This window comes from Numenius arquata, chromosome 1, assembly GCF_964106895.1.
Source record: "Numenius arquata chromosome 1, bNumArq3.hap1.1, whole genome shotgun sequence".
Taxonomy (NCBI): Eukaryota; Metazoa; Chordata; class Aves; order Charadriiformes; family Scolopacidae; genus Numenius; species Numenius arquata.
Genome location: NC_133576.1, coordinates 129982266 through 130126444, shown reverse-complemented (window position 1 = coordinate 130126444; position 144179 = coordinate 129982266). Strand labels below are relative to the sequence as shown.

General features: G+C 39.3%; 1 protein-coding gene across 1 annotated transcript; it reads right to left on the bottom strand.

Annotated features, from left to right (window-relative positions):
- Positions 1–34932: 34932 nt before the first annotated feature.
- Positions 34933–128020, bottom strand: SLC36A4 (solute carrier family 36 member 4). Its single transcript, XM_074148278.1, has 11 exons — positions 127993–128020; positions 119334–119457; positions 118459–118549; positions 117197–117285; positions 115787–115882; positions 114080–114164; positions 106341–106568; positions 105013–105111; positions 92520–92689; positions 86420–86589; positions 34933–35240 (listed from the first exon to the last, which is right to left on the bottom strand). The coding sequence occupies exons 1-11, from the start codon at positions 128018–128020 to the stop codon at positions 34933–34935; spliced, it is 1488 nt and encodes a 495-aa protein (XP_074004379.1).
- Positions 128021–144179: the final 16159 nt, after the last annotated feature.

Here is a 144179-nt window from a genome sequence, read left to right as displayed (position 1 = left end):
AACTTTCCCTAGAGTACCTTATTGCTCTTGCTTTACACTATTTTAATTTATTTCGGGGGAGTTGTTTTTGGTTTTTTTAAATGAATTTTCAGGCCAAACATGGACAATACTCTCGTGACTTTGGCTTCATTCTTTCATATGGTGAGTACAATAATAAATAATACAGTGCTATCTTGCACCGAATTGTTTTTCAAAAAATCTTGCTCAGACTTCCCAGGAGTATACAGCAAACAGAACATGGGCAGAAAAATCAGAAGTCATTAGGTTTGTTCCTTGCTACTTTAGACAAGACACCTGTAGGTGGTCCCAATTTTGGCATTCCCTTTGTTTTCAACAGGACTCTTGGACCTCATAAGGCTGTCATGATCATGCTCTAAATCATTCCAAATCCCAGGTTTTCCGTCCTGCGATGGGCAAGGTGGGTGTTTGCTGACTGAGAGGATTCATGTAATTTACCAGTAAGCATAAATGATTGCATCCTGTTTGTGCGTCAAGCAATTTTTTGCTTCTCACAGCTATTCCTTCACAACTGTGAAAACAGGACACATTCACAAAAACACTTTGGACTTTCTTTTTTTATTTAGAAGTGGGGCTTCTTTTGCAGAAAACATTTCCTTTTTGTTCACCAGATGCTTCATTTCATTAACACAGTAACTGTTATGAAGCCAGTCAAAAATTTCCTATCAGTCTTCCCAATAGAAAATGCCTTCAGAAATGGAAGTGCTGTGTTTCTTCTCTTTAACAAAAAGCTAAAACATTTCAAAGAAAACTGACAATAAAGATCAATCTTATGTGTTTGTGTCCTGGTTTAAGGTGAGGTGAGCATCTGTTGTTCGTTTCAGTGGTCAGTCCGGCTCAAACGGCGACAGATTGAAGTTAAAACTTTCCTGAAAAATTGAAACATTTTCTAGTCAAATCCATTTGTCATCCAACTTTCAACTCCCTTCCCCCTTCCATAGACTAAGCAGTGACATTGTTTTGCCCATGGGTTGCGTTGTTTTCTCAAATATAATAGAAATTGCTCCCTTTTCACACCAAACTAAACATTCACAGCATTAGGGCAATGTCTCTGCAACACAAAAAGTATTGCTGTGGCTATTCAGTGTGGGATTTTCACACTTCAGAGCTATTTCTCTGTTAAAATAACTAGATTCCTTTTACCCTGACTATTTAGAGCCTGTGCTAAATCCCTCTCAGACAAAAGGGACAGGTGACAGGACTAGAGGAAACGGCCTCAAGCTGCGCCAGGGGAGGTTCAGGTTGGATATTAGGAAGAATATTTACACTGAAAGGGTTATCAAGCATTGGAATGGGCTGCCCAGGGAAGTGGTTGAGGCACCATCCCTGGAGGTGTTCAAAAGATGGGTTGACATGGTGCTGGGGGACATGGTTTAGTGATGGTTTGGGGTTTTTTTTGTCAGAGTTAGATTGATGGTTGGACTAGATGATCTTGAAGGTCCCTTCCAACCTAGAAGATTCTATGATTCTGTGAAAAGTGCTTTATGGATACCATGCATGGTCTTTTCAGGTCCACATACAACTCTTCATCCAGCACCACCAACTGAACCCTCTGTGCCAGGACGCTGCAATAGAATATACCTTGGAGTGAAGTGTTCTTGTGTGGATGGCTGGTCTTCCCCAGTGAGCTGCCTTCAATCTATTGCTGACAAGCCAAGCAACACCTGTGTCAGGCAAGCTACTGGAAGTGTCCTCCAGGATAAGACTGCAGGAGAGATACTCATCTGGAAGATACTGACTCCACAGCCAACACACCCATCTTCAATAACTGTGGTGGTATTGGCTTCCTTGGTTACACTACGGGCTGGAAAATCTTTAAAACAAACAATGGATGTCTTAAATAAAATTTAAAGTTTTCTGCCACAGAAGAAATTTGAAGTTAAAATAAAAAAAAAAAAAATCAAGAATAATATAATGCAAGCCTGCACTGCTTTAGCAAAGCCATTATTTTCCCGTATATTTTAATAATTTCACAGTCCACATGCAAAAAGTTTTTTAAAAATGTTTTATTCTAACAGCATGCTACAATGGAAAGAGATAAGAAAAAAATGTGATTTAGGCATCAGGGCACAGGGAGGCCCAGCTGCTGCTGAAGGGAAGGGAAACCAAGAGCTGAGCGTGACCCTATCACAGCCCATGCCCTCACTGACAAGGTGAAGTCCTGAGGGAGCTGAACATGGCAGATAGCCAGGGACTGGTAACAGAGTCCTTTGACAGCCCTAGACCAGGGCTGGAGTTCAGCCAGGAAGCCAAGTCAGGAGCAAAAGGAGATGGGGCCAGAGACAGGGCTGGAGACAAGGCTACAAAGTGTGTTAAAGAGGTCCATCTAGAGGGCAGGGCTGGAGACAGGGCTACAAGATGGGTCCAAGGTGTCCATCTAGGAGATGGGGCGGGAGACAAGTCTGCAGTGTGAGTCAAAAAGGTCCGTTCAGAGGAGCAGCAGAGCTGGAGGCCAGCACACTTACAGTGCTGCTCTAACCCAAACTGAGGGCCCCAGGCTGAGCTGAGATGGGGTCCTTCATCCGTGGGCAGGTGTGAGGGGAGCCCCATGTGAGGCTGGTCAGGACCAGTGAGGCCCATCGGTACCCTCGGGGCCCTGATGTTAGGGATCCTCGATGCAATTCCCATTTCTGCCACTGATATGAATGGTCTTGGAGTAATAAGTTAACCCTCTGTATTTCACTGTATTTTGTGAAATAAACATAATATAAGCTTGAGCTAACCACACAGAAGGGTACTGTGAGACTAAATAACGGTGTTTCTGAAGAACTGTTATACCCTCAGGTAAAATGTATGTTATTGGCAATGTTTCTTATTCTTATAAGTGCCTATCTGAGCAATAAGTACCAAATTCTTTCCTTCTCTAAAGCTACTGAAGATAGCAGACCAAGATCACATCACATTTTAACCCAAATCTCTTTGGGGTTACCATTAAAAGTCAGTTTCAAATCCGAAAAATCTTTGGGGAACAAAAACCCCACAAAACAAGACAAAAAAAAAAAAGCAACCCAAAGAAAACAAAAAAAAAACTTTCAGTGATAAAAGTTGAGCTACATTCACCTAAACACAGTATTATGTTCATCCCAGTTCCAAGTAAACATCCTCCCCTGCACGTGTGATACATTTTCTATGTATAAAAGTGACACAACTAGAGTTAATAGACCAATATCTGTGATATTCAAGGAGCTAAAGCAGGAGGAGCCAGCCGCAGCCAGCAGAGCAGAGCGGGAACCACAGCTTCTGGCAATAGTTCCCTGTGCCGGTACCATTGCGGCTGTGTGACCTGTCACTTCATCTCTTCGCTCCACTTCATTTACTTATTTTGTCCTTCCTATATTCTACTTACATGGTAAGATCTACAGAATCAGTACCACCTCCATGTGTGGTTATAATACTCTGTATAGTTGTACCCAAACGCATTTGGTAATGCTTGGGGTTATCATAAAGCTCACTACGAATAAGTAACGAGCATGGGAAGAAAGCAAAGGATACATTTACACTGTACATATAAAATCTATATTCTGCAGAGTGAAAGCTACCTGAACCTGGAAGCAGAAGGCCATAAATATGTGGAATAAGAGCAAAGGAGATGCAGCAAAATCATCACAGAAAAGAGAGTTGAGGTGCATCAGGGCTTTGGGGTACTTAGGAGGGAGGGAAGATGAATTTAAGAAGTTTTTTGGCTTTATCAGTGATGCAGTTTTATAAGAATAGGGCAAGTCAGGAATACTTAAGAAGGCTGCAGAGACAAAGTTTGTCCCATCACCCTGTGTACCAAGCTATGAGCCCAGCCTTCTCTATCAAGAGAATTAGTGTAGAAGGGTCATCTGGTTTTCAGGTGCATAGCAATATAACATAATGGAACTTTTGTGTGGATTTTCCACAGCTGAGATTTGCTACAAAAACCCACAAATTTATTTGGAAACAATGAGTTACTTCCTAAGCCCTTGCAGAACACTGTGATGGGCTGGTTAGTAAATTGAATCCTTGTTCTCCTGCTCACACTGAGGGGCGTGCCAATTTTCTTGTTGTTTCTGTGTTCTCTCTAGTAGTATCTAATTAAAAAAAAATTTTGACACAATAATGCATTTTGGGGAGACAAAAAAAAGCCCCCAAACAAACAAAACAAACCAGTTCTGCAAAGGAAGCTCCATTGATTTTGGATTAATGTTTAAGATTTTAGAACTTTCTGCAAGAAGTTTCCTGTATTATCACTATGTACAGGGCACATCACAAGCAGATGACATTTTCAGTGCTTGTCAACATTTCAAGACTCTGGAAAGTAAATTAGAAACTACATTTTATTTTCTATTGAAATACACAATAGGAAACCTTTCCAAATTACTTTTGGAAGATGCAGGTCCCTGTAAACACAGAGCCCTCTTTGGGACCAGTGTGTTCGAGGATGATTACTTGGCTTGCCCGTCTTGTTCCTGTGTTTGGCCAAACAATTCATTTGGCAACATGCCATTGTTAAGCTTTTCTTTGGGAAATTTATTGTTGTCTAACTGAATGTGCGATGAAGATATGTGAATATTTAAGCTGCAGCGAGAAGGTAAGAGGGTTAATGATTTTGTAAATCGCATTTTAAAAAAGCATCTCCTTGGCCGTGGTGTACAATAACATCCATAATTGACTAAGTTAGTGAGCAAGATTTTAAAATTTAAAAAGCCACAGAAATATAAATAAAAACCCTGATGTTGATTCCAATACAGGAGAGAATTTAGAGAGGAAAAAGAAGTATTAGGTTCATCATCCTCACATGAAAGACATTGCAGGACAGATACATTTTTAGCAATGTTATTAATAAAAGTGAAGTAAATGTAAGTATCTGTCTAGAGACAATTCAATTAAAAATTAAATTTATTTGCTTACCCATTTTTTCACTTTTATCCCAACACGTGCTGTTGCCCAGTAACTGTAATGGAATGGGGGATTAATGTCCAGTTTTCAGCAATGTCCTCTTCACTCTGGGTATAGAGTTGACACTCAGCTCTTGCTAGAGCATCCCTGGGGACCCTCAGTGTCAATGACACTATTAAGTCTCATTGCAATACATTTTTCTAATCACTGAATTATCTTCCCAGTCTCCTCTTCAAATATATACCAGATGTCTTGCCTTTGTCGCCATGCTACACAGACAGGAGTGTTTTGTAACATACATCCTTTGCCACATCTCCAGAGAGGCGGTATTTGAACCCAGATTTCTAGGAAGAAATGTCCAGTGAATTAGACATTCATATTGTCCTGACTGTGTCTGCTTCCAACTTTTTATGCACCCCCCAGTCTGCTCGCTGGTGGGGTGGTGTGAGGAGCAGAAAAGGCCTCGAGTGCTTAGTGACAACCACAGAATCACGGAATCACGGAATTGTCAGAGTTGGAAGGGACCTCTAGAGGTCATCTAGTCCAACTCCCCTGCTGAAGCAGGATTGCCTAGAGCATGTTACTCAGGACTGTACCCAGGCGGGTCTTGAAAATCTCCAGAGAAGGGGACTCCACGACTTCCCTGGGCAGCCTGTTCCAGGGCTCTGTCACCCTCACCGTGAAGAAGTTTTTCCTCATATTTAAATGGAACTTCCTATGTTCCAGCTTGTGCCCGTTGCCCCTCGTCCTCTCACTGGCAACCACTGAAAAGAGTCCGGCTCCATCATCAAAACCACCAGTGCGCTACCAACACTATTTCTCATCCCAAATCCAAAACATAGCACTATACCAGCTTCTAGCAAGAAAGTTAACTCTATACCAGCTGAAAAATGATAAATATTTATAAATAATCATCACTTTTAGTCTCCTGTAGGTCAGTAAGACAATGAGACTAATTCAAATCTCAGTGATGATATTAGAATCATAGAATCATAGAATTAGGAGGATTTCTACTCATGTGTCACTTGGCTTTGGGTCAGGCATTCGTATATACAAACAGTAAGCCACTCTTGTGAACTTTGTCCATGCATCTGCCCATGGGCTAAGCCAGCAGCAGCAGTTCATGTCTCCCACTCACGAGACATAGATGAGAGGAGTCCTCTGACAGGGAGAAGGAGAATGGAAACAGCCTCAAAACCTTGTGTTTGTGACTGGAAAAAAAAAAATCTTTAAAAAAGACATTATCTAATAATAAGAAATTGGGCTAGGCAAGAGAACCAAATGCCAGCCTCATCTTTCCAGCCAGTTTTGTTTTTTTCTCAGTAACACTTACATCTGGCTTGAGAAGTTTAGAGTGGAGGGTCATCTGAAAGTGCACGTGCCTGCATTTAGGCAGATCACCTTGGGATCACTCTATAAGTGATGAAGAGACCTTTAAAACAGTAAAGAGGAATCCTGATTTAAAAACATCTTTTGCTCATCACAGTTAAAAAGAGAGACCAAGGTGACAGCTTAAGCATAGACACTGCACTGCCCATACAAGAAACTAAGTGAGATGCATTGCACCCTTCTGTGTGCTTGATTTTTTGTTCTGTTTTCCCTGAAATCCCATTTAAAATACTGGAAAGCAAATATTTTTTCTTATGGTTCAGCTAATCATAATCATCCCTTCTACTCCCTGTGCACCACTTTGCTTTCTTCTATCAGCCTCTCGGCACTTGTCAGCCACTTGGCTGTTCACATATTCAGAGGGCCTGTCTAAAAGGACCTTTCCTTTGACTACAGCCTTTAAACGCTACTGCAGTATAAACATCACCATTTTTAATGCTACGCACAGTACTACCCACTAGTGAGCCTGCTACTTCTTTACTCTGTGGCTCTTTTCTTTTTTTCCGCTCTACCTCTGGCTCTGGACCAATTTCTTCTTTAAAACTCCTTTTGAAACGTTCAGCTTGAGAACACTCTTCATTTAACTACTGACAGCAGGTTCGTACCTTCAAAAGCACTGCTGCAGAATGCAGAAACTCACCAACTTTCCTGATGAAATGCCTCAGTTTTTAAAACGACTCAAGGTAAAAAATATTTTGGCTCTTTTCCTCCTCTCTCCCCAGTGATTCTGCCACACAAGTATGTCGCTAGATGTGTGGAAAGCCCTTCTGTAAACAAAATTATTTAAGCAAAATGTAACCTGTTGCTTTGGTTTTGTTCAAGTCCTGTGTTAGTCCCATGGGACAGGTTGAATTTAACCCTGGCTTAAGTTTGAGTGAATGAAGACCACACTTGTTGTCTGAGATGCTGTCATGAGTCCTACGGAAGAACGGTACCCCTGAATGTGCATCACGGGCTGACAAGCAGCATGCATCACGAACGGAGAAGCTTTCCGAGAAAGATGTACAGGAGCTGGAAGGATGCAATCATCCGTGCAAACTATTCAGGGATTAAATTGATTGCCTCTAAATTAACTGGGCCAGAGAAAGGAGATAATAGGCTGGCAACTGAGCACTGCTGGGGGGGATATGAATTTCACAAACAGGTTGGAGTACAGCGCAAGATAATTTATAACAGTGAGACAACCTGTTTCACTGGACTGCAAAACTGAAAGAGCTGAAGGAGGGTCTGAAAACTTAATGCAATCAGTAGCTCATTCTGAGCTACCTTTCTCGGTAGCTCAGAAAGATTGATAATAAGAGAAAGGATCCAGCATCTGGCTTTATTCAAAACCCCCAGATTCTTTTAACCTTCTTCACACTAAAAAAATCGCTATTCAAAAATATTGCCAACATGGCTCTATGTCATAACTCTTTGCAGAAGGATGCCTGTTTTGATATCTCTTTTCAGGGGATGATTGATTCATGCCTGGTGCCATACCCACTGTGACTTGGGTCTAGCTGTAATGAGCAAAAAAAATATTCTGTGATAATTTGCTTTAAGTTTCTCCTTCCCTTATCCCCTTATGAAGCAGCATAAACTAACACAACCTAGTAACAAAGCAAAGGTACCACTTCCCTTTATATGGGCTGATCATTCTTGTTTCCCTCCAACAGGAGGATCTCTCCAGCAAACAGTTTCCCATCCCCATGCGTGACCTGCAGGGGAAATAAAGTTTGGAACTAGCCCCAGCATCTGGCTCATAGGCTGCAAAGCCATCTCCTCCAGGAGAAGGAGTTCCTTCTGGTGAAGAGGGGACTTAACCTAATGTGAGAAATCAGGTTTGTAATAATTCAAGGCTTCAGGAATGGTGGCAGTGACTGTTTCTGGAGGCTGCTCCTCTCCCAACAGGTATGTAACAGTCCTGGAACATTTGGCATGAATCGATGGCCTCTGCACTGGGTGGTGAGAGAAGCTCATGCCTGTTCATTAGCAGTGCAGAAGGGCTCTTTCATCAGCGACTGCAGACATTTCACTAGAAAGAAAAACAGTTTATGCTATTTAAAACTGCTTATTCTTGAAGTATTTCTCTTTATAAAGGGCTGCAGAGAAAATTACAATCCTGTTAATTTTTTTTTCACCGTGTGAGTACAAAATGAAATGATTCCTTTAATGCATTGATGTGATATGTGCAAATAAATGTGAGATAAGATCTGGGGCAAAACTAATGCTACCTAAAAGTCTGGGAAACTCTGATGAGGAAATTGGGCAGACTGATACAAAAAAAAGTAATTTTGTTCAGATACTAGAGCTAAGCCAAAGTGATTTTTGTTCCTGTTTCTTTTTCTGTGTTCCTCCCTCCAGGGGATAGTTTATTCATTATAAAATGAGATTGGTCCAGGACCGGGTGTTATTAAGTAAAAATCCCTCATGTCTGGATAAGTGTTTTACTTGCTAAGCTATTACATCAATTTGGTAGTGCAAATTCTGCCCTTACTTTCCTGAAAGGAAGGAAATGGTTTATTACCCATTTTCAAAAGGATGGTAGTTGCCTAGACCCAGAAACATTACAGGATACTTTCAGTCTTCTTGAGAAACAGTGATACATTCAAGAAACCTAATACTCTGCATACAAGTGGGAGTGCAAGCACATTTTTCTCCTCTGCATTGCACCTCCCTCAGCTCTGTGAATTCATCCCAGGGAGAGAGATACTTGGCAGTGTGGGAACAACCCCAGATCAGTCTCTGCAAGTCTGTCTCAGACAAGACACACAAGGTTATACAGAAAACCTGCAAAAATGCCAGGCTCCCAATCTGGAAGAAGCCCTTCAGAAGTGCCACAATGGACTTATTACTAAGAAACTGGAGTCACTTTCAGCCTCTTTCAGACCCACAACTGTTTGAAACACAGCTCTTATGTCTCCTTGTCTTCCTCTCTTTACCAGAGCCACACTGAAGATGTTTGCAGTGCTATACCCGCAAGAACTAAGGATCCATTCAACATATGTGCTAAGAACCTAGTGCCTAAATTCTTTAGTAGTCTAAGTCCTTTAATAGCATACATGCAACAGAAATCACAAACTTAGGCAGTGACTCCTTGGAGGGCAGGTTGCAAACCTACTTTTCTACCAGGGTAGGGAACAATTCAGCGTAGCAGGGCATGGGCTAAGATGGTCTCGTTTTAGGGTTTTATAGGCTAGTTTTGCTCTGAGTCTTGCCTCCTTTCGAGGAAAAAACGATGCTCACCATTGGTGCTTGGGTGCAGCCTGGCTCTCAGAATGACCAGGATCCACCAGCCCCTGTAGAAGTTAGCGATGACTATTGGGGCGTGACTTTAGTTTCTGCCACATTTTAAATTGGTAGGAGATAACAGCAAATAGCAACAACAAGCCTTCTGCTGGCTGTACAAAAGTCAAGGACCATTACCACTACTGATTGTATGAGAAGATGGTTTTAAAAAGTTTGCTAATTGCCTTCTTTTCCTAAAACCCTAATCAGTGCTGGTCCCCTCACTGCTGCCGCTTTGACAGCAGTCAGCAGCCTGTTAACACAGACATGAGCTGCAGAAGATGAGCTGAACTTAACTTACTTCTTAACAGCACGGTACTCCTTACCCAAATAAGTACTTTGCATTTATATCTTCAACAGTTTCTGTTACCTGTCTGTAGTTTCTGCATTTGAAGTCAGGCAATAAATTATAAATGCAACTTCAGATACAAAATGCATTGCCTGCCCAACAAGATTTGACAGAGACTCTCTGGACATACTTTGATGGCTGCCTCCAGTTAAGCCTGAGGGTTTTGTTCATCTCTGAAAAGCAAAATGATACAGAAAAAACTAACTTAGGAAAGACACAAGCCATCAAGTCCACAGGCACACAGTGCCACAAAAACCCAGAGCAAAGCAAGGTGCAGATCAGATGAGAGACCTGAGCTGTGCTGAAGTTATCTAACCATAGTTCTCAGCCACACAGCCCCAGCTTATCTGTCCCACGTAAGCTAAGTCAGGGGTTTATTAACCTAGGTTTCACCCCAGTACCAGCTTCATGGTCAGCATGGACCAAGATGGGGAGTCTGCTTGCAGCCTCTGCCTTGCTGACTTTGGAAGTAGCCAAGGAGCTTTCCAACTTACTACCATCAGAGGTCCATCTCCCTCCAGCAGATCTATCTCCAAATTTACAGAAGAAAATGGGGAACAGAAGCCAACACCCTGATCTCATAAAAGGATTACAGAAAAGTGGAATGGGAATAAACTCACTCCCTCTTCCTCAACATTTGCTAAAGAAATTGGACTGTTTCTCACCTAAATGTTTCCTAAAGTGTCCTATGAAATGCCAGCAGTCCTCTGAGCTCAAGAGAAGTCAATGAAATACAGCTCTGCACTTAATGGAAAAGCCATTTTGACTGAACAAGTGTATTTCAATTAAAAAAAAAATCTATTACAGAAATTTATTACAGTCTTCATCCTTGGGCATATAAGTAGAAAGGAGATAAAGAATGTAAGCCATTCATCATTTGTTTACAGATGCAGCCTCCCCAAAGGTCTAATTGCACTTTAATGATAACAAATAAATATTCAGCAATTGCTCATTTACACTAGCCCGCACAAAAGGCAGCAGCGACTAACAACACTTTAACAAAATGTCACAGGCAGCTCTTCCTTCAAAACATGCCAGACCCTGCTGAAGTTAGGGCAGTGAACTTTATCTTACCTAAATTTAGATTTCCAGCCAGATAGGTTAGGTTCCACATATAATCTATGGAGAGAAACACCCTTTCAGGTCATGATTCCTCGAGCCTGTTTTAGTCATCTGCTTTAGTACAAGATGCATCATTCCAACAGCGTCCATTTCTTCCGTGGCACGCAGAGGCGGTCTTGTATGACCAGCCAGATGTGGATATCTAAGTGTGGTCAAATGAATTCCACTATCCCAGTCTTTGCATTGACTTCACAGGCTCCGGATGAGAGGCCAGCAATATGTTCTACCAGGGTTAACCAGTTTTGGAGATTTCAGTCCTGAAAATACACATTGCATTGTAGTATTTCACACTTGAAATAAGCAGTGTTCTTTAGCCAAGCCACAAGCTGTTTTGGTGGAAGATGTTCTTTCCTTATTGCACATGTTGTATTTTTCCTTAATTTTCCATTTTCTTCTTTTTTTCTCATTTCACTTTGCCTCCTCATCCTCTTTCTCTGTTTTCCCCCATTTTCAGTGTCCTGTCTTAATTTTCATCATCTTTTCTGTTCCCCTTTTCTTATTGCTTTTATGTAATGTCATTATTTATTAATTTTATCAACAATCCATCCTTTTAATACACTTCTTAAACTTGTACTTTTCAAAATCTTTGGAATAGAAAATCAGATCTATTCTTACTCTGCAAAACTATTATATGTGGTAATATATATTTCTAAATAGTATAATAGATAACATACACTTACAGCAGAAAATCCTTGACAGTCAGACTATTTTCCACATAAAGGTAAAATGTTTCTGAAAACTACATACCCTTAAGGGAAAATAAATGATCATCCCTTAGGACTTCTATCACTTAACTTTTATTTCCTGGTTCACGTTCACACTTCCCTCAATTATTTTTGTGATACAGCTCAGCTGAGCCACTCAAAGCTCTTAGAAATCAAACACACCTTGCTTAGTCTCTCTCCCCATTGAAGGAACAGAGATTGAACTGAAGAATCAGCCTCAAAAATAGCCTTGCAGTCTTCAGAATCTTGCATATCAGCCCTAAACATGACTAATAAAAGTCCACCTGGCATCCTAATTGTTCCTTACATCTTACCTAATGCTTGCAAACCAGCTGCAAGACTTTGTAAAACTTGGAAATATGTTTCATCTCCAGTGGGGTTAAAAACAATTACTAGTTTTCTGTATGCCATACAGAATGCAGGACAAGGTTGTTCCTGGCTAATTAAAGCTTGGGATTTGGACGCAGGCACTCTGGGGAGCTCTCAGGCCACGCACTGTAGAAGATCTCCAAGCTAATTTCGGAAAGGTACACAAACGAGTCAGCAGAGCTCCACTGCTTCTGGGATAAATGGGTACACTGTGTTTTGCTGTGAAGATACGGGAGGTCGCTCAGTGCCAGCTCAGTGCTCTCTAACCAGCGAGCTGCACTGCACGCTGTAAAACATAGCCCCAAGCTGTGGCCTTTGCACTAATGTGATAAGAGCAGAGAACCTCATAGGTTTCCTGCAGCTGGATGTCTGTCAAGTATGGTCTCAAGTACTTTCTAAAATGTTAAAACAATATCTCAAAAGTTCATTTAGGTCATTGCTAAAGAGGATCAAGGGCCTTATTATCATCTGTACATTTACGTACTTGGAGCCTGATATAGAAAAGCACTCAAGTACATGTATCCAGCACTGAGCATATGACAAAGCCCTCTCTCAGCAACCGCCTTCCCCTGCTGCTGGCTACATGAGCCTCCTAAATGCTGCTGGCCTAAATGCTGCTGGCCTAAATGAGCCTCCTTCAGCTCATTTCCAGCATGTGGACACGCGAAACCCAAGATAAATACTGAGAACCCTCAGCTTGTATAAGCCCAAGCTCCCAACTAAGACCAGACTGCTTAGCCCTCTTACCCAGGGGATCCTCTTCCTGTGGCCGTTCTCCAGTACCCAACCAAGCCAACCTACCCTCACCCCCCAGCTTCACTACTTCCCAAATTCTTTTTTTTTTTTTTTCTGCGCATTTTATTTCCTATTTGTCCATGTATTTCCCTGAACATTCTATTTCATAATTTAATTTTGTAACTTTGATTTTAGACCATTTTTCTAATGAAAAGACCTGCAAATTCTAACCCTCCTCCCAACAGTGCCCACAAGTACTGGGTGGTACTGGGCAAGTACCACCTGCGAATTCAGATGATCTGCTGGGGCCGTTGAAAAAGGTGATTAAGATTATGAAAATATTTCAGTTTGTTGCTGGATTCTTCTTAATGCCAACAGCTGTCTATCCACCCTATAATAACATTGGTTAGACCATATTGCCCTCTGCAAGAAGACAATGCCAAAATCCTTTGTAAAGCTAAAACATGTAATAATAGTGGCTTCCTTCTTATCGCCTGGGCCAATTACACTGAAGGAAAGGAAATTAGCTTGGCTTGACACAAATTGCTATTGACAAAACTGTGCTGGCTCTCTCTTATCTCCCTTCTCAGAGATTTACAAATTTACCGTTTAATCATTTGTACAGGTGTCTTTCAGGATTTGAAATTAGGCTGACTGGCCATTATTCCCCAGATCATCTTTTTTTTTTCAGTTTTTTGAAGACCTATGTTTACCCTTCTCCAGTGCTCATCTGTCCATAGTATCTCAAAGGTAATCAGTAAATGTTCCTAAGATTGCTTCAGCCATGAGCAAACAACAGATTTTACCACATGAATTTGTCTCACATATTTTACTGGTGAATTTGCTATGTTTAACCTGTCTCATTACCATTGGTCCTGCTGTTTTGCTAGTTTGGGCTCTCTTCTAAACTTCACTTGTTGATGCTGTGTTAAGGTTTTAGTTGCAATTCATTCTTTTCCTGAAAAATGAAGAAAACTAGTTTTGAACTTTTCAACCTCCATTGTGTTTTTTTCACATTTGTGTCATCTATTTAAAGCTTGCGAGCCTCTGCAGCTCTCACCCCTGCTTTTGACCCCTCCTGTCAGTCTTATTTCTAATTTGCCTTATTTTGATTAAGGCCCTTAGGGAAACTGAGAGGAACAGCAGCATCAGCTATTTATCATAAGGCGCCATTTGATATTCAATTTCTCATCTCCAGTCAGAGACTCCATTTGTGTTTGTGCCCTCACTGGACCTAATGTAATTTGTCAACACCTCAACCCAGGGCAAGGTCTAAAGGGTACCTCTACAATTGCTTTACAACAGGTCTTTAAAGTATGGAGAGATGCGTGGATGGAGAGACATTAAAAAATTCTGTCTCTTGGTCTCTGAATGAGTTCAGTATCCCAAAGGAAAAGACTACTTAATATCAAAATAATAGTTTCATACTAGCATTTAACAATAAAACATTGCAGTGCCACCGGTGCTAATATATCACTAAGATGTTCAGATTCCCCAAAAGATACACATAATGTAAAAATCTGAGACAAATAGTAAAAGTAGTCCATACCCTTTTCAAGGAAAAACTGGGCTGTTTTTTCTCAAGCAGGGGCAGTGGTTGCTCACAGCGAGAAATCATTGCTCAACAGAAATAAAAAAAAAATAAATTAGGAATTCTCTCTATATATAACTTTTGCTAAATTTATTTCTAAATGTTAGAAATGTTGCCAGGTCATCAATAGCCTAGAATTAAGATATTATCAGAGAGAAGATAAAATATGTAACAGAAGTAGCAGTCTGGCACCTGTACTCAGCCTGGGAACCACAACCTGAGTTCTTCTGAAAACTGTCCAGAGCAATAAATAAAAGTAATTTTGCTTGCAGCACCTGCTGCTGTACTTTGGAAAGAGAATCTGTTTCTTCCAGCAGCAGATGGCTCTTCCACAGCTTCATAGTTTCTTGGTGAACTGTTGACTTTCTGAAGTTGTCTAGATAACCCAGTTACATCTGATGCAGAATAATCTAAGGCTCTTTAATCCCTCTTAATATCTCAATCTTTTGACATTTCCAATCCTTCTATTGTTTTTATTTTCAATAACAAGGTAGTCATCTTTTGCCACCCAATTCTGGTTTTGCTTCCAAGAACATTACAGGAGCAACGTACACATCACTCATTTTCTCCAAAGGACATGAATTACAAGCGTGCTGAAGCTATTCTTCTTAACCACCCATGCAAAGTATGGTCTTGAGTGCTGGTCTAACTAGCACAGTTCCACAAGACACTGTCGACTCTTCTCAAAGAGTGCTGTTTCCCCTTCTGGACTAGTCCTCTCCTCCAGAGAGGGAACACTGAGCTGTTTTTGAAAATAATCATCTTCAAGTCAGTGAAAACAGTCTAAAAGAGGCATGTAGCACCTCTTTCTATGCCCTACTTGCCAAGTAGAGAAAAGAAGACAGGAAAGACTTTTGGAGAGTATATTCTAAGGCATGGGGGGTAAGGTAGGGGAGATGAATTCCTCATCTCCCTTGCTTTCATTTCCCTTCACCATTGGATATAAACTGGGCCTGGGCATCTTGCTCAAACTGGATAGTTATTTTCAGACAGCCAAAGTTAGGTAGAGTGAATGCCAAATCTGCTCTAGCAATCACCAGAGTCAATAGCACTCTTTCTGTTGCCTTCTGCTAACAACTGATTGGCCAAACCTTGCAAGAATTTGACACTTTCTGAGGAAAGTTTATGAGCAGTGTCAGGAACTATGGCAGTAATTAGGACAACTCATGTACCACAGGAGCTGTTCAATATCTTGCAGGAATGGTTCAGTACAAGGGTGCAGGAATAACAGGATGGCAACTCTTGACTCTCTCCTCTGACTTGACTGTTCTCCCACTTTGTTGTCTAAGTACAAAACTCTTGGAATCACCATTTTAAATGTATTTATTTCTCCATTTTTACATCAAATGAGTAAATGTTCCCTTCCAACTCATCGCTGAAGGCCTTCAGTCTAAGGTGTATCCATGTGATCAAAATTATATCACTGCAAGCATTTGGCTACTGTGGAAAAACTTTCTATTGTGAGCTGTGTATTCTTCCCACCTTTCCCTTTCACCCATCAGCATTCGTTAAAAGGGAAATGTCACGAGGACAGTACACCCCTCCGAGCTGCTAAATCACACAAGTTCATTCAGTTCATCCAGCAAAGGTACAGCATTTATATAAACTGGCTACCAGATTAGCTCTTCTCTCTGTCAGAACTGAGGGTCTAAAAATTCCCGTAGGTATTTCTCAGTTTTGTACAGTGCTGAGTACTATTGATCTTGCCTAATTTTGTGCATATATTCACAGTTGTCTGCACTCTTCTTATACTGAATGCAGAGAAACAGGCACCTCCACAGGGTTGTCTTATCCATGGGTTGCATGATTTGCTTTCTGAGGTGCCTGTGACTCTCTACCGACCACAAAGGGAGATTGGTCATTTATTTTTAGATGGTTGCCATTAAACAGATGAAAATAGCCCATAAATGGCTTCCCCGTTTACCACAACCGTCGCATTGCCAGACTTTATTGAACATATGTCAACTAACTCGTCCATGTGACAATCCCAGGCTGCTGCACCTCCATGTTCCCTGAAACACCCCTTCCATATCCCTAACTGCGGAGAAAGCTGACATCATATATGCCGTGTCAACTGGTGTGCCTTCTCATACTGCTTCTACTACATGGCCAACAATATTGCTGCAAAGCAGAGATTATATTTATCTTGAAAAGGGTACACACATGGAATCTACTTTTACTAATGATGGACTAAAGGAAATGGCATATCTGAGCTCCTGCTCAAGTTAGGAGAAACTGTAAATGTCTAGTTTGTACCTTTTCTGTTTTTTACAAAGTGAACAGTACATTTCACACAGGATGCATTGATCAGAGAACTGTTAGCACCAGAGTCTTATTAATAGTAACTAATGTACAAAAGCAGCAGTTTCCAGCTTTTATACAGCATTAAATTTGCTTGATGCAGATAAAAAGAAATTATTCATGAAAAAAAAGATGTAGGAGGATGAATCACATTGGAAGAATAGGAAAAAATGAAAGTGGGGCCAAAGTTTCCTGAGCACGCTGTGTCATCACTAATGAAAACTAATTTGCTGTATCAGTGGAATACTATTAACTCCTGATTGATTGGACATAATGCATGGTGGAGGAAGGAATATTTTATTAAGAACTGTCAAAAAAAAACCATCACTGAGAGCAAACAGGAAAAATTCACAACTTATTAGTAACTTCAGTTATAATTTGAGTTGAGATTTTATTTTTAAAAAAAGTTTCTGCTCTGCAATTATCTGAGAAGCCTGAACAGTCTTCTAAAAGTTCTACATCTTAGCATATACATTTTTACTGGAGTGCCCTGTCTTTTGAGATACCTCCTGTTACTCCCTGGATACTTACCTTTTCCTGTAATTCAAGAGAGACTCCAGTAAAGAGTCTCCTAAATCTTTATTTTCCCAAAGGAATTTCCCAGAACACTGAAACTTGCTACTTTATACCTCAAGGATACTCAAGAGCTTCTCCAGTCTGGTAGATAGATGACCTCTGCTTCACCAGCAGCTCTACAGCTGACCTGCTTGCAAATTTAAGCAAAATATTTCTTCTTTTTGTCTCTCTAGTTCCATCTTTTGTGTTTTCTGTATATTTTAGCAGTTAGATTTGGAGGGCAGGGACCAGGCTATCATTGCCTAACTTCTCACAACATTTAGTGGAGCCCTGACTCATGGACTATGTCAGCCCCAAACCACCTCACATTGAATATTTAACATCCAGTAGTTTTTGTTTCCAATACTATGTTTTCTCCCTTTCCTCCTCTTCCACAATATGTCCCTAGTTTTACTTCTGCTCTCTCTCCTATATCCAACATTTGTCTTTGCCCAGCTCCTCTCAGTGTAGGACATTCAATTGCATTAACACGCATTCTTCTTTTCCTTCTGCATCATTACTGAAGAAATTACTTGAAAACAGAAATTACAAAGATATTTGGCTTACCACCTCGCCTTGCCAAAAATATTACCCTTAGGACTAACCTTATATGTTCTTCATTTCATTTTCAGTCCCAGGAGAGCTCATGCTCAGGCTTATCTGAATTCTTTCTGCATGTGTATTTCATGAAATACAGACACTGTATTTCATGCTCAGTGCTTAATGAAATTATGTGCTATAATCCAATAGTGTAATAAAATAGATCCATTGCTTTGCTTTCAATGACCGTCTTAGTGATTCTATGAAAAAAAATCTTGGCAAGATTTATTCTTTATAAGCATACTCATTTTTTCCTCATGTTTCTGAGGACCAAATTTTTTTTGTCTGTTAGGCTGGTTACCTATTTCTCTATTAGGCTGGAATACCTCCATAAAAGTAAATAACATTATGCCAACATTGCACCAGGTATTTTATTTCTTCCCCTTCTTTATAGCCAAGAAGTTCTGGATACTGACCTTAACCAATATTTTCCAAAAGAACATATTGGCCTTTTCTTTAGAGTTTGGCTACTCATTTTGAGACATCTTGGATCTCAAAAATTTGCAAGTATTTTGACACCTTTGGTTTTTGGACACACAGAAGTACTAGCAAATTTTAAAAACTACTAACTTTCCTCCTTTTTCACTGTCCAAGAAATTCAAATACAGCTTCACTATCTCATAGGCATATTATGAGCTAAAATATGTTACTTAAGATCTCAGATATTGTGCTAGCGAAGCACATACAGGTAGACAGCTCCATAGACATAATCTATTTCTTCCTTCCTTCCCTTACACTTCAGCTGTGGTTATATTACTTGTGCTGACACATAAAGTATAATTTTTAATCTTTCTATACTTTGTCCTTCACAGACTCAGGATGGGTTGGTGTCTCAGAGGGAATCACCAAAATGAGGAACATGAGAAAGATCAGGTTTATGCAATACAAACTTTTCTCAAAACACAACCTATCCTTTTGTGCAATGCAGGCCATGTAGGACAGTAAAATATACACTGCATTTGCTGCAATTTTTAATTTATACTCATTAGGATAAGAAGTTGATATTATATCTGGTGATTTTTCTTCCATTTTAACCAGCCATTATGTGTCTTCTGAATCCTCCTCCTCAAATTGTGAATGGCACTTAGAGTTCAAAATTACAAAAAAGTCTTCCAAACTTGAATCAAATCCAGACTAGAAATGTTTCAGTAAATAAAACCATACTTGCTTTCAAGCAAGACACATCTTTTGGGAGGTGCACATTGATCTCGGAACAGAAGCTCTCTTCTTCATCTGATATTTGCATAATTACTTCAAAAGGTGGCTGGACAGATGACCTGAGCTCAAATGAAGGAAACTACACAGAGCCTTCCCAGCCCCTTCCAAAGAAGACAATTGTTTCAAGCTTATCAATGAAAGGAAACAACAGGCACAGCTACAAGCTAAGTCAACTTTTAAGCCACTAAAACACAGAGGTGTTTTTTTTTTAAAAGTTTAATTTTGTCTCTATATAAAATATTAATAATTATGCCACAGGGTTTACATCTATGAGTCGATACTTCTTGCCATCAAGTCACTGTGTGGAATCTACCTTATTCCCACGTATTGTTCAAAAAATAACCCTAATTCTCAGAAAACCAGTCAATTAACATGAAGACTACTCTCCATAATGAGCTAATGATAAGCCTTTGGGACTTGCTGGTCCCCATCAAGGGGAACATTTCATAGGTGCTCCAGCATTTTGTGCTGCAAATATCATCACTCTTGTAGAAACGCTTTCTGGACTTTATATCAATCAGCAGAAGAAAGGCCGTCAATGATCTGTTCTGCCTGTGTGAAACTAATGGTATAAACCAATTATTTTTACTTCACATCTACATCCCAGAGAATTTTCTGTCAAGTTTCTCCACATTTCTCTTCTGGTTTTGTGGTAATAAGATCAAAGGCCCTGTTGAAGGGACATTATCAACACAAATTGCCCTTCTATTTTCAAAATCAATTTGAAAACAATCCAGTGCCGTATACATCTCTGCCCAATGTTCTTTTAGTCTTTTTTTTGTTCTCTGCAAGTACATTTTTCTATTTTATAGACTATCTTTATAGCTCTTTCCAGATGAAGGACTATAAATGCAAACAGATTTTGGAGTGACGCCTGAGAACAATAAAAACCACCAAGTAAACTAGCTTAGTCCACCTCATCACACCAGTTGTTATAGCGGTTGGTGTTGACTATGTAAACATGTTTCTCCATGAAGAATAAATCTAATGAAGCCTGATATCACACAGATCTGTATTTAACGATGCTTACAGCCTCTTGTTTCCTTCCCTCCTTTAGCAGATCTCCCCATCCATCTCCTAGAAATTGAAGGGGCAAAACTTGGTTCAAACTGTGGTTGCTTGCAAGGTTTGGGAGTGCTGCTGCCAGACCAGCACTCTCCATGGGTGAGCACAACAGACAGAACAGATGACAGTCACAGAGGGTTCATTTCAATGCCTTTCCCAGAACCACGGTTTTGACAGAACTTTAAAGAGTGTCTTTGACAAAATTTTAAAGGTGATAGCTATGCCCTCTGCCAGATTGGTGAATTGGTCAGAATGCGTCGAGGTCAGTAAAAGGTGATAGGACAGGAAAAGATCCACATATGCAACTATATAATTCATTGCCTTGGCATATCAGGGTAAAAATTTTAAATTTTCCAGAAGAAAATGTCTCCAGAGAGAAAATAGTGCAGTCCACATGCAATCTACTTTGCAGAGAGAGAACAGAAACTCAACATATTGATCTATCAAAGACAAAATTAAGTGATAATTCAGGTGTGATTGTTTCACACCTCCTTGAAGAACTGATGCAAAGTATTCGCTCTGTAATAGATAAATGCCATAGCAAGACACAATGATTATAGACTGAAGGCTGGAAGGACTATAAGGCTGGAAATAAAATGCAGTTTTTAGGAAGTGAGGGATAACTTAAAAGCAGCAATTGATGTGGCAATCAGAATAGATGCAGTGCTGAGAAGGCAAAGTCTCCATCATAGCTTTCAAACAATAATAAGTGTTATTACAAAGATACTTTATATTCCACCCCAAAGCCAACTGCAGGAATTAATGGATATTCAAGACCTTCCATGTTATGCTAAAAGTTAATTTTTACTAGCATAACATTTTCATCAATGAACTACAAGTAAATATAAAATCACTGCAGATGAATTTTGTAGAGCTGATGATAGAAAAAATGGCAAAGTAGGAAATAGTAACAGAGACGAGGCATCATTCAGAGCAAGCTGGTGTTAGGGAAGTGATTTCATGCAAATTAGCGCAAATTCATACTCCTGGGGAAAATAAACCGACAGTTAAACACTGAGAGGAAACAGTAAACTCTGTGTGGGTTATAGTGGACAGACAGCTCAATGTGAGCCCACACTGCAGATCTGTGGTGAAAAACTACAAAAATTAAAGGTCACAAAAAGTTATTCTTCAGTGAAAATCTTGAGTTCAATCTGTTTTTAAAGATAATCAATAAATTATCTCATTCAAATGTTCGAATATCTGCAGGGGAGAAAATACAGTGTTCTAAATCCTGGATGGGGTTTTAATCTAGTGGGAAATAAAATTTTTGTATTGTTTTGGGTTTTTTTTTAAAGGTATCTGGAAGCATAAAGGAGACAAACATAAATTAGAAACTACAAACAAAATTCTAGCAGTGAGGGAGACTAAACTCTTGAGTAAAATAGTACAGGAAGTGCTGACTTTTCAGCCTCTTGATGTTCTCGCAAAATGACCTGGTGCCTTTTTGTTTAAGGGCTGAGGTTCCTGGATGTCAGGTAACAGTCTGCAATGCACCGGGCTTGGGTTTGGTGATCTCCTGATCCCCTTTTCATCTTTAAGTTCTATGAATATGTGAATATGGTTGCCTTTACACTTTCACAGCTGCTCCTTCTCTTATTTCAGTCTCTAGCCAAATTGAGAAGGAATCCAACACTTTCTGCCTTGCCTTACTAAAAGCAGTCCATGTTTTATTTATACATAGCCATTTCTGCTCCAACAGTTGAATTATCCAGTAATGAGCAAAAGAAGAGTTCTTAGTCCCTTAGTCATACTTATGGGCTATATACCTTTTCATATTTTTCGCAAATGCCAAATGCCAATTAAACTCTATGAAGTATGAAGTGAAACCAGCAAAGTAGAAGTGTATTTTGTGTGTATTTATACAGCATTTTGCAAAACATATTCTGCAGGTTTTTTCTTATATTGCCTGGGAGGATTTTCAGCAGCATGTCATTATCCCAATCTGCACTATTTCTTGTAGATGTTTATTTTGTAATTGTGTATTATAAGTCCAATAAAAACTGAATTAATAGAAAAGTTAAAAATAATACTCAGATTTGTGACCTGTAGGTAATACAGTTATTACAGGAAAGTTTGAATGGATTTACCTTTATGGGGCTCCAATTAAAGACACCATTTAAAAGGCAGATAATAACAGCAGTTCTCAGTGAGGCTGCAGGAGATTCACAAGAGGAGGCAAAAGAATCACAGAATCATAGAATATTAGGGTGGAAGGCACCTCAAGGATCATCTGGTCCAACCTTTCTTGGAAGAAGCACGGTCTAGACTAGACGGCCCAGCACCCTGTCCAGCTGAATATTAAATGTGCCCAATGTTGGGGAATCCACTACTTCCCTGGGGAGATTATTCCAATGGCTGATTGTTCTCATTGTGGAAAAATTTTCCCCTTGTGTCCAATTGGAATCTCCCCAGGAGTAAGAAGGTTGAGCTCAAAAGAAATATACGCCCAAGGAGCAATTCAACCAGCCTTGATCAGGATCTGCTGACAGAAGGAGGTATGGGACTGGATAAGCTCATCAAACTAGTCCTGAGCATGGAGCTTCCATCCTAACCCTGAGTAATCCTGACAAGGGCAAGATCTAGTGGGGCAGGAGCAGGGAGGAAACCAGTGCAACATTCCTGGAAGAGCACACAATAGGATGTGTGACAGATGAGCACATCAGTAGTCCATTTGGTGAAAACAGAGAAAGAAAAGATCAGAGCAGGAGGAATATCCAGCATCACAGGAGAAGAGCTGTGTAGATCTTGTTGGAGATACTTAATTGCTTAGGGTCATAGGCCCATCTCCAGTATTTTCCACAGCTGAGGCAGGAAAATAATTCACAAAAGTGATAAGCAGAGTCCAGAAAAAGGGGCGAGCTAAACAGAAAAGATGTCTCGATTTTGAAGTGAACAAAGGTGAGGTTTTGCAAAAACAAAATTCATTGACATGCCCTGCCCCAAAACAGCCTGTGTTCTTGCTCTGTAAGTATTGAGTTCTAAAAATCAGATTTAATCTGTGTTTCAGCTTTGCATCAGATCTGAAACAGGAGGGAATTCTACCTAGATGGAGAAAACAGAAGAACTCAGGGCCTCTGGAGAGCATGTAGCTCAGATGGAGGACACCATACTAATCACACCCTCAGGCACCTGTTCCCAAGCCCGATATTCACCTGCAAGATCCATGCCCAGTGACTGCACTTCTTGGCTACCCTGTTTCCTCCTCCACCATTTCTTCATCCCCTATTTGTGTTGCGGGCAGGAATTACTGCTTGACAGGAACTTAATGCAAAAGGGCTTGCAATGTGTAATGAGAGCCACCTATCTGCTAGGGAATTTGTAACAGCCGATCTAGAGACTTCGCTGAAAATTCTGCACTTCTGAAGCCTCCCTATCCTAAATAGTTACGGTAAAACATAAAGGTGTTTGTTTCTTGCCAGGAGCAGCCTCATGGAAAGCCAGCCTTTGAGAACCCAGAGATTGCATTTACACAGCTATTACTCATAGATAACTGCAAAATAAATGAAAATTTAACTCACCCCTAGGTAATAAATTTATCTTTCTCAAAATTAATAGTTTAGGAGGCCATAAATATTTATGAGAAAGGAGGAAGGAAATCAGAAAAAAAGTCAGGTAAAACTCATAATTTGTTCCTTTGGAGCATTGGATAATAGGCACTACAGCTGACTGACTATGAAATTTAGTCTTTTCTGTCTTTAGATATTATCTTTCAGTTCAAGAGTCTTCTCTCCATGTCTCTCCAGAGCAGAAAGCCCCAGAAATGAGCAATTACAAAGTCTAGAAAATTTTTCAGTCTTGTGGCATTTGGTCAGCACTTCAGGATCTGGCATGTCCTCCATTATGCTACAGGAGAACTTTCTTGATTTAAAATGTTTTGAAGCACACGTGAGCTAAAGAAAGCATCTACTTATTCATGTACCCATAGCTAAATATACTTGGATACCTTCTTCCATTATCTCCATTTGCTGCAATAAAACAAGGATAAAAGTTCTGAGACCCCTAGCTAGGATTATAAAATGCAAAGTTGTGGGTAATTGCCCCTTTAGGTTTGATCTTTTGACAGGAATACATTCTATTATTGTTCTTCAAGTGTCATCCTCGAGTAGCAAAGAAAAAGGGAAAGAAGAAAGAAAGAAACCAGAAAAAAAATAGCAGTTATTCTCACCTGCTTAGTTGCCACAGTGAGCCCAGCACCTCGCTTTCAGTGCCAGTAAGAGCTTTGCTTTACTTTCTGTTTGATTTCAGAATACCATGATGGCTTTATATCTCTTTATCTTTTGATTCATATTTTTTTATTTAACATTATTACTTCTCTTGCCTTACCACTTCAGCTAACTCGTAACACAACATGGAGGGGGAGAGGTGACCTACGCAGTCCCAAACAAAAACAAAAACCCCCAACAATTTCTCTTACAAATACAGAGAGGTGTGAGAGTAAAGACTGAAATATGGCAGGCAACAACCACTGCAAAACCGGAAGCTACACAGTTTGAAGGGAAAGTCTCCAGGCAAGCCAGAGTGTTGTTTGATGCCACAGGGTAGCTCACCTCCCTTCAGGAGAAACTACACATTTCCTCATCTACCTAAGCCCCAAAAGAAATAAACTGCACTGGGAACACACTGTTATATCGACAAATTTTGCTGGCATTGCAATGTCTGTATGGGATCATTTCCCTTTGAGCTGAACAAATGACCATGGCAGGAAAAATGTGATGCCAGCCTGGCCTCCAGCAATCCCAAGATTCATAGCCCTGTTCTATATCAAAAACTAAGAGCATTCTAATTCAGGACATTGAGAGGGGTCATCCTTCTATATTCTAATTAAGAAATGTAGCACTACATTTTAGCAAAGGAAAAAAAGTTCCATACTATGAATAAAATATCTCCCATGTGGAAGTCCAGGACCATAATTAAAATGTTTGACAAGCCTCTTACAAACTGTAGCATTGCTTCCGAAACAAGAAAGATGCCAACAAGGGGTAATGGTTTTAAATTGGAAGAGGGGAGATTTAGATTTGATATTAGGAGGAAATTCTTTACTGTGAGGGTGGTGAGACACTGGAACAGGTTGCCCAGGGAAGCTGTGGATGCCCCATCCCTGGAAGTGTTTAAGGCCAGGCTGGATGGGGCTTTGAGCAACCTGCTCTAGTGGAGGTGTCCCTGCCCATGGCAGGGGGGTTGGAACTCGATGATCTTTAAGGTCCCTTCCAACTCTAACCATTCTATGATTCTATGATTTACAGAACAAAATCATAGAAGCTGTAAATAGCAACTGGCACCGCATGTGATAGTGCAAGGTGAGGCATTTTACAGAAATAATATGTGACATGGCAGAAATGTATTTGTAAAGAGGAAAGATAATCAGCTGAGCTGGCTGAAACTGATGGAAACAGAAGCTGTGTGCTGAATAGACAGGGAGGAAAATCTCAGGAAGAACAAGTTTGACCGTCTAATGCAGATTTTTGAGAACGAAACAAGATCCAGCTAAACTATATAGTCTGAGGCTACAAAAAATAGGTGAGAAAGATGGGGGTTCCGGAAGCAGCTTGTAAAGACCTTAGGGATGAACTGGGGCCACTGCTTGTTGCTATGGGATTTTCTCACCATCAGATCAGGCCTTGTGAAGTACTGTCTCCATGGGTCGTCCCCATGCACTCGGACTACATCCAGAAAGGCTTTCCAGCTCCCAGTCTGGATCTTCATCTCAGCTTTCTCAGCTGCATTTCCCATGCTGAGACAGGGCCCATGCTGTTCCTGTTCTCCTCCTACCTCCCCAGCCCAAACAGTGGGTTTTCCATAAGAGAGGCATGGCCCACTGGCCAGATCTTTGACCTGGGTGGCTGGAGAATCAAACACCAGGGCACATACAGATACTTGAGATACAGCCCGAGTGCCCCAGTGAACAACCAGTGGGGTTTACCTGAGGGAGAAAAATGAAGAAAGCCTTTCCTTCAGCTGTCTGTGCTGCAGTCACAAGAACACTGGTATTTTAATATTTTATCAAGGGTGCACCAGAGAGGCTTCTTCTAAAGCCTTAGGAGAGCTCCAGGATTTCTAAGCCAAACTTTTTATTAATGTCTCAGGTTATTTCAGGACATGCCAGGACATCATCTTTTCTGTCCAGTGCCTTGAGCAAGTTTGTAGGACTTGGCAGGACATTTAGTGCCCACGTTGTAGGCAAAAATAGCTTAAATTGTGAATGCTAAGAGGCAGCAGATAATTTGGTGTATATGTGTGTTGGGGGGTGAATGTCCAAAACTGAGCCTTTGAACTCTGAAGTAGAAGGCTACTACTTGCTTGCTGCAACTGGCATGGGCTGGCTGTAAATTTTGGTAACACCTGGACTAAACAAAAGTGGCAAATCCTGAATCCTCCAATTAATAAAGAAACGTGAGGCAGAACCACCAGACAGGAGGCTGTTCATGCATTGAGCTTCTGCACATAGATTATTCAGATGCAGAAAACTAGGGAGCAGTGGTGGAAAAGAAGGTCTTGGGAAGAAGAAGACCAGGAAGGTTGTGGGTGCCCTGTCATTGAAAGTGTTCAAGGTCAGGTTGGATGGGGTTTTGAGCAACCTGATCTAGTGAAAGATGTCCCTGATGATCTAGATGATCTTTAAATGTCCCTTCCAAACCAAACCATTATATGATTCAATGATTCTGTGAAGAAGGTGGTGAAGAGGAAGGATCTTGGAACTGGGGAAGATCCTGGAGATGGGGGAGATGCATGGACACAAACACTGGGGGATGCCCAGGACTGGTAACTGCAGCACCGACCAACAAAACTTCGTGCCTGACCTCCCTGCTGGGAGGGAAAGTCAGGATCTGGTGAAAGTAGTGTTGGGAGGGAGCAAGAGAAGGAATGTGTGAGATGATAACTGAGTAGGGTAAAAGCTCTCAGCTCGGTGGCAAATAAAACCCTACATCCAGGGTTCACCACAGGTCAATACTTACAACCATTACACTTATGGGCAGCAGGCACATGGTCTCGTGTTTGGTTGGGTCTATCAGGCCAATGGGGACCTCAGCAGGGATTTTCTGTGCCTGTAACCATTACACCTGTGTTTGAAAGCACACAGGTACACTGGCTGGTTGGGGGCTGCCGTGCCACTGTTGGACATGGTCTTTGAGACACCGTTGTTAGCGTGGTCTTTGGCACCACTGTAACAGAAATGGTACATGCGGCTCAGTAAGCCTTCCAAGGAATTTTCCTGCTTCCCACCTGAAGTAACAACCCCAACAATTGAACATACCTCGTTTCATTTCTTAGGTAACTCCACTGAACGCAGGCACATGTTCTTTTTAGCATCACTGCCAACTGAGTCCTTAAACTCCCTCCAATTCTCATCTTCTAAAATCAGGTGTGCCAACTGGGTTCAGCAAAACAAGCAGAAATTTGAGCTTCTGGAATAAATTTAATTCAGATATGAGTTTATGATATAGAGGTGTTTTGAATGAACAAAGCAGAGCATAAATAACAGCTCACAGCATGATGACAAGCAGCATGACTTAGTCGAAAATTGAGAGCCAGGGACAGAGCAAGCCTTGCACTCTGAGCCAGAAAAGACCACCAGATGCCAGGCATAACAGTGACTTGCAAGAAAATTTCTTAGACAGAAAAAGAACCGGTAATTTTAATAAATATATACAAAATATGTTTATTTATATATAAAAAAAAAGAACCTTTCACTCAAGCTGACATGAGTTCAGCAATTATAATAGCAATATAGAGCTTTAAATGGCAGAGAATTCAAGCTAAAAATTAGCCAAGTAAGGAATCCCTAAGTGAGCAGTAGGGTGAAGCATTAGGATGGGAAGGCAGAAAATCATCCATGGACTCATCAGCCTCAGGAGGGAGCAGCCTCAGGAGGGAGAGCACTGATGCTACAACCCTGCAGAGGGAGCGTATGCACCATGGGTTCTGACAGAAACTTGACACAACAAAGAGCTGTCAACGGAGAGGGGAAAGCAAGGAGATGAATCTCATCCAACTCCCCACACAAAAATTTTGAAAAGTCTGATCAAGTTTATGGAGATTAAAGTAAAGAAGCAGCTGTGTTGTAAAAACTCCATACAATGTACTCTTTCAAAGGTGGCTTGTAAGACCAACAAGGTGAAAGAGGCCAACTTCTCACTTGACAGACTTATTCCCTGTGTAGCTGAGTCATATCCAGTCATTTCAGAGATAATAAGTTTGCTGAGCCCCAGGCTGACGCCCTCCAGAGCCTGCCCAGCTGTGGGAACAAACGGATCCTCTCCATCCCTTGTGTGCCAGGAGAATTGCTCCAATACTTTCCTTCAACATAAAACCATTAACAGTAATAGTGTCACGAGCTTTGAAAAAAATGGCGTAGCACAAATGATGCTGAGAGACTATCTAATCCTCACAACGATTTTACTAACCATGATGACGTATGAAAAACAGAGCGCTGGGCTTGGTTTCCCAGGACTCTTTCGTTTCTCAGCATTGGCAGTTGAAAACAACCAAAAAAAATTGTTCTGTTCTGAAAAGCAATTGTATTAGATATGAAAATGGTGAAAAAAAAATCAATAAAATCTAAACTTGCCAATGGCATTTTTATGTCAACATTTCGAGAAATTGATAGGTTAAAGATATGATTTAAAGATATGACCGGCCGCAGGAGACAAGGCAAGCTGGAGTGGTGAACCATCACTAGCATTTCAGAGTTATATACTTGATGCCACTGTAGGGAGTGTGACTTTTGGGGGTATTCAGATCTAGCTTAAATTTAGATAGCATAGCTTGGACATAGATGTCCATATGGACCTGGGTGTCTAAGTTCCTACAACAGTTACTGAAGCCTAGACAGCAAGTCAGCACGCTTGACATGCATCAAAATGGATCAAGACCAAGCCTCAAGGCAGGCATTTAAGGTCATTTGTGATACCAGTGTTTCTGGGACATTTGCATGGAGGTGCACAGATACCAGCAAAGATATGACCTATGAGAAACCTGTGCTTTTCTGGAGTAGCACCTGAAGATCACACAAGGTACTACGTTTAAACAAATTAATGCTGTGCCATAGTGGCTGCACAGTTAAATGACTCCAAGCCCCATTGCCTGTGCTGTCCAGGGGCTCAGTCCAGCTGCCAAGCACAGACATGCACTGCCCTTTGAGATGCCCCAGTGTATCTTGTCTCCTACTGCTGATCAGGAAGGGCTCAGGTCTCTTGTCATATCTACAAATCACAGATGGATGTCTAGATGCTCTCATGCATCTCAAATGGCACCAATATTGACATTTATCCAACTTACTTGAGCCCTATATTCTTTCTAAAGTTCATACTGATATTTTCTAAGACCATGACTCAGGTACCAAACCACAGATGTCTACTGCTGTTTGAAATGCCCTTTGGTATCTAAGACATCCGTAATTACAGAATAGGTCAATATGACGCAGGATCTACAGGAGGCCCAAACCTTCCTTGGACAACAGCAAGTGAATGTCATGCAAGATATCCCACAGTGACTAAAATGACAAGATGTTCTTATATGCGGGCAACATATCCTACGCCTGAGTATTCGTATTGATACTTCTTAGCCCCGTTCAACAACCATTCCCTGCTTTGTCTATATGCACCAACTGGAACTGGAGAGGGATGAAAAATATTAAGCAGCTTCATTTCTGGTTGTGGCTTCATTCACATGCAACCACCTCTCTCACAGAGGCTTTTCATATATTGGAAATTAATTTCTCTCCCCCATACTACAATTTGTAAGTATTCATTTTCAGCCTAATAAACATGAGTTTTTGAAAAAGGAAAACTACATTCTTGCATTAGTGTTTTACACTTGTGTAACAGCAGTTTTGTCTCACAGACATCTAAGATATACAAAGTAATCTAAAATGTGAAGTGCTGGCTTTAATGTGCATTTCTGTCGAAATTTTTAGAAATTACTTCTTCTCCATCTATTAGAGGAGAATAATGGAATTTAGTGTTCCCAATAACTAGCCACCTAGGGCCATTTTTTAAAAGAAATAAACAGATTTAAAGCATTCTTAAAATTCAGGAACTGAAAAACTCAGGTTCAGGAGTGCTCCTGAAGGTCAGCTTGTAAAAGTACATGTCCCTAACAGCTAGATCCAAGAGGGAATTTGGCCATACATGTGCTCATCTTTTAGGGAGATAAGGATTCAAATTCATCTTGACTTCCAGGAGGCTGAAATCCATTTTTCCAGTCCAAGAGCTACAGGCTCTCTGCTGGCGTTAGAGGACTTTCAGACCATTCTAGGTTTCTTATTTATAAAACCGTTTTTCTGGTGGATCACTCTCAAGGACATTTGTATACTACTTCTGCCTAAATTGTATTCATACAGGCCTCTCTGTAATGGGTTGGGTGTTTCTGGATGCCTCACTGAGCACCCCTACAAAGGGCCTTGTATTAAAATGGGGAATACAAGTCCTTTTGCAAAATTGGTGAGAACATGAAAGCTTATGCTGCCACTTTTGTTTTCAACTCGTAATTTAAAATTTAGATAGAAAGTACAGAACACTAATATCAATTTCTTCCACATCATTATCCAACACTCCACACTTAAAGGCCAAGTCCATATGAAGTATGTAAGGGCTTGTCCAATTTTAAAAGTCTTTTTTGTTGCAGTTTTCCAAATGGGAACTGGAATTTCAGTGGGAACTCCTGGCTGCCTTTGTGCATTTAGGAATAAACTCATTTCCTAAGCAGATGCAAAAGACTAACTTTAAGTGTGCCCTCACGAAAAATCTTGGAGTGGAGGTGGGATTTTCCAGGAGTGCCTGTGTGACTTTGAAGTGAGATATATTATCAATGAAAAGTCAGCTCTCGAGCTTGTCTGACAGCCTCAAGTCACTCACTTGCCGTTCCTTGGATAACTTCAAAGGTAAATTCTGCCCTGAGACAGCTATTTCTTCAAGTGATGTAGTAGTGGTGACAGGCAGGATAACAGTGAGTTAGAAGGATAATGTTATTGTAGTATTTATTGATACAGAAGATTTAAGCTACAGAACATTAGGCAAACCCACCCTCTTACTTGCCCAATATTTGAGGATGAACAGTTACAGACAAGAAAATGATCCAGTAACTTATAGTGCAGCTAATGATTAAATTACATTAATTTCATTAACAATATTATATTGTAAAATATAAGTGCATGTACAGTATATAAATACAATAGCTTTCTGTTCCTTGTCAAGAACATAAGCCAATCACATACATTTTCAGTTTAATTTAGCTTGTGCTAAACTATATTTCCATCTTAAATATATATTAATGTAAACCATACCTATTAAATCTCTCCATTTCACACTCTGCATCTTAACTTGCAATTTATATTACAGTACTTTAAAAGCTGAATGAACACTCTTATTATTCAGAAGAGGTTTCTGTCAGAATTTCCTATCTTTTAAATCTTTGGCAATGTTTCACAGGAACACTCTTATTATTCAGACTTAGTAATTTTTCACTACGTGACATTTTAGTCTTATCCAAAGCAAGATACTGATTCCTGACTCTTTCTATTTGAAAGAGCAGGCCACACAAATGCACTGTATGAGTGTTAAAATAACAAAAATCCTACACTGTAGGAGAAAATTGACATTGTGTAAAAAAAAAAAAACAACATTAATAAACATTTTAAAGATTCAAAAGATACAACATCGTTAGACATGGCAACACTGCCCCGTTGCACAAACACACTACTTTGTACCTGCTCAGTCAGTGGGAGTACATCCGTCTGAGAATGTGCTCCTCGACAGGCTGCTCCCCCGGCAGGCAGGGCAGTAGGAGGTGTAAGGGCTTGTACTCAGGCCAGGTTACCCAAAGTTTGATAGCTGAGAGATGAGATTCCCCAAACTTATCAAGCTTCTAAACAAGTTGCCTGGCTTTCAAAAAAATACGCTATGTTCACCTGGGAACCAAGGCCGCCTATTTAGGTTCTTGGAACCCAGCTGAGCAAATCTTCATTGACAGTACCATGTCAGTATTCACTTGCACCGGTCAAAAATCCCCACCAAACTCTGACCTGGTCAAGTCCTGCTGCAGCCTGGCAGAAGCACCTTCTCAGAGTCACTCACTCGGACACGATGGATGCAGAACAGATGGTGTGAATGGACTTGACAGTCCTTTATTCTCCAAACACACAGGGGCAGAAAGATGCAAAACTAACAGGAAAAACAACTTCCATTTCAATCCTATCGGTCCTACTAAAAACGTTCCAAGTAGAACTATTTAATGTCAAGTAAAATATGGTGCACAGAACCATATCTATCAGCGTGTAGTGTATGGTTTAGGTAAACAGATTCACCATGAAACTGATGGAAATAATTAGATTCAACGTCTTTTAAAACAGCTTAACGACTAAAAAACCTTTAAGACAAAAAGCTGAAGTTACCTTTTGCCTCTGCAAAAACTACCTGTGTTTGCTCCGCTGTGGCATTTTCATACCAAAGGTTAATTCTATAGTATCATACCCGCAGAGACTCATCCCTTTAAAGCGCCTGCCGAGTATTTAATTTTGTCCACGTAAAAATGAAAATAAGAGCCTTGCTCAGAACTATTGCTTGAACAAACGCATGCAGTTTGAACTACATGCGATAACGAGTCCCTATCAGAAATGCCCTCATCAACATGGAGATGAAAGTGCTCAAATACAGCCACCACATGGTAGATGACTGAAGAAATATTTTGAAGAGAAAATATAAATATAGGTATCTCTAGCAGTATATTTCTCTAGCACTGTAATGCCAAATGGTAGATTACCAAATGGTAGGTTTCTGAGGAATATACTGAAGGCAAGCAAAATATTACATACGTTTCTATCTTAACTTGTATGAATACAGTAGAGAGGTTTTGGCATATTTCTTGGGGGAACATTATAATTAAAAATATTCCTTAGAAAAAGGAGTTTCTTCATAACAGGAATGAGAATGATAAATACAGTTCTAGTATTGTACAAAATATAGAGTGTTTTTAGAAAACAAGACCAAAAATATACCTTTAGCATTTGGAGTGAAAGTCATCTATGAAACGTGAGCCAGAAAGTCAAATATGAACTCTGAAAATCAGGATTTCATCTGGGGACTCAGTGCACAGGCTTGCTGAACAAAACTCACTTCTACCCAATTACTAACTTATCAACTTGTTCTTTTTTGATACTAAAATGGACAGAAGCAGCAAAAATGAGTAAAGGGTGTGTTAGATCCTATTTAAGGCAGAATATAAGAATGCAAAAATAATTATTATACGTTCCAATAGAAATATAGATAGGCAGTCTACAGACTTCTAGTAATATGTTAAAAAAATACGGTATTTCATACATTTGTATAGTTGAAATCAATGATAAAGAAATGATGTAAAAAATGGGTCAGTACAGCAGTTACCAAAATGTACAAAAATAAACTACTTATCATTTGTAATATGGGATATGTAATATGGGATATGTAATTACTTTCTAAAAAAAAAAATCATGTCTTCACATCTCATATAAGCTGTACCGCCCTACAAAGTACCAGTAGTTGAAAGCAAGTCCTAAGACAACCCACATCTTCAGACAACCTGCAGGCAGCTGGTGCCCTCAAGGGAGAAAGAGCTTCAAAGCAGATCCCCCCGGTGCTCCCCTGCTCACAGTGCTGTGGAATCACAAATCCTTTCACAAATAACCCACAGCTTGTACGTTTGAAAGTATGGCACAAGCTCCACTCTAGATAGTAGCGTCTCATCCTTTCCTTTCTCATACAGAAATTAACATCGTGAATCTTTAAAGCTGCTCTGGACAGTCAGAGCTCCACGGCTCTACGGAGCATGACAGCTGGCATTTCCCTGGAGCAGGGGTCTGGCCATGCTGAACAGCTCATGGTACAGGAATATATAGTAACAGATCATGTAAGATGGCAAGAACACTCCCAACTGGCTATCTTTCAGTCTAGTAAAAGATCCAGCCTTTACCTCTAAATCTTACAGTCTTGTCCATTCTTCAGCTTAAATGTTAAGCTAGTTGGCATGAAATAAAAATGCCTTTATGCTTACTGTCATGTAACCAACCACCAGCAGTGGTCAGCTATACTAACCAGGGTGGGCTTAATCCTTCTGATTGCTTGAAAACCCCCCCAGTGTGAAAAGACTGAACAAGAGTCACAGTCCTTCTGCACAGCACACTAATTCCAGACACAGCTACCCCCAGGAACCAGAGCCAGGCAACTGCAACTACGCAAAAACTTCTCCACGGCAAACATCTAAGTTCCCAGAACGGAAATGAAAAACACAGCTGCTCTTTTCTAAAACTATAGTGCCTCTGGTTCACCGGGGTGCAATCCATGCCATCAGAGAGCCAAGAGAAGGTCTATGCATCACTGAGCTCCCACTCCAGCCCTTACAACAGAGCTGGCGTGAAAACAGGAGTGCTCAGACTTGGTGCCTAGATATCAGGAATGGATTGACTTTCACCTTTTCTGAGGAGGAAGGCATCTTGGCTTCTTTATAAAAACTCTTATTTTTTTCTTGCAAATAACCTAAAATCGTATTTCCTTCCTATATTTATGTATATATTTTAAATCCTGACATCAATTCAGCTGATGAGCAGAAGTTGAGATCAAAGGAGTTAATTCAGGTAGATGGGACGGAATGAAGGAAAGAACAAACAACAGTGTGCGAAAGGGCTGCATGCTATTTTTCAAAAATTCAAGTGGAAATGGAATTTGTCCCACACGTAGGTCATATCCATATAGGATTTCTTGTTAAGGAACAAAGTAGTTCAAAGTGCCTGGTTATTACTTTAAACCAACCACCAAGTTTGTAGCATTTAAATCCACAGGGATGCTCTCTGTTGCATTAGTCAGAACTGTGGATGCAGGATAAATGATTTCTTCAACAGTCACATAGGTCCCTGTTAAAAATCCAACAACTCCAATGACAGCTATAAAAACGTCTTTAAATATTGTCCACAAACTCAAGTTTTCCTTGTAGAAAGTGAGGATTTCAACCAGAGGTGGCAGAATCAGTGCCAGAGTGCTGCTGCTGACGGCTCCGACGAAAGAAATCACCAGGTCTAGGCGAGGGATCAAAACTGCTACAGCACCTACAACACAAGAAGGATAACAGTGGCTTCAGATTCAACATCCCCATGAAAAACAAAACCGTGACAAACACATAACCTAGTGGTTCCTGCTTTTTAAAAAGTTTTACCATTCACTGTTCTTCCAGCTGCAAGTGGGGTATGATATTGATTGACTGAGGGGTGACCTCATCACTCTCTACAACTACTTGAAAGGACATTGTAGAGAGGTTGGTGCTGGTCTCTTCTCACAAGCAAATAGCGATAGAAGAAGGAGGAATGGCTTCAAGCTGCAACAGGGTAGGTTTAGACTGGACATTAGGAAGAAATTCTTCACAGTAAGAGTGATCAGACACTGGAACAGGCTGCCCAGGGAGGTGGCTGAGTCACCATCCTTGGATGAGTTTAGGAGTCGTTAGACGTGGTGTTGGGGGATATGGTGTAGGGAAAAACTTTGTAGAGTAGGGTAGATGGTTTGACTCGATGATCCCAAGGGTCTTTTCCAACCTAGACGATTCTATGATTCTATATATAGACTAATATATAGATATATATTCTATAGTCTTATTCTATAGTCTTATACATTCTTAGTCTATATATTCTATATATAGACTAATGCATGTATTTTTGAGAAAGATACATCTTCATGTTCATGTGAGATACTCAGTTTCCGCATGAGCTGGCAGAGCTCCAAGTTAAAGTTTTCTTGTACTTACAGGGTAAATAAATTTGGCCAGAAAATCATAGAGAAATGAGAAATATGAAATTGTATGGAGACGTTTTACTTTTTTGGTTGTTGGGTTTTTATGATGAAACAATAAAGTTCAGGAAGAGCAGGGGAAGGGGCTGTTGCACGCTGCTCAGGGGACAGCGGGCAAAAACATATTGCTATTAATTACTAATAATCTGAAAGTGACATAAAATTATTCAAAATGAACTGAACCCACTGGCCCCTTGGCATTCTCACAATCATTTCGGTCACTTTTACCCACAAAATCCTGGTCCATACAATTGCATTCAATTTGTAAAATGTCACTACAATAGTTGCCCAGTTAACGAAACGAGAACTTAGTTCTGCCAAGAGAGAAGTCTGGACACAAGGCCTACTAAGCCTTTTAGCACGGCACCGCCAGTCTCACCTCCCAAAACTTTACCATTGACAGGAACAGAATCCATCCTGTTGGACCAGAACCACTTCTGGTTTTAACCCCTTTGGCTGCACGCCTAGGCCAGGTACCCTGGTATTAACTCAGAGACACCAGTTGTCACATAATGCTTTCAGTCCTGTATTAGAAACCAGCTTTCAAAGGCCAGCTGAGCACAGGCCTCTATATGACCCCCTGTACGTGGTGAAAATGTCTTTTTTCCCTTCCATGAACATATCACCTTGTAGCTGTCAGACATTAGCATAAACATCCACAGCATCTGCCTGCTTGCCATTTTCTATCACATCTCACTGAGACAAGGAAGCAATCAGGAAGAAAGGGAATGGGGAAAACTGGTGTAAAAGCCACCAACAAACAAAAAAATACAGAATCACAGAATGATATGGGGTTGGAAGGGACCTCTGAGATCATCTAGTCCAACCCCCCTGCCAAAGCAGGTCCACCTAGAGCAGGGTGCACAGGAACATGTCCAGGCGGGTTTTGAATGTCTCCAGAGAAGGAGACTCCACTGCCTCTCTGGGCAGCCTGTTCCAGTGCTCTGCCACCCTCAAAGTAAAGAAGTTCCTCCTCATGTTTAGGTGGAACTTCTAATATTCAAGTTTGTGCCCATTACCTCTTGTCCTGTCCCTGAGCACCACTGAAAAAAGACCAGCCCCATCCTCTTAACACCCACCCTTTAAGTATAAGCATTGATCAGATTCCCCCTCAGCCTTCTCTTCTCCAGACTAAAAAGACCCAAGTCCCTCAGCCTCTCCTCCTAAGAGGAGAGGCCCCTAATCATCTTTGTGGCCCTCTGCTGTAATACATACCACATAATATGTTTTGGTTCTTTCATACCGCCCTTCTTAACTCTTAAGCCGTAATGTTTGGCCTTAAGCATGTTTGGCCTTAGAGAAACTCCTCCACCGACCACATATTATGTGGACAATGTTTATGGCAATAAACAAATGGAACAAGCAGGAAGGAAATCCTTGCATAACATGTGAGGATGAAAACCAGAAGGTGCGTATCACCTTTATAATTTCTCAAGATGAGCTTTCTATTTGCAGAGCATCTTTGCTCTGGGCCAAATGCCACCAGTTGCCTCGAATTTTGACAACTTCTGATTCTGAAAGAAAACATACTCAAATTCTGTCAGGGTTGATGCTCTCCATTGAGAATATCTAACTTGGGGAAAACTGCATCGGCAAATACTCTCGAAATTCACTTGCAGAACACAACAGTTACCTGCTGCTACCAGGTAACCATTTACTATACATTTTAATAAAACCCCTAACTACAGAGATCTCATGTAAAAAAGAGGCAAGAAGGTAGGAGCCCATAGAGGGATAATGGATTCTCCAGCTCATCCTTTTTGAAAGAAGCATATCATGCAGAGATCTGCCAAGAAATATCAATTAACTTGGTCTTGCTTGTTACGACTATAGTTTATGAACCCTTTGTGACTCTACAGAGATATGAGAGGCACCATGTGGCCAAAGGAAGCTTGGGCATAGTCAGAGGTGTCCTTCAGGAAACCTTAGAAATACCCTGACACTCAAAAATAGATAAGCCCAGTTTTTTATCCCACTGTTATGACAGACCTACTCAACGCCAAATGGTTTCTTCCATTACATGAATACAACATATAAAGACTGGAAATGTCACATATTTACACATTACCAAGGATGCAGCCAAAGGAATTGTGCCAAAGTTAATGAAAGTCACAAAGTACCCCCCTCTGTAGCTTTTGTGGCCATAACTTCTGTAAAGCCACAAAAGCAGCACCATGAGTGCCCAAACCATATAGGATGGGTGTTCAGACCAGACTGACCAGCAAGCATGCTCGATGCTTCCACAGCGATGCACTGTTCGTAAGTAATTGAAAAGTGCAACTGAAGTATATTTGCAGTGACTGGTAAAACTCTCAGCTAAAGACTATGTTGAATGTGTTCTTCTGAAGGAAAAGAGAGGGCTGCACATTTATTATATTGCTAGTTTGACAGACGTAGTGGGTGTTTTCATTAAATATTGACTTTCAACTTCTGGAATAGAACTCTTTCAATTCTACATGTGCCCAGAATTTAGAAGGTACTCGTTAATTTATAGCTCATAGTTTTCTTTGAAACGTTCTGCTTTATTACAAATAATGCAATACCTTTTTAATTGGAAAAAAATAAAACTACAGTTTATAATTGCTTCAGGTTACAGAAGAGCAAAATGCTGTGTGTTTGCTGTGTGCAAAATGCTGTACAGAAAAGCAAAATGCTGTGATCTCAAAAAAAAGTCTGTCTGGCTCATACGAATTTGTATGAATCTGGATATTGCTGTTGGATGAAGTTTGGAAATGTGTTTCAAGGTTTTAATTAGTGTCTTATTTATACTCTAACAATCCATGAGAAATATGACTCATGTTTATTATCTATGAAAAAATGTCCTCAAGAGTTAAGAAAGGGGTCCAGTTTCCAGGAGAAGTAAATAAGGGGCATTCCTACAGGCAGGGAGTCTGATTTTCCCAGCCACACATAGGTTTTAAAGCACAGAGCCAAGAAGAAATTCTGAACCTTTATCAACAGTCACAAAACTTTATAGTTTGGAAGCTCTGGGAATCCCAAATGAAAAAAAAAAAAAAAAAAAGTTCTACAGTATCAATATGAGACGTATTTATTGGCCAACAGTTAAATTGTCTTCAGGCTCAACCGAAATAGCAAGAGCCATATGAACCTAACATCTCACAGAGATAACAAGAGATTAATTCTACCAATGTTCTAAACAACGTATTAATTCTACCTTAAACTCTACAGCCTAATCTCAAAAACTAGTAATAATGGATTCTCTGGCGCATCTCAGCCATGGAGTCACCCATTTGTGTCAGCTGGTGCTTTCTTGGGGGAGGAATACTATGGCAGAATGTTTCTATTTTCTTAAGGGACATAACATCCCAGTGGAAAGATACCCTTAATTTTACTCTGCTTGTATTGTAGTGCTGCTTCTTTTACAACTTTCTCTCCTTGTTACAGAAGCAGCACATTACTAGCCAGACTTGCTTGCTGAGGTAATTTCAACGAGATTGCTGGGGGAAAAGAAAAGAGAAAAAGTTTTGAACAGTTTTACTACTACCCAACCTAAATGCATTATAACTGCAAATGAATTCAAATATGTTACTACCATATTCTAATACTTCCTCTAGAAATCAAATATCGAGCTACTTTATTTCTATCAAAAAGTAATGCATATTCCATGCTAAATCCTTAAGCAAGACGGGTACTGGTCTGATTAGGACCTAAGGATCCAAGTAATGACTGAATTATAATTTTGGTCCTGTTCATACACAGATCAAAAGCGAAACATACCATGACTTCGTCAGGTTTTAATGATACAGCTCACTTAAAAAGCCTTTTTTCAATGTTTCCAGTAGGACTTTATTTATAAGCACCTTATAGGAAGACAGAAACCAATTTTGAAATTTAAAAGGCTAATAGTACTGATAATTTTTACTAAATTTTCCTTTAGCCCAATAATAAAGCTGTTTAATATTTCTTCACTAAAATCATTATAAGAAATTACTTTCCAGATAGTACCAGATTTTAGATTTTATTTAAGTATCCAACCATAATTCTGACAAAAAAACAGGTTAGCAGTATTTATACATGTGCATCTGAAGAAAAAAAGTAATACATATGTTACCAGATCAGTAGTATGGCCCAAACAAATCATCCTAACAGCAGATTTTATAAATATACATGGTCAGAAAGACTGATGGCTTCTTAAGCATGAGAAATGTTAGATATTACTAGGGGGTGGTAACTTCATACAGCTGAAGAGCAAAATAACTGTCTCAAGCGATGTACAACCAGTGCTCCTCAAAGGCAGTGACAGCGCTGAAGAGGTCCCTGTTCTGCAGGAAGTCAGCATACCCCAAACTTACTCTCTATTTGTACCACTTTTCCAGGACCAAATCAGAAGACCAGAGCATTGATGTATTAAAGATGAGTGTCTGACATACATACAGTTTCCCAGAAAGGAAAAAACAAAATTATATTTTTAACAGATACCTGTGATACGTCAAAGAAAGACTTCCAGTAAGAAAAAAAGCCTACAATTAAATGTTTGCCAAAGAATTCTTGCTGTAGGCAAAACAGCACTTCAAAATATCAGCCTGAATCCCCCTTCCTATTCTAATATTCCAGGCTGTGCCCTCTGTCCATCTTTCCTAACTATAGTAGTGCTCAGCCAGTCAAACTGGCATCCTCCTCTTCCCTTCATGCTACCGCATTGCTTCCTGGATCCTCTTCCCCAATGCAGCACTTTTATATGTTCTTCAAACTCACTCCTCCTTTTTCGCAACACTGTCCTCCACATTGCCTGATTTTTTTTCCTTTACCTCCTAAGAGAATAGAAAACCATTTCTCTGCTATGGACAACCCCAGAAAGCTTAGCAGGTTCGGCTGCGAGGAGTTTACATCTGCAGGCTGGACAACTTAGAAAGTCAGGGTATCTACATTTTCTCAAGTAGTCATTTCACCAGGGAATCCATGTTGTGTTCTCTATGCAAAGGTATTTCCATGCTCTGTACATGAGTTAAATCTTCCACCTTGGCTTGAAGACAGGCAAAACAGTGCGTGCTACCTCTCAGACATCAGCTGGGCACTGCAGACTTATTTAGATAACCACAATAAATCATGTATCTCTCTCTTATAAAACAGTAACATACTACATCACAATTAAAACAATTCACATTTTAAAAATAAATGACAAAATTTAACAGAACATAGTATCTCAAGAAAAAGTCTAAATAAATAATAAAAAATGCCTTTCCAGAGTTTCACAGTGGAAACTATAAACTGTGTTGTGATATGTACGTACAAAGGAAAAGGAGACCAAGTAGAAATCTGTTACTAATCTGAAGACAAACTAATGCAAATAATTACTTAAAAGCATTTGCGAATAATTTACAGAGCTTTGCACACAGGTAGAAAGAAATCTATGTATTGATGGATGCAGTTTAAAAAAAAAGGATTTTAGAAAAAGATCCTGATATTACATAATTGTGAATAAGAAAATTACTTTTTCTGGACAAAATTGCTAATTAACATAGGGTTTTAAGTGGTGGTTCTTTTAGGTCTTCCTTGAGACATCAAGAGACTACAAGATACACACAGAAAATAACTTCTTTAAAAATTTAGATTCAGTCTTCACCAAAAATAATTTTCTTAACTAATTTCTTAAAAAGCATGCTTTTAATTACCAGCTCAATCCCAAAACCAAAAGCAAACAGAAAAAGGAACAAAACAGAAGACAAATTGCAGTTACACTAGAAGGTGACAAATTCTACTTTCACACTGGAAAGAAAAAGAGATAGAGCTTGCAGGCAGGACAGCCACACACATCATATGGATTGGCTTTATTCCCTTTGGAATGAAAAACTCTTTCATCATTATCTTCCCACAGCATGCAGTAAACAGAGACAGAAAGTACTTCACATCATTTGCCATCACACTACAGCTCACTGTTTGTGATTGCTTAGTCCTGTGTTAGTAGGAAAGACTAGATTCATACAGGAGAAGATGGTTTAAATATCCTTACCCTTCACAATGAGAAGTTTAAATATCCTTACTCTTTACAGTAAGAGGTAATCAGGGACACTGTCCCGACACAGCAGAGCCTTAATAACCTGGTGAGAGAATGGCCAGATCCATCCCTTCCCCAGAGCTCTCCACACCAGAGATGTGCAAAGACATGCAAGTAAATTCATTTTTTACAGCACTTTGCATCACAGATTTCAAAGCTGTTTACAAAAAGTTTTACATCTATATTCTTTTTATTCCTTATGCAGAAAGATGCATGAAGAATGACATCAGACCAAACAGCGATTTAATGGGGGCACCGAGTCCAGTTTTCTTACCAGACTACCTAAAATTGATATCCATAAAACCAGCAGGCACAGGTGCTTGGCACAGTACACGCTGGACTGTCCGCAAATGTATTTCCCATTTAAATACGTACAGTGCATGGGCTCAAGAATTACATCTGGTTAGACTGTTATATTCAAAACATTGTATTTATTCATCTCTGCAGTAAATTTATGAGCTTTGCTGCCGATACTTTATGATACAAATCTTTTTAGATATACATCAGTGAAATAATATAAAAAACTGCTGTACGCAGCTAGATTCAACAAATTAATGTAAAGCATGCAGCAAAACTCATTAATATTAGCTGCAAATGGATGATCCTACACCATTACAGTACTGACATGGTTCCCATGGTCAATCGCTCCCCTTCAGGCATCTGATTCTATGGACCCACCAGAAACCAGTCTGCAATTAAACTTCTGCCCACTTTGTCTCAGTCTCTTAAAATAAATCGTGACTGTGAGAGAGCTGAAGGGCTCCCAACAGCGCAAGCAAAAATTAACGTTTGCTCATCCAAGGACGAGACTGTTTTTGCTGCAGGGAGCAGAGGTAAAGGAAAGAGCTGAGAGCAGGGGCTGAGGCTTGAAGAGCCAGCCATGCCGCTTCCCATGTGGCTGGAAAGTTTTCTTCCCCTCCTTCATCGTCATCGCCCTAAGCTCCCCAAGCTCCCTCCTGGCTGCGCTACATATAACAAGCCGAGCTACAGGGAAGGCAGCAGTGATCCAGGCGACTTTGCCATCCCAGGCCAAAAGCAAGACCCAGGCAACAAGAAGTTAAAGTCATTTTATGTAACAGTTTGTCTTGCCCTCTCTCTTGAAAACTTTTGGTTACTGCATAAAGTGAGCAAAAAATAATGTAATTAAGATGAAATTGAACATACTTAGCTTCTACCTTAAGCTGCTATACTTTGTTCCATAAATACTAATCGTATATATAAAGGAGAAACATTGCCAAAGACACCTTTAGGAATAGTTAAAATTACTTATTTTTATCTGTCATGCTTCTCGTCTTATTTCATAATAAAATTTTACATTTCTTTTTTAAAGATGATTAAAGGAACAGCTGATTGAGATGACAAAAAAAATATCTCTGTTACTGTGGAATCCTTTTGCCATTACAGAATCCATCTGGATGCCAAAAACCACAATAGCTGTGCCAGATAATTTATCTTCTCTAATTAACATCTAAGGACTAAAAAAATTATTAAATAACAGATTAAGTTAGATCTCCCTTTTCCCCCCAAGTATTAAATAAATTCTAGAACATGGAGATTCTGTTCCGGATAACTGTGATGAAACTTCTGAGCTAAGCGTCTCTAACCTGTGTTTGGGGGTGTTGTATGTGCTACAGCTACGGCTTCCATTAGCAGAACACATTAATTTGCAAAATTTCCAAACATTAAGACGTTTCAGACTAGTTTGCCTAAGGAGGGAACTCATGACAGAATTCTAACCTAAAAAGACAGCACAGAGGAGACAGAAGCTGGGACATGCTACAAAGGAGAAATTTAGAAACATCACATTGACCAGTTTTGATGGTCTCAGGAAAGCCAAAGCTCAGCTGAAGCCAAGACATTCAAGGGATGCCAAGGGCAGTAAGAAGAGCTTTTACAACCACGTTGGTAATAAAAAGGCTGAAGGAGGAGAGTGTGAGTCTGCTGCCGAGTAGGGTGTGGGCTTTAGTGACAGCACATGCAGTTGAGGCTGAGGCACTCAGTGCTGGCTATGCCTCCGTCAGTCTCCCAGCCCCTGTGACCGGTGAAAGAGCTCAGTGACAACTACCACCAGTACATGAAGATTGAATCAGGGATTACTTGAGAGAACTCAAGCCATAACGGCCTACAGGACATGATGGGTCGCATCCAAGAGTGCTGAAGAGAACTGGCCAATGTCCTTCTAACACCACTCATTATTGTCCTTGAAAGGTAATGGAGATCCCTGGTGACTGGGGGAATGTAAATCACATGAAGAAAGGTCCAAAGAATAATCAGGGAAATATAGGCAAGCCAGCTTCACCTTGGTCCCTGGAAAAATCATGAAGCAAGTCATCTTGGAGCATGTTTCTGGGCACATGAAAGAGAAAAAGGTGTCTGGGAACAGAAAATGGATTTATCTAGGGTAAATCATGCCCGACCATCCCGACTGCCTTCTCTGATACAATGACTGAATTTATATATGAGAGGAGAGCAGTAGTTGTCATTTACCTTAACTTGAGAAAGGTTTTTGACTTCGCCTCCCACAATATTCTTGTATCTGGATGGAGGGAAACCAGATAAGTAAAAAACTCACTGGACAAAAGAATAGTGGTTAATGGTTTGCAGTCTGCTTGGAGGCTGGTAAAAATCCTACAGCTAGTAGGGAAAGTAAAAGCTTCCTGTAACTGATAAAAACATGAAATGATTACTTAAGATGACATGAATGATGTTCTTTAAACCTAGAAAATGATAGTGTGCTCACTGAAATAGTAGTTTCTCACAAAAACGTCCCATGTAGCACAAATTAACAGTGCTGAAAGTGGGCTGACATCATTTTTAAGTCCAAATTAATTTACATCATTGATTTTTAATCCAGTTTTGAATCATGATTAAACTTGGTATTTTAACAGTGATATTTCACAGGGGAATATTATTTCTTAAATAAAATGGCTTAAAGATATATTCATTCTTGCTTATTAACAACTTCAGATGATACATCCTTTTATTTAAATAATAGCAGTGATAAGTACCTTACAAACCAAATACTTCAGTCTCCAGAGAGATTTTAGTCACTTTCAAATGGGAATCATAGAATCATAGAATGGTTAGAGTTGGAAGGGACCTTAAAGACCATCTAGTTCCAACCCCCCTGCCACGGGCAGGGACACCTCCCACTAGAGCAGGTTGCCCAAAGCCCCATCCAGCCTGGCCTTAAACACTTCCAGGGATGGGGCATCCACAACTTCCCCGGGCAACCTGTTCCAGTGCCTCACCACCCTCACAGTAAAGAATTTCTTTCTGGTATCTAATCTAAATCTCCCCTCTTCCAATTTAAAACCATTACCCCTTGTCCTGTCACTACATTTCCTGATAACGAGTCCCTCTCCAGCTCTCCTGTAGGCTCCCTTCAGATATTGGAAGGCTGCTATGAGGTCTCCCCGGAGCCTTCTCTTCTCCAGGCAACACTTTGATTTCACACAACGTTAAAAGTTTTTCATAAAAAGCAAATGCTTGGATTCTCATGTAGTTTTTAAGTGTCTGAATTGGCCTGCTTATTTTGGGCTGTGAAAATGCAGAGGTTTTTGGTAAGATCAGTTCCTATGGCATATGGCACATACTATATTATTACTGACGTGCTAATAAATGACTTGTGAGTTTACTGCAACATTTCCAAAGTAAATTAAAAAATAATGCCCATAAAAAGACAACGATCACACTGCAGTGGGATGACCAATGCATTTCCAAAATAATGCTTTGCAACAGCTGGTGTCACAGGCATGAGTTAGTTGAAGCCTGCTGTGTTGATTGATGATATAGAGAAAACAAGCTGCCAGTGACTTGGCTTCCCAAAGAGAATCACGTGCAGTAGCAAGTGGAGGTACAGCTCCCTGGGTTGACAGGCTTAGGCAGATTAAGTGCTGAATTATGGCCTGCAGTCCCAATCCATCAAAGAAATACAGTCATCTGCAGATGTTTTTAATCTTAATATGTTGGCATTTTACCTCACAAAGTGAAGTTCAGAGAGAGCAGCTTGTTTCATCATGTAGGAAAACTTGACTGCCAAATGCATAGCTGCCTCCAGCTCAGCATAGGGAACGACAGAATCACATGGGGTTGGAAGGGACCTCTGGAGATCATCTAGTCCAACCCCCCTGCCAAAGCAGGTCCACCTAAAGCAGGTTGCACAGGAACGTGTCCAGGAGGGTTTTGAATGTCTCCAGAGAAGGAGACTCCACCACCTCCCTGGGCAGCCTGTTCCAGTGCTCTGCCACCCTCAAGGGAAAGAAGTTCCTCCTCATGTTTAGGTGGAACTTATGTTCCAGTTTGTGCCAGCGGCTACGCAGGAATAGTGGGCTCAGGTTCGATGAGGTTTGAGTGTCCCAAACACTGAATTTATAGTTTTGACCTACAAAATTACCTTCCAATTCTTTCTTTCTAAACATAATACTGTCAATTTAATCACCCAAAGAAGTTTGCCATAATTTAATTTTACTCTTGGTTCATAAAATTATTCAAGCTGTGTTTTGGTGGTTTTTTTGTTTTAAAGATGCCTGAATTGCTGATTCACTGAAGTTTTGCCAGAGGAATTCTCAGATTTTCTGGAGCATTTTTAAAACACAGCTCCATTTCAACATTTCTAAAGGAAAGAAAACATTTAAAAACCTGTGCGTGTTGTCAAAATACAAATGATATAGCTATAAAAGTCTCATTGTAACTTCTAAGGAAGCAGTTTTCTGAAATGAACATGTTTTCTACAATTTTCTACAATTTCTACAAGTCTAGCAAACTTAAAGTTACATTTCAAATAAGCTTTTTACTTAAGAATGAAGCAGCGTAGTTTCTTGCCCTGTAACAGTCAACTTAAACCATCAAGCAGTCTTCATGTCACAAAACGTTCTGTGTAAAAACGGTACTTGTTAGAGACAGTGATTTGACGGATCTGCATCACAGAATCTTCATGGTTGGAAGGGACCTTTGAGATCATCAAGTCCAACCATACACACACACAAAAAAAACCCCAACAATCTCGGGCACTAGAGCATGCCCTAAAGTGCCACGTCTACACATTTCTTAAATACCTCCAGGGATGGTGACTCCACCACCTCCCTGGGCAGGCCGTTCCAGTGCCTGACCACCCCCTCAGTAAAGTAATTCTTCCTAATATCTAATCTAAATAAACCTCCCCTGCCGCAACTTCAGACCATTTCCTCTGGTCCTTATGACTGCATCAAATGCAGTCATAAGATACAGGCTGCTCAGGAAACAGCAGGGCATCAAACAAGCATTTATCTGAGAAGGAAAGACAGCAAAGGAGCAGAAAGCATCTGGATGGACTACAGACTGGAAAATTAACATTTTCACCGTCTATCAGGAGACAAGCAGTGCAGCTGGTCAAAGAAACGGTCAATGAAAGTGACTTTCAACACTGTAAAAATACCAGAACAAGACGCTTTCTCAAACATCTTACAAATCCCTCATCGTTGTAATGTTTGGGATTGTAGGTCCTGTAATTTTGTATCGCCATAAGCAAAGGAAAGGCACCATATCCTTAGAAATAAAGCTTTTAATTACACATAGGAAACATGGTTTTGGCATTTTTCACTTGCACTGGTCTGTTCAGGCGCTTTGGGCATGTCACCTCCCCTTCCCATGCCTCGGCTTCCTTATCTGCAAGGTGGCAAGAACAATAGTGAGTTCCTCTGTAAGGAACTTTCATAGTGATAGATGAAAACAATATGAAAATAATAAACTTTAGTATCATTGCAGTAGCTGTTAGAGCTTTAATACTTATGCTGGAACTCTGATAATCAAAGAGCATTACTCTTAATTCTCCACGTGCCTACACAATAGACAGTAAATAAGGAACTGAGCTGGTGTTACATGATCAGACTTTTTTTTTTTTTTGCTATCCTCAAAATTCTGCTTTAGAGATGGTTTTCTTCTAATACCAAACTCGACCATAATCCTTTGATAATGCTTTTAAGTGGACAGTGAAATGATTACGTGTAAATATACTTTAGAAGGCACTATGGAAACCCACAGCATAAAAGGCAATACTAAATATCAAGCCCAAGATATTACTGTACTATAATGCCATTTTTTAACCAGCAGGCATTACAACCACCACTGCCAACAGCTTTCAAAGTATCAGTTTCCCAAAGTAAAAATGGTGCCTGCTGGTAGCCTTCCAAATAAAGATACAGAAACCTGGCAAGGCAAGAGTGTGCGCTTCCAGTTATAGCTCAGCGGACATGAGTGCAAAGCATGGTGCTGATGTCTATCCTACAGCTCTTTAGATAATTGTTATCTAACTTTCCACAGGAAAAAAAAAAAAAAACAACTTTTTTTTTTTTCCACAACAGTTACTCTTAATGTTTAAACTCAACCTCTCCTTCCTTCTCAAAAAAAAAAAGTGTCTAAAAAAGGTAAGACTTCAGATAAAAGTCATAAAATACACTTTAATTTAAAATAGTTATTACGTTTTTACTTAGCAGCATAATTAAACAACAAACAATTAAAGATAATAGGATTTTCTTTTTCATGATATAATAAAAGATGTGGAAAGGGGACACAGAACACAGGCACTGGCTTCAATTTACCTGTTTAAGTGTGGGCTTGTATTAGATACAGCTTTCAGAGAACATTCATTCTCCCTTGAAACTAGGAAAAAATACTGTGCTTCAGTGCTGCAGAAGAAAAGGCTTTATGAGAAAACTTCATCCTCCTGTAGAACATAAGCCAATTCAGACAGGCCCTGTAAACGACCATGCTTCTCTTTTAATTAGCACTCCCTATGTGATGATTATAACATGATTTATTTGGCAAGATCAATTTTACATAAAACTATTTTGGTTGCCAGCAAACATATATTCATCTTTTTCTTCCAGCTAACAGACCTCTCAAATAATATGTCCTTTTTACATGACGCTTTTGTCACTTCCTAATGGCAATAAGTAAACATAATTGTTGCATCACTCATAAGATATATTTTACTTCAGATAAGCCTAAAATTAGCCAGCTTAATTAGATCAATTAATACAGCCAATAAAAATTCTTCAGAGTATGCAATACTGTCTCTACACTTTGAGACAAATACTTGCATTCATTAAAATTTATTGGAATGTTATTGTGGTAATTATTATGTACATGTGATGTCTATGGTCTTCATATTAGTAAAAAAAAAGTGTAAATTAACACAAAAAAGTAAATTCCAGTATGCTTGAAATTCATCGACACTAACTTTTTACTGTCAAAAAATCTGATAGTAATTCATTGCTACCTCTCCCTGACAGTAACCATCATTACCTCTAGATGGGACTATATTTATAACTAATATTCAAATTTAGATTACTTTTGTTAAACAAAATTAGCCTTGTGGGAGAAGCATAAAAAAAATAATAATCTTATAGTGTTTTTTGTTCCCAAAACATTGATCTGATATTGGAACACCACTTCACTACCAACCTAAATTGAGGGAGCAGTTCATTCCTTGCCAAGAGCTTTGTAAATATTGATTTAAGGACATAATTATAACCATGGAGTTAGAATATTGATCTACCCGTTGTCAATCTCAGAACCAATTTAGAAAACAAGTGAATTATTAAGAACATAAAACTGCCACAAGTTTTGTCAATTAGAAGAGATGAAACTGCTGTTCATGGATCAGATGGGGAAGAATTTTGCCCTCATTAGTTTTCCTCTAAAGAAAAATTCATCAAAGAAACAAGAAAAAGGAATTATGAAAATCCTCACAGAAGAATGGTAATATCAAACTGTATCAGAATGGACTAAGAGGATTTTCCAACATAAGAAAAAGGAAGACAAATTACAGTAGATGTGGACTTAACTAAAAGGGGCTTATGGTAAGGTAGATCAGTATTGACCATTTCTTTTGGGGATAAACAAAAACTAATGGTTGGATTGATCTTGAATGTAAACAGCATGTCACAGAAAATCTTATTTCATAAGTTAGGTGTGGCTGAACACGACAGAGCACTGTGGAGGACAGTTAACATGGTCAGAAAACACAGGAAGTAAAAATTTTGCTCTGAGTCCCACCGGCAAATATCCATCCTTCAGTGGTAACGGTCCGTATTTGAGTAAATGAAAGTTTAGCGTGTACCCCATGGACTGATATCTTATAGACTCTCAAGATAATTGATTCTTTTGGATGAGACAAAGCACTCAAGAATACAGCGTAAGAAAGGAAGTCCTTCAATGAGGAAGAAGAGTAAACGACAAGGTTTTATCCATTCCTTTCATTTATGGCATGAATTCAGCAATTATATCCACATGAGCAGATCATACAGCCATTCATAAACATCTTCCTCTTCAGAGCAATTTGCAATATTTCAATAAGGAGGGAAAGGGAAATCACATAAAAAGAAAACAAAACAGTAATATGAAAATGTAACACTGCAAGGACAAAATTAATTTAAATATGCTAGACTTTTTTTTCTTAGTTTTGATCTGATATTTTAAGGCTGTATACCTTTATTACAACAAGCTATCTTCAGGCTGGTGAAGTCATTATAATGAAGTCACGGAGGACTTCATTTTCACACATTTCCATCTGTATCTCAAGACTTAAAGTTAACTTTGCTGCCCATTATACATGGTAATGGTAGAGGAAACCAAACAAAAATAAAATTTCAAAAATTGCTAATTTTGACCAACAGCAAGCAGTTCAGAAGACACAACAAGCTGCCAGCAGCCAGAAACTCCTCTCCAATCCTTTATAAAACAAGAAAGACATTTGAAAGCCTGTTGTGAGGATCAGCTTATCAAGCCACTAATCATGAGTAACACTAAGACATCATTAACGTTTCAGCTTTTATGCTTACTTGAAGCGCTAGTAAAGAAAATGCCTGCAGTGACTAATTCCAGCTATGAAGTAATTTTTTAAGAAACAATTAACGGCAAAGTAATGTTACACTTCTATTGAAAAGAAAAAGAAGCACTGGGGATGACGGTATACACAGAGACAGAAAAGTTATACTTTGACGGCCCTGAATATTTTCTTTATTGTTAATTGTTTTCAATAACCAGTGAAAAAGCTCTCAAACATTTTCAAGAAATACTTTTGCTCCTTTATCCTTTGCAATCTTCAAAAGGCTTACTTGCAATCTATCATTTCTAGCATCTTGAAAGAAAAACTCTGCACGTTTGGCTTTCTGTACTGAGATCTACCTAAGCATGCGGAAAAATGTTTTTCCTCATCTATAAATTAGGAAACAATTTTGAAAATAAAGGGCTTTTCTAATGAGAAATCTGCATTCAGGACCTCCTGCTAGTTGCAACCATCTTGCTAAAAGCAACCCAACCCTAGCAGCAGATGTCCTGCTGGGGCTCATTTCAATAGACTTCCAATCAATTTCTGGAATTTTTTAATTCAGTAGACGTTAAATATGGTATTTCACTATTCAGATTTTAAATGCTCTCTCATGCTAACCTAGCATTACAAAATGGGTGAGAACAGTTTTCACTCATTTTCACATGAACTCACGCAAGACTGTGGTCCACTGGAGATGCTGACTGCACTTCCCCTGCCTTCCCTGGGAAAGCAGAGTTTGCTCTCTACCAGGTAGTGCTGCCAAAGGAATCGCGATCACTTTGACTCCCAGTCACTCTTACATTTGGATAAAATCTTACCTAAATGCCCCTTGTTGGTTGAGTGACATCCAGAGTGCCACACACACGTAATGCATAGAAGTGTCAATTCTCTACTGAACTCCCTGCACGGGCAGAGCCTGCAGCAGGACATTCACTGGACCACAGTTTGCCTCTACTAGAACCACAGCTGAGTATCTGCTGATCTACTGTTAGATAGGAAAAACAATTACCACTAGAAAATTAAAACAAAATGTCGACAATTTGTACACCAAAACTGTACCCAGATATGTTTAGTTGAGCCATTTCCTTCTTGCCCAGTAGCCAGTGTTTTCCATGTGCCACATTTGCAGTCAAGACATTAGAACAAGTACACTTCATCGCTTGAAACATTTTACTAATCAGTTAGCTCTACTCGTTAGATCATTTTCTTCTACAAGCTTATTGTGAGGACAGGATATCCAAAGAAAAATTAAATCCCGCAGACAATAGCTGGATTATGGTTCCCTTTTCCTCTTGTTTCCTTGTCTGAGTTAGAAAGGAACACTCCAAAGCAGAAGTGGCTTCTGTAGATAAGTTTCAAAGACTGATAATAACAACTCTTAGCATTTTGCTCCGTATTTTACATATATTCCTGAAGGGAAACAAACACTTCCAGTGTTATTGACAATAATTTTCAGTTTCCTTTCCTCATAGAATTACTTCACTCCCCAGTTGTATTCATTCCCCTGCCTAGTAGCATGCTTGATAGGTCTTATTTATAGCATGTATCTGAAAACAACTTTGAATTGTATCTAGATGACTTCCAAAAGTATATTAAGTACTTGATAGACTTCATTATCAATTAGTCAGAGAAATTTAGTTGAGCAAATACTGCTTAGCTGGTTTTGTTGAATTTTTTTGTACCTACCTTTTCCCAAAGTTGGACTACTCCTTAACTAAAATGTTTATCTTTACTGAGCTACCTCCTCAGCAGGAAAGGACAATGTTCGGCATCTTTCAAATTACTAATCAGATGGCATGTACTGGCTACCTAAATGTCCTGTCTGCAAAGAGGAAAATTAATTAAGGGATTTACTGGCTCTCCCACCCCTCTTTTAAGCCAGAGCCACGGGGAAGACAACTTGACCAAACACTCTCGTCACTCCAGGCTGACTGGATGCCACTGAATATACTTTGTAAGAAAGGGAAACCAATTTGTGATAAACCCCAGTGGAATGAGGGAGACATATGAAAGTTGGGCTTCCCTTTCCTTAAGCCACATTCGTAAGGGGATACTGCAAGAAATACAGATCAACTCAGCAGCACAAGTCAGACAGGGTAAAGATGTATGAGATAAACCGGCCCTAGCCAGAATTCCTATGCCTAAAAATTCTGGGACTTTAATAACAACTTCAAACTTCATTTTCTTCTATGTGCAGAAATAGAAGCAACTAAATAAATAGAAACACCATAAATGTATGTTTTCTTTAACAAGAGAGCTTAAAAAAGTAGACTTTTCATTTAGTGCTCTAAAACAGACAAGTCATTCTATGGGTAACAGACTCTTATTCTTTTGCTGTAAATTGGCTTTCACGTTCTGTGAAAAAAATCTATTTTCAGTCATAAAGGTAAATGATTTTTTTACGAATTTGTGAGATGTAAGCTGTAATCTACCACTAAAAGTACAATGAAACAATACACATGAGAATTATTAACAATGCGAAACAAAACCAAACCAAACCAAACCTAAAGGAGAGCTTCTGCCATGTTAAAAGCAATCACTTCAGGTGGCTGCTCAAACACTAAGAGAAAGAGATTACTAACAGTAGTAACAGTTTGCTATGTAAGTCATACTACCACAATGAAATCTTTATCTTCGGAATACAGTTCCTTCGTTCTTTTATTGGCTCTTCCTTTCCAATATCATGGTGATTTTATCCTTACTCACACTAGTTTAATTTTCTTCAGATACTAACCCTTAAAAACATTCTTCAAAACCTCTCCATTAGAAAAGTGAAGTCTCTTGTTTTCACCTTTTACTCCCACACCAAAACCAGCTCAGCACAACTCCCTCCTGAGCTACGTGCTTTAGCTCCGCTAAACACCGCATAAAAAGGTTTCACCCCAGAATAGCTTTAACCTTTGCTAAAATGTTTAAGATATTGTCTCTAATTAATGACAACTTACTGTTGTAAAATTACTAACTTATAAGTTTGGTAGATTTAAAAAAAAAAACACCACAACACAAACAAAACAAACAAAAAAAAAAAACACAACAAAAAAATCTACTCCAAAACTCACATACCAACAGATTCTGTTTGGTTTTACCCACTTGGTCTCTAGAAAACCCAAAACTTTCTAGAAAAGCACAAGTATTCAACACTAGGACCCCGCACATCTTTAACTAGAACAGAAGCCTCAGACCTAGAACGCTGGCACTAGTAACAGAATGTTACCTGGTGACGGAGAGGTACCTACAGGTGACACGGTGCAGGAGAGCAGCGACCCTGAGAAGCACCTACAGGTTAGTCCGAGCAAGTAACTTGGGAGCAAGTCCAAGTAATGGCAAAGGGGCTACTACACTCACTGGAGATGCACACAAAATTGTCAGTCAGGACAGAAAAAATATGTTCTTTCTGCACACAACGTAACTGAGACTAGGAAAGGGGGAAGTGGCCACAAAAGAGTTCTGTTAACTAATTAATCTGGTACAAACAAAACTGACAGCAAGAAGCTAAGGCCAGATATATCTGGAAAATACTTCATAATACAGGATTTCCATCTTGTCCTCAGTTTAAGCCTGCATGTTAGTCTAAGAAATGGAGTGAAGGGTAACACAGATTACTAAAATCTAAAGAAAAAAAAAAAACAAAAAACAATAAAACACACCAATAATTCATCAGCCAGTGCTAGTCATTAATTCAGACTGATCAACTAACGGTTTCTTTTGGTGTAATGTCTAGGGATAGGAAAGCAAAGAAGTCATTGATATCAAGGGATGAAAATAAGTCAGAACTTGAGGTTTTAAGAAAAAAAGATCAGTATCTACTAAGAATAAACAAAATCAGATAAATAAAACAGAAAAAAAGGTTCATATTTTTTAAACCATTAACTTTTGATTTTCCTGGATTATGATTATTCATACCTGCACCCAGATATTCCCTGTTAACTGTGGTAAAAGCAGTATTTTTTTATTAGACCAGCTGATGTAGCTGGAGAAAGCAGCAAAGTCTGGAGGATCAGAATCCCTCTGCCACGGCACAAATGATAAAGTCCAGTTTGGAACTCAAGCTTGTCAACTATGTAGTTGATAAGAGTAACTGGACAAGCTTTAAAGAATTTACTCCCAGAAGCTTCAGTTTATTTTTCTACATAAATAAAAGCATTAAAATTTGAGACCTCTCCATATTATATAGGCAAGTTCAAGCAAAAAGATCATGCTAGAACTTCTGTTACTACGGGGCCATGTTTACACTTATTTCCTGGCCCAAATAAGGAGTTCAACAACTCTTTCTCCACAGGACAAAACACCGATCATCCTTCAGAAGAGATTTTTCTATTCTTCATCACCAAGATGAAGACTACCTTTCATCCATACAGCATTTCAGAAGGGGTGAGAGGAGGTTCTTACTGAATTCCTCTAAAAGTTAGTAGACGGTTGAAGAAGTGATTATTGTAGCTCTGCAGAAACTCTGTGGTCCCATCAAATTTGTCCACAAGCTATGACCTTATGGCCAAGGCTTTAATAAAAGGACTAACGGGGCACACAATCGCTCAAAAGCTATGTCACAGGCAGACTTTTAATAAAATGAGCTGGGGTCCCAAGCAGGAATCTCAACAGAAAACCATGTTAGCTGCTTATTCTACCATGTATGCTACTTATGGCATCTAATTCTCAGTTGTCACACTGCAAATAAAATTTAGCTACATTTTCTGTTGAAAAGTTGTAAACAGACCTATTTTTACAAACTAAATCTTCAGTACCTTAATCTTTAAATAGGATATAGAAGTTACACTAGGCTTCTAAGATAGCAGCCTAATTTCCAAAGGGAGATACACCCACTCCAGTTAGAGGTGGGCAGCAGCATCTTTGTTGGCTGCTGTAAGAAACAAAAATTAAACTGAAATGCATCACTGCAAGATGCAAAGTAGCACTGTGGATGAAGTTTTCTGTATAAAGTACAATCTCTGCCTGTAATTTAAAAATATATGAAATAACATGCAATTAAGGAATGGAACAAAACCCACTGTCAAAGACATTGTGGAAAACAGAGCTTAAGACTCTTAATTACTTACAGGCTGCAGTATTCCACCTACAATTCTTTGTCTCTTGCTATGATGTCAAAAGGAAGTAAATAAATTCCAGCTTTCCTTGCAATCTTGTTATTGAATTTACTAAATAAAGTAAAATGAAACAATTTTTATTCTGACTTCACTCTTCAAGGAGTTTACGACATTCTTAAATTACATTCTTAAATTAAATTCTTAAAGAATTAAACTACATTCTTAAAATGTCTTTGACAAGTCAACTTAGATATTCAGAAGAAAATTTAAGGGAAGATGATAAAAAGACACAGTTTAATTTCCTCCCTAGGTAATATGCAATCAAAAGAAGAGAGGAGAAAGCATGTGAGGAGGAGTTGCAGAGGCAGCCAGATGATGCACCCGGAGAACCTGTCGAGCGCTGTACCATGCAGTTCTGTTGCAGTTTACATGCAGTTTCTGCTCACATTGTCTCAATGTTGGTGAAGGGAAACATATCTCACTTTTTGATCTGAACAGACACCGCATTTATTATTGGCAGACTTGTCACTCTCCGTTCAATGTGCTGAGTGTCAAACAGTTACAAAGCTACATTAGTATGAGTAGTTGAAAACAACCGTGCACCGATTCAGGTTCTTGCCAAGCTAATGCTTTTCTGGAAGCCCTGAGTTAGCTGCAGTGAAAGAAATAGAGATGGAAAGACGTAAAACAATAGAGAAAGAAGTAATTCCCAAGGAAAGAAGATATCAGAGTGATAATCCAGTAATAAGGTAAGACACCGTAATGATTAATATTTGGATATCTATAATATCATTACTGCAGCAGTTCACTGTGCTACATGCCATATAAAAAAGCTATCAATTTTACTTCATAAAGCTCTATTTTGTTCCAGAAAATCTCTCATGCCTTCAGGTAAATGAGAACCTCACTTTTGACTTCAGCACAATTTTCTTGTAAACAGGTATCAACAGAGAAACATGGAAAGACCGCAAAGAGGTAATTTTATTTTTAATCCTATCGTAGAATAAAATTGATGCAGAATCATGCGATTTTTTTTACAAGCTTTTTTTACACGTCTTACCTAGAAGTCTCTGCCCTGCAGAATTTATAATCAAACAAAAAGCTAAATGTATGATGCATAGTTGCACACCAGGACAAAAATAGCCACCTACTTCAATGCTAAGTGTTTTTATATTTTGTTAGCTGTGTATTATAGTGTCAGAAATAAAAAGGTAGTCTACTCTACATTATTGTTCAATTGCCCATAAAATCGTACAATAAAAATGAAACCTTTCAGAAATGGCATTGAAAAGGATCCAAAACAATTTCATTTCTCCATTTGAGAAAACAAAAATCAATTTAAAGAGAATCTTTTCTTGCATAATAATTTAAAAATGGAAAAAAAAATAGAAACTTCTGAAATTTAGCGTTGTTGCTGGAGACCCATACTTTTAGAAAATATCTACTTCAGTTAGGTACAGAGGAACAGCCTGAAACGCCTGACAAGCTGTAATCAACATCGTAGCGCTGCTTAGTTATGTCTTAACTATGCAATGTGGGATGTAGCAGCTGCAGAATGCTGACAACCAAACGCTATCCACAAAAGCACACTTTTTACATCAGAAGTGTTGGCATAGTAACTCTTTGTAAAAACAGTACAGTAGAACTTGAAAGTTCTGGCCATTATTCAAGCTACTACCATGTTAAGGACAGAAAAAAAAGAGTAACACTGAAAAGGCACAGCTCTTCATAATCACGTATGTATGTTATATTCTATGGGTATTCTGGAATTAAATAATATACTGGATATTAAGTAACATTTTAACAAGTTTTATGTTACCTCACCATATTCTTGTACAGACTGGACTATTTATGGCTGACCTCATTCAGTCCTGCTATCAAAAAAAGGCAAAGTATGGGATGAAATCCAAGGCAATACAGTACGACCACAGAATACATAGCAGTTTGTACTGATAGCTGTTTGAATGGATAATTTAAAGAACATTCAAATACTATGGACTTCTGAAAAAATCAGACTAAAATTACTACTTCGCAGTTCAGACATATACTGACCTGCAGAAAGACTGACTGAGATCAATGCAATATTATTTCATCCTACAGATATGCTGTGGCCAAATTTTCAAACTCAGGTCTTCAAATATCAAATCTCCCCAGTGTTGTATCTCTAGATTATGGCATCTAAATGAGCAGACTGCTTTCATCACAGCCTGATCACCTGCAGTTGCGTAAGACAAACTAATGAAATCCATCTTAATGGCACATGACACAAAAATATCAGCTGTATAAATCTGAACATCAGAGTGTTTTCATACAAACCTAAATACCACTTCGGCACCCTATCAAATCATAAATAACTTCCTATAGATGAGCTGAAATTTAAAGTGACTTACATGTATTAGCATAAGGATAACGCAAGACAAGTGTCTGAATGACAGCATTTAAGTGTCAGACACAGAACAGCATGACTTGAAGAATAAAAATAAATCCTCAGGGCTTTGGAATACCCTAGGATAGGAATAGAAAAACATTAGATAAAAACTGTCTCATAAGCATCTAAACTTCCTCAAATGTAAGTGCTTTTAATATTTGAAATTTTTAGATCTGGACTACTTATGAAGATCAAATTTTAAGTTATATTTTTTCAATTCTACAGAGTTGAATCTTCAGCTGCCAAGAAGTGAACAGGTAACCCTAATATCTCATTCAGCATTAATGAAGCCAACACTTGAATGCCAAAGTAGAGATGGTGAAAACTGGAACAGAGTTTATTGACATGCAGATCAGGAGGGAAAACAGGTGATGGGGAACAATTTGAAAACTGATCTGATTAGTCTGTACTAAGAGAAAAGAGAATGTAGAAATACCGTTAGATTTTGTGGAGGATGGTGTTTCTAAAATTCAATTACTAAAAGCCAGACAAAATTGGTCAAAGGAGAAAAATAAAGCTTGACAAACCTATTTATTTTGGTTTATAAAATGAAATAATTCCGCAACTTACTCAAATAGACTTTTGTTATTTTGATTTGGTTTAAGGTATCAATCCCATTCAATGTAAGACATTTCAATAAACGTGCAACACTACTAGAAGACAAAAATCCTACCTATGTTAGCTGTACCAGGGACAGATGAAGAGACCCTAAACTGGAGGAGTTCAAAATAAAGCAAGGAGTATGTTCTGCATAGCATTCCATTAAGCATGATACTTCTGCAACTGACCTGTGGAAATCCTGACAAGTTCATCAAACAAAATTAAGACCGGAAGCCCAGAAGGAATGGCAAACGGTGCTTAGAAACAAACTTTCAGATTGAAAAATGCTATCCGTGATGCCATAGTCCTTTTCTCTGCACGGTGATTCTCTGCTTTCCTCCAGGAAGAAAGGAGAGAGAGACTGCTCCTTCATGTGGCCAGTTTCCTTTCTCCTTTTTTATTTTCTCAATCTAGCCGTCACAAATGGCAGTCAAGGCATTACATGGTGTTTTAAGGTCAATCAAGACAATACCATAGTTGTACTCCATTTCTAAGGGCAAGTAAACTCTCTTCTGAACTATAGTTAAGTCCATTTAAGAACTGCTACCACTAAATCCTACCCCTCAACACACGTTGTCCCACAGGATTTCCAGGTGACCAGCACCAGGAACGCACAAAAATCCTTCCCAGGTCCACTAGATATTCACAATAGGTTTTGTCCTCCATGAGTACCTTGAGAAGCCAGTGCTAAGGGCAACTGGGGATTCTCTGCTGATGTTTCTACCACATTTTCCAATGTGAATGGGAGCCTCCTGCAGAACTCAATTTAGATCAATGTAGTGATAATTAATATGCAAATTATACACATATGTTCCCTCTGGTTGCCACAATTCTGTTTTGTGGTTTTTCTCTCAATAGGAATGAGCTGGGTAGGAAGCCTACCGAATCTATTTCTGTTCAGCATTTTCTTCTACAAAAGCAACCCAAGAAGCATCTCTGCTTTCAGAAGCATTTCTGTTGGTAAGGACTAGCTTCAGTAAGCATCATCTATCTGTTTCTCTTTCATCCCTTTATTTGCTCCTTTCATCTACCAACTCACAGAACTTCACAGAACCAGTTTTCTTTGCTTAGAGGAGTAGGAAAAGGTATGAAAATTATTTTAGTTTGATTTTTTTTTTTTTTTTGGTGCAGAAAATAAGACCTGACTGTGATTTTTTCAATGTCACGGGTGTCTGTCTTTATCAGATAAAGTAGCTATGCTTAAGAACCATGATTTGACCAGGTGATGTGAAAGGTCCATTCCAACCTGGGGAATCCTATGATATAAATCATCACCATACTTAGATTTGTGTCTCAGGTTTTGTTTTCCTAAGTTTTAAACAATGGGCTGTAAGTTACTTTAATTCCTTGGCTGAAACAAAACATTTCCTCTACAGAGAGTTCATATATCAAACTTTTTTTTTCCTTTCCTCTAGACAAATTTGCAGTATACGATCACACGCATTTTCATTATACCTTTACTGTATTTAATCTTAAAATCCATTTCAGACAGGTACGTGTGAATGTGTATACAAAATAAATGGTTTAGTACAGCATGACATTCTAGGACAATTTTGTATTAACTGAGTACTTAACATAATTGTGTGCTTCATTTCACGCTATTTTCTGAGGGCATTCTAACCTGCAAGATCAATAGTATTTTACAAATACTTCATCTACCATGAGTGATGTTTACCTACCTAATGTTTGCAAGGTGCTCTACAGACATGATTCATGCATGTGAAACACCCATATCAAATTTCCACATTGGAAATGCCTTTGGAAAATAATTTCATCACATTATTGCAGAAATAATTACAGAGAACTCAGTGATCTGTGACGGAGGCGCTCCAACGCACACCACTTGATGGTGCGTGTTGCAATATGAACTATCCTCTTGGGGTTTTTTTCAGGAGTGTCTGACAAAACCCAGTAATTTTTAAAAGAATTTAAATGGGAACCATTTACTACAAAAGAGAAAAATAGCAGAATTGAATCTTCATGCAATCAAAAGTGGACCACACTAAGATCTGGTTGCACTAAGAAACAAGCATAAGATGAAAGGAAAGAAGTTTTCACATGCCTGAGAGTACATTCCTGTACCCAGTTTAACTGGGAAAAATTCAGAATCACAGAATCACAGAATCTTAGTGGTTGGAAGGGACCTTTGAGATCATCGAGTCCAACCACATTAAAAAAAAAAAAAAAAAAAAAACACAAACAAAACACAAAAACACACAAACAAACAAAAAAACACAACACAAAACCAAACAAACAACAACACCCCCCCCAAAAAAAAAAAAAAAAAAAAAAAAAAAAGCAAGCAGCATCCATCAACTAAACCCCACACACAACACCCCACCACAAACCAACAATCCCGGGCACTAGAGCATGCCCTGAAGAGCCACGTCTACACGTTTCTTAAATACCTCCAGGGCCCTGAATCACCCTCAAGAAGCACCTGCACATACCATCTGCCTCATCATCACGTATTTCAAAAACACAAAATACACTTATATAGAGAAAACAACCTTGGGAATGTTTTAGACGTAATTTTTAAATGAAATGTTTGTGTATTGTTCTGTCTGCAGTCATGTATTTCACCTTACTAATTCTTATCTGTTTCTTAAACTTTCTGCTGCAACCACTACTTCATCCGAATACGTATGAGAGACCACAGCCCTTGAAGCCAAAGTGAGCCCCTCTAGGACTTGAAGTTGCATTCGTCCCCTCCAAAGGAAGTTGATGGCACTCTAACAGTTCTAACACACACCAAACCAGCAAATTTTGAAACGTTTTGAAGTCTGCAATTTTGAGTCTTTCCTGAATGATAACAGGCAACTTGTCAGGAAGCTATAACTTTTTTCTGTAGTAAAAAGATTCCCAGTTCACTCTTGCAACGCCATTCCCATTGCCTACATAAGGAACTAATGGGTTCAGCTCTAGGACAAGTTTTTGCCTATCTAGGTTTCAAGACAACAGGAACCAGCAGTTAAAGGGAAAAAAATGCTATGGAAAGGGGAAAGCTTTACCCTCCTCAACAGGATGGGAGAAACCGAAAGAGCAGCTTAGAGCAGACCAGGACGATGGAGCTGCAGGTTATGTTGAACAGCACAGGAGGGTACACAAAGCGTACACCCACTCCTCACCGCTAGGAACAACCCAGAAACTACAAGTATTTGTAAAACATGATAGATTTGATTCCAGCAGCTGCAACTACTCTGTGAGAGCTAAGTCACTTCATCACCTCTGTTGTTCACGCATGTATTGATTTTACAAACATTTCCCAATGACTGCAAAGCTGAAGGATTACATTTATCTTGTTGGCTAAGGGTGGATGCTCCAATTTTGCTGAATAACCTCACAATAATAACAACAAAAAAGAACAGAAAGAGAAATTTCCTTCTTCCTCTCTGACACGTATCAGGAACTAAACTATGAAATCCATATTCAAACATCTGCTGGATGTCAGAAATGCCAATCACCAAACCACCACCACTTTTCTTCAATTACGTGGCTCAGCACTTGAGAAAATCAGGTAACTGCCTAGATCCAGGCTGTATTAATTGTAGGCTTTCGTTCCTTAAGATGTCCATCTTATAAGCCTAGACAATAAATACAGAAACACAAAAGAGAATTTGTAATTTAGACACTTTCTACTATGTTAATTACTTACTATTTGGCTGGCCATAAATATCAAAACTTTTTATATTTATATTATGAGTTTGCCATTATAATGGAAAGGGAGTTTTAGGAACTGGCTACCTCATGTCCCACACTTCTCTCACTAATCAAGGTGTCATTTTCTAAGGGCAGATTTATATATTCATTGGTCCACTGGGTTGTGGCCATAGTCTTATATAGGAAATACTGGGATTTAAAAATATACTCTATTTTCAACTAAATCTCCTATTTACCCTTCTGACTCTATTTTCTTAGACATTCTCTGTATTTTACTTCTATACCAGACAAGAATGTCTCAGAGTGTTACCGCTAAAGTAGCTTTGAGAACAAGCACTACTGGAATCTTAAAAAAAATTTGCTCTTAAAACAATTAAATGCATTTTAAAATTGTGTTTTTACACCCAAAGGATGTACATCTGCATAGTTCACGAACATACTGGTGTGCATTTGACAAAGGGACATGAAAAACGTCTAAAGGATTAGAGCATTCTTCACGAGAGGAGAGGCTGAGAAAGCAGGGACTGTTCAGCCTGGAGAAGAGATGTCTTGTGGATCTTGTCGATAAGTACAGACACCTGATGGGAAGAAGTAAAGAACATGGGAGTTGGATTCTCCACAGTGCTGCCCAGGGACAGGACAAGAGGCAGCGGGAACAAACTGAAATACAAGCATTTCTTTTTGAACGTGAGAAAAAAAAAAAAAAACACCTTCACTGTGAGGGTGGTCAAACACTAGAACAGGTCACCCAGACTGGCTGCCTAGCCTCTATCCTTGGAGGTATTCAAAACCCGCCTGGACACGGCCCGGAGCAGCCTGCTCTTGCTGACCCTGCTCTGAGCAGGGGACCAGGGCTGACAGGAGCAGGGCTGACAATCTCCATTGGTGCCTTCTTACCTCTGCTCTCATGTTATTCTAGATTTGCTTTCATGTCTTGGAAGACCATTTTCTCATTTACTTGTTTAACGGAACTGCTTATATACAGGTGCTATACATCTGTTTTTCCAAATTTTTCATCTTCCCTCCCCCCCCGCCCTTGTTTGATACCACACCTGGAAAAGGGCATAAAATAACATACACTCTGTATACACACACACGTACGTATATATATAAACACACACTTGGACGATCAATATTTTCAAAAGCAAAAAAACCCGTATCAGCTTAGAATAAAAACAATTTGGGCATATGAAGTACATAGAGTTGCATGGACAGATTAGAAGAGTACAAGTAATTTAAATGGTAATACTGAACATATCGTAAGACAGAATAAAGGTTAACTTCATAAAGCCTAAACCAAAGAGCACAAGTACTTGCATTAACTTGGTAATACAACCATTTGCCTTTCTCAGTGTGACATTATAGCTAATGAAGGTTTAATGACCTGTATTTTCTCTAACCTGATTTTTGTATACTTCTAAAATAAACTGAGCGAAAGGAATTTAACATATTGGACTCATGGTGTTCACACCACATTAGGGGACTTCAAAAACTTGTATGGTTGTAACATACATGCAATTCCAAAAGGCAGGCACTGTGAATACCAGCATTATTAAAAACATAAAAATCCATATTTTATACTATCCTAGACACCCTGTGTCTAATTGTCTCAATACAGAGATTCTTTGTAAATGACCTAAGAGTGTCCCTTCGTCTCTAGAGGCTGAGTCATTCAACTAGCAACAGGGGAAAGGGGGTTTAACTGCACTGTAAGAACATCAAGCAAAGCCAGAGTATTTGTAGTGAATCATGTGTGTCCTAAATGGCACCAATTCTCTGGAACTCCGAAGTACCTAATAATTAGGATATCTCCTGAGAACACTTGGACAAATAAGTAGGTGGCAAGAACATAAGATGGTAACAAAGGAACATCTAATTTTCCCAGTATGAGTGTGCATCACCAGCTCAGTGGCCATCGCTTACAGAGCAGATAAAGCACAATGAAGACAGCCTAAGTACCGTGTTTTACATCTCCACTAGACAAAAACATACACTCTAGCATTGCTACTTCAGAGAAGAGAGATGCTATTGATTTAGCACAGGGAAAACAGAAATAACTGTTCACATTTAAAAAACTGAAAATGAGATTTAGCATTGAGAAAGCCTCAAAACTACCATCTGGTTTCCAACAACGGAACATAATGTTTGGTTCTCCCATGAATATATCATATCCCAACAGAATATTGTAATATGAGAACATGGGAGAACATTTTACAAGTCAGGAGATGACCAAGTGAAGGTTTCTCATCCAAGCAAAGAGAAGATTCTGTTGCTACAAAAAGATGGTACAGAATTGTGTTGTGAATAAACAGAAGTATATAGTCTATAAAATCTCTGATACATTTAAAGTAACTTTTTTCAACAGTTTTGCATGCAATTAGCATCCCTAACAATATATTAAAATATAATTGAATTAAATGCGTAAGTCTTTCAAAATGACTTTGCTATTACAGAAAAAGTCCACAGGCTTTGTATTCACTTAACAGTGCAGGGTCTCTGGGCTTGCCTGGACCTGTATTAGCCTGAGCTGATTTTAGCTCGTTTGAACTGTAAGAGCAATTCTCTCGCCATCAAACAGTCAAACTGACTTTTGCCTAACTTGTTCTAGCTTAGTTCTGTGAATACAATTAATGTTGACAATCTAGCAAACTCATGTACCTACTGAGTAACCCTACATTGTGTATAGGAATTTCACATTGTTTATAGCTTTTCTGTAAAATTCATTTGGACTATGAGTGTTAGTATCACGGTAACTGGACTAGTAACAACTGCCTTGTATTTTAATTATATTTGTAAAATATTAACTAGACCTCATTAAAAAATCCTTGCATCTGTGTATAACGTGTTCTGTTTTAGCCCACAGCAAAATGTTGAGTGTAAAAATGAATGAAATTTAGTAATAAATTCTAATTGAGACTCGAGCCAACTGTATGTATTATGTGCTCTGCTATTGTATGACAATAAAGATATTACTGATCACAGAACTTCAGTCTTAATAGCTTTGTAAAACCAACATACCGTGTAAAACACTGACAGCTTCAGAAGAAACTTCAGATAATTTAATTCAGATCAACAGCATTTTGCCATTTGCACCAGTCCACTTCCACCCCTGTACTTGCAGTAGCTGTTAAATATTTCTCTTTCTGACATATCATCTCACATGCACTAAGACTCTTATATTCATAACAACAAATATCTTTCTCTTCTGTAAAATAAGGTTTCGCCTTTTCCTATTCCTTCCCAGGAAACTGCAACAGCTCCAGATTTATTCTTATGCCTCAGGATCTAAAAAAATCGCACATGAAGGCTCAGTCCCAAACCCTTCATTCAGTTCATTGGTTTGGGATCAGGCCAACAGCTAGGAAGATTTTTTGCTAAGCAACTAATTAAAATTTTCATTTATTTATTTTAAGGGTTTTTTTACTATTTATTGTTAAGTATCAGCATTTACAGAACAGAAAAACGCTACAATTACAGTTTTCAGCTTTCTCATACACAAAGATCATTGGAATAAGATGGAAACTGAAAGGTAACTGCATTTCGATCCATGAGACATAATTACTATCTGATTATACAGCATTTCAGTATAAATACAGGGTAAACAAGCAAGACTTAATTCAGACATTGCAACAACTCTGCCTGCACTATGCAGCATAGCCCAGTTTTGACTGTTTTTTCTGCCTTCACTTCTGTACTGTGAAGCCATTTTCTTTAAAAGAACTCTGTATTTTATACTGAAAGATACTTTTTTCAGACAATCGATCTTCTTATCATTTTTTAAAAAATATTCTCACGTGTCCTGGATTGTAGTAGTAGTACTGGACCACTTACAGAGAAACTTCAGGAGAGCGCAAAGCTCTGCACTAAAAAGCCAGAGATGCAGACAGTACTGTTGAGGACCAGAAGGTGGGGAGTCAGACGAGATTTGTGCCCTGGTCCGGGTACTCCCCATGTATTATTTTTTTTTTACAGGCTGGGAGTCACTAACTAGAAGTACATGGAGTGGTTTTAGTACAAAACGACTACAGCACTTGGCATTTCAGAATAAAAGTTGAAAACCACCATAGGGACCCTATGAACAACCTGGAACGGATGGGACTTACTGGCTCTGATATCAGAAAATATTGAATTTTTACATTAAGAAACTGAAATTAGATAATCTGTTATGTGAATATTAGGAAATATTTCTTTACTGAAAGGGTTGTCAGACATTGGAATGGGCTGCCCAGGAAAGTGGTTGAGGCACCATCCCTGGAGGTATTCGAGAGAGGAGTTGACATGGTGCTCAGGGATATGGATTAGTGTTGGGTGGTGTTTTGTGTGTGTTTTTTTGTTTGGTTTTTTTTGTTGGGTTTGGTGGTTAGTGGGTTTTTTTTTTGTTTGTTTGGGTTTTTTTTTTGTTTGTTTGTTTAATCGGTTGGACTAGATGATCTTAAAAGGTCCCTTCCAACCTAGGTGATTCTGTGATTCTGTGAAACTCCAATTTTCCGTGGTTTCATGCAAACGAAAGAAATGAAAGCAGATTTGAAACTATTGTGCAGTGTGGGAATTTCAAACAAATGAACTTTGTGACCAGAAAAAGGAAGGCAAAGGAAACAGTAATTTACATTACAATCTGTAATGGAAGAGATCTTGAAAGGACATACAAGGGCTATTTCTTTCAAGCCATCTCAATACATACCACTAGCCAGCTGAAATATTTAATAGCTCGGGCAACAATGGAGATCACAGCACAAGTGGGTTCCAAGGAGAGGACAGCAAAAGCATAACAACTTTTTTAAAAGAGAAGTGTTTTCATGTGAAAAAGAACAGTAAAATTCTTCTTTATCTTTTAATTTCCTGTAGTCCAGGGAATTGCATCAAAATACAGATGATACTTTGCTAACGTTAAGTATCCCCGTGCAGGAGTTACTCTTTCATAGTCAAAGAAGAGTTAAATGATTCTCAGCTTGTGGGACCGCTTTATAGTTGTACATAAACCAGCAGGCAGCTTTATGGAACCCTTTTCAAAATATCCTGTTTCAGAATAACCAATAGTGACGATATGCTAAATAGAAACTCCTTCTCCAGTTTTCTCTGAAGCATCAAAAGAGATTCGGCATGTTTAGTGTTTGCTAACATGACACACAGAAAATCAGCCTTAGATGAACAATGCTGAATATAACCATACTGTTTTTTTCTAGGATGTTCTCATTTGTAAAGTCTAGCTATTCCAAGTGACAGAGCTGAAGAAATACGTTATAACAAAGTTAGCCGTAACTTCTCTCTGTTCCCTTTTATTTAAGAAACGACCTTAAGTACCAAGTAGAAACATTATCACGCCTGCCTGCCTAAGGATATAATTTGTTATTATGTTCCATATCCCGGCCAGATGGGCAATATTCAGCATTGTGAATTGATCTGAACTTGCTCCATGAGTGCTACGAGATTCATGGCTTTCAGATTCAAATACCAGCACCAAGAACTACAGGAATCCAAGATCCTTTTGAGAAAATCTATCATGCTTTTTTTGTTATTATTATACGCAGTCCTTTGTTACAAAGAACTTGAAGGCTGATCATCTTTAGTGAGTTTAAAATGCTACCCTGCGCTTTGGTAACCAAATCAGTAATAATGTATTCTTGCTTTATTTTGCTATCAAGCACTTTGTTCATATATAATCATAGCAATCATTTCTATTGTGCTTACCTCCTGTAATTTTATGTTATGTAGAATGACAGTTATTTGAGCTAAAACAATTGCTCATAATAATTTGTGTGTTTATTTTTATTGTGGTTATTGTCATTCCAGCTCTCATTGCAAGAGCAGAGCACAAGTTATGCATATACATACCATTTAATATCTAAAGCTGTTCTTTTCCTTGGGGTTCAACCACCTACTCAAGAAGAAAACAACAAAAATAACAGTATGCAAAGAACAAAACAGTAAATTAAAATAATAAGTTATCTTCTTATCCCTCTGATAATTGCCAATAAAAATGGTTAACATAAAAATTATAACATGAAAAAATTGCTACTGTATTATTTGGTTTTGCATTGAACTATTGGAATTTTTTTTTTTTTTTGCCAAGGAATGGCTTTTAAAGACAGATATATTTACCAGCATGTATTAATAAGAAACTGAATCCCACAGAGCTGAACCTGGGCTGAAGTCAGACAACAGTTGCTCTTCTACGAATACTCTCTCTCACCCCAGTACATCCTTGTCAAAATACAGAGATCAGAACAGCACTGACACTTAAAGCCGTGGGAAGCCAAGTTTTATATGGCAGCAAAACAATGCTCTGAGTCTTGTTCTCTGACAAATTCATTGGCCTTTTTGCTGCCAGCGGATACTGAGCTGATGGTTTCAGAAACTTCTTGACAATGACTCCAAGATCCCTTCCCAAGTTTTGATGGGTACTTCTAAGCCCAGCACTACTGCAAGCACAATTTAAATTACTTTCCCCTTGATGCATTACCTAACAATTTACCTAAAATGAATTTCATCTGCCAGCTATCTGCAAGCTTCTCATCTTTGCAAGCTCCTTCAACAGTTCCTCACCATCGGCATGGCATTCTGCTACCCACAAGGTCCAATTATCATCCCCATCCCCACTAGACCCCCTTTTTTTTTTTTTCTTTTAAATACACTGAAATTATATTGACAGCCTGCCAGTCCTATGGCACAAGGGCTGTATGTAATATTAGTTCACACACAGTTTTGCATTTTAGTGCTAAGTCCACTCTCAGGTGAATAGTTAAGGGAGAAAAACAGGAATATAGAAAGAAGCTGGTTCACCTCTTGCCATGGAGGAAATCTACACAAATATCAAAAAGTAGACTTGAATAATTCTCACCTAAATCTGGGTGCCTACAGACAAGCTAGTTGTTTAGACTCCATTATATTAGGTAAAGATCTAGTCAACATCGTAAACTAAATTTTGGGTACAATTCACCTAACCAAATATGAAATTCTTCAGAAAGCAAGACACTACCCTCTTACACTCCACTGACCACATGGATTAAAACTTATTTCACAGTAGCGAGAGCTGACACAATTAATTTAGATCCAAACACATGTAGAGATATGCAAGACAAATTGCATTCCCAGATACATAATCTTCCAACAGTTAAAACTGGTTGAGAAGACTTTTGTGTTTTATGACTGAATTTGTTATTTACGACAACTTTGGTTGTCAGCTCCTTATGACTGAATTAAAGATACCGATACTTAAAACAATGTATGATCTATGTCACTAAAAGCATGAGAGTACATGTAAATCTAATGAGGCTTGTGAGGATCTAACTAGACCATTACACACCATTAAGCTCTCTCTTAATTCATAAGAGAACAAGTGTTGCACCTATGCATAAGATGATAGAGATGCTGCCTGTGACAACCACATACCAAACACAACACAAGAAAATCACTGGAATGGGAAGTAGAGGGATTGCAGAAGTGCAGAGCACTTGCAGACGCAGCTGACAGTAACAGAATCTGCGTTGAAGCCACATGAAGAGCTGTATTACATTACATAACGCCAAGTATTCGGAAAAGTAATATTCTAAATTTTTAAAATTGAGCACTTAGAATGAAAGAACGTGGTTGATCTTAGCTCTTCCATCTTAACTCTCACCTTTCTCTTTACCTGTAGAAATCCCAAAAACGCATTTGTGTTTATAGTGCATTTAAAAACTAATGTAAAGAAAAAAGAGCATGGAAATTATTCAATTTCCAGACTAGATTTGAAGGGTAAGTGGATAATGATTTGCAGTTTGTTAATAAAGCACCATCCATTATGCCATAAATGAGGAAAATATTCTGTAGAAAATCTACAATCTCAAAATTCCAAGAGTGATAAATACAGTTGAGTCTTAAAAGGACATCAGAAGTAGCTATGATAAATAACAGTATCTATATCGAATCAGAGATCAGAGTCTACACATGCAAGAGAAATAAAATATTAACCCAGACCTGCTTACTAGAAAGACCATGGAAGTCTGTCACAGAACATGGCCTTTATTAACGCATTTATTAAAAGCTAAGAGACAGATGGAGTTGAAAGACACGCAAACAAGCAATACATTATCTTCTCCATATTCTACAATATGTACCATTAAATGGGTCATAAACGAAATAGGAATAAACAAATACTTTTTTAAAAGACAATAGTATTACTCTTCCATAAGAACTCATAAAATTGATCTGTACAATAGGTCTCTTGACAAGAATTTCATTTTTAAATGTGTTCGCAGAAGTCAGAGCAGATGCCACATATAACTTACAAGGTTTTCCTGGGGCAGCATAAAACCAGTCTGGAGCATCTGACAGGACAAAACAGACTTGAAGCGAATGTTAAACACAAGAGTACAGTAGAGCTAAAATCAGATCAAATTAGAGTTACCAGTAAGTCTGACTTGAAAGGGTAAAACTTCCAGAAAGTAATAACACATCTGACCTCAGCAGTAATTGGTTTTTGTCCTACAGTAACTAACCATACACAATACTCTTCAGCAATTGCCACCAACAGATGTTCAACAAGAATTGTTTGTGACACTGGGTAATTAAGAATTGTTTACAACTAGCATTATTTGAGAATATAACTGGAATATTACATGCATAAGGAAGTGGCTTATTCTCTGCTGAGAACACGGTGAGTCAGATGCACAGTTCTCGCCCACGTTTCTGGGAGACATACATTAACTCAGTATTGCCGAAGAATGAGACTGTTAAAGGTTAACAGTACAATTTAGTTGCTGTATGACAAAAAAGCAATAAACTAGCTAAGTGGGTCTATAACACTTAAAAATGAAATACTGATATGGGAAGAATTATTTAGGAAAAAAGTGTGTTTGATTTAGTTATTATTTTATTGTAATAGTGATACTTGGGATAAGTAAAATCCTAGAGGTTTTGAATTTTTTAATTTTGTGCATGACTTAACTTTCAGTGACATGAGTGAATGCCCAGTAGAGCTAATCCTCATAATTAGTCATCACTATTCCTGCAGTGCCATAGATGTGCATATATTTCACATTCAGAGCAACAAAATGGAATTTTAGCTTGAGAGAAGATGAACTGTCATTTAGAAAAGTGATCCTGTGACCACGTAGCTCCATTACAAAGATCACACCTGGAATACAGTGTCCAGTTTTAGGCATCCTCAGCACAAGACAGACATTTATATAAACTGGAGCAAGATCTGCAGAGGGCCACTAAGGTGGCTGGGGGGCCGGAGTACCTGCCCTGAGTGGAGAGGCTGGGGGACCCAGGCTTGATCATATAGCAGATGAGAAGGTTGAGAGGGAACCTAATGGCAGTTTTCCACTACCAAAGTAGAGGTTACTCAGAAGACCAAGGCCAGCTCCTTACTGTGGTCAAGTGTAAAGGAAAGAGAAAACAGTTACAAAACAGGACATTTTCTGACTTGAGACAAGGCCAAAAAAATATCACTTTTAATATAAGGTTAAGGAACCTTATTACAAATTGTTCTTACCTTGCAAGTGCAAAGGAGATGAATTGCAGAAGTGACTAACCAAATAAATAAATATTGAAATTTTGCAGAACTCTGGTCCACCTTCTAATGGAAGAAGAATGCTGCCCATTTTGGACAGTCTCCATCTTAGAAAAAGGAAAACAAATCTCCTGGGGAAATGGTCTAGAAACACAGCACCTAAGAAACTGCAAAACTCATAGGAAGGTGAAATAGTAAATGAGTAGGAAAAGAAAAATCAAGGAAAGCAAAGGGAAAGCTGTTTTGATGCACTGCACACCATCACAGAATCACAGAATGACATGGGGTTAGAAGGGACCTCTGGAGATAGCTAGTCCAACCTCCCCACCAAAGCAGGTCCACCTAGGGCAGGCTGTGCAGGAACATGTCCAGGCAGGTTTTGAACGTCTCCAGAGAAGGAGACTCCACCATCTCTCTGAGCAGCCTGTTCCAGTGCTCTGCCACCCTCAAGGTAAAGAAGTTCTTCCTCATGTTTAGATGGAACTTCTTATGTTGAAGTTTGTGCCCATTTCCTCTTGTCCTGTCACTGGGCACCACTGAAAAATGACTGCCTCCTTCCTCTAGACACCCAGCCTTTAAGTATTTTCAGGTGTTGATCAGATTCTCCCTGCAAAGAAGGCATTCAGTACCCTCAGCCTTCTCCTCATCCTTTGTCACTACATTACCTCCCTTATCCAATAGAGGATGGAGGTTCTCCCGAGTCCTCTTCTTGCTATTAATATATTTATAGAAATTCTTTTTTATTGTTTTTAACATCCAAGGCCAGGTTGAGTTCTAGCTGGGCTTTGGCCTTTCTAATCTTTTCCCTACATAACTTTACTACACCTTTGTAATCTTCCTGAGTGGCCTGCCCCTTTTTCCAAAGGCCATAAACTCTCCTTTTTTCCCTAAGCTGTGACCCTATCTCTTTGTTCAGCCAGGCTGGCCTTTTCCCCCGACGGCTCGCTTTACAGCGCACAGGGACGGCCTGCGCCTGGGCTTTTAAGACCTCCTCCTTGAAAAACACCCAGCCTTGCTGAACATCTTTGCCCTTCAGGGCTGCCTCCCATGGGACTTTTCCAACCAGTGATCTGAAAAGGCTAAAGTCCGCCCTCCGGAAGTCCAAGGTGGAAGTTTTGCTAACCCCCTTCCTTACCTCTCTAATAATTGAAAACTTGACTATTTCATGGTCGCTAAGCCCAAGACGGCCTCTGACCATCACATCTCCCACTAGTCCCTCTCTGTTTGTGAGCAGTAGGTCTAGTGAGGGCCCTCCCCTGGTAGGCTCTCCTACCAGTTGTGTCAGGAAGTTATCTTCCATACACTCAAGGAACCTCCTAGCCTGCCTGCTCTCTGCTGTGTTGTATTTCCAGCAGATGTCTGGTAGGTTGAAGTCCACAACCAGAACAAGGGTTGGCGATTGAGAGACTTCAGCCAGCTGCTTATAGAATACCTTGTCTACCTCCTCATCCTGGTTGTGTGGTCTATAGCAGACTCCCAGCACCAGATCTCCCTTGTTAGCCTTCCCCTTCATCTTTACCCATAAACACTCCACTTTATCATTGCTGGAATTTATCTCCTTTACTTTAACCTTTTCTTAATAGACTTTAACCTTTTCTTAACTTTAACCTCAGCTAGCTGCCTTTCAGTTTCTTTCTAGCTCATTAAATATTCATTTGGATTTAATTTGTTAAAAAATTATAAGAAATTATTTCACTGTACAGACAGGGCTTTAATTTAAGAAAAATACCCAAAACGATTACCCTGTTTTCCCAAAAGTGACAAATCTAAAATATGTGCTTCTGCAATCAAAACTCATTGAGGTCTAAGCTGCATATTAACTCTATTAGACATTTCCACAAAATATATAACTTCTATATGATAACCTTGAAACAAGATCAAAATTCTAAATCAAATTCTATATACATTTAGAATGTACCATTTTACATTTAGCTAATAGTAAATTCTTTTAGCCTAATCTATAAGTATAAGCACCAGGTCTTAAAATTAAACCCATATTCTCAGCGGTGCACTTTGCAGCAAGTATTTGCAATAATTCTGTCTCCACATTCCAGTAAGAAATATAGTCTGGAACTATCAAATAGGGATAATTAAAATAAACATAAACCACGTAATTGCAGCTCTCGAGGAGCTGTGAATTTCAGAGAGTTAGGAGAAGCTTAGCTAAGAAGTAAAATTACTGAGCAGAAAGTTGGTTTTGTTATACCTAAAACCAGGACAAACAGACTAGAGGAAAGCAAGACAGAACTACTGCACAAATCACAAACTTCGGATCTGCATAATCACTTTGTGTACTCCACTTCGCTTTGGTTATACCAATTACATCATTGTTTCCATAGCAATAAGCTTACAAGGAAATAAAACAGATTATGAAAATACCGACAAGCAATTAAAACTAAAATAACTGTGTGACGCTGTTCAAGGAAGTGAGAGGTCTTACTCAACAGTTGTACCAGTGGTCTTGATAGTCCTGGATAATTGATTCTGAACGTCAAAGGTCTCAAAATGTCTGAGAGCTATGGCCAAAATGGTAATTAGTGCAGCTCTTCTATCTGCTTCATACCATACATTTATATAACATGCATTATAAGGTATCCTAGTACTTGAGAGAAGACAGAGGACACCTCTGTCCTGAAACCTACGTTAATTTTTTGACTCAAATTGTAGAAATCTCAGTTTACCATCTTGCATTGACTATCTTTATGAGTCATGTTCTATATAAGCAACTACACAGTGATGCTACTCATCTTAATTGAAGTAATTTTGTTTCTGTAACTTAAAAATCATTACCTTTATAGAACTGGTCTGAAAAGAAAAAAATATTTGCTAAGAGAATTTTAAAATTGCTTTGCTCCTAAAGAACACAGAAACAGAATGAAACAACATGTGCTTTTTCCGTCTCACATCCCAAACTGCTGCTTCCTGCCTTTTTTTTTTTTTTTTTTTCTTTCTTTGTGTGGGACATAGTAACAGAACTCATCTCCAATGGATAGCGATGCCATTATCTGCAGTTACAGAACATACTAGGTACAAACTGAAGCATGTCAAACACCTTATGAAACTCAGCTGGAGGACAAAGCTTCTGAAGGTTAAAACAAAAACCAACCAAACTAACAACAAAAAAAGATCAAAAGAACAATTTTGGTCTTCCTGTGACTCCTCATTGTCCAGAGTGAAGAACAACCACGAAATCCCATCCATCTGGGAAGGCGAGTAAACATACACAAGTTTTTTCCTCGACCAGTCAGGACTGTGGTGGACAGAAGTCATCACACATCGATGCCGCTCTAACCTGAAAATTCATCTACGTCTTTCTTTGCTAGAAAACTGTCTTTAATATTGAAGTGCAGTTTTCAGCACAGCACAGACATACTTCTGATGTCCTTTTGCATTTAAGCTCTCTTACTAGTGTAAGTCTGAAATACATCCCCAAAAAATCAGCCAAAACAGTACACAAATTAAGGCGCCTCAATCTTAATGCAGAATCAAAGCTTCCAGCATTCTACCAAAAAGCACAAAGACAAGATGAGGTAAACTAACACTAATGAACATCTCCAGTCACAAGTTTACAGAAAAACATCCTTTGGCATCCTCTTGTGCTTTGGGCACCCAATCCACAGCTGGTCGGCATTCAGTCATCTTGTCAAAAATGTCCTCTGATACCAATAGGTAGGACATTCAGCTGAAACTCTATGGGATATATAAGATGTCAAAAGGAGCCAGGTGCAATTTTCAAGTTTGTAATTAAAAAGGGACTGCCTGATATCGTATGATTATCAGCTACACATACTTTGTTTTACCACACAAACACCTTGCTAATGAGTTACCAGTTCATAAGACAGTAATGTCATTCAGGATACTTTTTACTGAAGGAAGAACTTTATCTAGATAACCTTACCAGAAAAGCCCACGTGAAATAAAAACGTAATTTAACTTCAAACCACACAATTTGTACTTTGCTGTGTTGCAGAACAGCTTTGATCAATGATCAACTACTGCAAGTCAAACACAACACAATCCATCACTTGTTGAATTGAAAAATAGACAAAACAGTTTAACAGAGAATATGGGGATTTGTGCTGACCATGAATCCAATCTGCTCTTTTCTGCCTTTCTGATTGAATGCCAGAGCCAGCATGAGGAAGACTATGGGGTTACATGTTAGAGTTGGATAAAAAAAAAAAAAAAAAAAGAGTAAGATATCCTACATTTGTGAGCAGTAAGCTGTTAATTTGACTCACGTATCATAAAATCATACTGTAAAGATACTGTAAAGACAGTCATCTTCCTCCCTCCATCTCCTAAACTGTAGGATGCAGCTCTTCTGCTTGTGCAAGGACAAAGGTCTAGGGGCCACACTGCCCCTAGTGTGCAGGGTGGGAAAAGTGCGTCTAGGAAAAGTGCGTCTAGGAAAAGTGCGTCTAGGAAAAGTGCGTCTAGGAAAAGTGCGTCTAGGAAAAGTGCGTCTAGGAAAAGTGCGTCTAGGAAAAGTGCGTCTAGGAAAAGTTCCAGGTTTAAGAAAAAAAAAAAAGAGAAAAAAATAAACCCCCCAAAAATAGGGGAGGAAAAAAAAAGCTTACAGGGTGTAACTGTAAATCAATGCTGCTCATTATCACTACATCTACACTGTGGGAACTTATCAAGGAGAAGCTTACAGATAAATATTTAAAATTATTTAACTCACATCAACAAAGTAAGCATAGCATGGTACCCTATTACTTCTGGTATTCCCATTAACACAATATGCCTTTTCGATTCTGCATTGTTGCATATCGAAAGGGAGGAAGGCAGGCATATGCCAATCCATATGCCAGTCTCCTGAAAAGAACGGGGAGATTTTTAGCAATGTCAAGCACCGCTATTTTTTTCCTCCTAACTGGACACCAGGAAAAAGGGGTGGTTTTCCATCTGCCTTTTCCTTTACTTCCTCCTTAGGAATTTTTGCATCTTACGGAAATTTCAAGCCTATGAAGCACTGATAGACTTAAAATGCATAAGGAGTACATACAAAAATAGCTGCTCCACTCGATAAGCATGACAGAAAATCACTGGCTCGGGTATGACATTTAAGAAGGCACCCCATAAATAACCTTATCTTCTAAGCCAGTTCATGCATAGAAATATAATGGGCCAAAATAACGGAGAGATACAAAGCCATGAACGTATTACAAACAAAAATCACTTTCCATTAGCTAGAGAATATACATATTTTTGTTATTTGGACAAAGAATTTTCATACCATCATTTCATTATATTTTCCACCTGTATGCTTACAAATATAAAAGGGAACAAAAAACAGAAGTAGGCTTGATTAGTTTTTAAATTATTAGAAAGGGAAGGTGGGATTGAATTGCAGGCAACCGAGCGTGATACTCGGCATCACTCCTCAGTCTTCCTGAGAAAGATTCATCAAACCAAATGCTAGATATCTATCTCACCTATAGTCCTTCCATAGCCCAAAGGAGGAAACAAGAACTTCTTTGGCCCAGTTTACATATTCACAAATCTCCCTTTTCTCCCTTGCTTACAAGGAGTCTAGCTCGGATGACCACTGCAGGTGCAGAGGTCCAGGTGACGGACTTCTGCATGTCAAACTAGATGACTCTCAACCCACGCAGCTTTTTGCAGCTTACGCCATGCATCACCTAAAACCTTCAGAGCACGGACTGCCAGGGGGGTTTACACTGTGCATGGCATTATGGATCTTCAACTTGCATGTCACAGTAAGTGTGCTGTACCATAACTAACTAAAAATACTTAAAATTAATAAGCATAGTCTGGTAATTTTTATTCACTGTATTTGCTGAAGGCATGAGTTAGAAAGGAAATGCTGAACTGTTCAAACCATATAATTCTCATCTTTCTTTGCACTAATAACATCTAAACTATAAAAACACATATTTAGTCTTAGTTTCGATAATACTTTTAAAACATTTTTCACAATTTAGAGTGATCTTGTTAATGTATTAAAGTTATTTCCTATGCATGAATCTGTATTTCACACCCAGATACACATATATAATACCCATATATATATAATATTATATATTATAATATATCATTTCAGTATTACATGTTGGCATCCGAATTTGCCGCACTATTTCTATTACCTTACTCGCTTTTATTGCAGTACTTGACATTCTCATAGTGTATCTGGCTTTGGAATCCTACTAAATACTAAGTATTATATCCAGGAAGAACAACTGAGTTCTTCAAGGAACACTGAACGTCGCAGCCTAAAACTAAGCCCATTTCTCCTGAATAGCAGCAGGATAATTGAGCACGTGTTACTCCTTCAAGTGTATCAAGAAATTTGCTGCGCTAGAATTTCCTTCAGGAGAAATGTTAAGTTAAACTTCCTATCTTTTTTTCCAAAGGTTGAAGTTATAAATTTGGAAAACACCACATTCATGAATTTTTTACAACTAAACTGTCACTGAAAATTGGTAAGATTGATATTCTGGACATACTGGATAAGGAATAAGCAAAAAGATAGGGCTGTGGTGCTGGATAGGAAAACTCCATGTGGAATTTTACAAGTTAAAATTATATCAATATTGAAACCTGTCAGACAGAAACTGATATAAACCACAGAGAATAAAGTTCATCCCATTTAAAATTACACATTTACACTATAAACTCACATATGGTGCCATGGAGCTCTGCCTTCATTGCAGTGCATAGACCAGCCTCCTGATTGACTGCTCACCCCAGCGCTGCCATCGCTACCCATCCCTCAGCAGCTGTCCCAAGGAACCCAGCCAGAGCCTGACACAAAAGCCATAAAGCAATAGAGAAAAGGTAGCCTTATAATAAGAAATAAGAAAAAAACCCATCAAAATTCATATAAAAAGAGTGTCAAAAGCAAACTAGAATAGATTAGATTTTTAAATTTCTCAAACGAACCTGTAAAAGGAACCCCAAATTAAAAACCAACCAAACAAAAAGGCTTTGCTATAATCCAATTTTCAATTAAAATACCATAATGCTTTTCCACATAATTCCTGCTGAGTTGTAAAACGCATAGTTAATGCAAACACTAAACTGTGGCAAGTAATAAGGTCTGTGTACTAGGAAATAATTACTGTCCCAGAATAGGATCAACTATTTCAGAGTGCATAAATGCACTGCTAAAGTATTTGTTCTTAAATTATTTTTTAAATAATAAAATTACCACCTCACAAAGAAAAAGCAAGCAAATTTTACGACAAAGACATTGCTGTTATTTTAAATGATTTTAAAATTTTCTTATTTCCTATCTTTCAAAATTTTCTGGTTTTCACTTCCATCACAAAGCCTACACTTTTCTTCCTGTCCCATACCTACAAAAAATTCTGGAAAACAGCTGCACTTCAAAAATTGAATTTATTCACAGAATTCTAATTAACACCTGAATGGAAGAAGGCCCAACATACACAGCAGTAATTTTAATAAAGAAAAAAAATTAAAATAAAGTAGGATGTGTTTCAACATCTCAGGAATTTACTTCACACTCCTAACTTTCTGCTTAAGGTTTTAAAAATATAATAATTTGCAAGTAATGTCTTGTTTGGGTCCATATCAGAGTCACTGTTGAAGAAATCCTGCTGTCAGCTGAAACAATGGACCAGAAGGAAGAATTAAACCAGTTGACTTCATAAGGCTTTGATGAATACTAACATGAGACCATTCTGCTGGACCCTACAGTTCTTTCTAGAGCAGTGCTTGTTTTAGAAAGAAAATCCCCAACCTGTTATCTCATATAACTTATTTCACAAGAAACACTTCAAGCACCATTCAAATAATCCATAACACTTAGCCATTAGTCACAATCCATAGACATTTGGTATCCATATGTTAAAATCAGGTTAAAAAAAAGTAGTATTTGTACTGTGAGAAAGAACATTAGTTATTATACGTACATAACACGGATGCCAAGAGCAATTCTTAAGATGTGAGATAATTCATAATGCCACGTCAAAAGAAAGAAACAAATCATAATCAGGATATAACTCTGATATCAAGAGATCCATGCTTCTTGCAAAGACACTCAAACAGGTTGGAAGAACCTGGATTTCACGTATCTATTTCTCACACCTAAGCACCTGCCTAAAAAACACACAATAATGCTTGTTCTCATCTTTCAACTGAAAAGCACAGAATCTTCCACTAGGAAATAAGAACTATGCTCATCAGCTACTCACATCCAAGAAAAAAAATTTACAAACCCACATTGGGGGAAAAAAGATTTAATTAAATATTTTGTTTTATTCCTTTGACAATTCATAAACAATTATTTTGTATATAAACCCAATTCAAGAAGCCTGTTAACAGTCCACACAAATACTCCAAATCCCATCTGGAATTTTATTAGATCACAAAAGTTTACTATTCCATTTATCTGTCATTAATATTACCTTTAAAAAGGACAAACTATTTATTAAAAAATATTCTGTGTCTAACAACTGATAGACAAACCTCTTCTATATAAATTATTATCACTGAATCCTAAAAGCATGCATTAGGAACTATACAGATCTTAATGTTCCTTCATGCTACCTCTGCTGCAGCTACTCTAAGCGAGTATTTTACTGGTACAACATCATTAAATGGTGTAAGATATCTGGTAAACATCGTGTTATCTTGTGTCTAATTGTTCAGCGTTAAGAACTGTTCTTTCCTAAAACCAGATACAGTTAAAATGGGGAAATATTTAGACAAGCGTAATTGATAAGTTCAACTGAATAATGCATTTACTCACCTGGTAAAATTACTCGCTAAGCTCAGGCTAATTTTTTTTTAATGGAAAGCAGCTCACTAACAGCTCAGTTCACGCTCAGCTGGATCCACCATTCAATTACATTTGTTTCATTTCAAGCCAACAATCAAAACAGCTGGCAATTCAACTGACATCAAATGCAATTCAACTAGATTCAAATGCAGTATTTCTTAATTTTCATTTTAACAGGAGCATTGTGGCTGCAGGAATGCAGCTCCAAATTAAGCTATTAAAAAATATCTATATTTCTTGTGTGGGTGAAAGATACTGCTAACTCTCAACTCCAATTTTCCTCATTATATTTGCTGATGCTCTTCAGCAGCTTTTACCAATTCACAAGAAAACTTCTTTCACTCCTATCCCGAAACTATAAATCAAACACAACTTATTCTTTAAAAACTAAAGTACTGCTTAAATTGTTCTTTTCTATTTTATTCCTTTACTTCACGGATTTGCTGCCACCATTCAGATGAAAATTATTTTCTCAGTACTTCATTTTTTATTTTATTTTTTAATTCTTCCAATACTTCCAGCAAGAACAATTTAATTTTAGTGCCCTTCTGGCAGAAGACATGAGTAAGCCTTTGCTAGACAGTAAGCAAGAAATTTACATTTAAATTCAACTAGAAATGTATATTCTTGCCCCCGTCCTGAATTTTTTAACCACAAATTTCACTGAGAAGCACCAATAGAAGTGAATATATTTGATGCTATTAAGCATCAATATGACTAATGCTTGGTTGAACGCATCAGTTGAAGCCAATGATCTCCACATCTCCTCTCAATCTCCATGTGCTCACCGTATTTTGCAGTTAACACAGAATTAACTGTTTAGGCTCAACAAAACCTCTCCAAACTTTCCCATTCCAGAATTATATGATCTCATCATGATATAATGGCAGCTTATTTCAAGCAATGCACAAAACAGGTCTTGTTTAGGTAGAAGAGTTTTTTCTTGTTCTCCCAAACTGGTCTTTCCAAAGAGAAAACGTATACTGTTCTATGTAAAGATATTAATAAAGCTTCTAAAAACTCAGCCAGGATGGTCCAGTTCCTTCAGAAGCAAAGTAAAAGCTTCACACTCAAATGGTTAATGCCAAAATGCAGTAGCCACAACCCCATCACGTTGTCACAGACATGGTGCCCAACCTTTATCCAAGCAGCAAACACAGATCCAAACTATTTTTGTGACATGTTTTAGAGATACAAAATCAGGGTAAGTACTTTCAACATTATGAAAATTCCACCCTGACAAATATTGTGAAGTCCTGAAGTTTTCTGACATTCAAGCACCACAAAGACTAAGTAAAATCTGTGAGAAAAATAAATGAAAAGCATTTATACTTCAAATAAAAATTCACATGCAAAGGTAACCGAACCTACTGAGACTACAAGGATGTGGTTGTAGTTTCTGGGCACCATCAGATAGATTTTCTGTCCTCAGGTCTTACAAGGAGTATCTCTATAATATTACAATGACCTGAACTGACCCACCAAAGGACAAAGCTGGAAAGTCACCAGGCAGCGGCTGCAACACAGGCAGCTGCTGGAGGTCCTTAGGCACATGCCTGGAGGACTCCTGGAGTGATGAGCTTCCAAGCACAACCAGTGAGCATCCACACAACACTGCACCTCCGTATCTGTCCTCAGCTCTTTCCAAATCCTATGGTGGCTCTTGTCCCATTCCTTCTGTTTGTATGTGTCCCTACTTTCTAACTTTGTCCCCCACAGTGATGCTTAGTCCAGCTTTCAATCATAGCTCCCACCTCCTTTCAACAACTACCAAACCCAGTCTCCAGCTCTAGTCTGGACTTTCACCAGAAGCCTTGCTCATCCTTCCAGTCAGTGCACAGGGTGCTCACCCGAGTTTGTAAAACAACCATTCAGTGTTATGATTTATGAACTATGGTGGGATCTTCCAACTTGCCACACCATACGCAGTGAAATCCAAGCAGAGATGAAGAGATGCACATCTCTTGCAAATGAAATGGAGAGAAGTGTTCAATATCACATGTATCAGAAACTCTCCCTCTCCCTCCTTTTTCTTACAATTCACAAGTCTGACTTGCAGTTACTCATGCAACGCTATGATGCTATTTTAACACTAAACTACATTGGAAGAAGAGAGAAAAGCAGTAGGGGAACAAGGTCTGTTAAATCACTTCTGCTCACTGTTTCCTTGTTCAAAAAGTATAAACAAGGGGCTATGAACAAAGGAAAAGCATACTTTTGCCAGTCCAGCACTCTCCCAGCAAAAATACTCCTTAGTATTGGCTTTTATCTTGAGTAATACCATGTCAGAGCCTTGAAAAAGCTGCTAAGAACAGATGTGAAATTTCAGACAGCTACTGCGAACATTGTTCTTAAGTCTATTTGTAACTTCCTTTCCAATATGGTAGAAAACAATCTTTGAACAGCTTTAACTACCAATTCTGTCTAGAGAGTCCGGCTGATCTCACTGCTCCTTGGGAATGGCTCGGGGAGCAAAGACGGACCTACTCCCTGGGTGACAACCAGCCAGCCCAGCCACATGCTTCCCAAGGGCTGGGGACTCTCTCCCCCTGCCCCAAGCTTGAAGGCTTGGCTCAGACTAGTGGCGTTAGGGGGCAACTGTCTATTCCATAGCATGCTCCAGATACGGTCTCTTTTTGTGAAACAACAGCAGAGGAAGCAGAACATGCAAATTTAAAAATACATAATTTACTTGTGATTATCCTCCCGCAATGCTAAGTGCCCAAAACTGAGCAAGTAAATCATGAAAAACCATAAGCATGGCACATGGTTTTTTGGATGCATGTTACACCTCCAGTCATTTATCAAGTTCTTAAAGTGAACCTTACCAGACAAAACCACAACAAAAAAAAACAGAACCAAACAAAACAGTCCACGGTATGCTTTTCCCAGCAAAGTTTCTGATAAACTGCAACAATAAAATCAGGAGGTCATTGATTTTTATTTGAGAAATGCAAAAGCCCCTCAAATCAGTAATAACTGATTTTTCCAGTCTTCTCTTAATAAGCTAATGTGTTATAACACAGCTGAAGTTTCTCTTTTTAGAGAATTATTTTCAAGCAGGCAGAGTCCCTTTAATCAGTGTATGACCTCTGAATGGTCCAGACATTAGAACATATTCTGCCACTGATACCAAAACCATTTCATTTTTAAAACTCAATTTAAAAGGTTTCAGGCTTTTTCTTTCTAATAAAGAAACACTTTTCTGAATCATTTTCAGAACCATGGTCTGCACCTAGTGAAAGCTAAGCCCTATCAATTCTGATTTATAACCAATGCTTCAATGAAAACTGACAAACAGAAGAGGAGTGTAAGCACGGGAGCGCCCCCCCCCACAACTGTTGGTGAAAAAGCATTCTAGATACTGCATGCACAGAATTTGTAGAAACTACTTGAAAAAAACTGAAATGACATCTAGGATAAACACAACATATCACACAACAGCCTGGCAAATATCAAACATTTAAGAGCAAACTTTTAGTTTCATTTTTCTGTGCCTTGCAGCAAACAATTTAATACCCTCAAATATCCCAGTAACACTTCAGCAGGTCCATTTTAGAGATTCGCATCACAGATTATTTTCTATGGCACAAACCAGGTCCAATTTCAGTACACACATTTTTTAAAAAGAAATAAAGATAGAGCATTCACTGTACACTGAATAATTTAAAAGTATTTATTATGCCTTCAGAAAAGAAAGGCCATTAGCTGCTGTTTTATATTGAAAAAAAAAATCTGAAAAAAATCACAATGCAGAACTGCATGAAAACAAAAAGAATAAGACAGAACACATGTCAACATGCCGCTGGGAAAAAGGGACCTACCACAACTCATGCTAGATTAGATTCTTTCTGTTCCAATTCACCCAACAGGAGTTAATTATACCCAATAGGCAACCGCTCCATTTTCAAGTCCTGCCCACTTCTGATTTGCTTCCACTTCTTTTTAACTTTTGCAGACTCCTCTTCCAGATTTTAAAGCTAATTCTCTTTCTTTTTCTACTTCCCTTTCTTGGAGATTGTTCCCCAGTTTTGCCTTCCCAGACTACCCAGCAAGTACAAAGCTCAATAATAAAATTAAGAAAAAAAAGCACTTAGGGCTGAATATCAGAGAGTCATTTATAGTTCTCCGAAGTCAAACAGGCAAATGTGTTTTCAAACCTATTCACCACAGGCTCTTCTCTCAGACACGTCTCTGAAAGCATCTTTTTCACCTATAAACTCTCAAAACCTTCAGCTGTAAACAACAGCTTGGATCTACAAAGGTTTTAGCTTTTCAAATGTATTGAGATACCGTTTCCAGGGCAGGCTATAAGGGGCACATAAAACAGAGAATGAATGGAAGTTGAGGGCCTCATAATACCAAGATGGTTAAGGCTGGAGAGTTTACTGATGTCCTAGAGAGACACTAAAAAGCATTTTAGAGCTTGAAGCAGTTTGATCTAGATGTTTCTCAGGCATTACAAGGGCTATTCGTTACCCTCAATCTTAAAATCTTAACAGGTTTGCAACGCACCATGAACACCAGAAGCAGAACACAGGCTACATGGTGCTTCAGGAGATCAGCACTTCATTATGCAAGAAAGTTTTCACTTTGTTTTTTTTTTAATTTCACATAGCAGATGTATTTTCAGAGCAGCAAGTTACTAGACCAATGGTATTTCTCTTTGCTTACTGCAATAATTAAATTGCACCAACATTGAACTGTTTCTCTCAACAGGCTTGACCTTAAGGTCTCACTGGATGTTACAGTTCTCTTTGACAACAGACAACCATTGACTGCCATCCAGCATACTGGCCACTGGTCAGTACTCACGAAGAGAACAGAGCCAACAAAAACTAAACTCTACTTTTTCATCAATATTTTCCCCCTAAAAAAAAAAGGTTTGGCATTTTTTGTTTGGCAGCTTTCATTCTTTTTAAGGTAAACAGCTCATTTCAGTACAACTGGTGGAGTCAAGAAGCCAGCTCTCTACTAGAAACAATTTTTTCCAAAACCTCTGTTATTCAGCGCTTTGGATGGAAGCTGTAAAGACAAACGTGAACTTCTGCCCCAGGTCATTATCTTCAGGAATATTGATTCCTAGATGAGATGATGGCTCACCATCCAAGCAGTGCTGCCAATTACTGCTGGTGATATCCAGACTAGCTGTGAGAAAAGCAGGGACACTGGAGGAGCAATAGGAAGAGTGGGGGGGAAAGCAAGAAAAACAATAGAAGTGACAGGCACTGAGGGCAGAGATACTAAATTATTGTGGAGCATTATCACCAAAAATAAGTGGCCCTCCACGAACACTTTGACCAGGCACCTGTGTTTGCCAGTGATTATAAAATCACCGGCAAAATATTATTCTAAGAAAATTATTTTCAAGTTGGCAGCTTAAGAGTATTATTTGCAAAAGATATGGTTGACAAATAATTGATCACACCTACAAAAAAAGCGTGGTTAAAATACAAATACAACATTAGATTCACAAGTCAAAACATACTGAGTCATTGAAACAAAATTTCAGGTTTGCTAGCCTACAGAAAAATAAATAACAAAACATGTATTTAAATAAGCAGGTCCCCAACAACATGTAATAGCAAGCTATTTTATGGATGTTCTGCGCATACTTACAGGTTGAGCAGACTAATAGCGCTCTCACCACAAGCTCACAGAGTAACTTCCACTTCTGCTCCACTTTGGAGGTGACAGCTGGAATGAGGATCTCTGCAGGGACGTAGTACTGAATCGAATAGGTCACAAAAATCCCAAAGGAGTATAGAATTTTTACAGACTGATACAACCTGTTGAAAACATTTACACATGTTCATGCAAATCACAGAATCACAGATTGCAAATTGACTGAAATTGCAAATTCTTCATAAAGAATTGGCTTGCTAATGGCACTAAGGCTATATATATAAAAAATATATTTTTCCCCCCAGCAAACAAGAAGATAACATTATCAGCTTGCAAGTTATAAGTGCCTATGAAACTGCAGAAGATAACCATGCTACCAAAATATGGGCCAAAGGGAAAAAAAAAAAAATCAATATCACACAATCATAAGTGAATAAACTTAAAGAACAGGTTAAACAGTGGGCAGTTATTTGGCAAACAATAAAATTCCAAATTCACATCAAATATAATCTGTACATTGATAAACTTTCACAGTGGCAATAAACACTGGCCATTTTAAAGACCAACACAAATATCCTCCAGATTTACACATATTCACAAAGTGTGCTTAAAAAGATTTTTGACACTGGGAAGAGGGCATCTCAGGAAATTTTATTTATTAAAATTTGAAGGAGTACCTTTCAAGGCTAGAAAATATTCATTACCAAATTTGCTTGCTGTCTATGCTTTCCTCTTTAAAGTCACTGGGCACAGAACACCATTAAGTTATTGTGCCATGTCAGAGTATTTCATAGGGTTTATAGCAACACAAAAGAGCACCAAACTCCACAGCTCCAAACTGTGCCAACCTTATGCCAGTGGTGGTTTGGGAGAATACGTTAGAAAGAAATTGGAAAAAGAATGTATGGGTGAGTAGAAGAGAGTTCATTCTGATGCAGGAATATCTTTCCTAATGTACAGGACTAGAGCTGCTGTAACTAGACAAACATTTTAGGGATCAAGATATTTTTTTTTTTTAAGAGACTATGTATTTTGTTGAAAAGGGTGGTTTTAAATTCTGTGCCAGACAAAGACAAGCTGTTGTCTTGCACCACTCAAAGAATTCAGTTACATAAAAAGCATAATTATCTCTACACAGACAGGTAAAAGGCACAAGCTACATTTTAAGACGATGGAGGAATTTCTATTCTCATTAATCTCCTTGCATTCTGGTGTTATTCCACTCTGTATGTCATCAAAGTACACATAAAAATTTTCTGAAAAATGCAACATAGTAGACAGTTTATTTAAAATAATATAAAACTAAACTACATTTAACTTCTTCCTGCCTAAGACCGTTCAAAGTACTCTTTATTATTCCAAAATTATTAATTGACTTCGGATCATCCAGCTTTGATTTTTATGTGGGGTATTTTCAGATCTGTACAGAACCAGAAAACACTACCCTGTCAGTAAATCATGGAATCACGGAGTTCTCAGAGTTGGAAGGGAGACCTCTAGAGATCATCTAGTCCAACTCCCTTGCTGAAGCAGGATTGCCTAGAGCACGTTACTCAGGACTGCATCAAGGTGGGTCTTGAAAATCTCCAGAGTAGTAAAGATAATTAGTATTTATCAGAAAAAAAAGTGCCGTATCAAAGGTAAAGGGGAAAAAAAAAAATCAAGGAAAAAAGTTCACTGCTTTTGGCCCCTCGTCCCCGTCATGGGGGGCATAGAACGGCATGGCAGAATTTGTACTCATACAGCTCAGCTCTTCCCCACCACAACAGGACGCCTCCACCACCCTTCCTTCAACGTTTTTCAGAAAGTGTTGAACACACGGTCAGTAATGGGTCTAGTACACCAGAGTGGTTTTGAGCAGAGGAATACAGCTGATGAACCTGCATAGCTCTTTCAGCCCAGTCTTACATGCTTCTCCTCTCACTACTGTAAGACAGTTCATCAAGTTTTCAATTTTTGATGATACCAAAAGATTACTAACAGAAAAGTCAGCTTTTTTATTAGCTGAACAAATATACAGAAAGAATTAGAAGTGTATATATGGGGGAAAAAAGAAAAATACCCTTTGCCTAAAAATACATTTTGACTAACAGGTCCTAAATTATTGCATCATAGGTTTGACCATCACTGTGCACAACTCAATAAAGCCCCATAGGCACATTCAAAGGGACAGAAAAACCTATTACATCACTTTACATGGTGACATAATGCTGCAGCCAGTTTAGAAGTCACTGCTTTTGTAACACACTTCTTTAAACAACTTTAAGAAAATTAGAAGAAAAATCACGGGGTCACTTTTCTATTGGCTCTGCATCACTGTCTTTATTCCAGAAGCTTAGATCGATTTTAGCTGGTTAACAAAAACTGCCCAGCTACCCACAATTTGCTTGTAATCCTCAGGCTTCAGATCACCCCAAGCCTTTACAAAAATAATTTTTAAAAGACATTCAAAAACAAGATTCAAAGCTTTAAATATACAGAAGATCAAAGTAAGCGTCCCCATTACAATAACTATTTTTCTACCTCTACAAGGATTTCAATTTTTCAAATTAGGAAACAACTGTTTCCTAATTAGAAATTTCTATTGTTAAAGTGATTTTACTAGTAATTTAAGATTATATTCTAATCAGATGAAGACGGCTCCTTAGGCTACCTTTTAAAAAAATTCTAAATCATTCATATGTGCTAAAAGAAGTCAACAAAAGCCTGTCTCTCTTCAACTGTACATTCTAGATTTTGTTGTTCCTCTTTTAAAGGAAAAAAATTGCAAACTAGTGTAACAAAATTTGTATATCACTACAGCTAGACTTGGCATTAACTATACTTAGCTTCTGCTTGAACTACTACCACGTAACATCCTGTTGAACCTTATATGCTATAGTATTTGTATGGTAGCTAACCTTTGGGATTCACTGTAAGGGGATTACAGTACAAAGACTGTCTCTTATAGCTTAATGAAGAACAGATGTTGGAAAGAACCTTCAGCCTCAAGAAGATGAGACCCCAGCCAAGGACAAAGAAAGAATTTTCTATGATGAGGGTGGTAAGACAGGTTGCCCAGAGAAGCTGTTGATGCCCCATCACTGAAAGTGTTCACAGTCATGTTGGACCTGGTCTAGAGAATATGTCCCTGCCGATAGCAGGAGAGTTGGACCAAATGACCTTTAAAGGTCCCTTCCAACCAAAATCATTCTATGAGACCCCAGCCAAGGACACTACTAAACTACTAAAGCACAATTTCCCATAATCTACATTTGCAGATGCCGTGGGACTTGGTTCAAACTGATGGCCTCACAACAACAATTTCCAGGGTGGTGAGACACTGAAACAGGTTGCCCAGGGAAGTTGCAGATGCCCCATCCTTGGAAGTGTTGAAGATCAGGTTGGATGAGGCTTTAAACAACTTGGTCTAGTGGAAGGTTGGGTTGGAACTAGATGATCTTTAAGGTCTCTTTCAATTCTAACCATTCTATGATTCTATGCACTTTTTGTCTATAAATAGCTTACTTGGCTTCAGTCTGGAGGCACCTCGTGATCATGAATAAGTCAGGTAAACTATAGTCTCTGCCTGTGTGCCCTCTCAGTTATTTAATGCAATAAAATAGAATTCCTGACTCTAGAAAGTTGTTATTGTTAAAGATCAGAAAAAAAAAAAAGCTGAAAACTACGTTTTTCATAGTCAATTTTCAACATATTCTAACTAATATATCATGCTGACCAATGATTTGTGCTCCAAAACACATTCTAAACTAGAACTGTATCAAGTCTATTCTCCAAAAGCTCTAACCTAGCAGAATGTTTTTAGAATATAAGCAGTCCCCTACTTAAACTAAAACTTAAGGACTTAACTGGTCTAGGACCTGTATATGCCTTCTGGTCAATTCACCTGTGAGACATCAAATAAAACTCAGAAAGCAGTAGAATTTTAATTTTGTTTATCAGGAAAGGCTTATTTTTAAGACAGGGATTGTCCAGCTGGAATTAAACACATAAGCCAAGCCTCACTGCTTTGCTACGTTCCAGGCACTTTCGCGTGACCGCTTTCTTATAAAAATTCATCCGCCCCTTGCCTTTCTCTAGTTCGATCAGGCCACTTACTGGCTTTTTATATGAGGACCAAATGACAAAACACTATCATATGGTTGGCTGGAAATTTGTTTTTGCTAGCACAGTTAATTGCACACGTTTGCTCATCAGTACTGTATCAGGCAGTACTACACAGCAATAGCACCATAAGTCACCACCCATGGGCGTACCACTGAGCTGCTTCTCCTTCTGATTTTGTTTGGTGCTCTGGGGTACTATCCCAGGTAAGACAAAAACAGATGACTTATCGCTACGTATGTGCCCTGAGCAGCTCTGAGGTTATTAAACTCATAATGCCAATTCTTCACCTTAAAGAATACCAGTTTCCATCTCTTTTATTATCTCTCTTTGCACTAGGTCTATAAAGCCATCAGGATAAATATCGTATTATCATCACATCTGCACTGTAGCCAAGAGCTATTTGAAAACTCTTATTTGAACAGCCCTGTTCGACAGCAGGGCTGCAGAATATTACAGCAGAATAAAGTTCATCCTGTTGCTTGCATGAGTGCAGTAAGAAGCATGAGTGAGCAACTTTACCTTAGATTCCACATTCCTCTCCCTCCTCCTCCTTTAAGAGCACTTAAGGCACAAATAAACCCAGATCTACCATTTAAAACAAACTTTTCACTAATCATATCAATAATGAGCAATACCATGTAATATTATAAATAGAAGTATTTTCCTTCTCAGATGCATCATATAGACTGAATGGATGCGGTAATGGATGCACATTTTTTACTGTATGTCCAATGAAAGGACACAATTAAATATATATCATGAGCAATATGCCTCAAAAAACAGAACCATGGGAAAAAACCCCACAAAACAGGCAAAAAATTGAGGACTAAATCTCCGTACAAAAATAAAACAAGCAAAAAAGCAACAACAGACACATGAAAATTCCAGCAACTAAAAAAACCAATCATCCTTCAAGACGCATTTTATTATCATTTCATGTATTTATAGGTGAGGCAATTAAACAAAACTTTTGAAGAGTATTAAAAAAGCATAGCTCATACCAACTCCAAGAAATGAAAATGGAAAAAAAGAGAGTGAAAAAGTAACACTTGAAAATTAAGAACACTCTTTAAATGTGTTTTTCTCTTCAAAGAGAAAAAAAAGGAGTCAGCATTCAGTCCAGCAAAGCAGTTTGTTTCACAGAATTTGGGATTTCGCTACTTCAACATGCTACCACAACAGACACCGAACAAGTAGATGTAAGCATATAACATGTAAGACATTACTTGATCAGAATGAAAACATTAAAATAACTTTTCAGCTTTTAGACCCGTACACTGCTGATATACCGAATTTTAGGCCTGTCAGACATAAAGGTACTAAAACATTAGGAGTCATGTTTAAATTATTAGTTACAGTATATATCCATCCATAGATACATAGAGAACAAACAATGCACCGGCTGAAATAGTCTTCGGTGCTTCTTCAGTACATGACATGTGGAAGCCTCATAGCATTAAAAAAAACAAAGCTTAATAAAAATTATAATATCCCTGAGACACTGGAAAGCATAAGCTTGATTTTCCTGACTGGAAGCCATTATCCATAGACTTGCATCTGAACTACAAACCTATCCAGCTTTGGTGTCTTCTATTCCAGTTGTTTACCTGCTAAACTCAGTGATGCCACTAAAAAAGGCCACTGTATTACCAGGATATCCAAGGTCATATTAGCTGGTTTCAGAACTGCAATACAGCTGGCTGCAAACTGCATATTCCCTCCTTCAGTACCCCTGGAACTAGCTTCTGCTGGAGACAAAATACTTCACTATAAAGATCATTGATCTGTTTCCATATGAAATTCTTTTTGATGTGCAGGAAATTGCTGGCTAGGATCATAGCTCAGCTGCAGAAGGCACAGAGAGAGTATACTTTTACAAGAGTTTGAGCCCATATCAGTTATAAGCATGACACCACTGAGGCACGGAACCACCTTTGCAATGTTTTTGCCATCTAGATTACTGGGTTTAAGTCACATATGCACTTACCATATATCTTGTGGCAAGTTTAAGGTGATGCTGCCTTTGATTTCATCCCCAAAGCGCAGATAGCCCAGAGTGGCCAGGGAGATGTACAAGGTCAGGACTATTCCCATGCCAATGTTCAGTGCCTGGGGGAAACGCGTGGTGTCCTTCATTCTGTTCTCCAATGGCAGTACCTGGAAACAGGGGGAGAATCAATTACATTTTATGTCCTCGCAGTAGAACTACTTTTCTCTCCCCTTTGAAAGCAAATTTGCAAAATTTAAGTGATTTTATTAATAAATAAGATTACTCTACAATAATTTTTTACAGCCTGGACGATCACAATGTTCTATGCACCCCACAGAAAAGTTCAATTACTGAAAAGCATCTATCTTGGTTGGAAAACACCATCAGTGCGGAAATATAAAGCAATATTTATTGGTTAGAAAAACTGACAAGAGAAACTTATGGTGCCCAGATGAAAATACACAGGCAATATGAGTAACATGATTTTTTTGGTAACAGAATTGTCCAGAACAATGGACAGTATATCCAGAATGGGATAATTCTCCCATTTTTACGAAGTATGTCTGCTTAGTCAGTCTCCATCACAGACAAACCCACCATCCACAAGCTCATGCTCAGCCTCAGCTCTCCCCAAGCAGAGGGAAGCTTGAGTCCACAACTACCAGAATATGGACCCGCGCTCTTCATTTTGCTGACAGAGACAGGGCCAGGCACACCAAGCACTGCTTTTCCTGAATGAAGTGTAGGTGCTTTGAGCCTGAGCTACAAGCCAAGCGACCTTGCTGGGCTTGCCATCACTTCAGAGTGAAGGTACAGGCATTACAACCATTACTGCACGCAATTTGCTGGAGACACTGCCTTTTACATTGTACATATACAGCGTACAGAAAAATACACTTAGTAAATTCCAACTTAAATTTTCAGCCACCAACACAAAATTTCCAGGCAAGGCAGGAAATCCAAGTAACAAGCTCACATGCTGCTCCTGTGCAACCTGCTCTAGGAGGACCTGCTTTGGCAGGGGGTTGGACTAGATGATCTCCAGAGGTCCCTTCCAACCCCATATCATTCTGTGATTCTGTGTGTGATTCTTCCCACCTTGAATTTCATCCGCATAACAGATCCTGTTACATCTTCATTAAGACAGAAACTGAAGGTACATGGATGCTCCTAGACAAGCATACTATCCCCAGGTCTTTAGAAGAACTGTACACTCATCTCAGATATGCAATATGAGATATAGTTCAAGATTAAAACACCTAATTTTGTATGCCTACATATAAGTAAAATGCCTAAGCTTCTGTAATGAAGATCAGTAACAAAGAGCTAGTCAATATAGTGAGTGGAATAAAGACCGTGGTTCAGCTTATCTTGCAAGTTATATTTGATTAACAGTATGTCACTGTAATTAAACAAGCTTGTAGTCTCTGGTTAACACTTATGTCAAATCTAATATAAACAAAATAGTTTCAGTGCAACAGGGTTGCCATGTAAAACCTACTGTCCATCACATAAAATTGCTTTTTAAATGACTGAATATTTAATGTTTTCAGTGTAAATTATGAGGAAAAACAGACTTCCTCCACTAATTAACAAATTGGCATATTTGAATTGCTGCCATAATATTTTCTACAGGGCAGTCATTCCTTTCCTCCCGGTGTCGCTGATACTCACTTCCTGACCTATCGCTGAGTAACACCACTGCCAATCCATCCCACTTTGCTACTTTTCTCCTACGCTAGAAGTCTTGAAAAAGTCATTTTATGCTTGAGAACAAACAGATCTCTCAAAAGATCCATATTTGGATGCATTTCAAAATTTTCGTTCATCTTCAATTAAAACATATTCTACATCTTAACTGAGGATTTTATTTCTATAATTCAGAGTCTCCACGACTGAGGTTTTCCTCCAGAAAGCAAACCTGAGCTTGCGCTGTAACTTAATCTGGTGAGAATGCAAAACTTAAACCCAGAAGAGTTTCAAAACTTAATTTTTGAATGACAGTGCTGAGCAGCAGAAAAAATACAAAGAAGATATGTGGCAAGAAGTATTACCTTACCGCCACACCTTACTGCCTAGTTTGAGCGACACAAGACTCATTTCTCTTCTAATGCTTGGTAAAACTGCCCTTTTAGAAGACTCCAGTGTCTGAATTCCTGAAAATATTTACTTTATAGCCAGCTATGGTATGTGGATTTCAAGGTCTCAGTGTTTTTGAGCCTTGCCAGATGCAGGGATGAGGAGGAGCGAGACCCGGGCACTTGACCCAAGCTGCCAACAGGGTTATTTCATACCATGAACATCACATTCAATATAAATTAGAAAGTTTGCTGGCAAGTTCCCTCTCTCTCCCTTGATGGCTGTGATGCTGAGAACTTCTCGCCCCAGTGCCTGAGCCCTTCCCTTCCTCCTGAAGCCCCAGCACTCACAGTTTGCTGTCCCCAGCTGGGAGTGCAGCTTCCTGCTGAGAGAATGGGCTGAGTATAATCCCTGTATGTTTTATATTCATATTGGGATCAATACTGGTTCTTAAGTATTATTAATGTTAATTATTTAGTATTATTAGATTAAATCTGTTTAAATTTCAACCCTCGGGTTTCCTTTGTTTCCCCCCCGATTCCCATTCCCAAGTGGGGGAGGGGGAATATACAATATTTTCAGCAACAAGTTTTTATTCCATCACTTTCAGATACATTTTTAAAGCTCGCTGTCTTGAGGAGGATACAGAATGTCACTGTTTTGCAACAAGTGCAATAAACAATCTAATTTTCCTCAAGAGATCCCTCATGCCTGCAAATAAAAGGATGGCTACTATTACCAAATTAAAGACTCAAGCCAAATGGTGACTGTACATCAATGTTTATAGTAAAAGGTTTATACAAAATAAATAAATACAGAAGCAAAGTTCTCATTACAGAACAGTGCCTTCTGAAATGTGCTGAGCTATTCCATTCACTCCAAAAACCAATCTTCTCAGATTTCAGCACAGCAGCTTCCTACCTGTTTCACCCAGAAAAAGAATTACTCATATCCAGAAGAAAACCACCCCAAACCTATCTATTGCCCAATTCTGATGGCCTTGATTTAACAATGCTTGAAGGAATTCTATAACTTCTACTTAGCTTGCTACCTGAACCTGGCGTTTTCTCCAGAGGTCTTCTTTTCCTTTTTACTTTTCTATGCCTAAGAGCTTATTTATCACTCCTTTATGACATTTATTCAACCTTTAGCTCACTCTGAAATTTAACAGAAGCTATGCAAGTTTGTATACTATTGTGTCTTATCTGGCTTTATTTTTGAATGAAATCTAAAATACTTCCCCACAATGCAAACTGAAAGCTAAAAAGCAGCACCTTAGTTCTGTCACTATCTTAAAATATTTGTCCTGTTAAAATATTTGAAGTGCTATATGCTTTGCTGTTCTTTACATTAGTATGCAATTTTATCCAGCAAAAGATATGTCAGTAGAAAGTTATCTTCCTAATTAGTCAGACAGTTCCAGCCATACTCTTTAGTTTTAGTCCCCACCCCCTGCATATAGGGCCTGCAGCCTATAGACTACACAATACCATATTCTAACATGTTGTCTATAGCTTATTCTACTCTCAAAATTTCCAGAAGATAAGTGATGGAAGAAAATACGAGTTAGAAACACAAGTGTTGCTGGAGAGTACGTGTCACTGCAATAGTACATAAAGGTATACTACATGACCATACTACATGACCATTGGATTCTTTATGGCCCATGAGTTAAAAATTAAGTGTCTCAAAGCTGCAATGACACTTAAACACTTATGCCAGCCAATGATCAAAAACTACAACAAATTTAAATCACTTTTAAATAAATTATAATGATCACAAAGTTCTCATTTATCCATATCTGCTTCTTGTAGGCAGCAGCCAAACAACGTATGAACATTAATATATTGCAATGCAAATGTTTTGGAAAAAGGCCTTCCCAAAATGTCTTTTGACTTTTACCCGAAATGCTCTTCCACCCATATGTTGCTTTAGCTTGTAACGTGACATGGGACAAAGTACATGCATATTACAGGGTCCTGCACGGGGCTGAGCAAACTCCATGACTGCATAAAAGTGAATAAATAAATTACAATGTTCTCCACTGAGGATCATAGAGTATCATAGGAAATACACAGGATTAAGGATCCTACGAAGTTTTACAAATATAAATAGAAAAATTTCTCTATCTTGAGATAAGGAACATTGAAAACAGCCAGGCACAATCCTCGATTGAGACAGTTAAAAACCAACAGGACCCCAGCACAGAAAGGTCAGCAATGTAAAGGGGTCTGTTCACATCTTCTATTTCAACATGACGATTGTCAAAAAAAATAACCATCCTATTCTAAAAAAAAAAAAAAAAAAAAAAAATAAATCAATCCATCACAAATAGGAGAAGGAAGGGAAGACAATAATGATTCTATTTGCTTTTCTTAGAAAAACAGAAAGATTCATACACTTGTATTTGACATGAGAGCCCGGCACCTTGACAGCTCAACTACTCATCACTGTTGCTGTGATTGTGCTCAAACAGCTCAAGTATGAGACAAGTTGAAGAATACACAATGTATCACCTTCCTATAATCTTCTTCCTTCGAATACTTTCACCATGATGACACTTTCCCTTTAGGACTTATTTTTCTACTGCAATAAACATTATGGCTTAAAAATTGTATTGATTTGTCAAGTGGAGTGCCACTACTGACACTCGCGAAAGTGTTCCACAGTGGATGATGCTCTTTCAACTCCAGGAGAACATGTACTCATAACATTTTATTTAGGAACACTATTCTTCAGTGAACATTCAAGATTACGGATTTAGAAGTCCTTTGAGAAAATCATAGCTCTATTAATATCTAATATTTTGAACCAAACAATAAAATCACTTATTTTTTTTTTAAACTGTCGTCTCCATCATGTTTGATACAATAAATGTAAATGATTCTAGGATAGGATATGCAGTAGATTTAATTTACAAAATATTAGAGGTAAACTCGAACTTTATTTATTTATTGTTATAGACTTTATTTATTGTTACATATATACACATGCACACGCTGCAATGCTGCCTTCATCAATGAAAAGAGAGTGTTAAGAGAGTGGGGGAAAAACACTATTAGATATGGTAAAGTTAAGATTCTGTCAATTACACATCAGATATGAAAGTTTAGAACTAAGGATGCAAGTGTTTATTCTAATTAAGTGCTCTTTCCAGGAAAAATTGTTATTATTTTTATACTTTCACAGCTATATTCAAAAGGTTTGACATAAAATGACTACTCGTATTTAAATATAATTTAGATAAATTCATACACTGCACATAAGTACTCGCTCAGAACATATTGGAAAGGAGGAGGAAATCTTACCCAAGACCATTACAAATAAGTGCAAAATAGCAGCAGCCTAGAAGAATTACAGGAGGATGGGCAGGGGGGGAAATGTAAAAATCTGACAAAAAAAGAATCAAAGCAAGCTACAAAGCGTTTCTGCCTGAAATTATTTAACTATGCAGCTTAATTATATGTATAATAATCATAAGTCTCTCTCTAGCTCTACTGCATGCATACTTAAGACAGACAAGTTTTCCATTTAAGACAGGGTGACATTCAAACAGAAGAATTAGCTTTTGAACCGAACTGAAGCCATGTGTATCAGAGCCCAAAACCCGCTTGCCAAAGAGTAGCAAAGCAGAAGACATCCCAGCTTGGCAATGCTGTCACTTTGGTCCTTTCCCATTTCTCCAAAGTCACTGAATTGTGTAACAACTAAGAAACATTTAAGGTGAGCAAGCAGTAAACTTAAATGCCTTCATTTTCCTGTTTGTGTAAATGTATATGGATCTTGGGGCTTTTAAGGAAATAAAACTCTGAATGTTGCAAGCATCAAGTATTGGATGCTGCTTGCCAAAAGTTAAACTCATGAGTCTTCTGTTTGTATTAATAAGATACGCTGTAAATATAGGAAGTATTAAGGTTAGAACCTGGCTGGAGGCACACAAATGGTTCTCTGGGGTAAAAGGAAGTTTCTCCATGTTCAGGAAGTGTAGGATATGGGTAAGTAGTATCAAGTAATATCAATATATATCAAGTAATATAAAGTACTATCAAGTTGCCTGGGATTTTACCAACATTCAGCTGAATATGGCAGATGACACAACATTTTTTTTTTTATCAGAAACTGTACCTGCTACATCTAAAACCATTCTCTGTTTCTACACATTTGCCAATAAACTTATTTCTCCTTTCTTACATCGATCATCTTTGCACAGAACCTTTAACATGCCTCTTGCTGACGTGACATTTCAAGTCCACATTTCCCATGTACATTTAGGAGCAGGTCACCTCCACTATCATCAAATTCAGTGACCTACACTTGAGTGTCCAAAGGCAGTAACATCCTCTGAGAACTCCTGCCTTTCACATTTTGATGATATAAGCCTTTGCATCATCTCAAAAGAACAGTAATGAAATTGATACACCCCAGTCAAGAGGTACCCTAAGTAGAATTAGAAGATGTCATGTTACCTGTTAGAAGTCGGTTTCTGACAAATCCAGTCTGGTCTTAAAAACAACAGAAGAGCACATTTGGGTTTTTTGGTTTTTTTTTTAAAGGATAATACTAATCTGGCAAAAAATTTTTGACAATGAGAGGCTTTTATCTCAAACCCACAGGCCTAACAAGCTCATCTCACCACTTTCAGAATAACAACATTTTAAAATTATAATCCACTTTGTTCTCTCTTTTTTTAAATCTCCTGGAATTGGTTAGCTGCTGATTTGTGATTCCAGAGCCTGTTGCCTTTTGGTATACAAATACCACCCCACTTTCTACTGTGAAGCTGTGATATTCAAGTTCAAAAGCAATTTGAATAGACATCTTCAAGTAACAGGGTAAAATATCAGAAGCCTTATTTTCTAGACCTGAAATTAATGTTGGAAAGTAACATTTTTGCCAGACTAATCAGTCTGCAGCACTCAACATGAAAAAGAAAAAACCACACTCAAGTGTACAAACCGTACTTAACTTAGCATAGTTATATGTAATAGAGAAGAAAAATTATCTTTCTTGTTTAAATGTTATGAATCTATTTCATCTCCTTCCCCTGAAGCTTATATTAAAATATCACTTCCACATTCCACCTTAAATGAGAAAGTCAATCAGACTTTCACGGCAAAATATTCATTAAGTGCAACTGCTATTACAGAAGCATAACATTATGCAAAGCTATTACCTGCACATGGTAATGCTACAGACATATCCGAGCCTGAAGGCTTGCGTTTAGACTCTTCTGGAAAATATGTTCAAGAGGTTTAACTACATTTTGGGCACACTCAGGAGCACAGTCTGAAGTTACTTTTTAATTCCATAACAAAAATCTCACATTCATTATAAAAAGACCTACTCACCTTTGGAATACAGAAGAGGCTCTTGAACACAGTTCTTACAAAATAATGTTACACGTTCTGTATGAGACATATTCACCCCATTATATCACCTGCAGCTCCTGTATTCAAGTAGTGTTGAAGTAGTAAAGTCTCTTCTCTTCTGTGGCCTGAACACCAGCCCCGTGATTTGCCAGGGAGCATCATTTGGCACAGGGAACCCAGGGCCAGAGAAAAGCTAAAGCACAGAGGGAAAGCAGCAGCTGCAGCTTCTCCCATCACTAGCAGAGCGCTGTATGTAAAAAGGTCCTCAGAGGGCTGAACATAGTTTCTCCAGCTCCTAATCAATATATTTTTGCCTTCTGAACAAAAATCCTCACTTTAAAGATTAAAACAAAACCAAATATCTAAAATGTTCTGTTGTATCCACTTAAGCGTATTGCATTTCTGTTGCTACTACTGTTTTACAAACTGTATTGATGCCACTAGTCAATACAATTTTCACAAGGTCACCCTCTCCCTGATGATCTTAGTATCTTAACTTACGAGTACTGAAAACCCCAATCGACTCTCAACATTATGAATAACCACCAGATTGACAGCAGCAAGCCCTCAGTTCCTGTTTGTTAACACACAGCCATCGTCACCACCTGGTTGCAGCATTTTGCAGCAAGTTCTCTTATACCAATCACCTGTGACCCCATTTCTACAAATAATTCAGATGAGGAGCAAAGAAACCAATAGCACAAGCAAACTGCAGCACTTTTTAATCCCACTACAAGCATCACTCAGGTTTTAGCATGCATTAATGTTAATCAGCCCTGTGATGGCACCAATTTTATTTCTGCTTGTAGTAGCTGGAGCATCAAATGACCAACTTGCCTGGACTTAGCAAAATGACAAAATTGTTCAAATCTGTCACCAAATAAGAGTTCACATTGATCTCGCAGACAGATATGAACAGCTCAATTCATCACATTAATATCATCAATTCATCATATTAATAATTTTAGTTTTAATAAAAATATCTCAAAATTGTTATATAACACTAGCTGATGAAATATTTAACTAGCTCTTAGTATTACACAAGTACTAGGTTTCTAGGCACAAGCTTGGTTTATTTGAGATTCTATATTTCAATTGCAAATAGGGCACCCTTCCTTCTTTGCATTATTACAGACACAATTCAGTAAGATCAAGGTTCTTAAAGTCTATTTATCTAGGTATTGACTATAGCCAAAGCAACAACACTCCAAATTACTTCTATACTGCTGATTTTCTTACTATACAGGGACAGCTAATCAGTTCTAAGCTCGTGATGGATTTTAACCAAAACCCATGTTCATACACTCTCCATCTAAAAGAGAAATATGTTCTCTCAAGATCAAGAAAATCCTACTACGAATCTGCTGAATCACTGCACCTCCCTGAATCACATTCTCCATAGTGAACAGGACTTTAGACTCCTCTGGTTTAATTAGTCTCATTAATTTTAATGGAGTTACTGAAGAACTATATCATACTTTAAGTGATGGCAAGTGCTAAACTAAAAGAAAAGAAAAAAAACATCAATATATAAAAAGCTTTTTGGAACAATGGGATGAAAAACTCAGTGCTAGAATATTTCCCCTGCAGTCTACTATTTGGTTCAAAGAAACCAGACAAACATGTTTCCACCCTGAGCATGGCATTATGGACTGCCAATTATTTTCTTATTACATTACCCACTTCCCGGCTAATGAAAAAGTCCATTAAGTATCTTTGAAAAAAAAGAAACACCTCCTGACTGCTATGGCTAAGGTATACTGGTTTATACTGTGCCTTATAGATCTTTTATTCCTCTACTCAAATCGTCGATCATTAAATATTTCTAGCAGGAAAGTCCATTTTACACAGAACAACGGTGGTAGAGAAACCACACCAAGGGCATTTTTCATCTCTTGTCAGCTTCTGCTTAAGATGACTTAACCAGCCCAAAAAATTCAGAATTTCATTTGCTGTCCCTGTTCATAACATTCAATAATCTGGCAGCTCTCAGAGGGCTACAGGGTGAATTAGCATAAAATATGTTTGGAAACAAGGAAAAGGAAAAATGAGGCCTCATAACTGTTTTAGGCCGACATTGCATAAAATGAATCAACCATAATCAACTTTTCTGACAAAATTAAGACCTTAAGGCTTCTGTTTATAATGCAACATTCAGACAGCTTCACGGTAATCAGTGTTATTTGCAAAATATTCCAGAATAAAATCTAAAATCAAGTTTCTAACAAGATCAAGATTAGGTAAATCCATTTTGAGTGCCTGCAGCCAGCGAGAGCACAGTAAGGAGCAAATCTAATAAAACGGTGAGGGTTTTTTCCTAACCAAAACAATACAACCACATGGATTAGGAACAGCAATAATTAAGACACAGGGTAAGGAGTCATCACACATCAGCTATACAACAGCAGTTGAGTATGTGAGCTTTCTTGATCCATTGCAACATGAATTAAAACACATCAGCTTACATCTCAGTGAAAGAATTTTAAACGTGTTTCACTTCTCATTTTCAACAGGTCACAAGCACATATATAGATATCACAGTTCAGTCTATGATGGTAACTTACTGGGCTGTAATAACTAGTTATCAATTAAATCAATCAGCAAGAATTATATGAAATATTAACTATGTGAAGTGGAAATGTCTGTCTCGCTTTGCTTCACTCAATTTTTTTGTTTCATGCCTCAACAACTTTTTTTAGTTCTGATTATTCACATCCATAAAATCATTTTTTTCTTCGAATCTTCTCTCTGGTGCATGTAACTACAGTATAAAAATGCACAGCAAACATTCTGCACGTTCAACATACCCCCAAGAAGTAGAGACATATTAATATCACTCTGCATATAAGGAAGAAACATTAAGCTCTAGATATTCACTTTTACATTAATTTTAATTTGTAAAAGGAGTGACATAATTTTAATGGTCTTGTGTAATGGACACGCACCAAAGTATATCAAACCATAATTAACATAAACACTTAATTAGTTTGTAAACAAAGTCAAAAAACTAAAATACTCTTCAAAGCAAATTAAGAGTGCAAGTAAATTATGACTAAGACATTGAGACAACCTATACAGAAAAAGGTCCAATAAATGCCTAATGTTAATATGTAATAATATCAAGCAACATTCTTATGTTTTAAAGGTACAATTCAAGTGAACCCTAACCGTTCTATGATTCTATATGTTCTCGAATAAAAGAAGGAAAAAAGTTTGGAGTTCTTAAAGACATCATTAATAACAACCAGGGATTCAATCAACCTCAACGCTCTGTGCAGTTCTTTAAAGGTTTACATTGGAAGTCAACGTTACTACTGCTGATGTAAATTAAAGGAGCTCTCTAATGCAGGATCTAATATGCCAAAAGATAATTAACAGAAATCAATTCCCTACCTATAATTCAATAAACGACCGCTACCAAATGGTAAGCCTTCCAACACTTTCCTGAGGCTGACAGGACTCTCATTTGGGATTTCCTGGCTACAAATACACACCCACGTGCTATACAGTACATGAGCAACTAACCTAATACACCTGGGACATGTATCAGACCTACTGTACATGACTTGCATTTACACACATGCAGTAAGTGCGGTCTGTCCCAGGCGGACTATACAATTTAAGAGCAACAAGCTCAGTGTAGCCAATCGGTCTGATCCACTGAGGATGGGAGTTTTTTGCCCACGATCTGAAGGCATCAAACAAGCCCAGACAAATGGCTGATTCCTGTGACAGAACTTCCAGATGACAAAAGGAAAGGTGCCTAGATACACTCCGATATATGGCAGCTAAACCTCCGCGTTGGTCGGTTCACAATTTGAGAAACAGCTGACAACAGTTTGAAAAATGGAGATTCATGGTCACTAGATCCACGTATGCTATGTGTGAAAACACACTTTTATAACATTAAAAAAAAAAAAAAGCTTTTTAACTAACTCCTAGTTAAAGCTTTTGTTATTCGGCTCTTCTGGCAGTGATAATACAGCAGCAAAATGAAATATTCTGATTTAATTCAGAGCTGAAAATTCCAGAAAAAGAAAAAAAAAAAAAATTTGAAATCTCTCCTGTGTTATGCCGATGACAGACAATCATTTCAGATTAACTGCAAGCTGGTTTGTGGTTGGTTTGATTGAGATTTGGGGATAGGTTTTTTAGTGTGTTATTAGTTTTAAGCATACATTAACACTTGCTGAAGTTTGTAATTATATTAGTTACAAATAAAGTGTATATAGTATTTTCCCAATAGTTTAAAGACATTATAACCTACCATTCCCAGAATCCTCTTTAGCTATTTTTTTTTCTAAATATGCCATGTGGAACAAAAGCGCTATCTATCTTGCAAACTTTGCTAGTGTGAGATGCAATCAGAAAGCCCTTAGAAACAGTAATAAGTGAGTAAAAGAATAAAAAAGATCCACTTTCAAAAACTAAATCTTCAGAGTGATAAATCTAGTTAATTGGTATCTTCCAGGAAACAATGAGGAACAGAGTTTCATTGTCAGGAGGCCATGAATTAAAAAAATATTCTGAAATTTCTATCCTTTTTCTTATCATCTCCATCTCTATCAAGTCACATCTATAGAGAAGTTTGAAGCAGGAAGAATGATACATTTCTAATAAATCTCTTTGTCCTCTGTGATCCCAAAGGAACAGAAGGATGCTGAATACGTTTCTATTTTTACATACTCATCACCTAAAACTAAGCTGCTGAATCATTATAATTATAGTATCACCATATTATTAGCTGAGTATTATATTATTATATAGCATATTTTGATAGCAGTTTATTACACTGCTGTCTCAATCTATTTAGAACTAAAGGCATCCTTGTAATTTGGGAAGGTGCTATGCGTCCAAGTAGCAATTGGTATTCACCAAATTCCCCTTTGATGGGGATGTTGTATCATCAAATTTTGCCTTATTAGACAAGATAAATTAACCCTTTTCATATCAACATGGAAGATTCATGCTTTTACAAAAACAAATAACAACAGGAGTAAAACTGCCCGTATCCCACTGTCTAGCACAGATTCAGCACTTACCACACCAATTCCTTCAAAAGCAAATATTGCAGTCCCAAAAAACAGTGGGTATTTCTTCCAGCCAACCACAGGAGGCATTTTTCGAGGATCTACTATATCCTGAAGAAAACAAAGAAAACAATGCTATATAAATAAAGTGCATTAGCTGTTCCTACAATTTTGTCTGATTTGTTATGCTACAGGAAAGAAAACTCAGTACATGCCGACAGTGGTGTATACATTGCTATTTACAATCCCTGGTTTTCCTCCCAAACTTAGTCCTTTATACATGTTTATAGCCACCTTCCCACCCACATACACTTACAGATATATTTACTCTAGATTCACATTACTGACACTAGAAATTTTCACAGTTAAAGTATCGCACTGGTGTATATGAGTGAGCATCAATTAAAACAAAAGGGAAAGCTCACACCTCAAGCTTAATCTTCTCCAAACTTATGCTATTCTCAGAGTGTTGTATTTTCTAATCTGCTTTCATACGGCACATCTTCATAACCATAAGGGACAGTAAAAGAAAATCTTTTTAATACAAGCTGAGTTCCTGCAGAACAATTAATTTCTCTTTATCTCCCCCAATCTCTTCTATGTAACTTCTCCTGCCTCCTCACCCAGCCAATACCTCTCGCTGGCTTTTCTGCCTCCCTACACATCCTCCGCTTCCCACTCCTTTCATGCACTCATGTGAAAGCTTTCTCAAAGAACAGTGGCACTCGCCGCTGACCTACATTTCAAAAATCCTAAGAAAGAAAAACGTAGAGGTTTCTAGACGTGGGGCTTTTTTTTCAGCCATCAGTTTAATTTGTTCTATTATGAAATCCCTCCAAATATGAAAAACAGCAGCAACACAGAAAACTAAGCAACTATTCAACTTCTCAGGAGATGGAAGTCTGAAATATGTGTTCTTCAAGGGCAAGTCTTAAATTTTTCCTGATTGTACTGGAGAAACACTAGAAATAAAACACTGTTGAAACTGTTCTTCTGTTGCAACAAAAAGATTGACAGCAGATTAAAGCCTTGCAAGTTCTGTGTGCAACACAAAAATTCACATATTCTTCCACTCAAGGACTCCAAGTTACTACAATGCATATTCTTATTACCTTAAGTGCAGCAATATTATCCTTTCTTCCAAATGTACTGTAAAAGTCCGTGTTTACAGCATGTCTCAAGTATTAAGGCACCTCCTTAAAATAAGATGCCTCAATAAAGTACAAGATAATTCTGCCTTTCAGAAAGTGTCAGTCAGTATCTATCTACCAGAGACCGACTACAATGTGCAACAAATACACTGAAAAAAAAAAAAAGGTAATTAACTTTTTTATACTCACTCTAACAATATACTGGTAAATGATCACCAGGCTGACAGCCATGGACAGATTGGCAAGCAAAGAAAGAAAGGACAGGCTCTTAAGGTCACGAATAAAGACCAGGAGGATCAGGAATGGCAGGAAACACAGCATGTATATTCGTAAATCAGTGCTCCTTTTCTCAGAAGAACTGCTGGTGGCACTGACATTTATCGGAGCAGTCTTGTTTTCCAAGAACCCTTCATGGACCTGTAGAAAAAAGAAAAAAAAAAAAAAAAAAGGCGTTGAAGGGTCACATCACTGGTTTTCTATCGGGGAATTTGTCCCTTTGCTTCACCTGCCGAGCGTCAGGCGTTCCAGGCCCCCTGAACTCTCAGTGCAGAGGGGAAGACAAGGCACCTTCAGCAAGCGTTTCATCCTTAAGACAAATGATGAAATCAGGACCTCAAAGACTTTAAAGTGGCTTTACTCCACCACTGACTAAAGAGGAAATCCACACAAGCAGTTTAGATCAGGTCCCTTTTAGAAAGGAAGAGCTTGGTAAAATGAATGCAAGATGGATATAGGCCTAAACATTAGCGTTTGAATTTTCCTGAGAGTAAGAAGGTTAGATGACCAACTCCTATTGTACCCGAGTTCAGTGCCTAACAACCTTATGCCTTTTCCATCCACATCATAGCAGCGTTCATACAAAATAATGTTGCAGTATAAACCTGCCTGTCTTTATTTTAATTCAAAATATTTTCTTTTTGCTTAATTTCACTTTTGTTAGTCAATGTTAACTCAAAAAAAGCATGAGCTCTGAGAGTGTTGAGAGTTCTGTATCCATTAAATTGATATAAATTCATGCCTATGGATAAACGGTAGCACACAATGTGAAAGCGTATTAGGTTTTTTGTATATAACACTACAATAATTGCTTACGGTGCAATTCAGAAGACTGATTTTGGGACTATTCACAACTCTCATTGCATCTTTTGGAAAAATGTTAATGTGGCCATACTGCCAAAATTTGTTTTGTGGAAACATATTCTGCGCTAAGTGCAGACCACAACCAAAACACTACGAGCTGTTGGTTATTCTGTTTGCTGCAAAATGATAAAAGTTAAAATCCATTTGTTTTAAATCTTGTCATGCGTTTTTCTTAGGAGTGTACCCTTTCCTTTTCCCCTCCATTGCATTTGCCATCTTACAAATCAGTGTGTGACTGTGCTTAATCAGTTCACACTGCACAAAGCCTACAGCTTGACAAGTATGAAAAGATACTTAGACAGTAAAAAAAAAAAAAAAAATTAGTTCCTTATAGCACAGACTTAAACAAAAATGGGAAATCAATATATAACAAAACAACTGAAGACAATACTCTGACTCCTAAGTACTGTCAGAAAACCAACTACTATAGCCACAGTCCTAAACTTAATGTAGAACTGAACTCAGAGGAAGACTGTATAACCCTATAATAGCAGGAAGCGTAGAAATGTACACTCAGCCCTCCCAGATCCAGCCCTGATCACTTCGACAGCCCTTCCTTCAACTCACTCCAGTTTGTCAATGACTTTCCAGCACTGGGGATATCCAAAACTTGACAAAGTATTCTAGATGTGGTCTAATAAATGCAAAGTAAAGGATGATAATTGGATGATTGACTTTCCTCAATCTACCAGCAATTCTCCTGTTCATATAACCCAGGATGCTGTTGGTTTCCTTTGCTGTCAAGGTGCACTGCTGGCTCATGATCATGACCACCACCCTCTGAGCTTGATGATACAACCATCTTTTTTGTTCCCCAGCTAGTTGTCTGTCCGTCCATTCGTCCATCCATCCAGACCATAACAGTCTCACTTGGATACAGATACTGTCAGAGACAGCATGGAAAACTTTGCTAAAGTCAAGGCGACATCTAGTACTTTCTCATTATGTACGAATTCAGACTTTTTTTTCTTATAGAAGGCAATCAAGTTGTTCAGTCCCTTGGTAAATTCATGCTGACTGGTTCCAGTCACCTTGTCTTCTCTCGTGTGCCCAGAAATGTGCTCCAAGAAGACTCAATCTCTGATTTTCAAACGGACTGAAGAGAGGCTGACTGGTTTATAATCCTCCAAATTATTATTCTAGCGTTTTATGAAGATAAGTACATTTGCCTTTCCTCAGTTCTCAGAGACCTTCCCCAACTCTGTATGTCTTTCAAAGACTTCAGGTTTCTCCCAGCACTCTGGGATACAGCCCATCTGTTCCCAGACTCACTTCTTTCTCTTCGTCTTCCAAGAACACCACTGACAGACTTGACAATATAGAGTAGGGTAATTCCTACTCTCTTCCCATCGTGTTCTGTGCGGTCACAGCTGTCATTGCATGAAGGTATTTTATTATTCTGCTCAGAAAAATGGAATAAACCTTATTTATTTGTGATAATCTTCACCCTAGTGAGATCTGACCAACCCCAGAGGACTATCCTTCTACAAATCTTTAGATAAATAAAAAAAGAAAATCAGAGCCCTACATGAACCAGCTCTGTTTCCCAAAGCCTATCCTATGGAGGATACACTCTTATATAGAGAAAAAAAAGAAAAAAAAAAAAAAAAACACATTTGAAATGGTTAGTTAAGTTCCACTTATCCTCTAATAACTCCTCAAAGGGCACACACTTATGCCAGGCAAAGTATTTAGAGATCACCTTGCCATCAGATGAAGAGGTTACTGCGAACTGTAACACCGTTGGATGAGGAGGAGGTTTCTGAAATTTACTCTCCACTAGCTATTACTTGCATGCAGCAAAATGTGAAGCCCATGACTTCAAAAAAATCAATATTTCAATTTATTAAGAAAAAGAAACTTTGCTGACTGTCAAGCTGTTTTCATTATGTCCATTATACAGAGGTTTTCGCATTACTGAAATACTTTGGGGGTGAATTTTATGTACACATACACACACATGTATACCACAGAACTGATATTATGGACTCAGTAATATGACATAAAAGCACAGGAGAACAGTTTATTCCCTTCTCTGTGTGTCTATATATACATATATATATCTTTAAATCAAATTCATCTTTATGGGTACCATTTATGGGTTTAGGGAAGGCCATGGGAAACATCCCTACCACAGGGGTGGACTTTGAGACATGAAGAATAGTGACTCTGTACATTGACTCACACGGAGGACAGCAGATAACATCCAGCAAAGGTTAATCTTGCGGGAGGGCTAAACAAACAGGCAAGAGTGACTGATGGATGGAAAAAAGCTGAGTCAGAAAGTGAACTGCAAAAATTATAAGAAGTAATGATCGCTATTCTCCCTCCTAGAGTGGAACAACTGGCTGTGGGCGATTTGACAGTAAAAGAGCAGCAGAGGAAAACTCTAATGAAGACATTATACTGATTTGTTCACGTACAGGCTAGCATTACCATCACTTTGAAAGTGCTTTATGAGATTTTAAAAAAAAAAAAATCAGATAACACTTAAAACTGTTCTAACAAGTGAAAAAATACAAAGCAGCAGGAGGACTTTTATTTTTTCTTAAACTCTTTCTCATATGCTGTTTAGCTCAGTGCAAGTTTTCTGCTGATTGTGTTAGGACAGACTATGACTCACTATCTGTCTAGCGTAATCTCCTAAATATTAAAATTAATATAATCTCAGAATCCTATTCTGGACAACAATCACTTTCAATCTCCCGCTACTCTCTGCTAATGCATCGCTGCATACGGCAGTCGTGCTGCGCCAGGAATAGCAGGCATTGTATCTCTTTCCTAAACAAAGCAAAATCATCTGAAATATCACCGGAATATCAGCCAATTTAGAGAAATCTTTTCACTTATCCATTCAATGGATCCGTTATTGAAAAAGGCATAGACACCTATTCTTCTGTATATGTCACAGAGCCCTGTGAATATTGGTAAACTTCCCATCTGAACACACATTATCTGCATTTTGTTCTGTCCTTATCATGACCATACCTGGGAGTTCCACAAACACTTCCCTAAACCACATGAGGAAATATCATTATAGTTTTAGAAATGAAGTACACAGCCACCAACGTCGCTAGACATAGTGACGACGAAGGCTGGTGATATGTCCAGTCACAAGGTGACTTCATCAGAAGTCACTTCAGTTATTCAAGCACTAACTTACATGATGGTGTGATACCTTGGTGGTATGAACATGATGGTGTGAAACAGCTTTCTTCACAGGAGTGCTTCACCTCATGTCTCATTTCCACAGCCTAAGCACGGCATCCACCAACTTCAGCTGCATCCATGAAGATCAACCACTTGTGCTAATCTGGTTATCAGATTCCTGATGTCAGGCACTCAGAAAATTACTAATACACAATTAGTGGCTGCAGAAAATTCAATTCAACTGATCAACATACTTTTTATAAGAACTATCTCAGAAGCAAGAAATAATTTAGTTTCCTTAGTCTCTTTGACTGAGATGACTGTTTCCTTGCCTGTATCTCAAAACCCACTCCTGTCATACAGTCTATAGACTTTTCATCATCTAGGGGGATCAAAACAATGCAGCTCTTGGCTTAAGGTCTTCTGTTGCTCAAGCCAGAAAAGCAAAGTAACAAAAAGGGGACCACGCTCTTTTGGGCACAGATTCTTTTTTCTATCCCAGTATGTTCCTGCTCCAGTCTTGCTGCAGTCAACATCCAGCTATTCGTTCCAGTTTCACAGTTCTTCTCCAATTCCAGACACCTTCATCTGTAAGCCCCTTATTTGCATGCTGACAATCTTAACCAGAACTCTTGCCACCAACCTGAGTTTCTTTGGTGCCCCAGGAAAATATTTTTTAGGAAAAGCTTCATTTTAAATTTGACATAACTGGAAATAGAGTCTTGTAGCACAAAGTGTTGGGAAAACACTAATGTAATTCAGCCAATATTGTTATAATCCCCCAGGCACCAGAAGTTATATTGCATAGTTAATAAGAAGGGTGTACCAAGCATTTCACAGAATTCAAAAGATGAAATAAATATTTAGACTCACATGCACCACGTGTGTCTAACTAAATATTCACCTCAAAGTAAACTGGACTGATGAATATTCCATTCACCTGTCAGAACCATTTTAAAATGCTTTGTCACATCTTAGTTCTCCGAAACATTAAATAAAGGGAAGAAAGAGACTACTCAATTTGCGTTGGTACTAGTTTTAACTAAGAATATCAAAGAAACCATCTCAGTGGAAGTTCCCACTGGTTCCAATGGGCTTAATTTGCACACCTCAACATGCAAACATCATAAAGAGTATGGAGCACAATGCAGAGGTATTGGTCAAAGAGTGGTATTAGTAACATTATTACTATGTGTTTCCTTTTTCCCCTATTCCCTCTATTCACCTGCCTCATCCTTCCACTACCACAAATAATTAGATTTAAAGCAGTAACAATTTGTGTTCTTTGGTGCCCTCTACGGGACAGATCTCTACAACAGGAAGTTGCCAGGAAGAAATCACAGCCTTCTCCCTCCTGGAGGAAAGAGCATGGGGCAATCTGAATCAAATACACTTGGAAGTGTATTGCTGTATTGCTTCTGAATTGCTGATGATTTTAATTCATTCACAGGGTACATGTCATGGGTCTCTGCAGCCACTGCTTTTGCAGAGGTTGCTCTTCTGTAAGATATTTCAACCTTTCTTCAAGAAAGCAGCAGCAACAGGATTCCTGAAAAAGTTTTGGTTTTTTCCAAAATCTACAAAAGCCAAGGTCAACAAGTGTTCAGCCTTGACTTTTGCTTAAGGTCGAAACACTTATATAACAACTGGTTTATCTGATATGTATTTGATAGGAAAGGTTTCAATTAAAACTTACATTACAAAGGATGTAATAAAAATCCCCACTTCAGAAGGCCAGCAAAAGGACACCAGATGTAAAATGGGATTTTTAGGTATTGAGATAGACTGTGACAGTGGGACTGACGTTTTTAAGGTTGGGTTGGGTTTTTTCTTCCAAGACGCAAATTAGAGAGTATCCAGCTTCTAAATACACAAATCCGCCTCATCTTCACAAGATCTTCATCTGTAGAACTCGGAATACTTTTTAAACACAATATAAATACTCATTTACAAGGGGAAGAAAAAAAATATACTATCTTCTATGTACTAATTGCCCAAGGGGACAGTTTTCTTCCTCATTAAAATAAGTTAAGCTATGCCAACACATCTTTATTCTACCCTTTGTGTAGGGTAAGAATCCATATGGATTATTAATGGTCAGTAACCTGCCACACCTTATTCCTCACCAACTTCGCTAATTACAGAAGCATACATTTAGATACAGGCTCAGATTCATCCTCATTAGATTTATGTCAAGTAACTAACCATAATCGTATGAGCAGCAAACACAGCAGAGTACATTGGTGGAGTCCTGGCATCTTAATAAGCCCATGGAGGAGAGAGCAACACAAGCCCAAAGCGCCTGTGGCTCCTGTCTGAGCAGCCACCTGTGCTAAGATACTGAAATTTGTTTGCATACGTTTAAAACTACGTATTATGTGCGTAATAGTATTTATAGTAAACCACATGAAATACTACATGAGCAGTGCTATTTAATATTTTCATTAATAAAACAGATGTAGTAAGCAGGGTTTAAACATCTATTCCAGATAGAAAGTGAAAGAATATTGAGGAACAGGATTAAAATCCAGCCTTGAGAACTGTTAAAAATCAATCCGGTAAGGAAAAGTAAAGGATTCTATAGGTAAACAGAATTATCTGTAAAGAAAGGAGAACCAGAAGAATTGCCTAGAATGCAGCTCTGCAGTAAAGGATTGAGAGATCACAGTGGATCGCAAGTCAATTAAGAATCTGTATTGACAAAGTCCTGCAAAATGACCATTAAACTGAAGTGTCAAGCCTGGAATATGATCTGTAAAACCCGTGAAATAACCTTTCAGCTCTATTGGTCACAAGCAAAACTTCAACTAGAGTAGCATAACCAACTTCAGGGATAAAACTTCGAAAAAAGAGAGAGATGTGACCAACTGCAGAGCATTCACAGAAAAGCAAGAATTATTAGTCTATCATGTCTCCTCCTTTATCAGATAGAGGTGAGACATGATAACAATATTCAAAAATATAAAAGGTATCCACAAGTAGAAAAGAATAAATTACTTGTAGCTAGAGTGCTAAATAAAGGACTTACAACACCATTAAGAAATTTTAAGCTTCTAGAAAGAAAAAGCTGTCTAACAGATAAGAAAGCATTGGAACTGACTACTGAGGTGGCTGTGGAAATTTCTACGTCAGGCCTTTTTAAGAACAAAAATCAAGATTGGTTTAGATAGAATGGATTTTCTTGCAGATGAGACCATTCTAGAAAAGGAAAGAGACTTAAACAAGAAAGATTCCAGTGACAAGAAAAGGGAAAAATATGCCCAGAAGGTTGAGGGAATAAAAGAAGTCAGCAGAAGGCCTAGCAAAGAAAAAAATAAAGAAAATTCAGGGACAAATGGCTCCTAGATCAGCTTCTGCCTTATTTTCTATCAATTCCACAATTAATTTTTAAATTCAACAAACAAATCAGAGGGCACTGAAGCCCCAAACACTTGCACAAGATCTGAATTTAGTCCACTTTGCACATTGCTCCTTTTTACCAAAAGCTCTTTTGTGGAAACCGCGGCAGAACCCATTCCATGCATCTCTCAACTTTCCATTTTACAAGTAGTTCTGTTGGACTTTATAAGGATAGGAAATAAATGCGAGGAAAAGTTAATCTGAACCCATAACTGTTTCCATACAATAACATTACTCACTTGTTTCACATTTTCTGCCAAGAATACAACATAAACACTACAAAATCCCAGCTGCGTTATCACTAGGAAGAAGTCGACAATATACCTGAGGAAGAAAAAACAAACAAATATTATACTTAGGATCCAAACAATTAACCCATTTCTACCTAATATGCAATGACTGCTCCTTTTCACAGTAGTCAAAATGCTAGATTAAAATGCCACATTAATCTCATGAGCCGTGCAATGCAGGTTCCTCTTATGGCAAAACAGTGGATTTGTATGTGGTTTTGGAGTTTTTTTGAGAAACTTTGATGCCTACCAAATGTTACCTTAAAAACCAAAGAAGGTACTCATATTTTAAAGTGGCATAAAATGAAATTCAAAGATTTAATAACGTGGTACAAAATATAAACAACAGACTTATATATTCAATGCACACATAAATCCTGCTGGCATCTGTTAGCCCCTAACATAGCAGTTTTCCTCCAGGACCAGAGATGAAACATGTCATACAGTCTAAGTTATCTAAATTTCAGCAATTCAAGATAACAAACATTTTCACATCTTACTGAGTCTATATCAATGTATCCAAATACACATTCAGACACTGTATCTCATTGAAAAAAACACCCTAAACTATGGTTCCAATTGTTTTGAAAAATGCTATATGCGGTGGTGGCCTGAAGACATGCGGTAACGAAACTCTTTGCTAGAGTCAGGCATACAGCAGAGATCTGCCTCGGAGAATGGATTTGCTGCAGCACAGCATCTCTGGAAATCAAATTGTCATTTGTGGCTTGTAACTCTTTGGTGCATTACAGAATTGTCATTATATTTCACTACAAACCAATTTTCCCTCTAATTGAGCTCTACTCCATTCCTACAAAGTCATCACACAAGATCTTAAAAAAGTAGCTCACCTTTTTCTTATTGAAAACAGCAGTAGCCAAAATGCTACATGATACAAGATGCTGCATCCTTGAAAATAACAGGACCAAAAAGAATTTTTCCTCAAATGAGGAAAAAAAAGCACTTTAAATTAACGTTGAATAACATGTCTAAGTCTGAGTTTCACTAATGTGCAGTCATACCACGAACTCCATAAACAGTTATACAGCAACAAATGGTAACGAAAAAATAATGGTATTTTTTAAGGGGGATAAAGTATTTAAGAGAGACAACAAGCTATTCATATCTGCATGACATTATTGCAAAATATAGCAAATACCTCTCTATTATTTGTATGTTATATTTAAACAGGAATCAAAAAAATGCTTTGATTCCTTTCAGAATAAATGTACTGAAATAATTCACATTTGCAGCATCAAACTGCTTAAAGATCTCTCTGATGCAGAGAAATGTGTTTATGGCAAAAGAGAATGAAAACTTCATTATTTCGCTACATTAGACAATACAGAATGCATTTCTGATTATACCATATCTCCTCCTCTATTACTAAACAGAATTATTCTCCTCACAGCTCTTGTGGACCTGAAAATTTAAATGCCTAAGAGAGAGACACTCGCAGTCCTCCCATGTAACCACTACAAGATGGCTGCAGGAAATAACAAATAACACTGCATAAAAATATTTCAAGCATGGAGAACACATTCTTAAAGCGGGCAACATCTTAGTAAAAAGGAAATCTCCTAACAATTCCAGGTGTAGCCATTATTTTTTAACAGTAAATTTATTAAATTAAATTAAATTCTAATGCAAACTCACCGTCCCCAAGATGCTCGTTTCTGAAGGGCAGTCAGGGGCCCCACTTCCATGGCGTAACTAACTGTATCGCTATACCCCAGTGAGGATTTTTTCATCCTGAAATCAAAGAGTAAAGAAAGAATGGAGTTTCTAGAAACTATGAAGGCTTAAGTCCCTACTTTGAAAATGCTGGTGACCTCCCAGGGTTATAATAAGTAATCACCTATGCCACCACTCTGCAGCTTCTGAATTTTAGAGGTATTGTTCGGGCTTCTTCCCCCCAGGAAGGGCTATTCAGCACTCTACAAGCATGTGAGCCACAAAGCTGCTTCCTCCTAATTCAACAGTACTAAATAAGTTTCTTACAGAACAAGTTTCTTGATAAATTAATCAAAAATTAGATTCTTATATCATTAGATTAAGAAATGAACCTCGAATTTAAAAGTCACAAAGAACTTCAACAGAATTCAACAGATTATCCTGGACAAGCAGTCAATCGCAATTATTTCAGTGATCCGAGTCTTATGTACATCTTAAAAGGCCATTCAAAACTACAGAGGAAAAAAGCGGAGAATTCAGGAATGACAGGATCCCTTTACAGTACAATATCACATTAAACTGATAAAATAGTTTTTCCAGCTGCGGGGACAGGAACGGGTTTGTGTTTCAATTCAGTTCAAAAACTTCATTGCACTGTTCAAATACAAGACCCTCCCTCTGCTTCTCTTTAACACTTATAAAATAAAATGTTTAATAAAAATCACTTTTAATCAAAATACTCTATCAAATTTGAATAACTGCTTCCCCCCCAGTATTGTACACCTTTCTTGGAGGAATATCTAGTGTTTAGCCGCTGACTAACATTATTTTAAAACATTCCTTCAGCACCACAATTTTGAATAATCAAGTTGTCACAATCCAAAGAGACAGAGCCTGTGTATAATCACTGAAGACACTAACAGCAATTCTTAGTTTATCTTTTATTCTTATAAAGTATTTATAAACAGGCTGTTTATAAATTGGACACTTTTGAAGCAACGAAGATTCAGAAGCTATGAAGATAGCTATGAAAATAGTGAAAGACTAATGGATTGAAGCTAAGCAATTAAAACCACAATGAGAAAGATCTGGTTATTTCCCAGATAAGACAGGGAACAGGATACCAGGCAGTACAAGTTAAACCAACTTAATTTTGTGTATAAGCAGAGAAGAAATAATTTTTTCAATGTATTAAAGCAGTGCCGCACAAAGCACATCTATCATTTATAGTTGCACAATAAGAATTTGACTGTTGTTTCTTTGAAGTACAAGATTCTGATCTGAAGAAATTGCTACAGCATCAGGACATTCTGTAAGCTAGAAATTAGAAATAGAAAAGAAGAAAAAAGTAATACTCAAACTCAGCAACAGAATGAGTATTTCCACATTTACCTCTGACACAGACAGTGGCTGCAACGTACCAAGATGTGCATACAATGAACAGATACAATTCCTATGAACACAAGGCTGATCGGTCCAATCTGGTATGGGAAAAAAAAAAAAAGGAGGAGGACACGGGAGATTAACAGATTTTTTCATGAAAATATGCTGAGGGAAAAATCTTTACGTGCAAAAATTTCACATTGTAGCAAATAGATTAAGAATTAAAAATCTTATGCAACTGATTTTTTTTTCCCCTGTCAGAGGGGGATTTGCTACTGATGTTTTATGGTATTCCTCACTTTTAGCTCACTACTTGGCAGAAGGCTACTCAGGGGCGATCAAGCCATAAAAACCAAATGGGCATGAATAGCTTTACTCCTCCAACAGCTTTAAGATATTTGCCAAAAAAATTTATCAAGAGAGAAGACTGCATATATCACACAATTCAAAACACTGTTTTCAACCACTTTACAGTTGCAATGACAATAAGTTTCTTTCCCTTATATTAGATGACTTGGTGATGTGCAGCGCCAGAAAAAAAACAACCCACAAAACCACACTTTACTAATAACTTCTACTTTTACAAGTTACAGATAATTTTCAAAGTAAATAATTTGTTTCTGAGTAGAAGTTTGACCAAAAGTTTTCACAAAAGTTACTTGCGTTTCACATGTAACTTTCATTCTTAAACTGAACATCCTATAATAAAGAACTACAGGGTTATTTGGTCATAAAATTAAAATTTCACTTAATTAAATTTACCCTGCCTTAGGAAAAGCATTGCTTGTTACTGGTATAAACAAGTTGTGCTATACCCTGTTTCTGCAGAAACACAGATTGATTTAACAAGCTGATGCTGCACCCAAGGACGTATGATCTGGCTGCAGATAAGTTTGGACAAAGATAAGAGAATCCCACAATAACAATTCCCATGAGACATCATAGGAGTCTGAGTGAATAAAAATCTTTTTTTTCTGACAAAGCTTTTTTTTTAACCAGAAAAACACTTCAGCTAAGCAAAAATACAACACATGCAATAAAGTTTTCAGGATGAAGTAGTAACTTTAAAAAAAAACCAACCCAAAACCAAAAAAAACACAACTCAATCTTCAGTACTAACTTCACCAGACTAAAGAGGAAGAATAGAGCACAGCTCTGAAGTTGGTAGTGAAAAACAAAAAGTATTGAGATTTTAGTTTCTCAGGCTCAGACACATCTGTAAATCATTCTAGATAATTTTCCTAATCTATGAAAAATGACTGAATTCTTACCACAATGCCAGCATTTTTTATTGCAAGGGGAAGACCAAGAAGCCCAGTTCCAATGTTTCCCTTGAGAAGGTGTGTAAGTGTTTGAATAAATCTGAGGATAAAAATATAAAAAGTCACATTAGAATTACACTGAGATGGGGCGGAGAAAAAACCAAAACCATAACCTCTGCCACTTACTAATAAAGGGATAAACTGTGAGCTTCAACTACTTCAAGGTGGTCCGACTACTTTAAAGAATGTCCAGCACATTCAAATAATGTTCTTGTTCATCTTTACATGTGAGCTCCCTCAAATAGAACATACAAGTCCAATTTTCGGTTCCCTCCTCGGCCTTGTAAAAGGTTATTTTCTGTGCAATTTTATTGTCCTTTTGCCTCAAAGTCAAAATTACTAAGTTTCATCAACACTATTTTAGAATCAATAACATTCAAAACAGTTACCAGCTGCAAATCACAAGTCTGACAGCCAAAGCTTTATCAAAAGGCAAAAACCCCCAACCTTTACAAGTTCTTCTTGTAAAAATCTTTACAAGTTAAACTTTAACAAACTTTCCAAAGTCTTCTGAAATTTCCTTATGAAAAAACCAAAATCAATCAAAACTTTCTTAAAATAGTGCTTAGAATTTCAGTAACCCAATCATTTTACAAATGGGTACCTTGGAATATTGTATGTCTGGTACACTGTTAAATTCCAAAGAACAGAGAACCTACTCAAAATGGGCTGCTTTTTGGCAGAACTTTGCAAAGTTCTGATGTATAACCACAAAACTATACTGCGGGTGCAAGAAAATCCCTTCAGAGTTCAGTAAACTACTCACAAGAAACAGGTTGTAGGCAACAAATTTTAACAAGCTGATACTTAAGAGTAATACATACGTAATGCCTTCTTCATGATCGAGCTGGTAATGCTTCTCAACTGGCAGGAAATTATTTTCATGCTCTTCATCTGAGATGCCATCTGAATTTTGTTCTTCAATTAAAGGCTTCATTACTTCCATGTCTGTACAACAGTTAACGCTAGGTTAGCACTAGAAACAATCTTACAGTTTAGAAGTAAAACATGACTCAAACTTCCCATGCTTTTTACACGTTACGAACTACAAAGTTGATTTAGGCAGATAGAGAATTTCATGTGCAAACTTGTGCTATACGTGTCTATCTTTAAAGTGGCACACCATCTCACTATCATCATCATTATCATGGCCAAACCCTACAGTTTTTCATTACAAAAACCAACTTCATATCATAAAAATGTTGATGTTTAGATCATTTTGTAAGCTCATCCAACACAAAGCAAAACAGAAAAGTCATCCATTGTTACAAAAACATGAGATTCATCTTATCCACCATTAGCTACTGCAAAACTAAGCATTTAGTCTACTCTTACCAGCGGTAGGCAAGGGCACTCCTCAGTCATCCCATCCTAAAATGGATGGGTAAGACAGGCACCACGAACAATCTCACCAGTAACTGGAGAACCAAGATGAAGGACTTAGGCTGCATTCTTTGAAAGATGCAATTTCACAGGCCTTTTAAAGTAGCGTAAACTACCACCACAGTCAACAACAAATGCAATTCCACCACCCAGCGAAATAACAGTGCCAAGCAACAGCAAGCAGCCGGTAGGTAACAAAATTGCCTTTCAGGCAAAACTAACAGCTTATGCCAGTAATTACTACAGTTAAGCAAAACAAACCCTACAAGACGTAAAAGAGTATTGACCTTACACTTGCCTACCACAGTATCCATTCATTAAATGTGTTGAATAAGTCTCAACTCCCATCATTTTCACACACAAAAAAAAAAAGAAAACCCTGTGATTCTAACATTTCCTATTTAAAAAAAAATATTACTGAGTAATTTTTGAGTATGCAAGAGCACACTCTGCTGAACTGTTACATTATTTACAGAACTCAAAACATTGAAGAATATCACAAGAGACATTAGCTGCCTCTCCATCCTTCACACCATACGTACCGTCCTCGTTCATTTAAATTCTTAACTCCCATCATGCATCACCACTTCCAAAACATTAATTCTTGTGGGCAAAAAATTCTTTGCTAACTGAAATATCAATAACCACTGTGTTTATCAGGGATGCCTCCTGGAGAAACAGCAGGACACTTGGGTGGTAGACTACTACTCTGCCTGGTACTGGTAATGGTAAACTTGAGTTTTAAGGAGATGTCTACATGAGCAGATGCAGTTTTTAAGAATTATCTTTCACTTAGGATTTTCACCATACAATTTACTCCTCGAGATTGCAACCAATCATGGGACCCATTAACTGACTTGAAAGATAACCAGCTTCTCCACCAAAAGAGGTTATATGCAAAGCTTTTTAGTCCATACCTATAAGCCAATATAAATTTTTAAAGGTTTACGACCTTTAAAGATCATCTATTCCAAACCCTCCTGCCGTGGGCAGTGACACCTTTCACTAGACCAGGTTGCTCAAAGCCCTGTCCAACCTGACCTTGAACACTTCCAATGATAGGGCATCCACATCTTCTCTGGGCAACCTGTGCCAGTGTCTCACTACCCTCAGCCTAAAAAAACTCCTCCTTATGTCTAATCTAAATCTACCCTCTTTCAGTTTAAAACCCTTCCCCCTTCTCCTGTAATTAAACACTCTGGTAAAAAGTCTATTGCCATCTTTCTTATAAGCCCCCTTGAAGTACTGAAAGGCCACAATCAGGTCTCTCTGGAGCCTTCTCTTCTCCAGGCTGAACAACCCCAATTCTCTCAGCCTGTCCTCACAGCAGAGGTGCTCTAGCCCTCTGATCATCCTCATGGCCCTCCTCTGGACCCAAATGAACAGGTTCATGCTCTTCTTGTGTTGGGGGCCCCAGTGCTGGACACAGTACTCCTTGTGGGGTCTCATGAATGCTGAGCAGAGGAAGATCACATATGGTGGCAATTTTACACCACTTCCTAAGCTAGCGGCAGTATCGTAATAGTCCTTTTCTAAAATTTGCAGGAGGAGAGATTTTGCATTTCCCATCATATACTGCTGGAACAGTGAGTAAAAGTTCCCCTCCATAAGCAAAAACTATTGCTATGCATGAGTCCCATACACTAACCTTTACTGGCCTTGAATTTTCGTGATAGAATATTTTGTCCTCATGCTATTTCTTTAGCTTTCACTTAAATGATTTCCCATAGAAATTATCTTCAAGCACACACAACTTTTACAATATGTTCTTCCTTTTCATCTCTTCATTCTCTGCTGGATCCACTAAATTATCTCCATATTAAAATAACACAGATACTTTGTGTTTGATTGTTTTCACCTCTGTACACTTGCCTCCATTACATTAAATTTCTTCTCAGCCTCATAACTATTCAATTTTTCTCCATACGGTACAAACATCTATAAAGTTGTCTTTGTAACTTCTCTTTATGCCTTTTGGCATATGCTCTTCTGTAACCTGAACCTTTCTCCAGTCTTCCATCTCAAGATTCACTGAGAAGATTCATGAAGACCCACAAAACCGCCAAAAATCACACTGGAGTTCTCTGAACCACAGCACACAGCCTCACAACTGAGAAAAACCACCGTAAGCATGTGCTCTTGGCATAATTCCTTATTCCAACTTTAGACCGCTTCAAGCCTCACTGTGCTCCTTTATCACTGCAAGGGCTTCCACGCTACCCAATCGTCTTACCCCAAAAGGAAGGCAACAGTGAATGTAATACTTCCCCCGCTATTATAACTTAAGCCCCTTGGGTAAAGTACCTGACCATCCTTCGAGGTAAAAAAATGGTGTCTAAATACATTTATCACGGTAGTTTGAATATTTATTTCCAAGCCCTGGGGAGGTATGCGCTGCATATTTTTCAGAATCCGTTTTCCCACAACATTGCCCTATTTTATTAGTGTCACTTATGCAACAGAACATCCCAATTTCATACTCAATTGCCTTCCCACCTGAAAGCCGTGAGCTATAACTGATAACGACGGAAAAGCAATGCATCATAAAAAATACTTTGCAAAACCACATTAAAGTTTTATTCACGAAGTGGCTTGATGTACAAGGCAATGTATTTCATAGAAAACCGGAGTCCTGACAGCATGGACCCTCCGATTTGAAAGGGAGGGAAGCAGCTGCTGTTCTGCCATCACTACACGCAAGAAGTGAAAGTTTTCTGCACACATACCAGTTTCTGTTACATATTACAGTTACCTACATTCTGCTTTCAGTACACACCATGCTAACCTTCTCATCATCATAGTCTTCTATGATAGTATAAGTGGATGGACAGATGAGGGGAGGAAGGTGGATGCTGTCTACCTTGACTTCAGCAAGGCTTCTGACACAGTCTCCCACAGCTTCCTCATAGGTAAGCTTAGGAAGTGTGGGTTAGATGAATGGACAGCGAGGTGGATTGAAAACTGGCTGAAAGACAGAGCTCAGAGGGTCGTGATCAGTGGCACAGAATCTAGTTAGAGGTCCGTAGCTAGTGGGGTTCCCCAGGGGTCAGTACTGGGTCCAGTCTCGTTCAATATATTCACCACTGACCTGGACGAAGGCATGGAATGTACCCTCAGCAAATTTGCTGACAATACAAACTGGGAGGGGTGGCTGACACACCAAAAGGCTGTGCCGCCATTCAGCGAGACCTGGACAGGCTGGAGAGTTGGGCAGAGAGGAACCTCATGAACTTCAACAAAGGCAAGTGTAGGGTGCTGCACCTGGGGAGGAATAACCCCCTGCACCAGTACAGGTTGGGGGCTGACCTGCTGGAGAACACCTCTGAGGAGAAAGACCTAGGAGTCCTGGTGGACAATAGGATGACCATGAGCCAGCAATGTGCCCTTGTGGCCAAGGTCAACGGCACCCTGGGATGCATCAGGAAGAGTGTGGCCAGCAGGTGGAGGGAGGTTATCCTCCCCCTCTACTCTGCCCTGGTGAGGCCCCATCTGTCGTACTTTGTCCAGTTCTGGGCTCCCCAGTCCAAGAAGGACAGGGAACTGCTGGAGAGGGCACAGCAGTGGGCTACAAAGATGATTAGGGGCCTGGAGCATCTCTCTTAGGAGGAGAGGCTGAGGGACTTGGGTCTTTTTAGCCTGGAGAAGACTGAAGGGGGATCTGATCAACACCTGAAAACACTTAAAGGCTGGGTGTCTATAGGAAGGAGGCAGTCATTTCTCAGTGGTGCCCAGTGACAGGACAAGAGGTAATGGGTACAAACTTGAACATAGGAAGTTCCACCTAAACACGGGGAGGAACTTCTTTACTTTGAGGGTAGCAGAGCACTGGAATAGGCTGGCCAGGGAGGTGGTGGAGTCTCCTTCTCTGGAGACATTCAAAACCCACCTGGACATGTTCCTGCACAACCTGCTCTAGGTGGACCTGCTTTGGCAGGGGGGTTGGACTAGATGATCTCCAGAGGTCCCTTCCAACCCCGTATCATTCCGTGATTCTGTGATCATCATTGGTCCGCAGGTTGAAATTAATGAAGACTTGACTGTCAATAAAAGTTAATAGGGTGGCAGAATCTTAGGCATTTCTTTAAATGTGCTTCTTTCAAACACAGCTAAGTAGAAGCTGCCAGACAACATTCACGTGTTCGGTATTTCCAATTTTGTATTTTCACGTCTATTTTTCTATCTCCTAGAAATCACCAGTATCTTGTCAACGTCTGTGGACATGCTGCCAAAGAAACCTTTGAACTGTTACTAAATGTACTTAATTGTAAAGCTTTTATAGCACACTCAAGTAATCTTTTGATTCAAAAGATCTGCAAAGAAATGAATTTTCACCAAGAACTTAATTTTTCTATACTTCTCAAGCAATTAACACTTCCAAAATTAACTGAACCTCTTCGCACCACAAGGGATATAAAAACTGATCTCCATCATTTTCATTTTATGGGTGAAACAGAGGCAAAAGGACGAAGCAGTTTGCCAGGGCTGCACAGCAAGTTAAAAGCAAAGGAGATACTAAAAACAAAGCCAAATACAAACTCCCATTGTTTCTTTGAAGGTCACCTCCCAGACAAACTCCTATCTAAAAATCCCTTTTCCAAATCCAATTTAGCAGTACAATCTGGTTTTGTTTTCTTTAACTGGAGGGTTTTGAAGTCAGTGTAATTGAGTAGAACTGGATTTGTCACAGAAGTATAAAAAGATTCGGGGGACAGGATATAGTTTATCACTGTTTACACCAGCTGGTTTTTTACTTATTTATGGGAGAAGGAATTTCACTGAATTTTTTTTTTTTAGAGTTGGAAGGGACCATAGAGATCATCTAGTCCAACTCCCCTGCTGAAGCAGGATTGCCTAGAGCATGTCAGAGCATGTTACTCAGGACTGCATCCAGGCGGGTCTTGAAAATCTCCAGAGACGGGGACTCCACAACCTCCCTGGGCAGCCTGTTCCAGGGCTCTGTCACCCTCACCGTGAAGAAGTTTTTTCTCATATTTGAGTGGAACTTCCTATGTTCCAGCTTGTGCCCGTTGCCCCTCATCCTCTCACTGGCAACCACTGAAAAGAGTCTGGCTCCATCCTCCTTCAACCCACACTTTAGATACTTATAGGCATTGGTAAGGTCTCCCCTCAGCCTTCTCTTCTCCAGGCTAAAGAGCCCCAGCTCTCTCAGCCTTTCCTCATAAGGGAGATGCTTCAATCCTTGAATCATCTTCATTGCCCTTCGCTGGACTCTTTCCAGTAGTTCCCTGTCCCTCTTGAATTGGGGAGCTCAGAACTGGATGCAGTATTCCAGTTGTGGCTTCACCAGTGCCGAGTAGAGGGGAAGAATGACTTCCCTTGACCTACCAGCCACACTCTTCCCTATGAGATCTTGTTGGAGCACCACTTCATACGTTTATTAAATGCTTGGCAAAAAGCAGTAGGCAAAGGGGGTCTTGCAGATACTTCACTGCTCAGTCACAGCTTCTCCAGAGAACATGGCCAGAAACACAGCACAAGAATCGCAGTCCTGTGTCTATTAAATAGCGGGTGACCCAGTGCCTCTGTAATAGGGATACAGATTCAATTTAAAAAGCAGCTGTTTTGACTGCTGTACAAGAGAAAATCAGAACCACGTAATATTTACGCTAGCCTAAAATGTGGGCTTATGCTAATATTTTCTCACAGGCTATAGAGTGCCATGTTCAGGATCCAGAGGGAGTGCCCTGTCACCTAACCAACCTGTGGCTGCTCTTATGGGACAAGATCAGTGACCAAGTCTCTGAATAGCAGAGCTTTCCAATTCAGCGTTCTGTTCTGAACCAGGGCTCTCAAGAAAAAAATGAGTTACAAAGAAAACATTGTCACTGATTATTTTCGGAATCCGCCTCTGGTTCAGTACGCAGCTCGCTGTATAACTCAGTTACTCCCTCAACCACAGAAAGAAATGCCTGTTTCTGCTCTCCCCAAGCTTCAGCCTATATATAACCTTCCCACCATTTCTCCAGAAGGCATCACACTGTAAAATACAGCACTGTCCACCAAACACACGTGAGCCAGGATCTGCCACGTTACTCAGTCACAAGCTTCCACAACTGCTGAAGAAATTACAGATCACCACGAAGTGACTATGAACGGTAGTGCCAGGGGCAGGCTTGTCCAGATTGATAAATTTTTGTAACTTTTTCTAGTTCCAGGGGCAGCTAACAGGTAGCCCCATTCGACCATACACAAGTCAGTTCCCTTTTTATTTTCCACTACCACAATTCCTACTGAATACATAGAACAAAGAAACCAACCCCCTCAAACTAAAATGTATTTTCCAGAATGAAAATTAAAAAGGAAACTAATTTGGTTTAAAAGTTCCTAATAAATACTAATAATTTCATTTTCCAGAACAGTAAAAGTTACCTTTTTACGCTTTTGTTATGTGTGGTTGTTTTCCAAGAACTTTAAAGATATGCTTGGTACAGTTATTTGAATCACTGTATTTTTTGTTTGGAAAATATATGTCATTTATTTCTCTCCATTACAAACTGTAACTTAATAAAGTAGGTTTATTCAGTTTTATGGTAGAGTTTATTAATCTTGAGAACAGTTATTTCTAAACAAATGTTTAAAGTCAATAATGCCACTCAGGGAGCAGGAAAAATTGTTTGCTTTTGCACCGCAGCTGTCAAATCCAGCAGGATAGTAAAATGAGACACTTATTAAACCAAAGCATACATAGTTCTCCATAGTTTGTTACACACTGCCAGAGGAACACTTTTACCCCAACCCACAATGGATCATTTAGAAAGATGTTACACTTAAATAATTCACTGTCCTGTCTAGACCAAGCTACGCATTTCTACATGATTAACACACTTCCAAGAGATGACACATCAGTAGGACTTACAATTTTATTAAGTATTCAACAGGACCAAACCATTTTAAACACTTCTGAAACCTTATCAAGTGTTTATCTGCATTTCTAAACAGTTAATCCCATAAAAATTCTGGTTCTAAAGGTTCTGACAAACTCTAGTAAATCTGTGAACCTTAGCAAAAAAAAAAAAAAAAAAACCTAAAATTTCTTTCTGCAACCTTTGCTCCGGAATGGCAATCTCTCGTTGCAGGATGGATCAGCCTCTGGGGCAATAAAATCTGAAGCATGTCACCTGCTTCCCATCATTACCACTGGAAAGAACAAGTTCTCCAGGTTACAGCGGAACACAGCTCTGAGATGAGACTTTCAGTCTGCCCAGTCCAGCCCACAACCAGCTATACTTTACAACTAAACCTGCTGTGACTTATCTCTTATCTACGGATAGATACATTAAGAGATGAAGATATACGTGGCCACACGCACTCAGATTTAAAGGTCTGAAGAATAATCTGCAGTAAATACGCTAATATGCCAACACATACAACCCTCAAAAAGAAAAACAAAAAGAAAAACGCCAAAAAAAATAACCAGCAACCTTTCACCGTAAAGCATCACCTAAGGATGCAAAGAGAAAGTATTCCCTAAACTTCGGCGCAAGACCGTGACCTCCCAATTAAACCCAAACCCAGCCAGGTGAGACCGACGCCTTCAGGGAACGGCCTTCAGGGAACGCCCTCAACGGCGGCTTTCCGCCATGCGGGGCCGCGGCCTGCCCTCGGCTGTGGAGAACCCCCGGCCGGGTCTCTCCCTTTGAGGAGGCCGCAGCAGGAGGAGAGGCACGGCAGGAGGAGAGGCACGGCAGGAGGAAAAGCCCCGCGGTCCCGGCCCCGCTTCCCTCAGGCCCATCCATCCCCAGGTGCCGCCGAGCCGGCTCCTGAGCGCCCAGCCCCCGCCACCCGCCTCCCCGTCCCGGTGCGCTGGGTACGGCCGCTCCGCCGCCGCCCGCCGCGAACAGACGGCGAGACAGAGCCCACCCCTCCCCCAAGTGGGATGGTTCATCCCGCCCGCCCCGCTGCGCCGAGCGCTGCAGCGCATCCCCCCCCGGGCCGAACCATTCCGCCCCGAGGGGAGGGGGGTAGAAGGTGGCCGGCCCCTCCTCACACTCACTCCCCCCCCAACTCCCGCTCTCCGCCCCACGGCGAGCCGCCATCCGGCTGCCCCTCTGCTGCTCCAGTCGCACCGACACGCCTCACCCAGCTCCTCCCTGCCGCCGCCGTCCATCTCCCCGCCGACTCTCCGCTCGCTCTTCCGCCGATGTGGAGCCGGCCGGCGCGGCGAGGAGCTGCGCATGCGCCCCGCCCGGCCGGAGCGAACCACCGATACCAGCCGGAAAGACAAGACCTGCCTGGGGCCGGGCGGGTGTCGGTCCTCCAGGCGGGGCCTGTAGCGGGCAACCGAGCCCAGCTCCTTGACGCCTCCTGATTTATGCCCTGCGCTTTCCTCTGTGCCCTGGCACGGCAGCCATCCTGTTTAGCATTTTGCCCGTTAAAATATGTGAGCTTCTCCATAGGCGTGAGGAGGGCCTGTCTCTGCGTGTGCTGGGCCTTGCAGTGAGTCTCCACGGCTGGAGGTGCCCCATCATGCAGTGAGGCCTCACTCTCCACAGAGCTTCTTCCCTCAGCCTGCAGGGCACCTCGGCCTGGCTGCACTGCTGTGGCCACGCCCGGCTTCCCTGTGGTGTGACGGGGATGCTCTGGCCTCCCCTCACACTCCAGCCTACCATCATGGTCAACCCTGGGAAGGAGCAGCAGGGCCTGGGGCAAAGCGCACAGCTGGTTGCTCACCATGTGCAACAGTTCACAGAATCACATAATTGTCAGAGTTGGAAGGGACCTCTAGAGATCATCTAGTCCAACTCCACTGCTGAAGCAGGCTTGCCTAAAGCACATTACTCAGGACTGCATCCAGGCGGGTCTTGAAGATGTCTGGAGATGGGGACTCCATGACTTCCCTGGGCAGCCTGTTCCAGGGCTCTGTCACCCTCACCGTAAAGAAGTTCTTCCTCATATTTGAATGGAACTTCCTATGTTCCAGCTTGTGCCCGTTGCCCCTCATCCTGTCACTGGCAACCACTGGAAAGAGTCCAGCTCCATCCTCCTTCAACCCACCCTTTAGATACTTATAAGCATTAATAAGGTCTCCCCTCAGCCTTCTCCAGGCTAAAGAGCCCCAGCTCTCTCAGCCTTTCCTCATAAGGGAGATGCTCCAATCCCTTAATCATCCTCGTTGCCCTGCGCTGGACTCTCTCCAGTAGTTCCCTGTCCCTCTTGAACTGGGGAGCCCAGAACTGGATGCAGTATTCCAGTTGTGGCCTCACCAGTGCAGAGTAGAGGGGGAGAATGACCTCCCTCAACCTACTGGCCACACTCTTCCCTATACAGCCCAGGATTCCATTGGCCCTCTTGGCAACAAGGGCACATTGCTGGCTCATGGACAGTTTGCTGTCCACCAGGACTCCCAGATCCTTCTCCTCAGAAGTGCTTTCCAGAAGATGCATCCCTAACCTATATTGATGCCTGGGGTTCTTCCTCCCCAGGTGCAGGACCCTACATTTGCCCTTGTTGAACCTCATTAGGTTCTTCTCTGCCCAGTTCTTCAGCCTGTCCAGGTCACACTGGATGTCAGCACAGCCCTCTAGAGTGTCAGCCAGCCCCCGTGTAACCTTCGTACAGTTATGAAACACTGGGTAATTTGTGTTTGCCTTCCAGCACTGGAAAATTAACTTGTATCCTGTGGGGTTTTTTTTCCCTTCAATCTTTTAAGAGCAGCTGCTCTTAGATCAGCATGAGCTGCCTCATGGGAATTAGCATTGTTCCATGGATCTGCTGCAGACCCTAACCGCATAAAGCCCTGCTGACACCTACTGCCCTCTGCAAGGCTGGGGAGCCCAGTTTCAAAGAGGGCACTGCACAACAAAGCTATAATTAATAAGCAAGGACTGAAAACAAGGCTGGGAGTCAGAAGCTCAGCAGTGTTTGACAGCTCTGCTTGTCAGTGATTTGCGATTTGGCCTGCTGAAAGCCAATCAGCTTCAACAACCTATGTGAAGCAAGAAATGACTCAAAAAGGACATTTGTGAGAATCATAGTTAAGGACGGATCAACCATTGGAAGAAGAGAAGAGTAACTAATATGAAGTGTTATCTGTAACTAAACATTTCATATAAAATTACTCACTTCCTGAAACTGATGTCCCACTTTTTGTGGATTCCACAGAACACTATGTTTTCTCTGCACACTCTTGTAGATAAGAATACTATTTCTAATCTTCCGCTAACCTGGCACCCACCCTTTACCACATCTGCCATGCTGGTTGCTCCCAGAATAACCTGTTGGTATTTTTTCATCAAAACTTTAAAAGTTCTACCTATATCCATGGCTGATTCAACTTAAGTAATAAAGTTTCCAGCCGTTAGTTTCCTAAAACAGAACATCTTTACAATGAGAACATATGATAAAATATTTTTTCTTTTTTCAACACAGGAGAAATGCAAGAATCTTCTGAAGCCTCTCAGAAGCTTCAGTCATCTTCAGATGCACACCATTGATTCATTCATCTACAATGGATAAGTTCTAACGGGGAAGACATTCATTTTCAATTGGCAAATTTATGTTTCTGTCCAGATGCCATGCTTCTCCAAACTTTCATTAAAAAAATGAATTTTTTTTCATGCCCTGTAAGTGAGCTGCTACTTGGCTTCTTCAAATTTATTTCAGAAGAGGGTTCTCAGCAGGCAATGTGTGACTGCAGGTTATCCATTTCAGGAGCTAACTCACTAATTACAATGCTTCTGTCAAGCCTTTACACGGTGTATATCTGTTTTCTTTATATTCATGGACATTCTGTATTCTCCGTTGTTTCTAACAATGCCAAGGTTTGTTCAGAAAAGCATGTCAGGTCATTAATGTATATTCAAAATTTGTATTCAGGTAAGAGTGTTCATTCATTCTACCTTGTCATTGCATCTCAGGACTTGGCTCACAATGAATCCCGCATAGATGTTGGAAAGACTTTAAGGACATAATACATCTTTATTTCACATCCTACCCCATGGAAAACAATTTGTTTCTACTACTTGCCACTATTTGCATCAAAGTTCCTTCTTCAGGGAAGAGATTTCTTATGTGTTTAGAGAGATTTTTCTAATACCCTCCAAAAATTATATCAAGTGTCTGAGTAAGCAGTGGTGATCAATGAATATTCAGAAAACACAGGAGATACTATAATGTGATGGATATTCATGATTTTGTAATATGCGTTTTGTTCCTCATTGGTAAGAATAGGAGTATTTGCTTTAAAGCAAACATCTGGTTAGATCCTAGTCATCCATCCATCAATGCAAAATTACTTCATGATGTAAATATTGCAGTCACCAAATGCTTATTTACCCGAGGCTTCATGAATATATAGCTTCCCTCTTAGAAATCATGGATTCAATTCATGTTGGTTTTTATTGGTTCAGAACAAGGCCAGATGGAGTACGATACCCAGCTTCTTTTATTTTTAATTTTTTATTAAAAGCTAACCCAGAAATCTTTAAAGGCCATTTTCAGAAAATTTTTTTGTCTACTAAATGTTCCTCATTAGAACAGCTGCTCTGCTACGCCTCTCTAAACCTGAGTTTAATCTCTGACTAAATTTCCACACTTTTTGAAGGAAAAAAATACAAGAACAGCATAAACGTACAGAAATACTTTTTTGATATACAATCCCTCTGCACAGATATCGGCTAGCTTTAGTTTTGGGACTGCTCAAGTCCTGAAGGACTTTTTTCCCATTTCTTCATGGAATCTTTTTTTACAATCCTTTATATTTGGCTTCCAGACCCGTACTTTAATTATGCATTGTGCCAAAAGTGTGCCTTTTGAGCCTGCTACCTGATACTCATCTGATAACCCCTAGTTTTGTAATGTGAAAATAATTATTGCCTTTACCTTCTCCAAGTCATTCTTGGTTTTACAGGTCACTGTCGTACTCTCTCTCTCCTCTCTCTTTTCCAGGTTGAAGAGTCCTAGTCTGTTTAATCTCGCCTCACAGAGAAGTCATTCCATGATTTTGATCATTCCTGTCCCCTTCCTCTGTGTTTTCTAGATCTCCTGTGTTCATTTGCATGTGAGGACACCAGAACTGCAGCCATACAAGGACACTAAAAACCCTTCTGCCTACATCTGACTGGTTTTTACTTCTGCTTTTTGTAACGGTTTGTATTTTAACTTTTACTCAGGTACTAAGTTACAAGATGATTACTTTGCATGATGTTTTAATGATCCACTGATAGACCTCAATTATGTTGCCATCTGTCTGTTTGTAGGCTATAACCCTGACTGATTGGCCAATGATTGGCAGTCCTCCAAGGTTTATGTCGCTGGTTTATATCTAAGAGCACATTTTGAAATCACCTTGGATACGAGCACAGCGTCTGCATTTCATTAGATCCTGGATAGCTTACTGCTCATCTGTGTATCAAAAAGCCATAGCTCCTGCTGTTTCATCACTGACACGAACCCATGTAGATACCTCTTTACCTCTTTCCAGTTCCCTAGTCACAAGCGTGATCTTCTTTTCACACAAATTCCTCATGATCAGTGTTCTCGTTTGTAATGGCCCATTTCCAAGGGTTCCTATTTTTGCTTTTTCGTGGTATAAATACCAAGAACGGAACATCCTAAACTGTCGTTAAAAGGTCAGCATCTTACTAGTCAGCATCTTAAAAAAATGTGGTTGATAGACTAGGAGATTCAAGTTTTTAGGAGTTAGTTTGATGTGTATTGGTCAGGGACTGTTTTGTAACACTTCTTGCTATGAAGTTTCACGCTACACAGGGAACTCCTTTCTTTGCCATGACTAGTCTTTTCGAAGGAGGTCCAGAGGTTGGTTTTCCATTCCATTTCCTAGAGTCACAGAATCATAGAATGGTTGAGGTTGGAAGGGACCTCCAGAGGTCATCTGTTCCAACATTCCTTCTCAAGCAGGGACACATAGACCTGTCCAGACACCTTTTGAATATCTCCACAGAGGGAGACTCCACAACCTGTCTGGACAGCCTATGCCAGTGTTCAGTCACCACCACAGGAATAAAGAGTTTCTTGATGTTCAGAGGGAACCCACTGTGTTTCAAGTTGTGCCCATCACCTCTGGCACTGAACAATACTGAGAAGAGCCTGGCTCCATCTTCTTTGCACCCTCCATTCCAGGATTTAATGACATTGATGAGATCCCCTTGGGCCTTCTCTTCTGCCAGCTGAACAGTCCCAGCTCTTTCTGCCTTTTCTTATAGGAGAGATGCTTCAGTCCCTTCATCCTCCTTGTGGCCCTTCCCTGGACTGGACACAGTACTCCAGGTGTGGCCACACCAGTGCTGAGCAGAGAAGGACTGATCACCTCCTTTGAGATGGTGCCAATACTTTGCCTAATGCAGCCCAGGGTACCATTGGCCTTCTTTGCAGCAAGGGCCCGTTGCTGGCTCATGTTCAACTTGGTGTTCACCAGGACCCCCAGGACCTTTTCTGCCAAGCTGCTTTCCAGCTGGGTGGCCACCAGCACATATTGGTGCCTGGGGTTGTTCATGAGGTGTGTGGCTGAAGATGACAGTCATGTCGTCTATGTCACTGATTAAGGACAGCTCATAAAAGGACCATTGTGTTCAACAGCTATGCTTCAGACTCCAAAACTGCTGTTCACAAGTCTGATTGCTACAGCTGTGACGAACACAGAAACGTTAGATGGTCCGCACTGGAATCTGTAAAACATAGCTGTTGAGTAACTAAATGTTAAAAGCCTGGTGTGTGTTGACTGTCTTTAAGCTTTGATGAAGAATAAATATGATTACAGAAGATGCTGCAGCTGTCAAAAGTGCTGTTGGTGGTTCACACTTCAAATAGAAATTAGCAGCACAGTTGAAATATCAGAAACATTTGAGAAAGCCACTAGGATTTTTCCCAGCATGAATCATTATTATGTGGCTAAAGGAAAATATTTCTTTCTGTCACTTAATGAAAATAAAAGATCTATATTTACATATGGATCTGTGTATACTGGGACTTACCAGTCAAGCATTGACAACATAAAGGTTCACTTTTGTTTTTCAATTTGATGGGCCGCCAGTGTCAACTTCCACTCAGTGCAGTTCAAAGTTGGAGTACAGCGTCCCTGCAGTAAGTGGGTCGCTTGGGAAAATAACACAAATGCTCAGATATTTGTGAATCTTTGACAGTTCTTGTATTATTTATCTTAAATATTTGAATAAAAGCAGATGCAGCGCGTGACAAACTTACTAAGATGCACTGAAGGAGATCATATGATAATTTTGGGCAATGTCTCTGATCTACAATGCTTTTCTACACTGGAGTTACAATCTGAAAAGTAGTACTTGAATTCTGAGGGTGTCCTAGAAATACAACACTCCATTTATTAGAAGCATCTGCATGGACCTACCTTTATGCTTGTGAAATGACGTAGGCATCTAAAGTTCTGCACGTGGCCAGAGACACTTCAGGTCTTGACATCTGTCTCCAGCTTATGGTCAGTTGTGTCTTGTGACAGTAATAAAAGAGGACTGGGGAGGTCTTGTGGCCCTGTTCTGGACCTCTACCCAGATTTCTCCAAGACTGTGTCCAGGTGCTGGCAGGGGTCAGGCCTCTTCAAGTCAGCTCCCAAAAAGCATTGTGGACAGGAACACAGAAATTCTGGCTCCCTCCATTTCCACAGCCCCCCAGCACTATTCCAGCAGGCTTTGCACCTTCAGATATCCCATGTGTCCTCATATAATGTTTCCAGGGCGTTTAGTAGAACTGAAAATAGATGACAGAAGAAGGGAAAAGAATTGTGGTGGTGAAAGAGAAATCCCTCCCTTTTTAAGAGGGAATGCTACCATTTGTAGTTTTCACACCTGGGTATAATACATCTGCCCAGGTCTCTTTTGATGCCCATGGCTGTGATATCACAGAAATACGTGGCCCACCAGCAGAGCCCTAAGGTGGCTGTCAGCTGCCCTCCCACTCCTATGATTCACGTCAGCTTTGGGAAGTAGTCCAGCCTATTGCATAAAGCATTACTCTCAGAGTCTGCTCTAATTTAAGAAAACCTCCAGAGAACTGCAGCTCAGAGCAACTGAAAATGCACGTCACAGCAGGCACTGCGGGGACTCCTTTCATGCGTCTTGTGAGGGATTCTCCCTCCACTGGCTGCAAGGCTTTCACGGCCCTCCTGTGAAGTCATGTTCAAAGAGCAGTGTGAAGGTGGATTATATGCCTTATTGAGCTTCCCGAAGTAAAAGTAGTTGTAGGACACCATAAAACCGTTGCCAGTTAGTGATTAAAAGATGATACTGAAAATATTTTTTAAAGCTGCAGGAAATGTTAATTACAGGAATTAAAAAATAGCTGCATAGATAATTTCCATGTAATTCTGAGGAAGAACCAAATCCAATCGAGCAACAAAAAAATAGCACCTCCTGGAAAGAGACAGAAAGTACTGGATGGTAGGAAATCTGTGATCATCAGACAATTGAGCACTGGAGTAATTACAACTGTAGGATTTTCCCAGGATCAGTTTATTATTATGAAATTTGCAATTGCTCTATGTGTACAGGTACCTGCCATGATACTGATTTGTTCAGTGAAGATGGTAATCCAGCTCTTTTTCATCTGCTCTTGGCTTTATTTAATGTTCTGTGAAAACTAAAAAGTGTAGCATTTGGCATTTATCTTAGAAATTCAGGTCAGCCACTCGTATTCAGGAAGCATTTAGATGCTGTCCTTCCATCCACGGACGCCATCCTATTAAACAGGGTAAAAATCAATCACATGCACTGTCTTTGTAGCCAGATGCAATGTGAGTAATTCAGAAAATAATTGATGGCCTGTTTCTACCTGCATAATATATCCAAAACATGAGCAAGCACGAGTCCGCCCAGACCACTGCACTACAGCTGTTGTTTTGGAGAACAGCCACCGTTTCTGCCCCTGTGTGCAGACTCCTGCCCGTCGGATCTACAAAAGGATGGGTTCAGGTTCTGCTCCTTTTACAACCTGCTCTGTTTTACACGTTGGAGGTAGCGCTGAGTCCACAGTGGTGGGCTGACCCTGGCTGGATGGCAGGTGCCCACCAAAGCCGCTCTGTGACTCCCCTCCTCAGCTGGATAGAGGAGAGAACATACAATGAAAGGGTCATGGGTTGAGTTAAGGACCTGGAGAGATCACTCACCAATTGCAATCATTGGCAAAACAGACTTGGCTTGGGGAAATTAATTTATTGCCTATTAAACAGAGTAGAATACTGAAAAATGAGAACCAATTTAAAAAACACCTTCCCCCACCCCTCCATTCTTCCCAGGTTCAAATTCACTCCTGACTCCTCTACCTCCTCCCCCTGCATCCTCCTTCCCTTGCATTGGGGAATGGGAGCTGCGGTCAGTTCATAACACTTTATCTCTGCCATTCCTTCCTCCTCACACCCTTCCCCTGTCCCAGCCTGGCGTCCCTCCCATGGGAGGGAGTCCTCCACAAGCTTCTCCAAAGTGGGTCCTTCCCATGGGCTGCAGTTCTTCATGAACTGCTCCAGCATGAGTCCCTTCCACAAAATTAACTCTATCCTAGCAAAAACCAGTACAGCCTCCCAGGTATGTAAGAAATGGTATCCAGAAGAGGATGAATGAAAGTGGAAGTTTGTATGGCAACATTTTGATAGTGGGGAGCTACAGGGGCGGCTTCTGTGAGAAGCTGCTAGAAGCTTCCCCCATGTCCGATAGAGCCAATGCCAATCCCAAGATGGACCAGCCGCTGGCCAAGGCTCAGAGCCGATCAGCGACAGTGGTAGCGCCTCTGGGATAACATAGTCAAGAAGAGGAAAAGATTGCTGTGCAACAGCAGCCAGGAGAGAGGAGTGAGAATATGTGAGAGCAACAACTCTGCATACACCAAGGTCAGTGAAGAAGGAGGGAGAGGAGGTGCTCCAGATGCTGGAGGACCCCACACTGGAGCAAGTGGATGCCCAAAGGAGTCTGTGACCCTGTGGGAAACCCGCAATGGAGCAGGCTCCTTGCAGGACCTATGGCCACATGGAGAGAGGAGCCCACACTGGAACACGTTTGCTGGCAGGACTTGTGACCCCATAGGGAACCTGCGCTGGGGCAGTCTGTTCCTGAAGGAGGGGGAGTGATAGAGCAGCTTGGTGGGCATCCAGTGGATGGCCAGGGTCAACCCACCCCAGTGGAGGAGGGACAAGGGGAAAGGAGAGCAGTAGAAAATTCCCACAGTTTTCCTTTTATAGGCCGCCCATTTGATTCATGAAATACCAGTGTCACAAATGAGCAGCCATCAGTTCCGCCTTCAGTGTAAATACAATGCAACGGTGTCTTCCGTTCACAGGGAAGTACCGCTACGCTGTAATCAAAAAGAATTCTTACTACATTCTGACAAAAAGCTTTTCTCCCTAAAGATATAATTCTTTGTGGACTGCAGTGTTTGCTTTTGAATTGTCAGTTGCATAAAACTGTATCCCAAATCCCATAAATAAAGCATTTAGTGGAACAAAAGGATGCACAAACAACTGTTGTCTTCTTCTGGAGCACTTTTACCTTGAATAGCATTTACTTGATCAATACAGTGAACACCTCTTCTATGCAGAAGTTCATTCTGCTCTTTACCTCACAAGGAAATTTTCAAAATAATGAGCATATCCGTCTTTTACAAGTGCTGTATATTTAGAGTGAGGTAAATAATAACAATTCATATTCATTCGATGCTGAGTATTATACTTAGCTCTGGACTTGTGACAGTAGAATGTAAAGCTGATTCTTGCACTACTGGTACCTGTTTACAGTTACAGTCCTGTCTGTAACGTAAAAAGGAATGACACTATTATCTTCAACCCTTTTTTGTTTTTACTAACACTTTTCATCATTCCTTCCTCTTCTTTTCTCAGCTTTGGCTCAACATTGATGTCAGAAACAAAGTAACAAAGTATTTAACAGTTACACAAAGGTGAGACTACAAAGAGGGGCTGAGGGGAGAAAGCTGTTTCTCGGTGGAAGCCGTTGCTGCTTCCAGTAATGTCTCTGCCTCTGTTGGTTTGTATTAAAGCATTGCACACAGTCTGGAAATAAAAAATATATATCTTTGGAAGTCCATCAATTTACATCACCAATTTATGTTCTAAATAGGAAACATTTTGTGGAGAGTTTTAAACCTGCTATATATTAGCAAGAGGCAATCATGACTTTAAAACGTGAAAGGTGATAGCTTGGTGCACGTGTGCCAGTCCTGGTTTGCGGGTGGGCTCCATGCCCTGCTATGTAGCCATTTGGACTCTGTCTATACCAGTAAGCTTATTGGACCATGGGTACAGCCACTGTTCTGTGATTATCTTTATTAAACACTAAACAGAAACCTGGCGTGGTTCTGAGCTGAGCTTGCACTTTCCCAGGCACAGCTTGCACATAGACCATTCCCAACAAGGAGATTGGATGTGGATAACCCGTTTTGGAGGGTGATGGACTTTAGCCATATGGGCTGTGTTGTATCAGTTCTTTTAGGTTTTCCTACCTCCTACCCAAAAAAAAAAAAAAACACACAAACAACCTGTGCCATTTTGGTTACTAGTGCAGGTTTTGTTCACCGGGATAGATGCATTGAAGAGGGGGTCAGCAAGCAGATGGTTCCTGAAGGAGCCAAGAAGTTGCAGAGTCTCCTTTGTCTGTAGCTGGAACAAGAGCAGAGCATGGGCAAGGTAGAGAGAGGAAAGTGATGCTTGCTGTGAAAGATGCTTCTTTCCTGTGTAAAGAAATGTTGTGAATCATAGCAGGAGTTACGGGTACCATCTCTGGTATAGCAAATGGACACAGAAATGGAGGTCAGAATGTCCTGAGTCCACCTCTCCCTGCCACTCCCAGGAAAAGTGTCTGTAATGCCTTTTTTGCAGTCCTGGCTTGCTCCGTAGCACCAGACTCAGTTGTAGCCAGACCAGCGATAACCACTTGTGAAGAGAGGACATAGTCATTTTTACCTTGGCCTGTTCAGACAAATTAAAATGGTATGAAAATAAAAATATTAGCTGCCAACATTTACCAGCTGTTGGTTCTGGTAGCACAGCAGTGGGAGGCTTTAAGGAAAGTATGGATGTGATTTCTACTCAGTTCATCCAATCTGGGCCAACTTCCCCTAGGTACACTACAGCACTGTAATTACTAGCAGTTCAATAGCATTTCACAAATGAAAGTGTTGTGTAAATTGTTGCCCTATTCAGCACAACACTTTTGCTCTTAAAGGATAATCCAGGCCAAGGAAGCAGCCTGAGGCTCCTTGAAGAAAGGCTCTCACTTCTTGGGGAGGGGAAGGGAGAGAATCAAATGAGCCAGGTCCATTTATCTATTTGTGTTCTAGGTATGCAGTAGTTTGTCACATTTTAGCCAGAAGCAAGATTTTGCTAATGAAAGGCTTTTAATGTAGGAGAGGAGAGGCAGAAGAAGGAGAGGAGGAGACCAAACATTGCTGGGCTAAGAAATTACCCTGGACAAATCCTCCCTTCACTGTATAATAAAACTAGTTTAAGAACAAAGGGAGAGAGGGAAGTATATCTTCATGCCTCGTCAGAGAGTACATGGGTTTTAAATGCCATTTGGTCCTCCATGAAGATTTTAAAACTCTATACTGAGGACCCAGAAGGCTTTTCAACGTGGGTTAATGCTCCTGTGTTAGCAGCACAGTGGGTCATGTAGCAAAAGTGGCTGCATCACCCTTCCCAGATATCACAGGTACTGCAGAGGACAGCAGCTCCTTTGGGTCATCTCCATGTACTGTTAATCAAGCTCTAACCTTTACAAAATTATTAGAGGTTGGAACTCCAGGGTCAGACCCATCAATTATTTCTTTTGGGGATGCAGACACACCTGTCTGAATTGGGACAGCAGCAGATAATGAACAGCAATGAACAGCAGGGTTGCAGTGGTCGGCCCAGGGATGCCAACCCTACTGTTAGCAAAGGACTGCACCTTGGCAATTATTAAAACATCTGAAGCAGAGAAGAGACTAGGCTGTACATGTCAGGGGACAGAACTTTGGAAGCCCAGCTTTGTTTCTGGTCTGCCAGAATATGCTCCTGCTTCTCCAAAGTACAATCCACCTCCTCTATGTATCATATTTAAAGCATAATTTCAGCAACAGGTATCCAAGATCTATTAATTACCAATCTTTTCAGTTTGACTAGATTCAGTACCTTCTCAGACAGGGAGAACTGCTTCTAAAAGGCTTGTTTCTTTGATAAATAATCCGTTTTATGGTAGTTTCGATGGACCAAATGGGTACAGAAGGTAAGACTTCAGCCCAAGGCTAATATTAGTATATTAAATGATATGAAGCTCTGAGTCAAGATTTGAGTGTGAAAGGACACTCGTATTGCAGTGCACTTTGAAGTCCTACCAGGATGTTACAGAGGTCATTTGGCAGAGGTGTCAAATTATACTTCTTTCTGTCTGTGTCACTACATTTAAAATTCCAGCAAAAGGGTTTTGAGTTAAACCACCTTTTTTCTTACCATTTTATTCATCTGTTACTCTTAATTTCTTACATGACCAGCATAGACCACGGGTTACTTACCCCACACCCCTTTTGGCTGAGACCAATATGTCTTTTTGTTTCAAATTATTACTATTTTTTTAAATCTTTTTACTTTGTTCAGTTTTTACGAATAGTTTTAGGCAACAAGCTGCACCAAATTTCTGTTATCCTGGCTAAAGTCAAATATAAGGAGCCACACAAAACTGTGAAAAATTCAGACTTTTTCTTATTAAAAAATGTACCCATGAATTGCTCAAAGACATTTCTGTATTGTACACTATTAAGATAGCACAGTCTCTGTAGTATTAATCTCCACTGGGGAAGAAAGGAAATTCCACTATATGCTGCTTAAATAGGAAAAAAAAAAGAGAAACTGAGGAAGAACTGAAATACAGAGGAAAAAAGCAACTTGCCTAAAGCTACGCAGAGAGTCTGTGACATTGTAAGGTCTCAAACTCCACCCTCTTAACACATAGGCTAATATCACTCCTGCCCCATTGTCCCGGTTTGAAGTAAAACTGAACCAATTTTCTGTTCTGTAACTTTACATCCTAGCTCGGCCTCCTCTAACTCTCTGAAATTAACAGCATGTTGTGGAGAAAACTGCTCGTTCTCAGAGTGATAGGACCCATGTTTCTGCTCCATGCCAAGCAATGGTACGCAGGGAGGCTCTTGCTTATACCTATTGCTATAACAACCAAGGGCAGCCAATTTCGTTATTTGCCCCCTTAGAGGGTTGGAAACGGAAAAAATGTAGAGGGGTCACATCGGTGGGGAGGAGTGGACAGGACAGGTGACCCAAACCTGACCACCTGGGCTATTCCATCCCATCTGCCCCATGCTCAGTATAAAAGCTGAGGGATCAAAGGGTCAACCCTCTTCCTGCGATGGCCAACGTCCAGAGAGGACTCTGTCTGTTCATCTGCCTTTGATCCCGATCCGTGTGTTCCTGACTCCAGAGCTGGAATCCAGTTCCCATCCGTCCCTGAGTCCAGTCTGGGACTTCCCCAGTGCCTGCCGGTGATGTGACTGTCATCCTGGGAGCTTGATATGGTTTTGTATATATTGTATCTATTTCATTATTTTCTTCTGTATTTTTATTTTAATATTAATTCTTCATTAAAGTAGTTTAGTTCATTCTAAACTTCTGAATCTCCTTATCTCTTTCTCTTCCTCTCTCTCTTTTGGGGGGGGAGAAAGGGGGGGAAGGGCCATCTGTCGGTCTGGTTTTGGTAAATTCGGCCGAAATCACGACACCCATAAAAGCCTTTGGCAGCTGTATTTTTAATAGGCCTCGTGTAGATGAGATAATGTGAAAGACGTTCCTCCCCATCAGCGCTGCAGATGAGAGCGGAGAATCTCCTACGGCAAAGCCATTTAGAGGCAGAGAATTAACACAGTTATTTTTAAAATAGCCCACTCCCTCAACAATTCATCACCACCACTACCAATTCATAAAAAAATGTTTCCAGTTCAGTGAATAACCTGCTGGTGTACACTTATAGAAGTTCTCCCAGATGTCTTAGCGTGCAGCTCCAGTGCAGCATGGAACAGCTGGCGGCGGCAGCTGATGAGAGCTCACTAAGTGCATCCCATGGCACTGATGCTCCAAGTTCCTAACCAGCTCTTGCCTCCCATCTAGTGGCTACATCCATGCAGCAAGTATTTTATTCTGATTTTTTAAAATTAATGTACTGAACAAGTAAGTTGTCTGTAGTAGAATAATGTAAGGCAATGGCCCACATTCTCAGAATTCTCTAAATAACTTTGCCATGTATCACTAATCCCAGTTACTCAAATATTGTTGGTTCCTTCAAAAGTCTTCACAGGAGCTTCAGAGTTAGGAGATGATTAAAAAAATAAATCTGGATGTGGAGCTCTTCTATTAGGTCCATGATTTCGAGCCCTGTAAGGAAGCTGTGTTCACAAACCTTTCACTGCCGCCATTAAAACAGAAAGCTGACTTTTCCTCTCAGAGTGCAAGGTTAAAATCTTGTGTGGAAAACTCCCTCCAGAACAGTGGCCTGTAAGGAAAAGCCTAGGAGACTGAAAGAACAACAATAAAATCCCAAGAGTGAGCACAGACTCTTGACTTTACATCCTGCAACAACCACAGAACCATAGACCAGCCCAGGCTGGACAGGACCTCTAAAGATCATCTGGTCCAACCTTTTGTGGGAAGGGGAGCCCAGGGGAAGTTTCTAGTGCCCTGTCCCGTTGCATCTTGAAAACCTCCAGTAAACAATTAATTCCTTCCCTCCGACTCCGAGCCGAGCTCCCTTTGTTCTGCACAAGCCATCTCCTGAGGAGTCTGTAACTACAGCATATGAAGAAAGAGCTGCACCGGCAAAGTCAGACTTGAGTGTGGATCACACCTCCAGAGCTATGGCAGGGATGTAGTGGGAAGGATGCCAAACGGCCAAGCCTGGCTCCTCACTGCTCCGGAAAAGCAACCGCATGTTCACAGGCAGGGCTGCAGGCAGAAATATCACCCAGAATCTGGGAGAAAGTGCTGTATGTGGGAAGGGGAAGGCAAAGCAGAGATGCTACTAGGGACTAACAGGGCACGGAGGGGTCTGGGTAGCTGGGGGGGTTGTTCTGGCTGCCTTGGTTCAACTGGATTCTCATCCATTTGGGATAACTACCCAAATAAATATAACTTTTGTTAGACATCTATTAAAATTAATCATTCAAAGCAGGGAGTTACCCTATGTGAGAATAAGAATACGCTGACATGTATAGCTAATCATTAGGTATTTCTAGTTCTTAAATAGGAAATATCTTCTTTTGGGTTTATTCCAATATAGGGCCTATCTATTTCTGAATTATACTCAGCATCTAAGCATGGCTCAGAATTTATATCATCTGAGATCCTTTGTACTACCAGCGTGTGCTCCTATTACCAGTAACATTAAATTAAGCAATGCCAGGGCACAGGCTTAGACCCTAGCAAGTGATTGTTTACACTCTTTAATAGTTAGGGTAGAGCCTGGGGTATTTTTATGCTCAAAGTTTCCTAAATAACTCCCAGGCGTAATTTAGGACTTGGCACAGGCCATGCACCGTTCTCAAATGGTCTCTCAATTTTGGAGGGAAAAAGAGTTTGAAAGTTGGCCCCTGTGCCAGGGAAGGCATTTAACTTGGGCTGACAGGCTTTGCCTTTGGCTACATCCATCTGCTGGGAAATAAAAGGGGCAGACTGAAAGTTTAAATAATGCCCCCCTACATACATAAGCTCTAGAGTTTGGTGAGCTTCTGTAAACAGCTTCCGCCCACCATGGGTTGCAGAAATTAGCTTTTTTGGGTGTTTTTTTTTGCTGAAGCAAGTGGCTTGCAGAGTCCAAAAGTGCTATCAGTGTTTGGAGCAGTTGCATGTAAAAATCCTTCTCTCTCCTGAGAATGTGAGGAAATAGTTAAATTTAAATGTAGATTTAATGTCTTATTTGTCTTGGTATTCTTTAAATAAAGGACAAGAAATCCCCTGCTGTTGTGTATTCTTCAGTAAGGAATAGTGTTCTGGATCTTTCTGGAGTGTGGTATAGGGAAGCATTTGCTTTATAAAGCCAACGGTTTAGTTCAATTTAGTTAATTTAGTTCCAAAGAGATCTAAGTAATAACTCTGAGAATGTGTCCAATTAAATGCCCCAAGTATCCTAATTTTAAGAGTACTATCTGAAGTACAATCAGCCTGAAAAGAAACAAAAGTTCTGAAAAGTAAGTACTGAACATGATACTCTAAAATTTCTAAGACTCCCTAAGTTACCTAGTTAGATGTTATTCCAAAATCAGCCATTATATTTTTTCACTTTGCGAATCTCGCTTGATCT

What these genes read in the sequence shown, in the direction of transcription:
- SLC36A4 (XM_074148278.1), bottom strand. Translation starts at nt 128,020, where the DNA reads ATGGACGGCGGCGGCAGGGAGGAGCTGG. An exon ending in GATCATGAAGAAGGCATTAC is followed by an intron (nt 118,550 to 119,333) that starts GTATGTATTACT and finishes TTTTATCCTCAG; the next exon opens with ATTTATTCAAACACTTACAC. An exon ending in AACTTGCCACAAGATATATG is followed by an intron (nt 86,590 to 92,519) that starts GTAAGTGCATAT and finishes TGTTTTCAACAG; the next exon opens with GTTGTATCAGTCTGTAAAAA.